Genomic DNA, 144179 nt, shown 5'->3' on the forward strand with positions numbered 1-144179 from the left:
GACTACTACTAATGGGGATCCATCTACTTTTTAGGATGCTATCACGAGTTCTGAAAGGGACAGATGGATGGAAGCCATGGTAGAGGAAATGGAGTCTTTGTATAAGAATAAGACTTGGGAGTTGAAAGAACTGCCCAAGGGAAAGAAGCCAGTGGGTTGTAAGTGGGTATACAAACGGAAAGAGGCAGCAACAGAAAAGGAGAGAGAAAAGTTCAAGGCTTGGTTAGTGGCAAAGGGGTATTCACAGAGGAAGGGGATTGATTTTGATGAGGTCTTTTCTCCTATGGTGAGGCATACGCCAATTAGGGTTATCTTGGCATTGGTGGCTAGCTATGATATGGAGTTAGAGCAGATGGATGTGAAACGGCTGTCCTCCATGGTGATTTGCAGGAAGTCATATACATGGAACAGCCTGAGGGGTTCATGCAACCAGAGACTGAGCATTTTGTTTGTAAGTTGAAGAAGTCACTTTTTGGGCTGAAACAGTCTCCAAGACAATGGTACAAGAGGTTTGACTCTTTCATGATACGGATTGGGTACACACGCTGTGAGTATGATTGTTGTGTTTATGTTAAGAGTTTTGATGATGGTTCCTATATTTTCTTGCTCCTTTATGTGAATGATATGGTGATTGCTGCAAGGAGTATGGTTGAGGTAAATAGGTTGAAATCTTTATTGGGTAAAGAGTTTGACATGATGGATTTGGGAGCCATTAGGAAGATACTTGGGATGGAGATTCGCAGAGATAGGTCAGTTGGTAAGTTGTGGTTATCTCAAAAGAATTGTGGTGAAAGTGTTGGAGAGGTTTAGTATGATTAATGCTAAACCAGTCAACACTCCATTGGCAAGTCATTTCAGATTTTCTTCAGCTCAGTGTCTCATGTCAGATGAAGAAATTGAGGATATGTCGAGGGTTCCTTATACGAGTGCAGTGGGTTGCTTAATGTATGCAATGGTTTGTACGAGACCCAATTTGGCACATACAGTTAGCACAGTCAGCAAGTATGTGGCCATTCTAGGCAGAGATCATTGGAAAGCGGTCAAGTGGATGTTCAGATACTTGAGAGGTACTTTGGCTCGTGGGATTATGTTTGGCAGACAACGGGATTAGATTTCAGTTGTGGGGTATGTGGATGCAGATTATGCTGGGGGTTTGGATGATAAAAGGTCTACAACTGGTTATGTGTTTACACTTGTGGGTGGACCTATTTGTTGGAGATCCATGGTACAACCTTTGGTGGCTCTATCTACTACTAAGTCTGAGTATATGGCGGTGACTGAGGTTGCTAAGGAAGCATTGTGGTTGAAAGGGTTTGTTAAAGAGCTTGGCATAGATCAAGGTGGAGTTCAGTTGCATTGTGACAGTCAGAGTGCCATTTATTGGGCAAAGCATCAGGTGTATCATGCTCGAACCAAGCATATCGACGTGAGGTTTTACAAGGTGAGAGAGTTGATTGATGTAGGTGATTTGATATTGGAAAAGGTGCACACTTCTGAGAATGTAGCTAATATGTTGACAAAAACAGTTACTGTAGACAAGTTCGAGCATTGCTTGGACTTGGTTAATGTCTCTCTGTGCTAGGAAAATGGAGGCATCCCCCCAACTTATTGGATGGTGATGGTTATCTTCTGGATGGGCGAGTAAATTCGCCAAGGTGGAGATTTTTAGAACTGTGGCTCATAGAGTTCTAGAAAGAAGGGTAAATATCGGAGTGTAGTGGAGTGAAATGAGTGGAGCGACGATATCTAGTTCATCGCTGATGATTCAGTGAAAAGTAGATTGGGCTGAAGGCCCAGGTGTTTTGTAATGGGGGGTGCGAGGGGCAACGCCCCCCGTGGTACGGTACGGTTTGTACAGGGGTATTTTTGGAATACAGACCAAATACCAGATTAAGGTTAGAATAGAGTCAGTATAAATACTTTATGTTATATACCCTATTTCATACTGTGATAAGAAAGAACAACAGCTACTCTCGCTCCCGTGGACGTACCCGATTTTTGGGAATCCCGTTTATCTCTGTGATGATTCTTTACTGTTTATAGTCGTAAATCGTGTGCGTGTGTGTGACGATCCTAACAATTTTTTTTCAAAATAAAAATAAAAATAATTTTTGAAATGTTGATTTGAAAAAAATGAAAAGTGGAATCGATATTAAAAAATTAGACACAGTCTACAAAAATATTGCGTAGGAGAAACTCAGATTACACGGACATTGATGCCAGTTGAATAATGAATGTGCATGTGTTATTATTAACTGCTTATCCGGAAGTTGTTGAATATGCATGTGCTATTTTGAAATTGCTGAATTTATATGAGCTAGTATACCACTTTTATACCTTGTTTATAATTATGGGTTAGCGGGTTAGGGATTTTCCAACTGAGCTCCATAGCTCACAGTGTTACCTTTGATGACCCTGACATATTATACTGGAGGCGACGCTGGTATAATATGTTAGACTTTGTAGATATCAGGGTGAGATGTACACCTTGGAGGCTTTCGAAGCTGAGGAGCTGGAGGAGCAGACGGAGCAATAGATAGAACCCTAGTTTCCCTCCCTTTGTCGAATAAACGTACTATTGTGAGAATTATGCTATAGTAATAAGCCAAATTTTATTTAGGTTTTCAATAAATATTTATTTAACGTTCTCAAAATTCGAGACATTACAAGAATAGACTTGGTTTAAGCTCAGGGGATCAAAACCCGTGCAAGAGTAGGTGGAAATGTTACAGCAATAAATTTACACAAAAGTCGCCTGACAATAGTGGAAGTAGCTAGCTAGGATATTAGTACTAAAGAAGATTAGATTGGTCCAAGGTAAAGCAAATGTTATTAGCCACCAGTTTTGTTTGGCCAAAGAAGCTTCCTAGTTACTACTAACGTAACACCGGAAACAAATCTCAAACAACAAATGCTTCCAGGTATGAAATGAGATGGTAGGGTGGAGTTTAAAAAGTGTGTAGAAATTTTAAAGGATAGTCTTGAGGTTTCGATTTTTGGTTCACATTATCGGTTTAGATTTTAGTCATTGGCGTTGAACTTTGACTATGTTAAATTGTAAGTAAGGCCAGTGGTTGCCCCAGTGATTCGGGCGGATACCCAGGTTTTCGGAGTACTCTTTAAAGTTTGGGGTTCGATTCTTCACAAGATGAGTATTCTAAAGTAAGTTGGGGACAGCGACTGGTGTGGCCGCGCTAACTCCTCCGGAGATTTGGGTTATATAGTTGGGTCTATTAAATGACCTGACTGTAGAGGTGTTCCTCCGTTAAAAAAAGAAGAAGAAGATGTAAGGCCACTCGGCAAGATGTGGGGATGCCCGCAATCTTTTCTAGAAGTCGCCTTTGTAATATAGATCATTATGTGGGTAATTTCTATGAGAGATGCAACATACACTACCATCCATCCACTACATTTTTTATACGACTCATCCCGGCTTCCAAAAAAATACAGAAAAATATCCATAAATTTTAGAATAATATTTTATGGGGCCCTGTAAAAAATCAGCTCCAAAGAATATCGGTAAGTATTATTTCTTGATTTGTAGGGACGAAACTGTTTAACTGCACTGTTTCGCCCCTACCAATCAAGAAATAATATTTACCGATATTTGTTGAAGCTTATTTTTTACAAGGCCCCATAATATATTATTTTAAAATTTATGAATATTTTTTTGTATTTTTTTGGGACACGGGATGAGCCCTACAAAACATGTAGTGGATGATGTAGTAGTTAAATGTAGTGTACCTAGACTTATTGAATTTATATGTTGCTTGTTTCTTGAAAAAATAAAAATTAGCACTTTTTTATTGGGTAAAGTCCACTTTGATCCCTTGTAGTTTGGGTCATGTGCGGATACACCTCTTTTAGTTCAAAAGTTTGCAATAACACTTATGTGGTTTGTGAAGTGTACACATAACACCCAATTTCCTCTATTTTAACGGAGGTGTATTTCACACGTCTCTTGAATCTAACGAAAATCGAATCCAAGCCATTCATAATTTATTAATCATATAATAGAGCATCTCTATAAAAAAAAATTAACTCGATCATACATCAATAACTCGGTGATCCAATTCTTGTTAAGATGAATGATAAATATAAATTTGAAAATTTCCTTCATAATAAATTCGATTCGGTCATGAAGTTTTCACTTTCAATCGACTTGAATTTGGTATGGATGTAGTACTCGTCAAACTGAACAATATCAATGGTTCCGATCCAATTTTTAGTATATGTGATAGATTGGTTAGATTCAAGGAAGAAGATGAATTAAGGGAGAAGCTGAGAGCATATCGGGCTTTTGATGCGCGCCTGTCAAACTTGATGTTATTATGGATGAAATTGGGTGTTATGTGCACACTTCACAAACCATTGGGGTGTCATTGTACGCTTTTGAACCATAGAAGGTGTATCCTCACATGATCTAAATCACAAGGAGTCAAAGTGGACTTCTCGTTTTTTTTTCCCCTAGCATTGTTAACATCCAAGTAATGCAGAGACTGTAAATAAAAGTTACTAGTTTCATAACATAACATCCACTATGTTTGGGTTTGGTACTTGGATATGCCAACATGGTCCAGTGGCATAACAAGTCAAACTTTTTTTTTCGAGAAAATAGACACATCAGATTATTCAGTCGAATTGTTATGACGGAGGTTGATGAAGGGCTCTAATTCAATCTTTTTTTACAACTCCAAAGTGTTTAATTGGAATTTTGTTGAGTTTATGTGCTTACGAGACATTTGAATGAGAGTGCGGGGCCGGGTGTTTATTGAAAAATTATTTCCCTAAATTTGACTAGGTAAACCAAACTTGGCAGACATTATTGCAAGTAGTTATCATTCTATTAATCATAGATTTGACTGCTAAAGGTAAAGTGATGCTCAACTATTAGTGAAGATGCTTAATATCCAGGTTGCGACCAATCAAGAGGTAGAAGCATGACATTCAAGTTTTGAGGAGAAATTTTCAGTGTTGCAGCTTTTCTTTTGTTCGTAGGATTAGTAATAATGTTGCTCATGTGTTGACAGACAAGGGTTTGGGTGGTTCAGGGTATAGTCTTTAGACGGAAGCCCCATCGTTGTGTTTATTTCGTCCCTTTTCTAGGGACGGGTCTACCGATTGATGTATCGTTTTGACTTATTAATAACACTTGTTATCATTGTGGTAAAAAATAAAAAAATAAAAGGTAAAGCAAATATGCCAATTAAATCAAAACCGGGGAGAATTTGTCTGAACCATGTCCCCACCAGTTTTCCTAGGTCAAAGAAGCTTCCTAGTCTTCAACCGCCTGGTAGCGCGATTTGGCCCCAGTCAGTAGCTAGCCTCAGCTGCGGTCATGTACCGCTTACCTAGCTGTTAAATTTACAAATCCACATGCCCTTTTGCCCCTCTAATTAGGGCAAGAATTGACAGTGAATGCGGATGTTGGAATGCAAATTTCTTGTGGAATAGGAACTTAGAACAAGTGCCCATGCTAGAGTCTTCCGTAATAAGTTAGTGTTCATTGATTTAGCCTGTTGAGTGCAAGCTACTGATATTGAGCCAAACCGGAATATAAGGTGGGGTTTGGTTGAGTGGTCCAGCAAGAAGTATTCTATTCTACTATATAATGGGGAGCACCATTTGGTATAACCAAAATTTTGAAGCCCAATTACAAAAGTGTTTGACACTCTTACCCCTGCAAAAACATAACTACCAGAGAAAAGTAAGCTTAGAAAACTAAATAGACATTTACTCACTCAACCGTGCGCCACCCACGTTCACTGCCCGTTCTTTCTTCCTCCTGCAACTACACCATTTTCTCCCTTTCACACTTCTCGCACACCATGAATATAGACACCACGAATCTATTCTACTCAACCGCCACCCATGTTCACATCTCGCCCGATCGTTGTTCACTTTCCTTTGCATCACTTGTCAAGCTAGCGTACATGTTTGTAGTACCATTCATTTTCCACCCTTGATTGTACCAAGTCACTCTCATTAATTCCATGCCATATATACCAGTCACACTTGATTTTCTTCCCTTGATTGCATGTACCAGTAACTCTCATTCCAAGTTGGCTTCCAATTTATTACTGTATAAATACGATCGAGTCAAGTGGGATTGCTGACATTGTCACTTAAAATAAATATGAGCAATTTAGTGAACGGGTATTACTATATACCACCATTCTATTGTACTGATGATAAGAACAAAATTTTGGTTGTGAGTAGTTATAAGTCACGTCCACATCTTTGTATATAGAAAGCCTTGCATTCTGCAGTAACACAAGGAAGTTAGGATTTGAACGTGGACTTGACACCTAAAAATAATTACTAGTACTAATATACTGGTTCTTCCATCTCAAAATGAACACCTAATTCACCCAACTGAAGTTGAAAAGACTATATTATTTGAATAAATTGATTCTTTTAAAATTAAAAAGAACTCATTAAGATATAGTATACTGCAAAAAATAATAATAATAATTTTTTGATCTAAAATGCATTTTTTAAGTTCTCATTTTACAGACCGAACAATCTTTTTGGGACGGAATGAGTATTCGTACAAAATATATACGTCTTTTAAAAATAATTAAACATATATAATATCCCCAAAATCCTTGGGTAAGAGGCCAACTCGTTGAAATCCACAACCCCTACACCTGATTCTTGCTACATGTCATTCGATACTTCCTACGCGGTTTGCTACCGTTATGGATACACGATCGATTTGCTACCGCCCAATTAAAACCTTGGGTAAGAGGACAACTGTTGTATCGAAAACATAATGAAGCTAATAACAAATTTTAGAGTTTCGTAGAGAAAAAGTAGAACTACTGAAAAACAATTTATGAAGAAGTTTCTTTACAAGGTTTTAGGACAAAAATCCCATTTATCTAGCATGAAGCACTGATATTGTTACTTCATTTGAAGCGAGAGGATATATACCAGTTGACGAAGAGTCCGTCCTGGGAGAAAACCTTATTGTGTAAAACCCAGGTTAATTGTTTAGGAGGCGGCAGAATTGCGTTTTCACTATCTAACATTAACAAAACACTAACATAGTCAGTCTATCTTCAGGACAGTCTTGAACACACAAGAGGGCAATTTGAATACATCTTACCACTTATGGTGTGGGAATTAGACCCTCCATCATATATAGCATCTGCCAGATTCAAGGGTTTTCCTTCATTCCATAGTTTCCATGCCTAAAGCAAATAACAATTCATGGAATTATTCTCAAACATAATAAAAATGTTTTTTTTTCATTGGAAAGGAAGAATAGCACTCACATGTCCCAAAAGGTTGTGGTCATGGGATGGTAAATCCTCTGTTCTTCTTGCCACTCACGATCTCCAAAACCAAAACACCGAAGCTAAAGACATCAGATTTTACGGAGAAGAGCCCATCTATTGCATACTCCGGAGATATATAGCCACTACATACAACACAATGAAATGGAAATGCATAAGATGAAAATGAACTATCGATAAGAATAATGAAGGGGAGAGATGAACATGATGTACTCACTAAGTTTCAAGAACCCTATTTTTATTTTCTTCAAATTGATCATCTCCAAACTTTCTTGCCAACCCGAAGTCTGAAATTTTAGGATTCATGTCTTTGTCCAGCAAAATGTTGCTAGCTTTCAGATAGAGAAGTCCTCGAGCAATCCCCACTATAATGTCAAATCGCTTTTGCCAATCCAGTGATGTACCTCTTGCTCATGTCTACAACCATGCTGTGCCGTGCCTATCTATAGAACCGTGTCATGTCGTGCCAGGCCCACTTCAGTGTTGTGCTCGTCTAAAACCGTGTCTTGCCATGCCAAGCCCACTTTGTCTAAAACTGTTCCCGTTCTGTGCCACATTTAAAAGTGTTGTGTCCGTGCCAGGCTCGTTTGACACCTCTAGATTCAGTAAACTATGAGAAAAGATTTCAAAAAGGTTTAGGTGCTAACTGAAGATGTGTAACTCGAAACTTATTTTTGGCATGTACTCATATATCAACATCTTTTCTTCTCCATGAATGCAACATCCCAACAGCTTGACCAGATTCCGATGTTGCAGCTTTGAAATGAAGATGACATCATTCTTGAACTCTTTGAGGCCTTGCCCAGAAGTCTTGGCAAGTCTCTTAACTGCCACTTCTTGTCCTGTTGAGAGCAGACCCTATGTTTTATCATGAACCCTTTCCATAGTGCAAGAAGTTATTATTCTCCCAATCATAGCTAGCTAGGTTGGTTGGTTTGAGGCCATCTCCAACTCTCCATCAAATGTTTAATCAAACTCAAATTTGGTGCCAAAATGTGTAAAATGTTGTTGCTCCAACCCTTTCTGCAGATTGATATATCAAAGAAAGGGAGAACCAAATATATCATCAAATCAAGGGAGAATCAGCCAACATCAATTCCTTCACCAAATTTTCAACGTTAAGATTCCATAAAATCTAAATGCCGTTTATGCAGAGACGGAACTAGGAAGGCGCATATGGGGGCCGCGGCCCCCGCGCAGTTTTGGGTTTTTTTTTAAAAAAATTTTGAATATTAATATGAGTTGTTTTTTGTTCATTAAGAGCATCTAAATATTTTGTTTTGTATTGGGTGTTATTTAAATACTTTAAGAATGTATTCGCTTTGGATCCCAAAACTCAACCCCTTTGTGCATGGTTTCCCAAAGGTTTTACCTTCAATTATTAATTTTAATTTTTTCCTATCTCTCTCTACTCATTATCCGAAAAACCTCCTTCAAAATCCAAAGAGAAATGCTACACGTACAACATTTTTTTACAACATGTTTACAACATGGTGACGTGGCCAACATGGTTTTATTTTGTTTTTTTTTTGGCTGGGTAAAGTGAGTGGGTCCCCTGGCCACGTCACCATATTGTAAACATGTGTAGAAAAATGTTGTAAGTGTAACATTTCTCAAATCGAAACCAAACAAACCATAAAGATTCTAGAATCTTGAAATTTCAAAATATTCATAGTTCGGCCCATGCATTTATAAAAATTTGGTTCCGTCTCTGCTTTTGTTCCTCCTTTACTTAAATTCAGTGATAATATTTTAAATGCTTTACCGTATAATCCCTTTCCTAGGAAGATGTCCAGGATAAAAGTGGAAATTTTAGAAATGATTTGATGAAAAATTTGATGATAGTCATTAAAGTCGTCAATATCAAATTTGTTGCGAAAGTGACATGTTATTGGCTGACCACACAAAGGTGGTTGTAATAATAGTCTTCTGGTTGGGAAAATCATCAATGTGGTTTAATGAGAAGGAGAATATTAGTAACAGAAGAAAGAGAAGAGACACTGAAAGAAGTTAATGAGAATATGATTGGTCATGAAGACCGATCTTAATAGTTCTTGAGGAACTAATTTAAACTTTAATTTGGCCAATTTTTTTACTCAAATCTGATGAATAAAAGGGTGAAGAAGGGTTGGAGATGGCCAAGCAAACATATGTGCTGATTAAATCTCAACCTGGGTGAGTTTGTCTAACCCATGTCCCTGCCAGTTTTCATAGGTCAAAGAAGCTTCCTACTAAAACAGCAATATTAATTAGACATTTTCAACCAACAAATGGTCCCAAAAACAAAATGATCAGTTTTGAAAATTGAATTCAAAGCATTGTTAACATCCAAGATCCAACGAATCGAGAATTGGAGATACCGTAAATAAATAATTTATCGGTTTTGACATTTTGATATTGTCTTCAAGCGGAGGCCAAAGGTCTTCCACCACCTGTTAGGGTGCTATTTTGCTGCAGTCAATAGTACAAGCTACGGTCATGTACCGCTACGTACCCTTTTACATATTTCCACATGATATTGTCTTCAAGCAAGAATTGACAGCGAATGTTGATGTGGATGTTAGGAAACAATTTTCTTGTTGAATAGTAGTAACTAGGAACAAGTGCCCGCTCCAAAGTCTTCAATCTTTTGCATTTTTGTTTTTCGAGAAACATATCCTTATTAATGTACACTTCGTAACAAGGATACGTTGAGAAAAAATGCTAAACCAAAATGTATCCTTGTTAGGTTGCACACATTAATCCGAAGCAACATTCGTAAAGAAAAAATACTAAACCAAAACAGGGGTATGACCTGTGTTTCTTGTGCCAAACATGAGTCCTCGTCTTGAATTTGAATAAATTTTGATTTTGCTTTCTTGTTTGGTGTTGTCTGATTTTGGTGCTGCTCATTTTTCGCTTAAAGAAGGGCACCAGCCACTACTTTGTGCAACAGTTAACGGATATTCTGCTTGACGATTTCCTAGTCCTAAATTAATGGGTTGCCCCAAGCGTAGGGTGGAGACCGACGTAGCACAATATCCGGTAAGTCCGGAGTCGAATCCATAGAGATGGTGACGTGTGTTGACTAAAAACACGGATTGTTACTGATTAAAATAGCTCTTAGGTAGCCACCCCTTATCGGTTGTTTGAGATTAACTAAAACCTAGAAATTGATTGGTATTTTTCAAATAATTAAAAGAAAGCTACGGTCGTAGGGTTCATAACACTCGCAATCGGTTTGGACTCATCTACTCCAATCGGTATTCTTTAAAACGTTTGATTTTAGACTGAAAAAGATACCCCGCAACATGCGAACCCTTATGGTCGCAGTTTACCCATGCGCAGCGAAGAATGAGTTTTGGACCCCCATTCACATGGGCTCCGACAATGCTCAGGTTCGTCTACGAGAAGCATTTTACCAATCTAAAATTATTTTTTAAAACATTCTTTATTTCAAAATAGGAGCAGAACGCATCCAATCCGGCCACGATGTGTTAATCACCCCGCGATCCTACCCCGACGACTACTCACTCAACATTAAGCAATAAACAAAAGAAACCCTAGATTGAAACATGCTTTTATAACGCGAGATGAAAAATAAATAAAAGATCTAAGTTAAACAAGAACCAACGAATAACGTTTATAAAGAACAGAAATTAAAATGAGTTATCGATGCAGCGGAGATTGAGTTTTGGAACCCCAATCTCCCTTTCACATGGGCTCCGACAATGCCCGGGTTGGTCTAACGAATGTTCTTTAATAACTTAAAATTGTTTTTTCATTATTATTCCAAAACAGGAGTAGAACGTGTCCGACCTGATCACGGTGCGTTAATCACCCTGCGACCCTACCTTTATGTCTACTCACTCAACATTAAGCAATAAACAAAAGAAACCCTAGATTGAAACATGCTTCTATAACGCGAGATGAAAAATAAATAAAAGATCTACGTTAAACAAGAACCAACGAATAACGTTTATAAAGATCAAAAATTAAAATGAGTTATCGAAATGCAAGTAATTAAATAAGACTTTAAATAACTTGGTGAAAGGAAAAACTCAAAAGAAACTAAACAATATTCAAACCCAAAAAACGGCAACCGCGTCCATCATACGTTAGTACCGAACCAATTTCTGGATCGCCTCCTCAATTCTTTTCCACGGCAGCAGCAGCCTTTTTTAAAAGTGAGTACTTCCCTGAACTTATATAGGAGTAGGGTTTTAATCCCCTAACAACACAAAAGACCCTTGGACTTCACATTATAAGACATTAGTCATTTAACTTCAAAGGACTTTGCATTTTGATCTAGAACTTCTATAAATTCTTCTTTTTACCCAAAGTCTCGGACAACGGACTCGAGCAACCTATAAACATAAAAGCACATAATAAAAATTAGTTAACAAAAATAAAGGACTAATAAATGTAGATTGTAGGGCCAAAATATGTACATTTTGGCACTTATCATATTCAAATCAAGATTTCTTATGGCATGCTTCCTCAGTTCCTCATTTGACACGAAATGGGACTGTTCGCGGGTCTATTTGATAATATGAACAGTTCATTTGTAAGTTTCGGTGCATTTAAGATCGATGTGAAAAAGTAATTTTATTGGACTCTGTATCCGTTGAACGAATCATATTTGTCACAAAGAGAAATAGGACCCAGATTCTTCTTCGTTTATCTCTTTTCAGTCAAATATGATGTGACCGAGCTTTTACCAAACTTTGGTGAACTTGATTTTTTACATATATATTAAACACATTAAAACCTACAAGATGAAGGATTCAAATCGTGAAATAAGACCGTGATGAATCCCGTTTCGTGTCATATGTACGAGGAATTACCACAAGAGGCGAAGTCGTAGTACTACCATATTAAGGCTGTTAGATTTCTTGGAGGGTTCAAACCGACCCCCACCCCCCCCCGCAATCTGGATGCACGTGGAGGTGACAGACCAAGAGCTAAGCGATTAACTCGGACAAGAGAGATGACAGAGACTTTCCCACGGGAGATGAGGCCACCCAAGACCTAGCTCTCATACCATATTAGAATTTCTTGAAGGGTTCCAACCTAAAACCAATTGGCAATAGATGGAAAAGCCTCTATAATATATTAATGAAGTTTGGATGGCTTGAATGAGCGATGTTGGGACAAGTCTAACAAAGGCATAGGAGGTAGCTCGTGCGACTCTATTCAATGCAAGAGTTTAAAAAAAAAAAAAAACCAACTTTGCCTCTTATTTTGTCTATATTCAAATATCCTATTCATTTGCTAGTTTTGCATCTAATTTGTATAGATTATTAGTTCTTCTCGACAAGAGAAATCAAAAAAAATTTAAAAATTATAACTTTTACCTAAATTATTTGGGCAAATATCCAAGAAAAGCCCCAAAATTCCAGCTAGTTGGGCAATTTCTTGGATTTTTACAAAAAATATAGGGTTAAAATTCAAAACCTTTATTTTTGTGATTCTATATTCCTTTGCTCTGACAGGATGCTTCAAGTACTCTAGTGACAAAAATGTTTTCGAAAAATCCACAGCCGCTACACCTAATTCTCACTACATGTCATTCAATACTTCTTATGCGGTTCGGTACCATTATGGTTGTGCGATCAATTCCTTCACCAAATTTTCAACGGTAAGATTTCATAAAATCTAAATGCCTTTTGTTCCTCCTTCACTTAAATTCAGTGATAATATTTTAAATGCTTTACCGTGTATATATCCCTTTCCTAGGAAGATGTCCGGGATAAAAGTGGAAATTTTAGGAATGATTTGATGAAAAATTTGATGATAGTCATTAGAGTCGTCAATATCAAATTTGTTGCAAAAGTGACACGTTATTGGCTGACCACACAAAGGTGGTTGTAATAATAGTCTTCTGGTTGGGAAAATCATCAATGTGGTTTAATGAGAAGGAGAATATTAGTAACAGAAGAAAGAGAAGAGACACTGAAAGAAGTTAATGAGAATATGATTGTGTTCAATTTGTTTTATTTTTATGCAAGTTTCTTTTATATTTGTTTTAAGTTTATAACAAAATCAAACTTTTGGCTAATTTTTTTACTCAAATCTGATGAATAAAAAGGTGAAGGGTTGGAGATGGCCAAGCTGATTAAATCCCAATCTGGGTGAGTTTGTCTAAAGTTTAGACTCTAAAAGATTAAACCCATGTCCCTACTAGTTTTCATAGGTCAAAGAAGCTTCCTACTAACATACAGCTAGCATTAGACATTTTCAACCAACAAATGCTCCCAAAAATTAAATTATCGGTTTTGAAAATTGAATTCAAAGCATTGTTAACATCAAAAGATCCAACGAATCGAGAAGCAATTGGAGATAATGTAAATAAAAAATTTATAGGTTTCGACATTTTGATACTCCCTCCGTCCCTTTTTAAGTGTCCTGCTTCGTAACTCCAACTTATTAAAAAGACATCATTATTATACCTTTCACATCAATTTTTTCCTCTATTTTCCCTACTTACCCATCATCATTATACTTTTACTCACTAACTTTTTAAAATGAAATACACTTTTAGGGACAAAATAAACAATGCACCAACTTTTATCCCCCTAACGTTACAAAATGGACACTTATTTAGGGACAGCCCAAAATAAAATACTGAACTCTAAATAAGGGACGGAGGGAGTATTGTCTTCAAGCAGAGACCAAAGGTCTTCTGCCGCCTGTTAGGGTGCTATTTCACTGCAGTCAATAGTATGTATAAGCTGCGGTCATGTACCGCTACGTACCCTTTTACATTTCCACATGCCCTTTTGCCTTTCTAATTAGGGCAAGAATTGATAGTGAATGTTGACGTGGATGTTAGGAAACAATTTTTTTGTTGAATAGGAACTAGGAACAAGTGCCCGTGCCAGAGTCTTCAATCTTTTACATTTTTCGTTTTCGAGAAACATGTCCTTATTAAGGTACACTCCTTAACAAGGATACGAACAGAAAAAATGCTAAACCAAAACATATCTTTTTAGGTTGCACCCATTCATCTGAAGCAGCATTCGTAAAGAAAAAATGTAAAACCAAATTTTAAGTCCTCATCTTGAATTTGAATAAATTTTGATTTGTTTTCTTGTTTGGTGTTGTCTGATTTTGGTGCTATTCATTTTTCGCTTAAAGAAGGGCACCAGCCACTACTTTGTGCAACTGTTATAACGGATATTCAAATTAAGATTTCTTATGTGATGCTTCCTCGGTTTCTCATTTGACACAAAATGGGAGTACTGATTGCGGGTCTATTTGACGATCTGAACAATTTATTTTGTAAGTATCGGTGCATTTAAGGTCGATGCGAAAAACTGATTTCATTGGGCTTTGTTATCCGTTGAACGAATCATATTTGTCACAAAGAGAAATAGGACTGATCGATCAGATTCTTTAGCTTTTAAATAGAGCATAATTTATTAATCATATAATAGAGCATCTCTATAAAAAAATCAACTCAATCATACATCAATAACTCAGTGATCCAATTCTTGTTAAGATGAATGATAAATTTAAATTTGAAAATTTCCTTCATAATAAATTTGATTCGATCATGTGGTTTTCACTTTCAATCAACTTGAATTTGGTATGGATGTAGTACTTGTCAAACTGAACAATATCAATGGTTCAGATCTAATTTTTAGTACATGGGATAGATTGGTTAGATTCAAGGAAGAAGATGAATCAAGGGAGAAGCTGAGAGCATATCGGGCTTCTGATGCGCGCCTGTCAAACTTGGCGTTATTATGGACGAAATTGGGTCTTATGCACACACTTCACAAACCACTGGGTTGTTATTGCACACTTGTGAACCGTAGAGGGTGTATCCTCACATGACCTAAACCACAAGGGGTCAAAGTGGACTTCGCCCCCTTTTTTTTTTTTTCCCTAGCATTGTTAACATTCAAGTAATGCAGAGACTGTAAATAAGTTACTAGTTTCAAACTTCTGATGTGCTGAGGTAATGTAACATATATAACATCCACTATGTTTGGGTTTGGTACTTGGGTATGCCAACATGGGAGTCCAGTGGCATAACATGTCAAACTGTTTTTTCCGAGAAAATAGGCACATCAGATTATTCAGTCGAATTGTTGACGGAAGTTGATGAAGGGCTCTAATTCAATCTTTTTTTACAACTCCAAAGTGTTTAATTGGAATTTTGGTGAGTTTACGTGCTTACGAGACATTTGAATGAGAGTGCCTAGTCTTCAACAGCCTAGTAGGCTGGTAGCATGATTTGGCCGCAGTCAGTAGTCTCAGCTGCGGTCATGTACCGCTACATAGCTGTTGCATTTGCTACTCCACATGCCCGTTTGGCCCTCTAATTAGGGCAAGAACTGACAGTGAATGTGGATGTCTGAATACAATTTTGTTTTTGAATAGAAACTTAGAATAAGTGGCCATGGCAGAGTCTTCTATCTCTAACTTCTTTAACTTTTTGGTTTTTGAGAAATGTATCCTTGTTAAGGTGCACTCCTTAAGTTAGGTTGCAAACATTAATCTGAAGCAGCATTTTTTAAAGAAATAATGCTAAACCAAAACATGAAGGTTATGACTTTTAATTGTTTCTTTTGCCCGACATGAGTCTTCAATTTAGATACACTTTGATTTTGCTTTCTTATTTGGTGTTGTCCGATCTCGGTGCTGTTCATTTTTCGATTTAAAGAAGAGCACCAGTCACTGCTTTATGCAAAATGAGACCGATCACGTGATGCTTCCTCGTCTGATGCAAAATGAGACCAATCACGTGTTCATTTGACGATCCGAACCGTTTATTTTGTAAGTTCCGGTGTGGTTACTCAATTCAAGAGTAGTAACTGATCCAGAGAGTACAATGAAAGATAATCCCACATAAGATCGGGATAAAGTATCATTCAGATTTAGTTACCCTAGAACACTTATTCGCAACCAAGGCATGGTGATTTTGCTCCGTAATAAGTTAGTGTTCATTGACTTAGCCTGTTGACTGCAAGCTACTGACATTGAGCCAAACCGGAATGTAAGACATAGCTAGATATCAGCCTCTATGTTGCGGTTCTTTAGCCCTTTGATGCCGTTATTCCCTGATATACAAGTGCTAGCAAAGTTCACACCTGTATTGGTCAATTTCCGATACTATGGCTTTGTATTCGGTTTTTTGCCTAGGTCATAGCCGCTATTGTCAGTACTAGACCGCTATGACGCTTCAAGTGCTCTGGCGCCAAAAATATTTCCAAAAAATCCACAGCCGCTACACTTGATTCTCGTTACGTATCATTCGATACATTCTACGTGGTTTGCTACCTTTATGGATACGCGATTTGCTACTGCCATTTAAAACCATGGGTTAGAGGCCAACTGTTGTATCAAAAACATAATGAAACTAACAACAAATTTTGGCAGTTTCGTAGAGAAAAACTACAAGCACTGAAAGTAAACTATCACTTCATGTATTGGCACCATTCATACACAGATTTTTAATGGCTTTCAAGTTTAAAACTCTTGTCCTACGTGTAGACACCCCAACCTGGATTGTCCAAATTAATTTACTTTCGGTTCATAGTTCTCCGATGATGAAACAGATCAAGTACATCACGGGAATGTCGAGTGGTTGAGTTTTGAGTGTTTGACACCGTTTTGAATCTAGCCTAGCCTAAGCCAAGTCAAAAGCCAGAAAACCCACATGCACGCGTTGGTTTGGAACCAACGCTCATGGGTCAAATTGTCAGGTGTTGGTCAACAGTCAAAGTTTGACCGTTGACCCACGTGCGGGTTGGTTTGGCTCGCGTGCGCTAGTCTGAGACCCGCGCATGTCGGTCTAAGCCTGTCCCCATTACCTTTATTTTACCTTTTCCCCTCATCCAATGAGAGGAAAACCTTCGGAGGGAAGCAAGGCCAGCCCCTTTGACTAGCTGAACTCCTCTCTCTCACTACTTCTTCTACTATAAATACACCCCATTGTTTCTCTTTCAAAGGGTTACAAAAATTCACACTCCTAAGGTTACGAAGTTTGAAAGTATAGACACCCCAATCTGAGCTTCCAGATTAGTTTACTTTCGGTTTTTGATTTCCCAATGATGAAACGGATCAAGAACACCCCGGGAATGTCGAGTGTTTGAGCTTTGAGTATTTGCAAAACCCTTGAACCTAATCTAGCCGAAGCCATTTCAAAAGCCAAAAACCCTACAGGCATGCGTTGCTTGAGAGTCTTCGCGCGCAGATCAACTTGACAGGTGTTGGTCAATCAATGGTCAAAGCTTAACTGTTGACCAACGCGTGAGTAGGTGATACAAGTGCTCGCTGCTCCCAAACCCACGCGCGGGGGTCAAACTGCCAGGTGTGGTCAACAGTCAAAGTTTGACCGTAGACCCACGCATGCCAGGGCGCAACCCGCGCGTGCCGGAGCGCAACCAGTGCGCGCTGGAGCGCAATGCCTATCCCCACCAACCTTTCTTAAGGAGGAAACTTGGCCACCAATGCAACCTCAGCCAGTCTCGTGGACTGGCTGAGCTCCTTTCTTTGCAGCTCCAACCTACCACCATCCCTCCCTATAAATACCCCTCTCCTTCTTCCATTGAAAGGGTTAACAATTTCCAAAAGGTTCCAAAAAAAAGAGATTCAAAAGGATTAACAATTTCCAAAGGTTCAAAAAAAAAAAAAGAGATTCAAAAGGGTTAGAAAAATAAAAAACTTCCAAGAACATAGCTTGTTCTTCCTCCTCCATCACACAACCATTCAAACACCTCATTCAAGTCTCAAACCTCAAAGCTCAATCATCCGTTCAAACTCAATCTAGGTATAGCATACCTACTGTTTTCCTGTTCTGATCTTTGAGGGGGGCTGGTAGGGTCAAGGCTGGTAATCAATACTAGTCCTGGCCCTAAAGCTGGCAATGTTTCAAAAACCGTTGTGGTAGGAACCAACGCACGCCGGTCCCATATACGCGCGCGCCACTCCGTGGCTACGAGCACTGGTTCGCGTGGGAATTGGTTTCCTACTGTTTTATGTATTTACTTACATATAGATCACTATAAACATGATAAAAACCAGTTTACTGCTTTCCTTAGTATAAACTGTTAGTCTTAGTTCAATATGCATATTTGCTGCTATGGGTACCCCTGGGATTATTCTGGACCTATCCCAAAATCCAGAAACATGTAAACCAAGCACTAGTGTGGTTCAGACACGCGCGCACCAAGGCTCAACACTCGCGCGCTAGAGCGACATACGTGCGCGCTAGTCTGTCTCTGACCAGTGAGTGGCCTTGCATGGGTAACTTGGCCTTAGGCCGTTGTTTTGTCCCCACACTGTTTTATGGGATGTTTTGTTAAATTGTAGGGCTTTTCAGCCTTTAAACTATATATTATAACTGCTTAGAACTACCTATAACTGCCTGGTTTGTCTTGTGTGTGCACTGGTCCTTCCAGAGCCCAGAGAAGGGTAAAAACAGAATCTGTGAGTGAAGCAAACTCATGCGCACATGTTATGGACTCTCGCGCACTGGAGTGAACTGCGTGCAGTGACTTTGGTCAGTGCATGCAAGTTCTTTCTTATGCGCGTAAAATCCAGATGTGTGTGCTGGGTTTGGTTCTATTCGACAGAAACTGATTTTATCCTATTTACTGCTTTCGCATCCATGCTATCGATCACATCCTGCAAAATGTTACAGCTTTATTCCCCATTAAACTGTTCCCTGCCCCCTAATTGGCTAAAGAATTGATTAAATCAAACAGAATCACAAATATTTTTGCAAATGCCTAAGTAGAGACCGATCTCAGGATTGGGCGAGAGGGGTGCCTTAAAACACTTTTCCTCTCGTAACCTAGCTCCCGAACTCATATATGGTTATGACGGAATAGTGCCTTCACCTTTTTCAAAAATCAAACAACGCAACGAGCGTTTCAAGTTCGATTCCTTGGGCGTCGGACCTTCAAACCAAAGGGGCAACTCTGAATTGAGTGCTCGTCTGCTAAGAGTGCGTTCATCAATCTGCCTTTTTCTGGACACGTTGCCCACAGTGGCGACTCTGCTGGGGATATCGAATCAATATTGGTCTATACTTAGAGTTTAATACGCTTGAGAACAATTCCATAAAAGTCTGTCAAAATTGTGAGCTTCGCGCTGCTAAAGAAAGGATTGGTGATTTAACAGGACCTCGTGTTCGGCCATCCTGACTGGGGCTTTTCCGATTGTTCTCTCGTGTAATTTCTTTTAAGTATTGATTAATAAAGAGAGCCAAATTTGAAAAGGCATTTGCGAATTTGCGATTCTATTCCATTAATCAATTTCTTTTAGTATTCTCATTTGCATCGATGTTGGATAGCCGCGTTGGAGCATTTTGGCAAGTTGGCACGGTTTACCGGAGCCCGGTGACCCTGAACGCCTAACAACCTTCGACGATGATAAGTCATTCTACCGACTGTTGCTCTGTGGTTACGTGGGCAGCAGGAGGTATATTTTCGCTTTAGTCCGAGGAACCCATTACGAACCAAAATCGGCCTTTACATATACAAAGCACTAGAACTCTCCAAACTAAGACAGGTACCTGCAGGGTAAGATTTACTTGCATTTAACCCCCATATACTGTCTATGTGTTACTGCTTTCCTTATCCCATGCATTGTACATACATACCATTTTGCGTAGGAGCATGTTTACGGCGGCTTCTAGGTTGTCTCTCTTTCGAGTCTGTCTTATGCTTATTAGGACGCTACCATGATCCGATGAAGAGTCATGCATCTCGATAGTGCATGTTATCAATTTTCAAAGTCCTTAGATCAACAAGACATTGGGAAATCAAGACTTTCTAAGCCCTTGTCTAAATACCCAATCAAGGTTTCAAACAGAAAACAAGGAACAACGGAGAGAATGCCGTGATGCTTATACCACCTTGGTTATCGTGCGTAGCATGTACACCGTTTAGGCTCTGGCGCTATGTCACATACGTCGCCCCGGTTCCGGTATCACGTCATCTACACTGAGTTGTTCCGACTCCAAAAGTTGAAACTTCGAGAACGGAATAGTCAAAGGCTTAGACTATTTTGACATCTCTTAGTGTTAGTCGATCTATTCAAAGGATACGCTCTTGAAAAGAATTCTGAAGATTTTAGCAGCGTCCGAACATCATGAGACAGACTCGTCTATAGTTATAGAGTCTAGGAGGACACCAACGACGACGTGTACATTGCATTTCTTTTTGCAATTAACTGCTGCTGCAGGAACGTCACTGAGCTTTCGTTTGCTTTACAATCTAGTTTGGAACCATTGCACCGAACAAGAGAGTACCGAAAGGAAGAGCCAAACCTACTTGGGAACATCTTCAGAATCCGGTTCAAAGACTTGTCAGGCTAGATTCCCTGTAAGTCGCAATGGAGGCTTTTCCAGGTTCACTATTGGGTGCCCTACAGTCAGGTTTCGCCATCGATTTTGCAAAAAGCCACACCGCTGGCTTCCCCATCTTCAACATGTTCTTCAAGCTCATCAGAAAAACCTATCATGGCAGATCAGCCGCAACCGCTCACTCTGGAAACCATGCTCATGAACCTCCAAAATAGTATCACTGCTATGCAACAGAGGGCCACTCAGACTAATGCTTCCATCACTTGTCTGAATGATCTCTTCATCAACACTCGTCTTCCACCAGTGCCAGTGCTGGAAGAGGAAGGCGAGGACGATGAGGATGTTCATACAGAACCTGTCTTCGTCGAGGATCCAAATCATGCAGGGCGTCTCATTGTTCAGCCCATCGCTAGATAGGCTTGTGTGCTTGCTCCAAATCTGAGCCTTGCTGTTGTTAGGGCTGTTCAAAACCCTGACGTAGCTGCTCTCATGGCCAAGATGGCTAAGCTGGAAGAAGCTGTCTCAAAATCCGGGAAGATCGGTGCATGAGGAATTGACCTGGATCGTCTCTACCTATACCCTAATGCTAGGCTTCCCGATAAATTCAAGATGCCTGACTTGGTTAAGTTCGACTAGAGCGGTGATCCCAAGATTTATCTCTTTGGCTATCATGCTGCAATGAAGCTGCTGGGTGTGGAAAATGAGGCTAAGTCTCACATGTTCCCACAGACTCTCTTTGGGCCCACCTTTCAATGGTTTCTGCCTCTTGACATCTCCGAAAGAAGACCTTGGGAGGACATAGGGGCTACCTTTGTTGCACAGTACAATTACAACTCTCAACTCAAGATGACTACTCATGAGTTGGAGTCCACCAAAATGGAAGCAAAGGAGTCCTTTGCAAATTTCATTAAGGAGTGGAGAGCCAAAGCCGCTCTAATGACTGAACGCCCAAGAGAAAGGGATCAACTCCGCATCATCTCCCGCAATCTTCAGCCCGACTATGCCAAGAACCTTGTGTTGGTTTAAGCATCTGCAAACTTTGATACTTTTTTTGAGTCTGGTTTGGCCATTGAGGATGCACTACAGAGTGGAATTCTGCCTAAGGGAGAGCCCTCCTCACAAAAAGCTAAGCCGATGGCTTACTCTGGAAATAGTAGCATGCTATTCGGAAATAGTAACTACTCCAATATAGCTACAAGTGGGAGCAATGCTCTGGCTTTTCACTCTAATCGCACTGCCGATGTCAATCAGGTTCAAAATGCCTAAAGCTTTCGGGCCCGAACCCAACCTCGGAATTTCTCTATCTTCGAGTCACCTCTGTCCGCAGTGATGGAGAAACTTGTCAAATCTGAGCATCTCAAACCTTTGATCCTGAAAAATTCTAGCTTGCCTAGGTTTATAGATTTGCTATTTTTAAAACCCAATCAACGATTCACCAATCAATAACTAAACAAATCACACAAACGAAAGCAACCAAACAACGAACGCAACGATATACGTGGAAAACCCTAAACGGGAAAAAACCACGGGAAGAAATCAAACACTATAAATATTGTGTAGTTACAAGTAATCTTACCCTACGATTTGAATCCTCACAATCGAGTCTAAGACCTACTTGCTGAATCCACGTTCACCACACCCAGTGTTTGACCGCCGCTACCTTGAATCCACAAGTCTTCTGTTTGCCTCCTAGAAATCCACCGAAGGACTTTAACTTGCCTAGGAATCCACCTAGAGCTCTGAAATAGGTTATAGATGATATTGAAACCTCTTGGAGATAGATTTTGTGCTCAATGATCCATAGATCAATATGTACTCCAAGATACAAAAGCAAGAGCTCCTCTTGAAAGTTTCTTTGCTCCAAATAAAAAGTGTAGCTTTTATCTTCTTCTTCGTGATCAGCCCTAAGGATGAAAACACCTCCTTATTGATAGCCTTAAATGTCCACATATCCTTACATAGAAAAAGCCTTCTATATAGCCTTGGAGATGCCGAGGCTTAAAAAAATCTTCCAATATATTTACTAATCAATGATAATTCAATCTTACCAAGTGTCGCAAATATTTCCGTGAGCACAAATTCCTTTCCTCCCAAGAATAATTCTTTCCTTCTCTACTCATACGAAACACTCACTCTCAATTACATAAAAAGATTCATTCCACTCTAATCCTATACAGACTCGCTATGCTTAGACAAGATAAAAAAAAATTACAACTCGATAATTAGAAATTAGGAATACAATTAAATGTGTGTTTTTGTCTTGGAATTTGCCAACACAGAGAGATTGTGATCCATGGTCCTAACAGATCCCAACTTTTGCGCCAAAAGTTTTACCTTCTGGTTACAAGCCTCACATCTTTTGTGTCTTCCACCAAATGCCTGGTCATCCCACTGACGCGTGTTTTCGTCTTCGACATGAGATTCAAGATCTCATTGACAATGGCACGGTTCAAGTTCCACCAAAGCCCACGCCATTTCCAACTCTTTGCCTCAACACAACTCTGACCTTCTGGTTGGTCAGATATCTATCACCTCCACTCAAATTAAGCTTAGCTCCACCATGTTCAACCCTAGCCACTATATCATCCTAAAAAGCCAACCCAAACCAATCATATCCATCCATTTCGAACCAGAGATTAACATGATGGATGTAGGTTGGGCAATTGAGGTCTTCACTACCGACACCTAGATTTATAATAATGAGGAGCTTACAAAGGAGCGGACTGACGGGCTAAGGTCCATTGTTCATGGGAGCATCGAGTAGATTTGGTCAAAGAAGCTGAGGAAGCTGAAGTGCTGTTGTTTGGGCCCGACACTTGATGGATTCGACCTCTTTGTGAGGAAACTAAGGGTAGCTTATAAAAGTTGCATTTTCAAATCGCGTCTATTTTGCATTGACACTTTTGAGTCTGAGTCTGACATAGTGTCTGTCAAATTGTCTAAGTCTAGCTCTGAGTCGAAGGTTGTGCCTCTTGGCTCTCCATGTCGTAGCTTCTATTCGAGTCTTTTGCTGTACTTGGCAACTCCAAGGGACTTTCTTATGATATGCATTATCTTGCTTCTATGTACTTCGCTGGCTTTTATATAAACTGTGTCGATCCTGATGACGAAGGGATAGATTTCAATAGGAACATCCCCAAGGAAATGTGTTCCCTCATCGAAAGGGAAGACGAAAGGCATGCTCAGCCTATTAATTGAAATAGTAATTTTCAAATAAACTTGAAAGATGAGGTAGACCCCTCGAATGGTTCAAATTGGTTCAACATTGTCCCCAGAGAAGCATTGCGCCCGGTCAGATAGGCTCGAAGAGTTCACCAACGCCCTGGCATGGTCTCACAAAGACACGCCCGGCGTTAATCCTGAGATAAAAGAACATCAAATCCCCCTGCTACCGGATGCCAAGCCAAAAAGCAGAAGCTTAGAAGACTTCAAGTCTCGTACTATGTTCAAAGCAACAACAACAGCATTTAGCCAAGTACAAATCAGAAGGTATAAGAATGGCCCAAAGCGAGACACTTCCAGCCGAAGTGCTCTGGATCCTGCATTATCAAAGCTATTTTATCTGGGGCTACAGCCAAAGATCATCGACCTTGTCAGCAACAATTCAATACATTGGTCGGCATGGATCAATTCAAAAGCTTTTTCCCTGAGAGAAGCTCGTTCGGCTGAAAACCCTAAGGGTGGGCAATTCCAGTAAAAGTTAGAGCAGCCTGCTAGACCGAGGAACCTATGAAGGAGGTCTAGGCAAAAATAAATAGGCAATATTTAAAAGCTCGCTAGACCGAAAACCCGAATGGGCGGTTCTAGGCAAAAGTTAAAGCGTGAAAGGAGGGGTAAACACACGAGTGAACCTTGGCCTGAACTACGTTTTGACCTGATTCCCAAAATGGGATACGTAGGCGGTCTCTCTTTGAGACTCGGTCACAATCTATCAATTTGATCCAAGGCTTTGGTGCATCACTGTGGTCAAGAAGAAGAAAAGCCTCATCTGTGCAGAAGGGGGAAAACCCTTCATCTTTCAATTTTGTTTCCAACTACTACTTTGATTTCAAAGCTAAGCAAAAGCTTTAAAAGATTTTAAGCATAAAAAACAAAATGAAATGCTAGCAAGGCCTAACGGCTCACAATTTGTTCTAAGTTTAGCGAAGTCTAGTTTGAGCAGTTGCAACAGCTTTGCAGTCACATGCGCTGGTTCAATACTCATGCGCGCTCGTTCAATATGATGCGCATTGGTCTCAAACCTGCGCGTGCTGCTTCAATTCGAGCAACAACCAATAGCACTCAGCTACTACTATGAATGTCATTCAAGGGGCTTTTACCAAAGTTTTGTCATGCCATGCAGGTCATGTGGATCTAACGTGACTGCATGTGGGTATCGGTTTCAGCCCAGGCCTATATGAGTCATCATTTGCGTCTTATGTCCGTTTTGTGACATTTTTCCAATTTTTCAATCCATTGTCGTTTCGGGATGCTTTTTCCAGTTTTGTCAGTTCGTACAGGTCATTATACAGCTATTTGACCTTAAGCAAGTGTCAGTTTCACTTGTCTAAGAGGATATTTGAGTTTTGAATCGTGAATGCCCAAAATTTTATTATTTTCCATTCGTCTAAGGGTCCGCGATGTATCCTGGGGCTCTTTCTCCCTTTTTGTTTGAGCTAGGCGCGTTTGTGCGTGTGCACATATGTGTGTATCGACTCAGTTCACTTGTCAATGCAAATTAGATATTAGCGGATGGTTTACATGTCAGTAACCTGGAAAATGTAATTTTTACATTGCCACCCTAGTATCTGTAACCCACAAGCTATGGAATCTCGTGCACAGCAAATGCACGTTAGCCCAAGGCCAAGCAAAGCATATCTCTGGGGCACGTCTGCCCAAGCATCGAAGAAAGGGCACGCAGGCCCAATGCCGTTACTATATCAATTGGGCACGTTGGCCAACTCAATATCTCTTTGCCTGGGTGCGCATCTCAGAAGCAAAGGCAGTAAAGTACTAGGGCTCAGTGATAGTCCTTAAGCATCATTGTCCTCCTAGGAGCCGCCCTTAGCTAGGGTCTGCATTTTCAGTTTGTGTATTCATATAGCATACATCTTTGCATATTTTTGTATATCAACTGTTGAAAACAAAAAGGTGGCCAGTTTGTGGGAGTTTATGCCCGAATGGTTTCCATCAAGTCTTTGTTACCGAAGGATGCGATGCAATCTCCTGCGGTGTTTTTCTATTTGTTTAGTGGAGGCAATGGAAATCTCCCTAACTCTCGATTTGTTTGCCGAGGGTTGCGATGCAATCTCCTGCAGTTTTGTTATCGTTGGTCAGTGAATACGATGAAGTCTCCTTCATCATGCGATTTGTTTGCCAAAGGATGCGATGCAATCTCCTACGGAACCAATTCAACGACAGCCGGTCTTATCCAATTTTCAATGGCTCGATCACTTTGTATAGTGATTCACCCATCCAAATCAACGACAGCCGGTCCTGTCCAATTTCCAATGGCTCGATCACTTTGTATAGTGATCCGCCTGTTCAAATCAACGACAGCCAGTCCTGTCCAATTTTCAATGGCTCGATCACTTTGTGTAGTGATCCACCCATCCACATCAACAACAGCCGGTTTTGTCCAATTTTCAATGGCTTCACTTTGTATATTGATCCGCCTATTCAAATCAACGACAACCGATCCTGTCCAATTTCTAATGGCTCAATCACTTTGTATAGTGATCCACCCATCCAATTCAATGACAGTTGGTCCTGTCCAATTTCCAATGGCTCGATCACTTTGTATAGTGATCCGCCTATTCAAATGAACAACAACCGGTCCTGTCCAATTTTTAATGGCTTGATCATTTTGTATAGTGATCCATCATATCATCAGCAATGGTCAGCCATATCATCCGTTTCGTCCATTCTGTCCTCAACAACGATCAGATTGTCGTCCGATGGTCCGTTCATCCATAACTAGTTATTCCCAAGTAGAGTGTGCCTCAGCCTGCCCTGAACAACTACCTTTACTTCTGTCTAGCTTTACATGCATCTTCCAGCAGCCTTATTGTTCTGTCTCGGATGGTCTTTGATAAGGAGATTGGCTCTGATTCTCAACAGATGGAATTCAACCTGCTTAACACGGCCTACCCATGTTTGTTGGAATACTTTGTGCCGAGGATAATTTGATCGCCAACAATGACGGCCTGCCCCGTCCAAATCTGCAACGACAGCCTGTCCTGTCCGAATTCGATCAACAAGCGGCAATTCACTCATCCACTTTTACTTTCATCCCCGGCAATGGACCTCACGTCCATTCCACCAATCAGGTTCCTTAAGTTTACAAGTCCATTTTGCTAGTATGCTTTGCTCTGAATTGCCTTGAGGGGTGTCTAGAATTCTTTGACATTACTTGTACCATATCGATGGTGCTTCAAGTGCCGTCAAAGAGGGGCTACTGTAAACACCCCAATCTGGGCTTCCAGATTAGTTTACTTTCGGTTTTTGATTCCCCAATGATAAAATGGATCAAGAACACCCTGGGAATATCGAGTCTTTGAGCTTTGAATGTTTGCAAAACCCTTGAACCTAATCTAGCCGAAGCCACTTCAAAAGCCAAAAACCCTACTGGCACGCGTTGGTTGAGAGCCTGCGCACGCAGATTAACTTGACAGGTGTTGGTCAATCAATGGTCAAAGCTTGACCGTTGACCAATGCGTGAGTAGGTGGTACACACGCGCGCTGGTCCCAAACCCACGCGCGCAGGTCAAGCTGCCACGTGTGGTCAACAGCCAAAGTTTGATCGTTGACCCACGCGCGATAGGGCACAACCTGTACGCGCCAAATTGGCTCCTGCGTGTGCTGGAGCGCAACCAGCGCGAGCCGAAGCGCAACTAGTGCGCGCTGGAGCCCAATGCCTTAAAGAGGAAACTTGGCCACCAATGCAATCTTAGCCAGCGTCGTGGACTGGCTGAGCTCCTCTTTTTGCAGCTCCTGCCTACCACCATCCCTCCCTATAAATACCCTTCTCTTTCTTCCATTGAAGGGTTAACAATTTCTAAAAAGTTTCAAATAAAAGGAGATTCAAAAGGGTTAACAATTTCCAAAAGGTTCCAAAAAAAAAAGAGAGATTCAAAAGGGTTAGAAAAATCAAAAGCTTCTAAGAACATAGCTTGTTCTTCCTCCTCCATCACATAACCATTCAAACACCTTATTCAAGTCTCAAATCTCAAAGCTCAATCATTCGTTCAAACTCAATCTAGGTATAGCATACCTACTGTTTTCCTATTCTGATCCCTGAGGGGGGCTGGCAGGGTCAATGCTGGTAATCAATATCAGTCCTGGCCCTAAAGCTGGCAATGTTTCAAAAACAGTTGTGGTAGGAACCAATGCGCGCCAGTCCCATATACGCGTGCGCCACTCCGTGGCTGCGCGCACTGGTTCGCGTGGGGATTGGTTTCCTACTGTTTTATGTATTTACTTACATATGGATCACTATAAACATGATAAAAACCAGTTTACTGCTTTCCTTAATATAAACTGTTAGTCTTAGTTCAATATGCACATTTGCTGTTAGGGATACCCCTGGGATTATTCTGGACCAATCCCAAAACCCATAAACATGTAAATCAAGCACTGGTGTGGTTCAAACACGCACGCACCAGGGCGCAACAGAAGCGCGCCAGAGCGCCATACGCGCGTGCCAGTCTGTCTCTAACCAGTGAGAGACCTTGCACGGGTAACTTAGCCTTAGGCCGTTGTTTTGTCCCTACACTGTTTGTAGGGTGTTTTGTTAAATTGTAGGGCTTTTCAGCCTTTAAACTGTATATTATAACTACTTAGAACTGCTTATAACGGTCTGGTTTGTCCTGGGTATGCACTGGTCCTTCTAGAGCCCAGTGGAGGGTAAAACAGAATCTGTGAGTGAAGCAAACTCATGCGCGCATGTTATGGACTCGTGCGCGCTGGAGTGAATTGTGTGCAGTGACTTTGATCAGTGCATGCAAGTTCTTTCTCATGCGCGTAAAATCCAGATGTGTGTGATGGGTTTGGTTCTATTCAACAGAAACTGGTTTTATCTTATTTACAACTTTCGCATCCATGCTATCGATCACATCCTACAAAATGTTACAGCTTTAATTCCCATTAAACTGTTCCCCGCCCCCTAATTGGCTAAAGAATTGATTAAATCAAACAGAATCACAAATGTTTTTGCAAATGCCTAAGTAGAGACCGATCTCCAGATTGGGCAAGAGGGGTGCCTTAAAACCCTTTCCCTCTCGTAACCTGGCTCCCGAACCCATATATGGTTATGACGGATTGGTGCCTTCACCTTTTTCAAAAATCAAACAACGCAGCGAGCGTTTCAAATTCGGTTCCTTTGGTATCGGACCTTCAAACCGAAGTGGCAACTTGGAATTGAGCGCTCGTTTGCCAAAAGCGGGCTCATCAATCCGCCTTTTTCCGGGCACGCTACCCATAGAATGCTCTAAGCACAAAGCTCTAGCCCTAGCCTCTTGTTCATCTCTCCCTTAGCAAAGAAAGATATCAGCAAGTTATACACCTGGTTTTCTACACAGCATCCAAACCTCAACTCAAAGCTCAAACATCTTTCAAACCCAAAAACCCAAGATATAACACCTTTGTGTTGCTTTCTGTTTTGATTCTTGAGGGGGGCAGACAGGGTCAATGCAGGTAATTAATACCAAGCCCTAGACCTGAAGCTAGTAAGGTTTCAAAAATCATAATGGCAAGGACCAGCGCGAGCCGGTCATCAGTACGCGTGTGCCACTCTCTGGCTGCGCCCTTAGATCATGTGTGGGGCCTCGGGTCTTGTTGTTTTATGCTCTCCTTTAAATATAGACCACTGCATGTATGCTAAAAATCAGTCTACTTCTTTCATTAGTTAAAACTATTAGCTTTTAGTTCAATATCCATACATGCTGCTATGGAGTACCTCTGGGGTCTTTCTAGACATGTCCCAGAACCCAGAAATATGTAGAACCAAACACTGATTTACATGCTCAAACCCCCGCGCGACTGTGAACTACCCGCTCACGCAGGTTCTCCTCTGACTAGTGAGTGGCCTTTGCATGGGTAACTTGGCCTTAGGTCACTATTTTTGTCCCCACTGTTGATGGGGTATTTTGTTAATTTATAGGGATTTTCTGCCTTTAGACTGTATATTATAACTGCCGATGAACTACGTGGTTTGTTCTGAATGTGCATTGGTCCTTTCCAGAGCCTTGAGGGTTAAAAATAAGAGCTGTGGGTTTGAATCCATTGGCGCGCGCAGGTCTAGTCAGCATGCAGTGACTTGATCAGTGTATGCTGATTTCTTCTTGTGTACACCACTTCAAAATAGTGGTTTTTCAATCTGTTTAAAACTCCATAGAAGTCTATTTCCATCCTATACTAACTATTTCAATAAGCGAGCATGCCAACTATCACATCCTGCAAATATGTTACGTGCAGCTTTAATCCCCATTAAACTGTTCCCCGCTCCTAATTGACTAAAGAATTGATTAATCAAGCAGAATCGTAAATGTTTTTGCAAATACCTAAGTAAAGACCAATCTTCGGATTGGGCAAGAGGGGTGCCCTAAAACTCTTCCCCTCTCTTAACTTGGCTCCCGAACCCAGATGTGATTATGACGGACTGGTACCTTCACATTTTCAATTAAAACAGTATAAAAACGTTTCAAGTTCGGTTCCTTGGGTGTCGGACCTTCAAACCCAAGTGGTTACTCTGAATTGAGTGCTCGTCTGCTTCAGTGCTCCTCAATCTGCCTTACATTTTTAGGGCACGTTGCCCACACTACGAAAATGAGAAATAGATTTTTAATGTTAAGCATTCATACTACACGTTTGCGCGAAGAAAAGGAAGAGAAATATATTCCAATGTAGAGAGATTAAGGTGATTGGTTGGGCCAACCACTGAAACAAATTCTCTCTCGCTAAACCCTTCTCTCTATATGTTGGTGAATGTATTTTTAACAAACCAAATTAATCAATCAAGTCAGTGAAGAAAGCGTGTCGCCAATCACTCTAGGTGGGTATCGTTGGTGTGTGGTTTTCAAAAAATGTGACACAGGCACGACAATAGCATGGAAAAAGCACGGGTACGAAAAAAAACACAGGCAAGGAACGACATGAGTAAATATAGTGGGACAAGTAGTACTAAAGAACAATCTATTAAAAGTTTTTTTTACTAGGTTTAAGGACAACAATCTCATTTATCTAGCATGAAACACTGATAATATTGTGGGCACGCGCCCCAAAAATGCTCGATTGTGTTCTTTTTAAAGATTGGGTGCGGCCCTCTTTGAAAAGCGCGGCGAAACAACTCGATTCAGAGTCGCCACTCGGGTTTTAACGGTGAAATACCCAAGGAACCGAACTCGAAAATGTTTGTCACGTTTGTTTGATTTTGAAAAGGCATGGACCGGTCCGTCGTCACCTTCGATATCTGATGTTCGGGAGCCAGGTTACGAGAGAAAAAGGGTTTTATGGCACCTCTCTCGCCCAATCCGGAGATCGGTCTCTACTCAGGCATTTTGTTTTGTAAAGCATTTGAATTTTTCTCTCATTTGATCATTTTTGGCCAGTTAGGACAGGGGAACAGTTAATGGGGATTAAAACTGTAACAAGTTGGATTTATGTGATAAAATGTTTATGAATGATTTGCTTGCAATGCTAAATATAGATTAAGAACAAGAACTGAGCAACCCGAATAAATTGAAGTACGCTGCCCTGAAGGGACGTGAGCAAGCTCTGCACCAGCATACACTGGATGAACCACTGCATGCTAATACAACCTGTGCACGCCACCATCAAACTGGCGTACTCCACTTGTTTAGTTTCTCAGTCTTTGTTTGCAATCCTCTGGTCTCTGGAAAGGGACCAGCGCACACCCAGGACAAACCACACAGTTAACAGAGTAGAACACATATAGTTACAGATAGATGAAATGGTTTCAAGTCTCGAAGAACGACAAAATACCCCAAAAACAGTGTGGGGATAGGAATGAGGCCAAAACAAAGCTAAGATGCAAGGGCCAGCCACTGGATCCTAGGAGAAACTGCCGTACGCCAGTCAGAGGATGTCGTACGCTAGTTTAACTTTAATCCAGTGCTTGGCTTTGCATCATCTGGGCTCTGGAACATGACCAGAAGGATCCCAGAGGCCTTTTAAAGTAGATAAGAAGTAAATATTAACTACTACAACTAAGCAGCTCTAAACATACAGAAAGCGATAAACCGGTTATTAGCATGCAAGGGTGATTGACAGAAATGTAAATTAAGAGAAAGGATGATCAATGATCCCCACGCCAGTAGTGCACGTACTGCCATGACTGGCGTACGACATGATTTTCCTGGCGTGCGCCATGTCTCATTTCACACGATTGTCGTATTTTACCAGTTTAAGGCCAGGACCAGTATTACTTACTAGCCTGGGCCTTACTGGTTCCCCTCAGAAGTTGAAAACAGAAAGGAATGCAAAGGTGGTATACCTTTTTTGTATTGAGGTTTGAGAGTGGTATTGAGCTTAAAGGTTGAAGATGGAGGTTTAGATGATGTCTGGATATCAGTGGGGTGTACGTATGGAAGTGAGTTGCCCTCCCTTCTCTTTCAATGGAAGAGGAGAGATAGAGAGCAAGAGGAGAGAAGAAGTAAAGGTTGCACTTCTTAATGTGGCTAACCCCTTGCAAATGAATGCAAGGGGGGTATTTATAGAGGAGAGAGGGACTGAGATCAGTTGGATCAAGGCCTTGTTTGGCTAGTTGGAACAAGAGATGGAGCCTCCCATGCATTAAATGCATGGGACTAGTTGATGGGGGGTGTAGGAGAGAGAGGAGAACGTTCTTGCCGAGTGTAATCATCAGGGAGACTATAGCCGACGTCAGGGTGGCACAAAAGTCTCGTCCATGTGGCTGAACAAAGTTGATTTGACTGGGATTGACTGGCGTGTGCCACATATGGACCAGCGTGCGCCACTTATAACTGGGTCAACGGTCGATGACCGACACGTGGCAGTTAACTGGCGTGCGCCAGGGGATCAATGGCGTAAGCCAGTTTGGTTTTGTTGGGGCTGTTTGGCTTTGGTTTGAAGGGTTTGAAGTGGGTTCGAAAGAGGTTCGGGACGCTCAAAGCTCAAACACACCATCGTCCTCAGACTGTTCTGGACCATAATCATCATTGGGGAAATAAAAGATCAAAAAATAGTGTTATCTAGACAGTCCAGAATGGGTGTCTACAAATATTATTACTTCATTTGAAGCGAGAGGATATATACTAAGTGACGAAGAATCTGTCTCCGGAGTAAACCTTAGTGTGTTTAAATCTCAGGACTAAACCTTAGTGTTGCCTAACTTGCATTTTTACTCAATGACAGGAATAAGAGAACAACAAAATTTATTATTTAGTCCCGACAGTACAACATACCTTGAAGCCTCCTCAATGGAAAAACACTTTGATGAGAGTGGCACGGCTTCAGAATTGCCATATTTTGACCTAAGCATCATTGTCTCAGCCACAGGCAATTTTTCGTTGGCCAACAAGCTTGGTGAAGGTGGATTTGGCACCGTGTATAAGGTACCCTCCAAGATCGAAAGTATCATGTATACCTTACTTACAATTATGGGTATTTGAATATGGAAGATGATAAAATAACCCATCAAGCTGTCGATAAGGTAGTAAAAGTGTGATAGTATTTGCAAAACTTGTGCTCGAATATGTAGTGCATTGAAATATTGGAAGTGTGCATCAGAAATCCAGTAAATAAAGAAAAAAATTGACCCATCTCTAATTACCGGTTGCTTCGTTATGTAATGAAGATGTCACGGTTGTTAATGGAGGCCCTACTGGGCGTGTCTTTGTTTAATTCAACAACAATAGCAGCAAGCTCTTATCATTCAGAGAGAGAGAGAGAGAGACAGAGCAGGCTTGGAGTTGGACAGGTCTAGCTAGGAGCAAACCATTAGAGTTGTGAATGAATGAAGTATGTACCAATTAATGAGCTAGAACCTAGGTAATTTGAAAACACACTGTGCTAATATAAAGATTATTCACAAGAAGAAAAATTACATTGGGTGTCGAATGAAAATCGGGACAAATTGCATATTTTTTGTCATAAATAATATAGGTGACGAAAAAAAATTTGTCGACTAAAGGTTGTCGAGGATTCCTACTTGATGACGAAATCTATTTTCCATCACCTATAGTGCCTTTTGGTGACAAAATATTTCGTCACCAAAAAGTGAATAATTGGTGACAAAAATTTTTTCCACGCTTATTGTGCTTTTTGATGATGAAATTTTTTGTCATTAATTATTCCTTTTGGCGATGAAAAAGTTCGTCACAGATGGGTCACATTGGTGACGAAAATTTTTATCACCAATATAAGAAAATCAGTGACGAAATTTTTCATTGCAAAAGACGTTTTCATATGGAAAAAAATTCTTCTTTCTTGCTCCTACTAGGTTTTGAACTCGAGTCCCTTGAGTTTTTCGCACTAGCTCCAACCAATTGCACCACACACTTTTTTCAATAAATATTTGAAATACCTAATCTATAACATATATGTTTAACATGAAAATATATTTCAAATGTAATTTTGAACCTTTAAACATTAAAATTATCAATTTTGATAAGCATGAAAGTTGTAGGCAATTGAGTTATTGTTCAAACCCAATTTGAATTATTTCAATCAAAGTTTTTAGTAAAGAGTTATGTCCGAAATACATTTAGTGACAAAGCTCAATTCATAAATTTCGTCACGAAAGGTACCCATTTGACAATGAAATATATTTTTCGTCACTGAAAACGTTAAAATGATGATGAAATTATTTTTCGTCACCAAAGTTAAGCATTTGGTGACGAAAAAAATATTTCGTTACTAAATTGGTCTCATTTGGCGACAAAATATATTTTTTGTCACCAAATAATTATCTTTGGCGACGAAAAATAATTTCGTCACCTTTTTAAGCTTTCAGCGACGAAAAATGTATTTCGTCGCCAAATGGGTACCTTTGGTGATGAAAATATATTTTTCGTCGCTAAACAGATATAATTGGTTACGAAATTATTTCGTCATGGAAGTTGTCAAAACAGTGACGAATTTATTTTTGGGGAATTTAAATAGCCATCCTTTTTACCCTACTTATTTAGGTGCTCATCCTAATGTGTTTAAATACTCATCTTTCCATCCTCAAATTCAATTAAATCCTAAACTACCCTTTCTTTCTCCTAATTTTTCAAATCTTTCTCTCTTTTTTTTTTTTTTTTATCTTTTCTAATTATCTCAATTTTCTCTCCTCTTTCAAACATTTCTCTCACCTGATCTTTTGAATTTTTTCTCTCTCATATTTTCATTCCCCTAAAATCTAAAAAGAAAACACGACTCTCAAAAAATGAATGTGTAAACCAGAAAATAAGGCAAAATATGGCAAAACCTGATCGAGGTAGATGAACAAAGCAAGATCAATTAAAAAACATGACAAAATCGGAAAACATGGCAAGTTTTGAGAAGTGTAGGTTTCGATCGAAGTAGATGAACAAAACTTGATCAAATAAAAAACACGAAAAAAATAGAAAACATGACAAGTTAGAAGGGTAGGTTTCAATCGAGGTAGATGAACAAAATATCATCAATTCACAAACATGACAAAAATCGAAAAATATAATACCTAAAACTGATTTTCTGGCAACGGAATCCGGTAACGACGACGATTAAAAGGAGGAAAGCGATGTGACTCAACCTTAGAACCTCGACTATTCATGACTGTTTTGATGTCGTCCACTCTCGTTTGCAAATATCAAATAAAATCATCATTAATTCACAAACATGACAAAAATCGAAAAACATAATATCTAAAACTGATATCTCGGTAACGGCTGCGGCGACAATTAAGAGGACGGAAGCGATAGTGACACAACTTTAGAACTTCGACCAGCTCCTCGACCATGCATGACTGTTTTGATGTCGTCCACTCTCATTTCTAAATACTGGTTCAAAACGGGAATTGCCACGTTGACCCCAAAGGAAACAACAATAGTGCCCACGCATGTCGACTCTGTTGGCCACGTCACCAACAGTTGCAGCATCCTTATTCGACGAAGCAGCCGCCACGGCCTTCCCTCGTTATTGCAAAATTTGCAGAAACCTCCATTGGCCTTTGGGTATGGATTTACCTGGACAGAGAGAGTAAAGAGAGTAGGATTTTGGGTGTGGATTTACTTGGACGGAGTAGTTTGTGTGAAGTTTAGCCTTTTTACTTTTCTCGAAAGATGAGAGGCACAAAGGGATGCGCAGAGAGAGAGAGGGGACGAAAAAAAGTGGAAACTAATCCCAAAAATTTGGGGCTAAGAAGTATCCTACTCTTATAATTAAGGATATGTAACATACAATATATAGATATTAACTAATAACCAAGGGCATAATAGGGCAACATGACAATTGAGGATGCGAACATAAGTATTCAAATTCATTAGGATGGACACCTAAATAAGTCTCCTAAATAGGATGCCTATCTAATTTCTTCTTTATTTTTCCATCCCCAAATATACTCATTTAGTGATGAAATTAAATTTCGTCGCCATTTTTCGTCACCAATTTTCATTTTTCTTGTAGTGATTTCAAGGGAGAGCAGGAGATAGATAAGCAACGGTTTCTCGCAATCTTTAAGTGAAAAGGCCAAGATGAGTATGGATTCAGAGCCTCATTTTGCTTTTTTAAAAGGTGACTTTTCTTTTTGTTCTTTCTTTGGAACAACCAAAAATTGTGCTAGTTAAACAGATTGTTTTTGAGCGGATCAAAAAAAAAAACAGATTGTTTTTGCCAAACTATTGTTGGCTATAGTATTGTGTCACGGGCACAACAATAGCACAAAAAATGCACGGGTAAGAAACGACATCAGTAAGTATAGTTAGACAAGTAGTACTGAAGAACAATTTATGTAAAAGTTTCTTTACAAGGTTTAGGGACAACAACCCCATCTACCTAGCATGAAGCAAGATATTGTTACTTCATTTGAAGCAAGAGGATATATACCATTTGACGAGGAATCTGTCTCCAAAGTAAATTTTACTATGTAAAACCCAAGTTGTTTAGGAGGTGGCAAGATTGCATTTTCACTATCTAACATTAACAAAACAGCTAACATGGTCGGTCTATCTTCAAAACGGTCTTGAACACACAAGAGGGCCATTTGGATACATCTTACCACTTCTGGTGTGGGAATCAGAACGGTCTTGTCCTGTTGAGAGCCGACCCTATGTTTTATCATGAACCCTTTCATTAGCCTAAGAAGAATTCATATGAATATAGACACGACCCATGTCCCATTGGAGAAAGAAGAATAACACTCACATGTCCCTAAAGGTTCAGGTCATGATTGGGATGGTAAAATTCTCTGTTCTTCTTGCCACTCATAATCTCCAAAACCAACACGCCGATGCCAAAAAACATTAGATTTCACAGAGAAGAGCCCATCCAGAGACATACAGCCACTACATACAACAAAATGAAATGGAAATGCATCAGATGAAATGAACTATTGATAAGAATAATGAAGGGGAGAGATGAACGGGATGTACTCACTAAGTTCCAAGAACCCTATTTGTATTTTCCTCAAACTAATCATCTCCAAACATTCTTGCCAACCTAAAGTCTGAAATTTTAGGATTCATATCGTTGTCCAGCAAATTGTTGCTAGCTTTTAGATCCTTACTAATTATTCTCAATCTTGAGTCCCGGTGTAGATAGAGAAGTCCTCAATTTCTTAGAATGAGTATTTGCTAGCAAAAACATTTTCCTAGCTTAAAATATTTGATTGCTAAAATAGAAAAATCATAGAATCCTACAATAAAAAAAAAGGTACAAATAGATGAGCAAAAAGATGATCAAAACCCTCCAAAGAGTGACTTTCAAATCAAAGTTCTTCACTCCAATATCCCAAAAACAATGTATACAGAAAGGAAAAAAAACTCCAAAAAGTGTTCAATATTTATCAACACAAAAAGTATAAAATGTTATATTACAGTATAAAAAATAAGAAATTTTTTGGTATTAAAATTAGTATTTTGTGTGCCATGCCTTTTTGTGCACGTGTCGTGCAAATGTTGTGCCTATGATGTGCCATGCCAGGCTAGGCCTAATTGTACCATGCCCGTGCCATGCCATCCCATGCGACATTTAAACGTGCTGTGCCGTGCCAGCCCGGCTCGTTTGACACCTCTACATCTAACAAACTATGAGAAAGGATTTCAAAATGGTTTAGGTGCTAATTGAAGATCTGTAACTCTAAATTAACTTCTTTTTGGCATGTACTCATATATCGACATCCATTCTTATCCATGAATTTGCGAGTGATGAGGCAAAATTAGGTGTCAACAGATAAAATTTTACGAACTTTTTTCAAGTACGTGGCAAAATTACAAAAAAACAAAATTGTATTTCTCTTTTTTCTGCAAGGGAATTTTTTTTTTTCTTACGTGGGGCTGTGGTTCCTTAATACCTCTGCCCTTGCCACCAGGTAAACATTTTTAGGTAATCAGGACCCAAAATTAATTACTCACCACTGTCCCCGGCGACATCAGTCCAATTGGCTGAAGGAGCTTGTACTAGCGAAGGTGGAGGAGGAGAGGCACCAAAGCTGGCATTGTAAAAAAGGTATGTCTCATACCTGGCATAACAGCAATGAAGCATTATATTCGCTCCTTGTTTTGCATTACTGCTGTACAGAAACACCGAGATAGAACTCCACAGGCATGCAATGCATTTAGAATCTAACATGTACGGCATGCATTGCGCTAGTCCGTACACTGATTTAAGGGATGTGTAATTGGCTTCTACTGTCGCAAATTTCCTTCGTGAATGATCACTTGATGCACGATTGGTGACATCGTTCATTACCTTTTTCATGTGTAGTTCATGTTTATGGTTAGTGAAGTTGTTTGCCAAAAGTTAGAACTAGATATCAAAATTAAGACCATATTTATGTATACTGCAAAGAGATACGCAAACTAAACTATATTACTCTGAATTTGAAAGAATAAAAGTGGTGGCAGATGCAGAAAATTGATAAAGAGGGAGTCAACTGTATAATTACTCTGAATTTGAAAGAATTGTGGTAAAAAAAAAAAAGAGGGTCAATTTTGATTTTGAAGAGACTGAAGTAAATTACCAATATTTTGAATGGGATAAGGAATTAAAACATTAAATTACATGATATACGAAATTGGAGTACAATATCTCTCAACCACACCCCGTCCTTTTATGATAGTTACACTCGACACAAATTAAAATTACTCCATACTAATACAAAATTAACGTTATGTTAAGTTATCCAGTGGCGTAGCCAGGATTTGGCTATGGGGTGGCACTTTTCGATAGTACTCAAAAACTAGCTCAACCACCTGAGTTATCAAAAAAACATTTTGATGGAAGTTCACTAATACTTTGCTGCATAATGTTTGTAAAAAAACAAAGGAAATGAAATCGTAAAATCAGACTTCGTCTTGAGTTTTATTTGTTGGTTACAAAGAATAAAGGTTTAGTTCAAATATCTTGTAGTCTTTAATGAAAGTCATTGAGAATTATTCATATGAACCGAACCGTTTATTTTTTCAATAGCAAATTTTTCATTATTTCTATTAAAAAAGCTAAGTTGTTCAAGTACCAATGAGTACCAAATACCAAATCGACCTCTAATATTGTAAAAACCTCTATTTTACCTCCGCCCCTTCTTTTCGTTAGTACTTTAAGGAGAGATTGTAAAAACTAAAATATTTAAGAAACTCTCCCACGCCAACTATATATATTAATTAATTTCCTAGAGACAATAATCATTTAATTGCCTTTTCCATAGCAAACCTAGCAAGATTGAAAAAAAGAGATGCAGAAACAACTTGAGGCATTTGTATTGGATCAAAAGATGTTTGATATTATGTTTTTTGTTCTTAATTTATTCTTTTCGTTTTAACTGCTTATTATGACAACACTCAAGTATGTTGATGCATATATATATGCTGAGCATTTTTTTTGCACATAACTTACTTACTTGAAAATTATTAATTGTCTGTTGGTTTGCTCACAAAATCACAGAAGATGTCTCCAAAGAAATGCGCTAGCTCAGACTAGTGAGTAAGTAACCTGGCCGGTAAAATACTATTTCTCTTTTAACATTGATACTTGTGCATATGTTTTCATTTGTATGTATATTTTATAATCAAATATTACATGATACTAATTGGGTCATATTCAAGCAGAAAGCGCCTGGAGGGGGTCATGTACACAATGAACAGGATTTGTTCAGTTCAATTTAAAGTGTTTGAAGGTAAAACTTGGTCAAATGTTGTTTTGTTACTCCTTCTGCATATTATTTGATATGACTTTCAAGTTAAACAAACGGTCAAAGCATCATAGAAATTCTACAGTTTTTGAGGAAGGAGTTCTTTATATTTTTTGGCCAAATAATTAGTGCAAGCTAGGGTATGGAAAGTCAACCTTAGTAACTTAAGATTCATATATGATCAGTACGTTGCTCCATTCGACCATGATACATCTTTTTCCTTAGGTATCGCATTGTGTGATATTTATCTATAAAATTTAATTTTGTTCTTGATCAGAACAAAATGATTTTTTTTAAATTCCCTAATTTATGGCCACTTCAAATCTATAAGGTCCTGTTTGATAAGAAAGAAAATTGTACTAGAAAGTAAATACATTTTTCCTCCATGTGCATAATTGAAATGAAAAGCTTTGCCAAAATCTTGCAATAAAATACTTATAGTTACTAACCTTACCCTTTACGGGTTATGATAGAAAAGTGGAGGTGACAACTTTCACAAGAAAATAAAGTTTTCTTATTTTTTTGCAATAAAGTGAAAGCTATATATGTAAGAAAATTTACTTTCTAAAACTTTGTACTATTTTCATGCCAATCAAACAACAAAAAATTGTCATGTTTTTTTCCAACTTTCTTGGATTTCTGTGTCTACATTCAGTGGCGGCTCCAGAAATTTAAAGTAGGGTGTTCAGGATTTACCTTAACTCTACTAGTTGATCTATTAACCAATGATACATGTAGAAATAGTGCGGTAAAAAAACATAACCTCCATTCTAAAAAAATTAACTACCAAGCAAAATAAGAACTTAAAAAGATATACTATTTTTTTAACAAATATTTTTTTTCAAAGTAGTTGTATTGCGTAGTAGACAGTGTTTCAAGAATAGAGGGGGTAAAATTTTACAATTGTTCAATATGAGTTTTCATATTTTGTGCCGACATTGAACCATTTTAATCTACTAAAATCCTTTTGTAAGAAATTATAGCGAGTATGTTGGGACTAACCTTCTCGAAATTGTTGTTCCTTATGATGACATGATGAAATTTTCTATTGCAGTCTTAAATTCGAAGAATATTATTCAAGTTAACAGGGTTTGCAATGTAGTTGAGTTTTTTTAAAGCTTTGTTGGTAATTCTATAAGCTAACTAGACAAAAATAAAAAATAATACTTGCACCTATAAATTCTTCATTTTCTCTTTCTTTTTTCAATGTTTTAATTATGATGAGGAGCTTTATTTGAGGTAATGTGTTAGGTGTTCAAATTATCTAGACTAATGAGCTATAATTGGGTTGTGATTGAGTGTTCAACTAGTTTTGGGTTGGGTGTTCAATTTTTTTGAGTTAGATGTTCAAGATTATTAGAATTGGGTGTTCAATGATATTTAAGTTGGGTGTTCAAAAAAAGTTAACACATAATTTTTGCATATATTCTAAGCAAAAAAAAATTGTTTGGGTGTTCAATTGACCATGCAATACCCTACATGGAGCCGCCTCTGTCTACATTGTTTTCTAGCTGTGGATGGCACGTTTTTTCTTTTAGTAGTAAATTAATTCAACATTTACTATTCCAAAGCATCATTAAAGTGCGTTCCAGTAACGTTCAGTGAACCTTCTCTCACACCCCCCCAATATCCGGACTCCCAAGGTCCATCCTTAGTGGAGAAGGTGGACTCATTTGAGTAGCTCAATAAGCACATTTCACGCCAGATCGTGGCCACTTTTGAATCATGGCACAATCTGACTGCGACTTTGCTAGCATTAATGACACATTGTCGACACAGAGTGGCGGAGACGTCACCACGGCATAGGAAAAGGCCGTAGGCAACGTCAGGGTTGCTTCTGCCAACGCTATAGTTGAAAAATCCTAAAGAGACGTTGGAGTTGGATGAGAGAATGGATAGGAGTGTGTTAAGGTTTTTTTTCTAGGTACTATTGGGGGCGTAAGGATAGACAGGCTCCCCAGACGCGTGCATCACGGTTGGGCAGTCTAGGTGTATAATAGGGTCAGCTTTGACCAATATATATATATATATTTGAATTGGATTAATAAAAGGTGCCAAAGCATGTTCGTTTGCCAAAGCTCTAATCCATCGTGTCTTCTCATCTGAAAAAAGAACAAATCTCCTGTTAGACAAAAATTTAATTCAGTTGCATAACACAATCTCACTTATATAAGTTTTAATTAAGTGGTTCAGGTCCATTCAAGACATAACACGTCTTTTAGTTACATTTTTTGTTTGCAAAAGAAAACCTTTTGATTACGAATTCAAAAATGAGTATTTATCCCAAAAGATCAAGTATGGGAAAAGAGTGTGTTTATTTTAGTAGCTGGGCCTAGATTGTTTATCTGGGTTGCCTACATACCCGTAATTTGGGATCAAGCCGAACGTAGTTCATGATAAAATTTTATTTTTAGTTAGCGAATCTTTGTGACTCATTTTGAATGTTTGGTAAACTTTAATGATTCATTACGACTTTCGGCATCACTATAAATGGAGCATATCCCAATTAATTTGGCACCTACTCCTTTACCAATCATATGCCAATCCTAAATCATTTTAACTTTGGAACTGTATTTATTGGAATGGGTTGCCTACATACTTGACTCGTCAAGTTCAACTTGAAATGTGAATAAGTTTGAATCAAAATCAAGTCGTCCGAAGTTTTTATTTATTTATATATGTTGCTCAGAATTCTAATGCGTAGATTCCCAAGCAACTGCATCTTTTCATCATGTCAATTTAAGTTAGCCTAGCCTCTTTAGTCAACTAGTCTGCCACGACATGGACCTTCTGGGCATTTGAATTGCTCAGGCTACGTTCCGGAAATCTTCTTAAAAAATAAGTACTTATTTTGCCACTTCTCATTAAAAATAAGAAGGGTCATTCCACAAAATTCAAATAAAAAGTTTCTTTCACATTTTCAAACTCAAAAATAATGCAAATGAAAAAAAAAAGTTCAATTTTTTTTGCACCGTATTAAAGATCTCAATGAGATCTATCAAACAAGATCCATAGTGGTAGGAAAATTATTTGCGTAAACACATAATTTTTGAGTTTGAAGTTGCCTTATACAAAAAATAAGACTGTTGCTATGATAATAGGTGCCGATGGAGGGAAATCGTACCGGCGGCCACGCCGGGCCGTATCCGGCCACTGGACGGCCGATCCGAGCCGTCCAAAAATTCTAAAAAAAAAAACGAGGGGGCTCACGCGGGAATCAACGGCATCCGAGGTGTGTAGGGTGCTTGATCCGAGCATCCCTTTTCCGTGTGTATATGATCAAGCACCCTATACGGAAAAGGGGTGCTCGGATCAAGCACCCTATACACCTTGGATGCCGTTGATTCTTGCGTCAGCCCCCTCGTTTTTTTTTTTCAGAATTTTTGGACTGCTCGGATTGGCCGTCCGGTGGCCGGAGACGGCCCGGCGCGGCTGCCGGTACGATTTCCCTCCCTTGCCAGTCGGTACCTATATAAATTCTTCCAAAATAAGTAGCAGCATTCTTATTTTCAGGAACAAGCCTTCTCATTACACAAAAAATAAGTTCTTATTTTGTTTCTGGAACGGGCTCTCAATCACAGCTTAAGCTTTCATGTTTTCTGCTCCAAAGTTAAAGTCACAGAAAAAGTTTCCAATTCTGAATGGGGAAAATGATTTCAATTTTGGAATTATAAAAGACATTTTTTTTAAGCCTTGTGCAAACAAAAGAACCAGATTTTTGCAGAGATGAATTTGAATGCTGTGGAGGCCCTCCAAAAACAATGTATACAGAAAGAAAAAAACTCCAAAAAGTGTAAAATATTTATCAACACAAAAAGTATAAAATGTTATATTATAGTATAAAATAAGAAATTAATATTTTTTGGTATTAAAATTAGTATTTGGTGTGCCATGCCTTTTTGTGCATGTGTCATGTTGTGTCGTGCACGTGTTGTGCCTGTTCCGTGCCATGCCAAGCCTACTTCCGTACCATGCCCGTCTAAAATCGTATCCGTGCCATGCCATCCCATGTGACATTTAAACGTGTCGTGCCATGCCAGCCCGACTCGTTTGACACCTCTGCATCTAACAAACTATGAGAAAGGATTTCAAAAAGGTTTAGGTGCTAACTGAAGATCGGTAGTCCTGTTTCTATTTAAATCATGCTTTGTTGGTATGGCAGGTCATAGAATCCTCTTTTCGACTGGACTTTATTTAGAGAAATGCTACACACACATACAATCTGTGCACAGATTGTGCACAGATTTTGTTGTGGGGCCCACTACGGGTCCCACACAAATCATCTGAGCCGTTCATTAAATGTAAAATATTTTTTCAAGGGTCCCCGTAAAAAATAATCTCAATCCGATACTTATAGATGCTCGATCCAATCGTATAACTTTTCATTATCCGAAAATCTGAATGAAAAGTTAGATGGTTGAATGAAGCACCTATAGGTATTGGATTGAGCTTATTTTTTACGGGGACCCTTGAAAAAATGTTTTACATTTAATGAACGGCTTGGATGATTTGTGTGGGACCCGTGGTGGGCCCCACAACGAAATCTGTGCACAATCTGTGCACAAAAATCTGTACCGGTAGCAGGACTTTATTTAATCCAACATCCAAGAATGGGCCCTCATCAGCCCTTTATTTCGATTGCTCAGTGGTCCTGTTTCCATTGTTCCAGTGGCAACGCAATGCAGAAACCCATTAACGGTCATGTTCATTCAATTATTTGGGGGGCCAGTACATAAAGGGCTCAATTGGATACGGAATTAGATTTGGAGGTATTATATAAAAAGGGAGGATTGGATAGTAGGGATATTATGTAAGAAGGGTGGGCCTACATTGATGTGCAGGGAAATTAAATAATACTTGATTTGAATGAGTGATAAAATTGGGGATAATGTTGTTTTGTAATTGAAATGAAAGAGAGAGGAGGTATTAGGAGAGGGGATTCCACAATGCCGGCTCAAACCCTAGCCATATGTAAGCCCCTCTCAGGGGGTATTAGGGGGGATTATGGAGGAGGGGGTATTATAAAATCTCCTAATTTTTGTCTTCTCAAACCACGCCATAAAACCGGCCCCACGGATTAGAAGGGGGATTGGACAATACCCCTTCATAGTGTGGCATTCAAACGAGCCCAAAAGACTTTATTCCAACTGTAGGCAATGGGATAGGTCCTTCAAAAATTATTCGAGATGAGCGTAAAATAACCCTAACATCCTAAATTACCAAAAAAGAAAAGGAAATTGTGGGGTTTGGTTGAGTGGTCCAGCAAGAAGTAATCTATCAATGTAATATGGAAGAGTACCATTGGTATAACCAAAATTTTGAAGCCCCGTTACAAAAGTGTTTGACACTCTTACCCCTGCAAAAACATAACTACCAGAGAAAAGTAAGGTTAGAAAACTAATGGACATTTACTCAACCCACGCCACCCACGTTCACTGCCCGTTCTTTCTTCCTCCTGCAACTATACCATTTTCCCCCTTTCACACTTCTGGCACACCATGAATATAGACACCACGAATCTATTCTGCTCAACCGCCACCTAGGCCTGTTAATAGACCAGATTCGATACGAAAAATCCGATCCGATAATCTAAATATAAATCAGATTCGGATCGGATTAAATCCGTTATCGATCCGATCCGATCTGAACTTTTTTTTAAATTTTTTTTTAATTTTTTTAAAAAAACTGTAAATTTTTTATTTTGAAAAAAAAATGTTTAAGAAGTTGTATTTTTTTAAAAAATAATAATAATAAAAATTTTAAATTATTTTTTGGAAAATATTTTTGTTTTTTTTGCTAAAATTTTTGAAGTTAAAAAGTTTTCAAATCGAATTCGGATTTTCGGATCGGATCCGGATTTTTCAGATTCAGATCTGGATTACCACTATCGGATTCGAGTCTTATCGGATTCGGATCGGATTTTAGTTTTATCGGATTCGGATTTCTTGAATCCGGATCGGATCCGGTCCATTGATAGGCCTACCGCCACCCATGTTCACATCTCGCCCGGTCGTTTTTCACTTTCCTTTGCATCACTTGTCACTTTCACAAAGTCAAGCGCACATGTTTGTAGTACCATTCATTTTCCACCCTTGATTGTACCAAGTCACTCTCATTCCATGCCAAACCAGTCACACTTGATTTTCCACCCTCGATTGCATGTACCAGTAACTCTCATTCCAAGTTGGCTTCCAATTTATTGTAAATACGATCGAGTCAAGTGGGATTGCTGACATTGTCACTTAAAATAAATACGAGCAATTTAGTGAATGGGTATTACTATATACCACCATTATATTGTACTGATGATAAGAACAAAATTTTGGTTGTGAATAGTTATAAGTCACGTCCACATCTTTTTTGTACATAGAAGCCTTGCATTCTGCAGTTAACACAATGCAGCTGGGATTTGAATGTGGACTTGACGCCTAAAAATAATTACTAGTACTAATATACTGGTTCTTCCATCTCAAAATGAAAATCTAATTCGCCCAATTGAAGTTGAAAAGATTCAATAAATTGATTCTTTTAAAATTATATAAAAAGAACTCGTTAATATCTAGTATATTGCAAAAAAATATTTTTTGATCTAAAATGCATTTTTTAAGTTTACAAACCGAACAATCTTTTTGGAACGGAATGAGTATTCGTACAAAAAAATATACGTCTTTTAAAAATAATTAAACATATAAAATATCCTCAAAAACCTTGGGTGAGAGGCTGGCCAACTCGTTGAAATCCACAACCCCTACGCCTAATTCTTGCCATATATCATTCAATACTTCCTATGCGGTTTGAATACGTTATGGATACACGATTTGCTACCACCCAATTAAAACCTTGGGTAGGAGGACAACTGTTGTATCGAAAACATAATGAAGCTAATAACAAATTTGGGAGGGAGTTTCGTAGAGAAAAAGTAGAACTACTGAAAAACAATTTATGAAGAAGTTTCTTTACAAGGTTTTAGGAAAACAATCCCATCTATCTACCATGAACTGCTGACATTGTCACTTCATTTGAAGCGAGAGGATATATACCAGTTGACGAAGAATCCGTCTCTGGAGTAAACCTTTCTGTGTAAAACCCAGGTTGTTTAGGAGGTGGAAGGATTGCATTTTCACTATCTAACATTAACAAAACAACTGACATGGTCGGTCTATCTTCAGGACGGTCTTGCACACACAAGAGGGCCATTTGGATACATCTTAACACTTCTGGAGTGGGAATCGGACCCTCCATCATAGCATCTGCTAGATTCAAGGGTTTTCCTTCGTTCCATAGTTTCCATGCCTAAAGCAAATAACAATTCATGGAATTATTCTCAAACATAATAAAAATGTTTTTTTTTTCATTGGAGAAAGAAGAATAGCACTCACATGTCCCAAAAGGTTGTGGTCATGATCAGGATGGTAAAATCCTCTGTTCTTCTTGCCGCTCACGATCTCCAAAACCAAAACACCGAAGCTAAAGACATCAGATTTCACGGAGAAGAGCCCATCTATTGCATACTCCGGAGACATATAGCCACTACATACAACACATTGAAATGGAAATGCATAAGATGAAAATGAACTATCGATAAGAATAATGAAGGGGAGAGATGAACAGGATGTACTCACTAAGTTCCAAGAACCCTATTTGTATTTTCTTCAGACTGATCATCTCCAAACATTCTTGCCAACCCGAAGTCTGAAATTTTAGGATTCATGTCTTTGTCCAGCAAAATGTTGCTAGCTTTCAGATCCCTATGAATTATTCTTAATCTTGAGTCCCGGTGAAGATAGAGAAGTCCTCGAGCAATCCCCACTATTATGTCAAAGCGCTTTTGCCAATCTAGCGATGTACCTCTTGTTTGATCTGAGATAGTTTATAGTAAGTTACGAACTTCACCATATATCCAGCTAGAGGTGTCAAACGGGCTAGTTCAGTTCCAACCGTGCTTCATGTCGTGCCGGTCCGTTTACTTTATAAGGTCGTGCAATACTGGCCCATTTATTTTATCGTGTTGCGCCGTGCCGTGTCATTTGTAATCGTGTCGTGCCATGCCAGGCAAATCTCCAACCGAGTTTCGTCAGAAAGAAAAAAAATTCAGAAAAGTGTAAAATATTTATCAACACAGAAAGTGTCGTATCGTGTCGTGCCATGCCCATATCGGCAAATCTCCAACCGAGTTTCGTCAGAAAGAAAAAAAAAATCAGAAAAGTGTAAAATATTTATCAACACAGAAAGTGTAAAATGTTATGTTCCAGTATAAAATAAGAAATTAATATTTTTTTTGGTATTAAAATTAGTATTTGGTGTGTCGTGTTCATGCATGTTGTGCATGTCTAGAACCATGCCGTGCCTATCTAGAACCGTGTCATGCCGTGTCAGGCCCACTTCCGTGTCGTGCCGTGCCAGGCCCACTTCGTCTAAAACCGTGTCCGTGCTGCGCCACATTTAAAAGTTGTGTCCATGCCAGACCTGTTTGACACCTCTATATCCAGTAAACTATGAGAAAAGATTTCAAAAAGGTTTAGGTGCTAACTGAAGATGTGTAACTCTAAACTTATTTTTGGCATGTACTCATATATCAACATCCGTTCTTCTCCATGAATGCAACATCCCAACAGCCTGACCAGATTCCGATGTTGCAGCTTTGAAATGAAGATGACCTCATTCTTGAACTCTTTGAGGCCTTGCCCAGAAGTCTTGGCAAGTCTCTTAACTGCCACTTCTTGTCCTGTTGAGAGCTGACCCTATGTTTTGTCATGAGCCCTTTCATTAGCCAGAGAAGAATTCATACGAATATAGACACGATCCAACCCGGATAGGCAAATGCAACCCTTTTTTAAAAGTTAGGAAACAGACACGCTGGGGACATGTATATAATAAACCCATAGAGAAAACAAAAAGAGTGTATACGTACAAATAATAAACATCACACTCGCTCAATAAATGTTCAAAATCTGTGAATGCGTAAAAAATTTGACCCTGTCCGAACTTAATAAGAGCATTTTGATGTCTAATGTCCTTATTGTGTTTCTAGTTTGTCTGACAAGAGAAATCATATACAAATCAGATAAGAGTGTGTGGGGCCGGGTAGACGTTGCCATACTTATTAGCTAAACTGAGTGACAATGAGCATTCCCTTTATAACTTTCTAAACATTGGGAATTACCTTGTAAACAGGACCAAATCCACCTTCTCCAATCTTATTTTCATAGGAGAAATTATTAGTGGCCGTTGAAATGGTGGCCAAATCAAATAAAGGTAGTTCTAGGTCCTCCTCCACTGCACTTTGAATATTTTCTTGGACCCGTTGACTTGCAACCTCCAGTCTCTGACCTGTATAAATTTTCAAGTTGTTCAGATATGAATTATCTCGCATATAAATAAGGGCACTACAATAATCGTAGCATTAGCAATAGAAACAATAAATTTGAAACCCAAAATGGATATCCTCGGATGAAGAACAAGATTGTTATCACACGAGAATAGGAAAAGCTCCATCAGTTAGGTTCCGTTTATTTCATCATACTTTCAAGAAAGTAAAGTTTTTACTTGTGAAATGGATTTTATTTTCCCCCTGTTTGGCTGCACACCATATAGTTAAGTCCGACAGATGATGGGAAAATTCATGGTGCAAGATTGGTGTTATCACTACGGTAGGCCAAAGAAGACATCAATGACATACTGCTGACAAGGGTCTGAGGAAGGTTTTGAGTTGGGATAGCTAATTAAGCTAGTTCATCGTTGAGATCAGACGGAAGTTAACTTATGGGGGTTTGTTCTGTAAGCCATTTTCCTTCGATGGATGCAAATCGTTTTACCTCAAAATATTTTACTCCATTTTAGTGCAACCCAACACCGAAAACTGGTAAAATATTTTTCAAGAAACTACTTTACATTCAAACAAACAAATGAAGTCTTGTATTTCCAGTGCCAGTTATACCAAATAAGCCATGCTTGTCAAGTAGCCTAGGAAGACTCCTGGGGGCGGACAGAGGTATTGGGGTCTCAGGGCACTCTCTGTCTTGCTATGAACACCGGTACTCCCTCTTCAAGGCTGAAAATTAACTTAATATAAATGAATAAATCAAAGCGATTGGTGACTCCGTATCAATCTTTTTTGGTCAACCAAACGAACTCCATTAATTTTCTTACTCAAAAGAAAAATTGCTTGAAAGAACACCGAATTTTAGTTATACAAATTATTGAGCTATATGTACTGAACACAATTAGTTTGTCATTTATGTATATACACGAATTTACATGCATAGTTTGAAGAGAAATTTTTTATACTTTCCTGTGAAACTTTAGTTTTCTACTCCCTCATGCTTAACTTCAAAGATTTGGCACCGGCGAGACAAAATCCTAGCTGTGCCACTGAAATTAGACCCCTTTGAGATTTCTGTTTCATGGTCTAAATCTGACTGTTCCAGTCACAGTCTACAACGAATAGAAAACTTGTTTTCGAGTAGAAATTACAGCTGAAGTCTGGTCAGTGATAACTGGGTTTGGTATTAGCCAACTCTTACCTCTTTCAAATTCTTTTCATTGCTCTGCATCTAGAAAACAAACCAACCAAGAACAGTACTAGACTAGGTTTGTTCATAATTTATGTATCCCATTGCTTCAATGACTAGGAAAACACTTTTGGGAAGGTTCATTTTTTAACAGAAAATAGATAAGAGTCTCAGAAAACAAAGATCAGAGTCTCAGAAAACTAACTACTGACAAATGAAACAATTCTGCCAAAAAGAAAGTCTAAGATGTTATGTATACGGTATACCACCTTTCTTTTGAGCAGTAATCTGCCTCCGCTTCCTAATAACACACCAGCTGATTAAACCCAATGCAAGAACCCCTGAAATGACCGTTACTGATGCAATCAACGCCCTTCGTTTGGCCTTGTTGGAGCCTTTTCAGTAGCCGCCACCACAAAAATGAAAAGCAAAAACATAAATATTAGAATTGACGGAAGTAATGAGGTTACGAAGTTATTAATTAAGCATGATCTAAATTCTAAGTGCAACGGCCGAATTCTTGAACAATTATCAGAAGATGTATCTTCTTTAATATGAAGGCCTGCAAAAAATAATTTTGACACAGATGTTCAAACACAAATCCAGACACATATGTGGGCAACAAAGTGTGGATACCAAGCGCATCATGTGGAATCCACGTGCATCGAACAGATCTGGATGAATCTGTGTGTCGGAAGTCGTGTTCAAACATCTCTGTCCACAGTGCTGCTCATTTTGAAGCGCTTACCGAGTTCAGAAGCAGCCACCCGAACATACAAATCCTGTCCGCCTTCATTATACTCTCTCATATCAAGCAACTCCCCAGACCAAACCACACACCCCCTAATATCAGTTCGAGCAAAACCCATACAAGAACAATCCTTCAAACAAGCCTCTTCGCAATCCACCCGACTTATCTCCGTCCTATTCACCAAAAAGTGGGACGTGTCCGGCAATTTCAGCCTGGAAAACCTCCTAAACCCCGCAGCCACACTGCAATTCAACTCTGTCTTTGCCACACACCCACCTGTCCTATCCAACCTATTCCACTCCACTGGGAATTTGGGTACGAACCCATCCATGCAATGACAAGTGGGTGAATCGTTCGTGTTGCAAATCCCATAAGGCCCACAAGTATCATAGGTATCACACAAATCCGCTCGCAGTGTGATTACAGGAACCCACTCGCCGCTCCCCTGGTTCCATGTGAGGTGCTCAAGTAATCCTGATTGGTTCACCACAAACCTGGAAATGATATTACCATCATTGTTGAGAAACGTGTAGTACACAGACAACGTGTTGTATACGAAAATAGGATTAATGACGGTGGTGTTCTGTTTTAGTGGAGGACCTCCACCGAAACGAACACCGTCCCATGGTCCACTTCGGTAAGAGATCTTTGATCCTTGCCGAAGTACTAGTTGGGGTAGGCCCTGGGGGTCTACCTTGTACGTATAATCGCCCGTGGATGGATCTGGCAAACTATTCCACGACGTTAAGTACCACTCTTGGTTTTTTGAAAGATCCCATCCCAGCTTCATTCCGGGTACTAAAGTATCACACGGGTGATCGAAGCTTTGCCATGAATAATTCCCTGTATTGCTATCGACCACAACGAGGTTGCCGGTGTCTAGGAGTTTCAAAACAGGACTGGCTGACCCAGATAATATTGTTGTATTTGATGACCAAATGGGATTTGTTTGGTCTGAAGTGATGATTACGTTGCCAGTGGGGGTGATTGTGAGGACACCAGATGAATCTGTTATTGGGTCGTCCTTGTTTGCCACCCAAATGGGGGTTTGTAGTGAGACTTGCTTGAACCATATTCCAACGTAACGGTTTTCAGAGTTTAGCGGAGAGAAGAAGCCTAACTCGAAGGATTCACCAGCGGAAACTAGCGTTCCGTTGGTGGCATCTGCGAGTGTTTGGTTCAGGGATAGCGTGTAAAGTGGGGCGGCGAATCTGGTGGGCAGGAAGAGAGAGGTGAAGAGGGAGAGGAGGATGAGGAGAAGGACCATTGTTCAATTCATGGCCTCTTGATTAACAGAAACTGTTTCATGGTTTGCTTTATTTGAGTTGAATTAAACGAGGTTGGACTTTTAGACTTTTGAAGTTTGAAGTTTGACCTGAACATTTAGGTCATGGAATCTCTCTAGAAGAAAAGGACTTTTTTTCTTCGTAGTCAAATCCGGCGGACTCGGATACTGTTTATTTTTCCGGACCAGTTCGGTCGATTTGGGTGCATCCGAGCCGTTCAAAAGTGTTTTGGACGGTTCGGATTTAAAGTGAGTGTTTTTTTTTTTTTTTTTCTAAAACCCTCTTTAAATTTGAGCCGTCCAAAACACTTCTGCACGGCTCGAATGCATCAAATGAACCGAACTGATCCGGGGAAAATAAACAGAATCCAGCCCCAAATAGGGTCTGCTTGTACAGACTCTGGTTTGTCAAAATGTTGGGTAAGTTTTTTTTTTTGAATGTTATGCCCCACCAAGCTAAAAAACTTTCAATGCTGTGGACTATTAAATAAGTATGGTCACGCTATAGACTAAACGGTGTCTTTCAAGTTAACTCATTTCTCTTATTTAAACGGTATTTTTGATATTTTCAGTAGAAAGAAGTGATATTTTGGCATTAGGTGAAAGGCAAAATCTACAACATGAACCCCGCGCAATACTGCAGTTTGACCACTTAATGTATACTTTGTTTTTTTCCGCTCTGCACTTGAAATTAAAACCTTTTCCCTTTGGTCCTGAAGCATACTAGTAAACATTTTCAATATCCCACCACCAGGGAGACTACCGCTGTCAATAATCAATCTCCGCATAATATAGATAATATTCAAAAGAGAGTTCCTAAAAGATCACTTACAAACCAAGTCCCAGAGTTTAGAGATTTTACAACATTGGCACTATGGCTCAAATTCCATAATTAGTCAAAGAAGATAAATTTAAATGTTACATAATATCTAAAGTTAAAAGAGTTCAAATGGATTTACAATTACACCTTTCTAAGAAATCAAACAAAAGATGATAGAACCACTACTTGATAACGGCTTTCAAAAGATGTGCCCAAGCATGCACACCATGCGCTCCGCTTCAAGATCCTTGCTTCTTTTTTTTTTTACCTGAAAATGGTAGGTTGAGCTACACTAGCCCAGTAAAGAATTCTATACGCAAGCTATAAGTAAATGTGATGAAACATGCAACAAGAGTGAATGAATTCCAATGAGACGAACAAGAGGTATAAAGGAGCACCACAATGAACCGACAGACTACGACTACGGGATCCTATACATCTTATAGTTATCCCTAACCATTCATATATCGAGTCGGAAGTAGCATTCAACACACACATCCATCCAAATAACCTACGACAATTTCTCATACCGTTTTAAGATTTCTCAACGAACACCACAACTAGCTTTCTCATTTCTTACCATTCATCATTAAGCCCCTTTTCATAAAAACGTTCCTTTCTTGGTTGCCAAAAATACTTTTAAGAAAACTCTCGACCTTTACGGGTCAAGATCCGTTGATTTGAGTTTGAATAGCCGGAGTCCATTGATTCCGCGCACGAATATCGGAAACCGTTGATTCGCTCAAGAATAGCCGGAGGATTTTCATAAAAATCCTTTTTCCAAAATCGAGTTCCTTCCTTTTTAAAAACTTTGATAAATTCAATTATTTATTCTCTTTTTCAACGGTTACAATCTCCAATAATACACAGCTCAATCAATAACATGAACTTTCATAATCAATCATAACTTCCTTCATCATGTGAGACATTCAACTGTGTTACCACCACTTGCGTCACAGTGAATTCTCTCCACCTGGGTTTCCGCATTACCACACCTTGCGTTGCGGGCCCTTTATTCGAATTCTCAATTCAAGCATACACGCACACAAACCATAGTTCAACGTACAAGCAGACAATATTTCTCAAATCCACCTTGCAATGCAAACTCGTAAACATGTCACATCGTATGTTGATAAATACATTAAGTTCAAATTATTACTCTAAGTCTATCACAATGCTCTACGTCACGTATCGAACCCATAACGACTCCAGGACAAACCACCCTCTAGGTTCTATACGAGAATCTTATAAAACGGGTGCCAAAGGAACCTAGGGAGCTCAACAGGACGAAGCATGAGGATACGAGTCACAATACTACCCATCTAATCACTAGACAAACTCATGTCTACCCACAACGTACTTACCATATTACCTCTTATGGTCCATGATATTCCTATCAACCTCATGGTACGATCCCTAACCAACTTCGTTAATATTTAGCTCTAATGAGTGCCAAGAAACAAGGTTGAACAATGAGTTATTGGGACGTAAGCAATCATACTCAAGAGTGACTTAAACATGTTCTAATCATAAATGGAATCATAACACAGAACGAGAACAACCTTAGGATTAACCACGGACATCGGCAGATTGACACACCTTTACTCAAATGGTCATAACTTTTTGTGTACTACGATTCTTAAAGTGATTCTAATGACAAATGAAAGCTAATTTCAAGACCTTCGAATCGATATAAAGTTTTCATGAATCCGACATCGGACGAGAAAGTTATAGCCGTTTGAAGTTGGGCTGAAACCCAGAAGACGAGCAAAAATCCCAGAGAAGGGAGGGATCGATCCCTCCTCTCTTGGGGATCGATCCCCAAGGGAAAAAGTCAGATGTTTTCCAGATTTGAATGAGGGATCGATCCCTCATGCTTGGGGATCGATCCCTAGGCGATTTTGGGCGATTTTTTGCAGATTTTGACAGCTTTTCGAAGACGCAATGGTTGATGATCTAGACTTAATTAAAGCATGAAATCAACTCATAAACACATAGAATGAGTAAGAAATCCCTACCTCAAGGTTAGAAGCTTCAAACACAAGATCAATGAACGAGCCCTAGCTTCCAAAGCTCCGAAATCTTCCAAGAACGAGTTCTAGCACAAACCCACGCGATTCCAAGGCTCAAATCACGCGTAGGAGACTGATTGAAGGTTAGATTTCATGGGTTTCAAGTGATTGGTGAAGTTTTTGGGTGAGAGGATGAGAGAGAGTGAGAGCCGGAGAGAGAGAGGGAGAGCCGAGAGGGAGACGTGAGGAGAGAGAGAGAGATTTTGGGGTTTTTAATCCCCTACACACCCCCCCCCCCTCTATATATACTCACACACACACCAAATCACACTAACACTCCCTCCAATTACGATTCTATCGATCAAACCCCAAACCAAAATAACTCCACAAATTTGGCATTAACTTATAACATTTCAAAAATTAAAAAATTTTCCGGCTCTCTACAACCGCGGTCAACATGTTGACGGTAATTGCTCAATTCCGTAGTAATTTGATTAAATGTTTCATTTTTGCCCTCTTCTGCTAAAAATTGCACAAACCTAACACTATATGCTATTTTTTCATAAAAAAAAAGTAAAATTTTGTTGGCTTCCAACCATATCTCATTAGTGTTGTCCAGTTACGACGTACAGCCTTCCAATATCAAGGGTACTTGAGCTAATCCTTTGAATGTTCTAGGAGCAGGAGCTCCATATTGACCTGGAACAAGCCCTGGCCACATCCTTTGAATGACGCGCACCCTCTTATTGCAGGTTCTATCAACAGTTTTGAAACTGGGCTTGTGAATGCTGTTAGCTAGCTAGAGTTGTCCCCTTACTTTGGGAATTGTATCTCCTCATCGAAGGATCGATCTTGTCTAATTGTTGACGGATGTTCATGGAGGGCTTTAATTGAATCTTTTTTCACAACTCCAAGTGTTCAATTGAAATTTTGTTAAGTTTAGCTGTTTATGAGACATTTGAATGAGAGTTCAGGGTGTTTTTGAAAATTCACTAAAATTTGACAAGGTAAACAAAACTTGGCTGACAATAGTGCAAGAAGTAATTATTTTCCCAATCATGGGTTGGTTGGTTTAACGGCATCTCCAACTCTTCATCAAATAATTTAATCAAATTCAAATTGGAAAAATATATTGTACACACCACCTTGAACAATCTTTGTAGCTCATTTTTGAGTTTTTTGGCTTAATTTATGAGTTTTTGTGGCTCACTTTATGAAAGTGTGTACGGTACACCCTTACAAATTTTGTGGCTTACTTTTATGGATTTTTGTAGCCCCATATATGGGATTTTGTGGTTATTTATATTTGTATTTTTGTGGTTACAATTATGAATTTTGTGGCTTACTTTTACAAATGTTGTGAGTTTTAAGAAATTTGTGGTAAAAAAGATGGATAAAAGTAAAAAAAGACGGCTCTAGGTTACGAATTTTGTAGTCCTCTTTTATAAAGTTTTGTATGTGGTGTTATTTACGATTTTTTGCGGTTCAAAATACTAATTTTATGACTTATTCTTATGAAATTTTGTGGTTATTTATGAGATTTTGTGACTCAAAATACGAAGGACGGACACACCGTACACCTTTTTTTTTTTTTTGGGGGGGGGGGGGGGGGGGGGGGGGGGGGGGTTTTTGTACCGTAGACAATCTCATTCAAATTTGGTGCGAAAATGGGTAAAATGTGCTCCAATCCTTTCATCAGATTGATATCAAAGAGAGGGAGAATCAGCCAAGAGTAATTCCTTCACACCAAATTTCAAAGGTAAGATTCCATAAAATCTAAATGCCTTTTGTTCCTCCTTTACTTAAATTCATTGATAATATTTTAAATGCTTTACTATATATATCCCTTTCCTAGGAAGATGTCTGGGATAAGAAAATATGTATTTTTTTGAACCTTTTACACCCTTTTAATACACATTCACTCACCTAATATTGTCAGCCCATTGGGCTGATTTTAAAATTTTCCATTTTAGAAATGATTTGATGAAAAATTTGATGATAGTCATTAGGGTCGTCAATATCAAATTTGTTGTGAAAGTGACATGTTTTTGGGTGACCACACAAAGGTGGAGTTAATAATAGTCTTCTGGTTGGGAAAATCATCAATGTGGTTTTAATGAGGAGAGAGGACTTTGAGTGATATATATGATATATATAAACAGGTAGTCCGGTTTCTATCAGGGCGACCTGACCGGAGCTTAGATCCGGACCATTGCTTAGCCGTTGGATCGTATTTTTAATGGTCCAGATTTTAATAAAATTTTTCCGGAGAAAAGTTAATCACGACCGGTCATAAACCTTCCGCAGATCTGGACCATCGAAAATACAATCCAACGGTTAAAATCAAAAATCCGGACCTAAGCTTATATCAGGGAGTTCCGACTTGATCCGGAGTGTAGAAACGGGCTTCGATCCATATGATATATATGGAAAGATACAGAGAAGGAGAATATTAGTAAGAGAAGAACAAAAGAGACAATGAAAGAAGTTAACGAGAATATTATTGGTCAGGAAGACCGATCTTAATAGTTCTTGAGGAATTAATTTAATTATATACATGTTGTGTTCAATATTAATTTGTTTTATTTTTATGCAAGTTTCTTTTATATTTGTCTTAAGTTTATAACAAAATTAAACTTTAATTTGGCCAATTTTTTTACTCAAATCTGATGAATAAAAAGGTGAAGAGGGGTTGGAGATGCCCAAGCAAATATATGTGCTGATTAAATCCCAACCTGGGTGAGTTTGTCTAACCCATGTCCCCGCCAATTTTCATAGGTCAAAGAAGCTTCCTACTAGGGCTTGTTTGATAATCTAAATTCAGCATTTAAAATTGAATCAATTAAGTAATAAGTGATTCAATAGGTTTGATAACCACATTTTACATTGCTTAACAAATTAAGTACCACTTAAAATATAGGCCAAAAAGTTGAAAAAAGTTAAGTAGCTTCGAGCTATTTAATTCTGGCTGAATTTTTATGTACTTACATTCAACCATCACACCACCACCACAATCACTCCCACCAACACCTCTACCACTCCACCACCACCACCACCACCACCTCCACTACCACCACCACATCACCACCACTAGCTCCACTAGCTCCACCACCACCACTTCCTCCAGTCTCACCACCACCAACTCCACCACTTCCTCCATTACTACCACCACCACCAGCTCAACCACTCTACCACCACCATTCCACCAACGCCACCACCATCATTACGCCACCACCACCGCTCCTACCACATCACCACCACCACCACTACACCACCACTTCCACCACCTACACCACTCCACCACTCCACCACCACCACTACCCCATCACCACCACCAACTCCACCACCACCACCATTCCACCACAACCACCACCACCACCACTACCATCACTACACCACCACCACCGCTCCTACCACCACTTCACCACCTCCACCACTCCATGCTTAGCCTTCAAACCTCGCCTTCAAATAAGGTTGAGAAAAACCCCAAGCGTAGGGCTAGGTCGTCGGTAGCATAATAAACCGGTAAGACCGGGATCGTACCCACAGAGAATTCGAATATAGCTTAATCAGATTGTAGGTTTTATATGGTGGTTTGTGGCGTTTAAGACGGCCAACTTGGTGATGCTTTAAAACGATGAAAATTGCCAAGGCAAAAGACTAGGAAAATGCTTAATAAACTAAAAGAGGCAAGTCTAGAGATCGTCTAACCCTTGACTTAAGCCGTTACCGGTTCTCAATTATAACTCAGGCGAGAGTCACGATCGCGTGCTCACGCCCGGAAGACTTAGCTTTAAAAGACTACGTTTATCGAAAGATGTAATTAATCGGAACTAAACAAACCTATTTTTGCTAATGTATCTAACACGTAGGAGGCCACGAGCCCTCAATATGCCTCTTGCCAAGACTGCTTGACTAAACGACATACTAAGGAGTTAACACCCCTCGTTTAGACCAAAATGGCTAGGTTAATGAAATTCCGAAAATCATGATTTTAAGCCCGAAAGTTTGAGAACCAAATAACCACCTACGTACTCGGGAAAGATTACCCCGAGACTTGGCCTATCGACTACTCACACATAGCTAAAGCATAAAAGAAAGTATAAAAACGAGACATGACTTTTAACCGATAAAAACGAAAACAAACTTGATATTATAAAGGATCTAGTCTGTAGGAACAACTTTAATAAACGAGAAATTAACAAACGAGAATTACTTACTTGAGTTCTAAGAGATTACACTATGAAAAAGCTTCAAGAACATTAATGGAGGAAAAATTAAAGCTAATAAAGCCTAGATACAAAAGAGAGAGAAGGGACCCCTATTTATACACATTGGGTTTCTCTCTCCTCAAATATCTAAAAACATACTATTAAAGGCAAGTATTCCATAAATGAAAAGCCCAAAAAGTAGCAAAATATCTGGCTGAGAGCTCCCCGTATCGATACAGATTATGCAAAGTATCGATACTACATCGTTAAGCTGACAAGACCAATTTCCCGTAACAATCCCGTATCGATACAGATTATGGCTGTATCGATACGGGACTCTCTGCTTGGAAAGATAACCAACGCGTATCGATACGGCCATAAATCCGTATCGATACAGGAAGCTTATCTCTGGTTCTTCAAGCCAGCCTCCCAGTCTTGACACCCGACGACCGTTGGCTTGCCCGATGCTTCTCGCCTTCGCTCTTTGGTCACTTTGGCACAAGTTCCACCGGGCAATGATTCTTGAACTAACTTGGGGGTTGACTTTGCACTCAAAATACGCCTTTTAAGGGTGTTTTGCCTGAAACACTTAACAACCTACCTTACGAGCAATACTGACTAAAAACGACAATTAAAAGCTAAAGACACTTCTAACTAACGGGTTTAAGCACCACGATCAAGCAATCTTAGGTGCGTATCACTCCACCACCATCATAACCATCACCACCATCGCCACTCCACCACCACTACCATCACTACACCACCACCACCACCACTCTTCCACCACCATCACCCCACCACCACCACTACCAGCACTACACCACCAATCTACCACCTCCACCTCCACCACTCCACCACCATCACCACCTCCACCTCCACCTCCACCACTCCACCACTACCACCACCACTACTTCACCACCACCACTCCCACCACCACCTCCACCACTCCTCCACCATTACCAGAAGTATATTGTGACTGTTAGTAAATTAAGAGAGAATTTGAACAAAATTAATTCAATAATTCATATATTTTATCAAACAGCTTTTCAGCTTAAAAATTTTAGCATTCAATTTCCAGTACTTAATTTTTCAACTTTCGGTTTCAGTTTTCAGTTTTATCAAACAGCCCCTAACATACAGTAATATTAATTAGACATTTTCAACCAACAAATGCTCCCAAAAACAAAATGATCAGTATTAAAAATTGAATTCAAAGCATTGTTAACATCCAAGATCCAACGAAACGAGAATCGGAGATACTGTAAATAAATAATTTATAGGTTTCAACATTTTGATGTTGTCTTCAAGCAGAGACCGAATGTCTTCCACTGCCTGTTAGGGTGCTATTTCGCTGCAGTCAATAGTATAAGTTGCGGTCATGTACCGCTACGTACCTTTTTACATATTTCCACATGCCCTTTTGCCCTTCTAATTAGGGCAAGAATTGACAGTGAATGTTGATGTGGATCATGTTACGAAACAATTTTCTTGTTGAATAGTAGTAACTAGGAATAAGTGCCAGCGCCAGAGTCTTCAATCGTTTGCATTTTCATTTTCGAGAAACGTATCCTTATTAAGGTACACTTCGTAACAAGGATACGTTGAGAAAAAATGCTAAACCAAAACGTATCCTTGTTAGGTTGCACACATTAATCTGAAGCAGCATTCGTAAAGAAAAAATACTAAACCAAAACCGGGGTATGACCTGTGTTTCTTGTGCTAGACATGAGTACTCGTCTTGAATTTGAATAAATTTTGATTTCGCTTTCTTGTTTGGTGTTCTCCGATTTTGGTGCTATTCATTTTTCGCTTAAAGAAGGGCACCAGCCACTATTGTGCAACTGTTAACGGATATTCATATCAAGATTTTTTATGTGATACTTCCTTGGTTTCTCATTTGACACAAAATGGGAGTACTGATGAAGGGTCTATTTGACGATCCGAACAGTTCATTTCGCAAATTTCGGTGCATTTAAGGTCAATGCGAAAAACTAATTTCATTGGACTTTGGTATCCGTTGAACGAATCATATTTGTCACAAAGAGAAATAGGACTGATCGATCAGATTCTTTAGCGTTTATTTCTCTTCAGAAAAATATGATGTGACTGAGCTTTTACCAAACTTTGGTGAACTTGATTTTTTACATATATGTTAAACACATCAAAACCTACAAGATGAAGGATTCAAATCGTGAAATAAGACCGTGATGAATCTCGCTTCGTGTCATACGTATGAGGAATCACCACATGAGGCAAAGTCGTACGACTCTATTCAATGCAAGAGTTAGAAAAAAAAAACAGCGTTGCCTCTTATTTTGTCCTTATTCAAATATTTTTGTTAGTTTTGCATCAAATTTGTATGGATTATTAGTTCTTCTCGACGAGAGAAATCAAAAAAAATTAAAAAATTACTATAACTTTTACCTTAATTTTTGGCAAATATCCAAGAAAAATACCCAAAATTCCAGCTTGTTGGGCATTTTCTTGGAATTTTAAAAAAAATAAAAGGGGGTAAAATTCAAAACTTTTATTTTTGTGATTCCTCTTTCTTTGCTCGAGAGGAATCAATAATCTACAAAAGTTTGATGTAAAACTAACAAACGTAAACAAATTTTGAAAAAAGACTAAAGAAAACCCCAAAAAAGCCGATTTTTGGGAAACTGGCCCTCAAATTTAGTCTAACTATACTATAACACTTTTTCGCAACCAAGGAAAGGTGATTTTGTCCCGGAATAATTTGTATTCATTGATTTAGCCTATTTCTTGAGTTCAATTTCCGATACGGTCACTTAGTATCTGCCTTTTTGTCATATCCAATTTTTTTCCAGCTTCGTAGCAGCTATGGCCGATGCTAGACCGCTAGGATGCTTCAAGTACTCTGGCAACAAAAATGTTTTCGAAAAATCCACAGCCGCTACACCTAATTCTCACTACATGTCATTCAATACTTCTTATGCGGTCTGGTACCATTATAGTTGTGCGATCTGCCACTGGCATTTGGAACCTTGGGTAAGAAGTCAACTGTTGTGTGGGATCGGGAACATAATGAAACTAATAACAAATTTGGGAGTTTAGAAGAGCAAAACTGACACTACTGAAGAACAATATAATTTCTGCAGAAGTTTCTCTAAGGTTTTAGGACAACAATCCCATCTATCTACCATGAACTGCTGATATTGTTACTTCATTTGAAATGAGAGGATATATACTAGTTGACGAAGAATCCGTCTCGGGAGGAAACCTTTCTGTGTAAAACCCAGGTTGTTTAGGAGGTGGAAGGATTGCGTTTTCACTATCTAACATTAACAAAACAGCTGACATCGGCGGTCTGTCTTCAGGGCGATCTTGCACACACAAAAGGGCCATTTGGATACATTTTACCACTTCTGGTGTGGGAATTGGACTCTCCATCAAAGCATCAACTAGATTCATGGGTTTTCCTTCGTTCCATAGTTTCCATGCCTAACGAAAATAGCAATTCATAAAATTATTCTCAAACATAATGAAAATTGTTCTCTCATAGGAAAAGAAGAATTGTACTCACGTGTCCCAAAAGGTTGAGGTCATGATCGGGATGGTAAAATCCTCTGTTCTTCTTTCCACTCACAATCTCCAAAACCAATACACCGAAGCTAAAAACATCAGATTTCACAGAGAAGAGCCCGTTTATGGCATATTCTGGAGACATATATCCACTTTGTACAACAAAAAAATGGAAATGCATCAAACGAAATGAATTATGGATAAGAATAATGAAGGGGAAAGATGAACGAGATCGATATACTTACTAAGTTCCAAGAACCCTATTTGTATTTTCTTCAGACTGATCATCTCCAAATATTCTTGCCAATCCAAAGTCTGAAATTTTAGGATTCATGTCGTCGTCCAGCAAAATGTTGCTAGCTTTTAGATCCCTATGAATTATTCTCAATCTTGAATCCCGATGAAGATAAAGAAGTCCTCGAGCAATCCCCACTATAATGTCAAAGCGCTTTTGCCAATCCAGTGATGTACCTCTTGTTTGATCTGAGGTAGTTTAGAGAAAGTTAGCAACTTCACCATACAGGGTCGACACTAAGTTTTTAAAGGCCTAAAGCGATAATAAAAACTGAGTCCTTTTATGAATTTCTAAGACAAGTATAAAATAAACAAATCACTTTTCCCAAAACAAAAGATCTACTACTGATCAACATGAAAAAAAAACCCAACCGCATTCGGGACAATGATCTTTCACTAATAATATTGGCACCGTTTATGCACAAATTTTTAATGGCTTCCAACTTGAAAATTCTTGTGCTACGAAAAAGGAGAAATAATTTTTTTATGTTAAGCACTCATACTAAATATGTACGCCCAAAAAAAGAGAAGAGAATTAGATTCCAATGAAGCGAGATTAAGGCATGTGGCTGTGGTAACCACTGAAATAAATCCTCTTTCTCTAAACCCTTTCTCTTTATATGTCAGTGAATGCATTCTTTCTGAACCATATTTATCAATCAAGTAGGTCAATAAAGCGTGTCGCCAATCACTACGTGAGTGTGGTTGGTGTGTTATTTTGAAAAATGTGGCATGGGCAAGGCAAGAGCATGGAAAAAGCACGGGCACAAAAAAAGTACAGGCACAAAACGACATGAGTAAATATAATGGGACAAACTGTTATATTTATTTTCTACTAATATTTTGTGTGAATTTATTTCAACGATTAATAATTTTGTTTTGCCAAGCAAATCAAAAACCTCCTTGTCAATGATCTATACTGTGTAAAACTTGAATTCAATTAGTAAGATGAATTTTCTGATAAAAATGGACCATTTAGTTCTCTAGTTTACAAGTAGGCCTCCGATTATTTTTGGGCCTTGCTTTGATTGGATGCATGTTGGGCCTCAATTTTATCTTTGAACGGGTTTTTTTAAGGTATAAACTACTTAGGACTACTACATATTTTAGGGCCCTAAAAATCTGCCATTTTTTTGGGCCAAAAACCATGGCACCTTAAGGCCAGCCGCATCAGCATACATCAAGCAAACTATGAGAAAAGATTTTAAAGGTTTAGGGGCTAACTGAATATGTGTAAGTCTAAACTTCTTTTTTGCATGTACTCATATATCAACATCCGTTCTTCTTCATGAATGCAACATCCCAATAGCCTAACCAGATTCCGATGTTGTAGCTTCGCAATGAAGATAACCTCATTCTTGAACTCTTTGATGCCTTGCCCAGAAGTCTTGGCAAGTCTTTTCACCGCTACTTCTTGTCCACTTGAGAGTTGACCCTGTGTTTTATCAAGAACCCTTACATTAGCCTGAGAATGATTCATACAAATATAGACACAACACAACCTGGACATGCAAGCAGAACCTTTTCAAAACTAGGAAACAGACACGTTGAGTACACATATTATAAATCCACGGAGAAAACAAAAAGAATGTTTGAACGAATAACATTACATCAACACTCGCTAAATAAATCAACACTCGCTAAATAAATGTTCAAAATGTATGAATGTAATAATTTTGACCCTACCCCAAATTAATAAGAGCATTTTAATATCCTAACATGTCCTTGTGTTCCAAGTTTGTTTGACCAGAGGAAATCATTTACAAATCAGAGAAGATTGTGTGAGGCCAGGCTGGGTTGACATTTTCGCACTTCTTAGCTAAACTGATTGACAACTGAGCATTTCCTATATATGACTTTTGAAACATTTGTAATTACCTTATAAACGGGACCAAATCCACCTTCTCCAATCTTATTTTCATAGGAGAAATTATTAGTGGCTGTTGAAATGGTGGCCAAATCAAATAAAGGTAGTTCTAGGTCCTCCTCTGCAGTACGTCGGTTGTTTTCTTGGACCTGTTGGCTTGCAGTCTCCAGTCGCTGAGCTGAAATATTTCAAGCATATAAATAAGGGCAATAGCGACCCAATCAGGATATCCTCTGGTGAAGAACAAGATTATTAGATATATCAAAAGAGGATCGGAAAAGCTCCGTCATTTAGCCTCTCTGTTTGTTTCAACTTACTTTCAAGGAAGTAAGAGTTTTGCTTGTAAAATTATTTTCAAGATTATTTTTCCATTGTTTGGCTGAACATCATATAGTAAACTCCATTGATTTGTGACACCATATCAACCTTATTTGGTCAACTGAGTAAACTCCATTAATTTTCTCTATAGAAAAGGAAAATTACTTGTAAAAAAACACCGAATTTTACTTGTACAAATTGTTGACTAGGAAAACACTTTTGGGATGGTTCATTTCTGAACAAAAGAAAATAGATTAGAGTCTTAAAGAACACATATGGTGACAGTTCAATGTTTCCAACTAGTCGGTCAAAATGTGGATGGTATAGTACTAGCTTATGAAATTGTTCTGGCAAAAAGTCAAGGATGTTATATATATCACCTCTCCTTTGAGCAGTAATTCGCCTCCGCTTCCTAATAACACACCAGCTGATTAAACCCAGTGCAAGAACCCCTGAAATGACCATTACTGATGCGATCAACGCCCTTCGTTTGGTCTTGTTGGAGCCTTTTAAGTACCCAACACAACAAAAATGAAAAGCAAACAGAAATATCAGCATCTACGGGTCACGAGGTTACAAAGTTATTGATTAAGCAAGATCAGAAGATATGCAGTTGGATGCAGAGTGTTTTCTGTTTGGAATGCCTGTACATTTTCCCTTTGATATGCCAAAGGGTGATCAAATACTTTGAATGCTAAGTTTGCAAATATATTTTGAGATAAAGTTGATTGTAAATCATGTTCCAAGCCTGTTGACTTCAATTCTGAAACAATGGCATTACTAGCTTTATTCAAAGGGATGATCAAATCTTTTGCAATGCTAAATTGTGAAGGAAAAATACTCAAGACACAAATGTTCAAACACAATCCAGATGCACATGAAGCCAAAGTTTGGATACCAAATGCATCGTGTGGGACCCACGTGCATCAAACAGATCTACATAAATCTGTGTGTCGGAATTTGTGTTCAAAACATATGCGTCTGTATCATTGTGAAGAACTTACCGAGTTCAGAAGCAGCCAACCGAACGTACAAATCCTGTCCGCCTTCATAATACTCTCTCATATCAAGCAACTCCCCAGACCAAACCACACACCCACTAATATCAGTTTGAGCAAAACCCATACAAGAACAATTCTTCAAACAAGCCTCTTCACAATCCACCCGACTTATCTCTGTCCTATTCACCAAAAAGTAGGACGTGTCCGGCAATTTCAGCCTAGAAAACCTCCTAAACCCTGCAGCCACACTGCAATTCAACTCTGTCTTTGCCACACACCCACCTGACCAATCCAACCTATTCCACTCCACTGGAACTTTGGGTACAAACCCATCCATGCAATGACAAATTGGTAATTCGTTTATGTTGCAAATCGCATAAGGTCCACAAAGATCATACGTATCACATGAATCACCTTGCAGTGTTACTATATCTACCCACTCGCCACTCCCCTGGTTCCATGTGAGATGCTCAATTAATCCTGTTTGGTTCACCACAAACCTTGAAATGATAGTATCATCAATGTTAACAAACGAGTAGTAGACAAAAGTTGTGTTGTATACGAAATTAGGACTGAAGACGGTGTTCTCTTTCAGTGGAGGGCCTCCACCGAAGCGAACACCGTCCCATGGTCCACTTCGGTAAGAGATCGTTGATCCTCGCCGAAGGACCAGTTGGGGGAGGCCCCGGGGGTCCACCCTGTACGTATAATCGCCTGTGGATGGATCTTGCAAACTATTCCACGACGTTAAGTACCACTCTTGGTTTTTGGAAATATCCCATCCCAGTTTCATCCCGGGTACTATCGTATCGCACGGGTGATCAAAGCTTTGCCATGAATAACTCCCTGTATTGCTATTGACCACAACAAGGTTTCCAGTGTCTAGGAGTTGCAAAACAGGACTGGCTGATAACATTGTTGAGTTTGAGGACCAAATGAGATTTGTTTGGTTGGAAGTGATGATTATGTTGCCAGTGGGGCTTATTGTGAGGACACCAGACGTATCTGTTACTGGGTTGTCTTTGTTTGCTACCCAAATGGGCGTTTGTAGTGAGACTTGCTTGAACCATATTCCGATGTAACGGTTTCCAGAGTTGGGTGGAGAGAAGAAGCCTAACTCGAAGGATTCATCCGCGGAAACCAGCGTTTCACCGGTAGCGTCCGCGAGTGTCTGGTTCAGGGATAGCGCGTCGAGCGCAGTGGTGGATTCGATGGAGAGGGAGAGAGATGTGAAGAGGGAGAGGAGAATGATGGGAAGGACCATGGTTCATGATCTACTGATTAGCAGAAAATGTTTCATGTTTTGCCAAATTTAGTAAGACAAAAACGTGGTTTGGACTTTTAGACTTTGGAAGTTTGACCTGGTCATGATGTAATCTCTCTAGACAAAAACGTGGTTTGGACCATTTTTCTTCATAATTGAAGGCGGCCTGCTTGTACAGACTCTAGTTTGTCAAAATTTTGGACAAGTATTTTGAGTGGTATGCCCACCGAGCTAAAAAACTTTTGGTTGGTTGGGGAAGTTAATGTTTTCAATGCTCTGGTCTATTGAGTCAGACTAATTATTCAGTAGCTCAGGAGCACCTGATGCTCCGGATCACTCCAAAATCAAATATTCGAAAGGAATCCGTGACTAAGTGCATGGATCCCATGTTGCGGAACCCACGGTTAAGCTAAGTGAATGTATCCTACGTAGACATGTGGTTCTGGAATGACATCGAAGCAATACGTGGCAATGCTCCTGAATTATTCAATAATTACTCATAAGCACCGTTTCAAAACACCTTCTTAAAAAATAAGTATTTATTTCACATTTTTAAACTCAAAAATAATATAAATGAAAAATAATTTTTCAATTTTTTTTGCACTGTATTAAAGCTCTCAATGAGATCTATCAAATAAGATCCATATTGATATAAAATTATTTGCGTAAGCACATGATTTTTGAGCTTGAAATTGTCTTTTTTAAAAATTAATACTTATTTCCCTTTCGGGAACGAGGCCTAGTCTAATTACTCTCATTATTCTAACATGGCCTTATCGCTCCATTTAGTAATGAACCCCACGTAATACGCCAGTGAGATAGAATTGACGTATGTCTCCTAGATTTTTATTTTTGAGTAAACTTTAGTCTGTCCACTCAAAATTAAAACCTTTTAACTTTGGTCTTTTGGTTCAAAAAAACAAATAAATAAATTTGGTCCTGGAACAAACATTTTTTAATATCCCGCCACTTTGATCGCAAATGTTTCATTGTGCCCCCTTTTGCTATAATAATATTTATTAAAACTAAATTCGAAAAATTGCACAACCTCGCAATATACTAATTGTTCACAAAAGAAGTATATAATCAAATATTTACGGGTATTTAGAGCTAATCCATTGAATTTTCTAAGAACAAGTCTTGACCACATCATTTGAATGTTGCACGCCCTCTTGTGGCAAGTTCTATCCAGTGGCGGAATCAGAATTTTGACTTGACATGGGCTGGAGTAATAGACATATATTTTTTTTATACTTTCATTATATCATAAAATTCTTAGAGTTGTCCCTCTTACTATTGCAGTGGTGGTGAAGCTCTTGGTGGTAGAGTTGGTTTTCAAAAACCCGAAGCCTAACATATTAAGGGGTCATTCGACCTAATAAGCTAAATGGTTTTCTTTTTTTTTATTCAAATTTTTTTCGCATTTGTTAGTTTTTCGTCAATTTTTTGTAGATTATTGCTTCGTCATGATGAGAGGTATCTTAAAAATACAAAATTATGATTGAAACCTAAATTTTTTGAATAAAGAAAAAAATAAGCTAATGCAACAAAAATTAAATTTAAATAAAAACAAAAAAGTAAGACGTTTGGCTTATTTCGAATGACCCCTAACTGTATTATGGAATCGTACGTCATCATTTGAAGAATCGATTCATTGACGTCTGGTTGGAGGCTTCTTTGTATTTCATCTCGCTCTCGACCTTCGCCCTTTCTCTCCTTTCCCCGCTTCTTATATTTTTCGATTTTTCAAATTTGTCTATTTTCTTAATTTTCCCCTTATTTTTTCATGCGGAAAAGCTATGGACACCGACCAAATTGGGACCGATTGTGCACGTACCAGCACATGGAGTCCACTCCGGGTTTCGCACAGATAATCCAAGTCGTTTAATAATTTTTTTTTAAAAATCCGAGGATCCTGTAAATCTAAATGAAAAATTGGGAGATTGGTCAAGCACCTACACATATCAGATTGAGCGAATTTTTAACGGGCCCACTCGGAGTTTTCTTTAAAAAATTATTGAATGACTCAAATTATACGTGCGAAACCCGGAGCAGGCACCGCGTGACGGTCAATGAACCATCGGTGCACCTTGGTCGGTGTCTATGGCAAGATTGTTTTTCTTGCGAACACAAAAATTAATTTTCTATGTTTTGGAACGAGGGGCTTTTCTACGGCACTGTCAACACATATATATGTATGAACCAAGAAGTCTCACTTATGGGGCAGTTGGATGTGCAAAGTATTTTACCCTAGATTGCTTGGGAAGACTTGCTTTAGGATTTGACTGCCAATATTTAATCACTTATGGGGCAGTTGGATGCGCAAAGTATTTTACCCTAGATTGCTTGGGAAGACTTGCTTTTAGGATTTGACTGCCAATATTTTACTCATAGGAAGAGTCCGTCGGGTCCACCCATTTGGTGTAAAAAAAAATTAAGTTCAGTCGGATATTAATGAAAATTTGATCCCTGTGAATTCAAAGATGAAAAATTCAACGAATTGATGAAACCCTTGACGATCTTCGAATAAGCGAATTTTTATAATAAAAAAAAACCCTTGAAATATTTTGAAAGAAATTTGATGGCTTTGATTGTGGAACCTCCAGGTAGGTCTCACACAACCAAGTGTATATTTAGTATATACTGAATGGTGTACCCATAGGTTTTTTTTTTTAACGAACCAAATTACTGGGATGTCATTGAGAAGATACAAGTTTGATAATTGCAAGGGTTCTATGTAGGCTATCAATAAGCTAAAGAAAATGACAAGAAATCACATATCCTAATAAACATTTTACACTTTCAACATATATTTTTACACACTTCAATACATTGTTCACACATTTCAATACAGTTTTTCAACCTTAACAATGACCCAGAAGATGTTTTTACCATTTTCCTAATTGCAATTGGGGGGAAAAACTAGTAGTAGAGATGAAGTAAACCAAACCAAAGCGAGTCAAATAAAATCACGTCTGAACCAACTACGATTGACTCCTTAATTTGAAATTTATTGTTTTGTGTATCCCTTAATGGCATAAAAGTAGTTGAAAATATTTGCCTCTGATTATGGTAAAAAAAAAATGAAACAAGAAAACAAAAAATTGATACGATATCGTGCAAGTAAAGAGGGCTGATGAATCAGTTTGAGGTCCTCTGGAGATGGGACTCCTCAATTGTCCATCTGATCTTCTGGATGGTTGCAAGCGAGATCGACTACCTGCAAAACAGTCGAAAACTATGGGCACCGGCGTGGCTATCGCCAACACCCCTCCGATGCCTAAGTCAGTCGATTTGTCTTAATTTAGAGAAAGGGATGAAAGGAATTAATTGGGCATAAATTGTGTACCTTTGTGTTGTGTAGTTGGGATCTTTATATAGGCATCTTAAGAGGAGTCCCTTTAGGACTGGGACCCTTGGGTCTAATCCGTTTGTAACGGGTTTGTATAGGTGTTGTTGTTTCCTCCTCATCTTAGGACTTCCTTGACCCTTACCAAGTTTAGGAGTCCTCTTTGTGCATGAGTTTTTCATAGCTATACCTTGAGATCCGCAGCCTCATCCCTTAGGATGAGACAAGGCCTTGGCCATTCTAGAAGTCTCTTAGATTGTATGACTTCTTTTCTTAGTGTATCTCGTAGTGGTTGGTTAATTTATCACTTCATTTGCTTGCCCAGCTCTTTTAGCTGAGCTTGGGTGTCACGTCTATCGAGCTCACCTCATGGGCTGAGCTTGATGTTCTTATGAGCTACGCTCATGAGTTGACCTCTCCCTTGGGCAGGTTAACTGAGGCTAACCCTTATGGGCTAGGTTTAGTTGGGTCTTACCCTTATGTGCTAGATTTCATGTTTATTGGGCCCTCTAACTTAGGCCCTTCGGGCTGTATTAGGCTCCTTATGCTGAGATGACCTTGGAGGTCATTCTATGCCTATCAGCTACTCCCCTATTTCCTGGCCCGTGCCCTTCTTAGCAGGAGAGAGGAAACACTATTTGCTTTTTAAGCAATGACTAAGCCTGCTTATCTAATCATGTTGCAGCATACATAGCCATTATTTGGTCCTATAATTATGTCATCATCTCTAACTTTGTTGAATCAGCTTTGCCGGCTGGCCTTGCTGAATAACAAACCAATGAGAATGTTTAAGGGGCTAAACAGAGCGTGCCCTTTTTTACTTTGATCAAAACCCATTTATGGTAGTTGTTTCAACCCTGGGGTGTCTGGCCTCAGCTTTGCTGAGCAACAATGCTTGTAGCAGAGCGAAGAAAAAATATCTTCGTTACTGACGTTGAGGGAGACAAGCTTTAGTAAAGCCTACTCTTGTTCTAGTACATTACGTTGGCTTTGTCTTTGTCTTTTGTTGGTTCCCTTAGGAATACTTTGGGATAGTTTGGTTGTGGGGGTACTTATTTATTTTAGGTACTCACCCAATCCCTTGAGTGCGGGGTTGTTAAAAAACAACCTGGTACTTGTGAGTTTGTGTCCACTTAGGACTGATCTTGTGTTGATACTTTGCCTTAGCAGTTTGTTTGGCACATCAATAGCTTCTCGTGTGTACTGTTTTTTGGTTACATAGAGCCGTATTGTATTTATGGCCAAGCATGCTTGACGGCTAGGCTAGGGCTTTTAGGTCACTTTAAACTATTTGTAGGCTTTTACAAAGCTTAAAGAGTTCTGACAAAGTAGGCATGAGCATCGTGCTTCAAATTTTTCGTCTTGTATGACTTAGGCCTTCTTGCAAGGCCTTAGCCGAGCAAATGTGTGCATCATGCCCGAACCTTCTGCATCTTGGAGGATATAAACCTTTTGTAAGGCTTTTCCCAAACAGGCGTGAGCAACTTACTCTGACCTTTGTGTCCCATAGGACTTAGGACTTTTGTAATTTTTACAGAGCTTTGAGAGCCTTGGCCGAGCAGACCTAAGAATCGTACTCGAACTTCTTAGGTTCCTTAGGATTTGGCAAAGTTTGTAAGCTTTGGCTGAGCAGGCTTGGAAGCCATGCTCAGCTCTCGGTCTGAAAGACTTAGCTTTTTATTCACGAAGCTTCGAGAGCTTTGGGTCGAGCAGAGCGTAAGCTCTAGCTGAGCACGTCGTTAGAACTATGCTCGGACTTGGCAAAGTTTATAAGCTTTGACCGAGCAGAAGTCGTGCTCAGACTTCTTAGGTTCCTTGGGATTTGGCAAAGCTCGTGAGCTTTATAAAGCTTGTTTTGGCCAATATTGGGCCTTTTTGTTTGCTCAACTTTTATCCCCTTAGAGATTTGTTTTAATTAGGCTAGTATGCTTTGCTTACCTTACATTTGTGCATGTCTTACATGCTGCTATCTTGATTCCTTAGGATTCTTAGGTACTGGTCCCTAGGACCTTTACGTTTCAATTTTATCGAGCTAGGTCTTACGTAGTCTATGCTAATTTTTACCCTTATTGCTATTTTTTAGCTTTTATCCCTTAGGATTTAGTGCTAAAATTGTCGACTTGTCCAAGTTGACTGGTGGCAATCCATACTGAACTCTGGTATTGCTCTCGTCTTAGTTTTTAACCTATAGGATTTAACATTAGAGTTGAAAATTTTCTTCATTCTTTACAGCTAATCTGGATTCTTGTCCATTCCACTCCCTTAAATGTGTAAGTGGTTTGCATCCAAATAACTTTTACACTTACGTTGTTTAGCTCCCTTAGGATACTGATGTCTTAGGTAAGGAATCCTTACTCTGGTCTCGTAGTTCAGAGCTCATTCGGTCCGAGTGGGCTTTTAGGTCACTTTCTCGGACTTATTTCTGTGGTAGTACATACTCTTGGTGTCTTGGCACCGATGGGTCGAGCTATTACTTGAATCTAACATATTTAAATGCTACTCTTACTTGAGTAAGATCCCTTGGCACTCACTCTTTTGTATTAGTTGCCTTAGTAACAATGCTTACTTTAAACAGGTTGAATGGATGACTTTAAATTACTTCCTTAGAAATTTGTTGCTTCCCTGATTTCTGTCATTTCCTTAGAAACACTTATTTATGTTTCTCTTATGACTCCTTAGAGTGACTGAGCTGACATAACTCCTTGGAGTTACTTAGCTAGCATGTTCCCTTAGAAACTGATATCTACTCCCTACTCCCCCAAGTGTAAAGTTATGTTAATAGCTTTGTACTTGTAAGGTGGGTGGTTTATGCCTTGGCATTATATGTCATCTACTCTATTTAAGCTATGGTGGGTTGCAGTTAGGGCAACCTCGTCCCCTATGGTATTGTTAAAATGGCCATGTATGGCCTTGATTATTGATAGCTTTGGACATTTTGGCATAAGTTTCTATTTGTTGGAGGTTTTTGTTTGTTTGTTTGTTTTTTTTTTGATCGGCAAAAGATGAATTTTATTAAAAAAACTGGGAAGAAGGGAGAGGGATCCAACCAAAAGTTGGAAGATACAACACAAGGGCAAAGCCCACCCAAAGGTCTACAAGGGTCACACCCAAATAAAACAATACAACTCAACCCATTACCCAAATAAAGCAATTAAATCCCAAAACACCCTAATCCGGTCCACCCAAGGACCGGCCCACCCAATCCAGCCCTCAAAACCCTAATCCCTTCAATCACCACCGCCGCACAAGTCACTGGAACAACCAGTCTCGCCGTTAAGCAGAGCCAGCCTCTCCCAGATGTAAAGACCGGCGACGGAAACCGGCCTACGGCAATGACAATCAAAGCAACAGGGCTGAGGGTAACAAAACCACCACCAAACCCATCAAAGCCCTAACAACCCCAGCAGCATCTCGATCTCCACCAAAGAAAGTAGCAACCTAGAAACAGTGAGAAGCCAACCCCGCGCCCGAATGAGAACTCGAAATGACCGCCGGCCGGACTTCGGCACACAAAGACGACTTGAGCAACCTATCCATGGGGGCCACATCCAACTCACCACCACCGGACTGAAACCAACTCCGATCTAAACCGCATCTTCACCGATCGTTTTTTAATAGACCTACAAAAGATGTTAGAAAATAAACTACAGTACACCACCCCCTCCACTAACCACCCATCCCACAGCCACACTAACAATCCAGATCACCGCCACCCACCAACACCGGCTCGCAACCACTGAACTGCCCAACACCGTTAGGCTCCCGAAGGAACCAAGGAAACCTCCGACCGAAGGCAGAGAAACGGAGCTCCACCGCCACACCCTCCCCTAAAAGGGGAGGACGGCGATCCGACAGCGAACATAGGAGGGGAGAATATGCGATCAGGATTGCAAGGGAAAGGGAGGGAGAGGGGAGGAGAGGGAGGAAAAGAGGGGCCCGGGGGGAGGAGGGAAGGAGGAAAGCCTCCCCCCCTAGGCGGCGCGGCAGATGAAGAGCCCTAAAAAGAAGATGCCCAAATCGCCGGAGAAGAGCTTTTGGTTTTCCTATCAGTCCCTTAGGAAATACAAATCAATGGCGTGTATTTTAGAGTTTGCTGGTTTTTGTTTGTTGGAGTGCCTCCACATCCTAATTGTCGTATGCTTCATATCTCATGCCTTAGCATGGTTGCCATATGTTTTGTGCCTTAGCACATCACCTCATGCCTTAACATGATTGTCATATGCTTTATACCTTAGCACATCATCTTATGCCTTAGCATGATGTTTATTTGCATTATCTGTCTTGGCTTATTTTGCTTTTGAGTGGCCTATTACTTTGAATGTCTTAGCATTATTTCTAGCCTGATGATTATTGGGGTGTGCTGAAGTGTTCTTCTTGCATATCTATCTACAGTACTTAGCTTATTTGCCTATTCTGCTTTGGTTTTTCTTCTACTCCTACTCCCCCAAGTGTCAAGTTGATTTGTCATCTTGACACTTGTGTTTAGGAGCTTGTCACTCGAGCTTGGTATCCCTTATGACTTAGCGAAGCTTTTTCCAGCTTGTTTATTTCTTAGCTTGTACCCTTTTAGGATTCTCAAATATTGGTCTCTTAGGACCTTTATGTTTTTGGGCCTTGTGCTGAGTTATGACCTCATTTGTTTTTAGCTTTTGTCCCCCAGGATCACTTGATGCTTTAGTATCCGAGCTAACTTGTGGCAGCCAAGGCTGACCTCTGGCCTTAACGCTTTTTCTTAACTTCCATTCCATGGGGTTGGATCACTAATCTTGAGAAATTTCTTCATTCATGTAGAAAAATTTCTTGGACTTACCGAGCTCACAACTAAGCTCCAATTTTTGTGTCGGGCTGCCCTAGCTGACCGATGGTCCTTAGTCTTGCTGAGTCAATAATTGAGCTTGGATTGACGTATTTGTTGCTTGTGTCTTGTGTCTTCTTGTATGTTGGGTTGTCGTATGTTTGGCTTATTGTGCTTAGCTGTCCCAGTGTCCTTTAGAATTACTGAGTCAATAATTGAGCTTGGGTTTTTGCGTGTTGGGCTACCTTAGCTTAGCCTTTGGTCTTTAGACGTACCGAGCCAGCAATTGAACTCGGGTTTGTTAGAGTGCCTTAGTTGGCCTTTGGTCCTTAGACGTACCGAGGTTTCATCTTCACTTGGATTTGTTAATCCAAAGCTCTTTAGACTCCAATCCTTGGACTAGGCCAGGTAGGTATGTAGGCCTCTTTCTTGAGCTTTTAGTCTAGGCTCCTTAAGCTCTGACTCTACAGTGCCCATTTTGGGACTGGACCAAGTAGGCTTGTAGGCCCGTACATGGAATTATATTTCAATCTGAGCTCCTTGAGCTTTGACTCTTTAGTGCTTCTTTCGTTCGTGACTAGTTTGTCTAAGTATGTTGCTTCGTTTAACTGAGCTCAGTTTATTTTTCTAAAGCTCGTATAAAAATAACTCCATGGAAGAATAAAATTGAAGTCAATACCTGTACTTATCATACTTTTTGGGAAGCTCTACACTCCAAGAATTTGACATCTCTTTTCCTCGTAAGGTGGCTAGCATGTAAGCCACATCTTTTGAATGTTGAAGTGCTTGGTCATGCCCGTCTTAGTTTAGTCCAGGTTTTCCTCATTTGTCTCCCTGCAAGGTTAACTAGTCTGAGGAAGGGACCTTCTGTTGAGAAGGTTCATAGTTTGGCCAAGGCATCGTGATGCTTGGCCGATACTTTCCCCATTGGGCTTTAGGACTCTTAATCCTATTAGGAGCATATCCCGAAGGATTTTTCTTGGAAGTCACTAGCTAAGTCCTTAGATACGTATACCAGGTTGGCTCCTTTGGGACCGAGCTGGTTTAATGTGCTGAGCTGCACCTTGGTGCTTGCCTTGCTTATCCCTTGGGATGAGTTGAGGGTTGGTTTAAACTTATCAACTTCCACTATTCCCATGCTTCCTTAGACTTGGTCAGGTCAGGAAAATTGGTACACTTTGAGAAAGCGATTACTTTTCTTGCTTTTATTTGGCGCATCAAATGCAAGTAATAAGGGTCATTTCTTGGGCATGTGACCTCCTTGCAATGTAACCTTGGGCGACCATGTCCCTTAGGACTGTCTTTACTTGAGCTTTTGAACAAAATAGAATTATCTACTTCGCCGAACCAAGCTGTGCTTAGGGCAATCTCGTCCCTTGGGACGTTTAGTTGAACTTTTCCGTCATGCGCTATGTGTTGGTTGAGCTAATCTCCTAAGATGAGTTGGCCTTAACTTTTTATCCATTGGATATTTTTGCCGAGTAGTTGTTTATTGACTGGCAGGGCTCTGATGTTTGATTGGAGTACTTGTCTTCGAGGTACTCCCTTAGGTTATCCCTTAGGATAATCTGTGTTTATCTCATCCTGTAGAAGGTGTTTCAGCCACCATAAACCCCTTAGACACTTAAGGTACTTTTGGAATATCTTGGTTGCCCGTGTAACTGGGCTGATGATAACACCATGTCAATCCTCGATGGGGATGATCAAGTGATGTTGTCTTTCATGCTCAACCTTCTAGATAAGCCTTAGCTCATATCTGTGGGTTTTCCCTTAGAAATTTTCATGTTTTTGTAGAGGAAATCATGTGTCTTAGCAACTATGCTCTTTACTACGTTCTGCTGAGCAGACCTTGGTTGCTCAATCTGTCTTATTTGCTTGAGCTATGATCGAGCAGGCTTGCTAGTCATGGTTAAAATTTGTAACACTTATGTTACATTTGTTTCTAAGACTCAGCTCGGAATTTTAGGTCGATCCCTTGGGACTAAGATCTACCCATTGGTTGTCAAAGCTCTGTAAATTTTTGGCCGGGTAGGCTCAGGCGTATGACCACTTCCAAAGCACTTTCCCTTAGAAATTTTCATGTTCCTGTAGTGGAAATCATGTGCCTTAGCAACTATGTTCTTTACTACGTTCTTCTGAGCAGACCTTGGTTGCTCAATCTGTCTTATCTGCTTGAGCTATGATCGAGCAGGCTTGCTAGTCATGCTTAAAATTCTTAACACTTATGTTACATTTGTTTCTAAGACTCAACTTGGAATTTTAGGTCCCTTGGGACTAAGATCTACCCCATTGGCTGTCAAAGCTCTGTAAATTTTTGGCCGAGTAGGCTGGTCGGTCGAGCTCAGGCAGATGACCACTTCCAAAGCACTTTGAGCTTTGGCCGAGCAGACTTGTATGTTCATACTTCCCTACTTCCCCAAGTGCTAAGGTGTTGAGGAAACATCTTGACACTTATAGATTGTGTAATCGCTTTATGGGGGTCATTGGACCTATGACTCATTGCCTCTTGGGACATGATTGCTTTGCTCACTTGATCAGTCTTGCAATATTTGACTTTGTAAGACTTTTTGTTGGGGAACTGGGCCGGAGCCTTGCTAATAGCGTATTGTCCTATTGGAGACTTTCGTTGGAGGAGCAGAGTCAATAACCCGAGCAGTTTTGCTAGTCGGATTTCATTATTTTCTATAGGAGCTAGCCAATCTCGTTGGCATGTGTAGACGCTTTGAACCGCGAAAGTAGTGTAGGTGGCAATCTCTACTCTTCTTAATTCTTTGTCAAGAAGGATGCCCATTGGGCCCTTGAGTTTTGCAAATTGCAATTTGATCCGTACTCGGGCTAATGTTGATGGAGCATTTTTGCCCTGAAATGCTCATAACCTTGGGTCTCATTTTCATGGATTGGAAAACGTAGTTGCTAGTACTGAGAAATTTTAGTAAGACATTAACATATTAAAGCTTGGAAGTGAGGCATTTTTAATGCATATGGCCTTGCTTACAAGGGCCGAGTAGCCGCACACCTTTTGCTGCATATTTTTATGCTTATAGCTTGTAGTTTAATCTTATAGCTTGTAGTTTAATCGTTAGCATGGAACTCAATAACTTTAGTGTTGCATGATCAAGAAAAGTGCAATGTATAATTCAAAAGTCTAGAAAAAGACTTCCCTGCCACATTGTGGTCTTAACCTTTGGCAAAACTCATAGTTGGAGTATTGTGGAGCAAGTGTGCTTGCGGAGCCGTGGTAATACGTGTACCTAAAATTTAATCTGACCAAGGATGAGTAGTCGTACCCAACTCGTCTTGCGCCCCTTTGGGATTCTATGGCTCTTAGGCTACACGACTTTCATTAGCCGAGGGCGACAAGCCCATGCTTTATCGTTTCACATCCCCTTTAGGATTCTGCCTATCTTGAAGTAAGGAGCGTAATACAAAGGATCTAGAATGAGAAACCTTTGTATAGAATATGAATTTTATGTAATGTCATAGTTGCGTGACTTTGAAATAAAGAGGTGAACTGCAATCTGACTGCTTGTGGCAACATAATTAAATAAAGTGGGAAGACTTATGTTATTGTTGAGTTTGTCATAGTATTTTAGGATTTCGTCTCCATAGTCAGTATCTTCATCCATTATCTTGTTGAAAATCCTTTGCCGCAAATCAGGTTGCAGGTGCGACCTCCAATCTCCATTCGGCTAATCGAACAAAGCAGCATCGGCGACATCCGTTAATCTGATCAATAATTGGAGGCATGCTCCTGGTGCTTTTCTAAACGTTGCTTCACAAAGCTGGAGGTAAAGAGATCAAACAAGAGTCTTTGTGGAGCTTCACCGATTCTTCGAATTATATGATGAAACAGTTCGTCATCTTTCAGTATTGATGTTGATGGGTAAATTTGCCGCGAATGGCCTATATAGAATACGAGCGGGCATAGTCGTTGCTTATTCTCGGATTGAAAAATCACTGCAACTTTATATTTTAGCTCTTTCAAATCTGTATCCAAGGGCTGTGGCGATGGAATAAAATTGTTGTGAGCCGTGGCTCTTTTTTTTTTTTTTTTTGTCGAACAAGTGGAGGGGGGTGAATTTGTCGAGGGTAATGGACGCGTGAAATAGAATCCATATCCCAGGGCAACATATATAGCAGAATTACACAGAGCGATGGCTCGATATTTACTCTTGATCGAAAATGTTGAGAACAAGTCTGACTCCTCTGTGAGCATTGTTATCTGTTTTCCTTCGAAAAAGACAGCCCATGCATATGCAAATGTCCAATACGGGAGTGCAATTAGGATGAACTTTATACCAAGCCTATTTATCAAAGTGAGTACGTGCGAGACTTATCTCATGTATAACTTTAGCGTGATTGAATAAATTACTGGCTTAAGTTGCCGACAAAAACTCGAGTGAGAGTCGGCTCTTGCACTCAAATTTTGGGAGTTGTCCATACGTATAAATTGATACAGCATGGGTGATGCTCACCGGCCACTCGGAACTGAGGGACTCGTTCATTTATTAGCAGTTGCAGCCGGCACCTATATACTTGCAAGAAATAGTAGAATCTGGGCCAAAGATATAAGCATATGCAAAAAGACTTCTTGAAAGAGCTTTACTCTTCAAACAGATTCCTTAAAATATGGCAATTCGATGGAGATAAATAAATAAAGCATGGGAGGACTTGTCTTATGGTTGGTGTAAGGATCAAATTCTGGAGTCTTTGTGTATTGGCAATTCCGTATGACAAAACATATAGGAGTATTTTTTATCGAGTTGTAATTTTATTATTTTTAATAGGCTGGGGAGTCTGTATAGGATTAAAGTGGAAGGAATCTTTATTTGTAATTCCGAGTGAGTGTGTTGGATAAAAAAGGAGGTCGACTACAACAAAACGAATTTTGGCGAAGACGGATCAATCGGATTATCAATCTGCTCCTTCTGTCATTTAAATGAACGTGAAAAAGATAAGGGTTGGACTTGTTATTTTCCTCCTAGGGTTTCACTACAACTATAAAAAGAAAAGGGGCAGTCATTGAAAGTCTATGCAGCCACATACACAAACGTGTATTGAGATTAAACAAAGAAGGCATATAGCTGCAGAAAGAGGAAAAAATAGTGGCGGCTATTTTTCTGAGAGCTATTCGTAAGGGATTTCTGTTAGGTCTATTGGAGGGCTTGTGGACTCAAGGCCGTTGGCGATCAAGATCACTAGGTGCAGTGTACGTGTAACTCGGCACGTAATACTTAGAACGTTGTGAGGATTTACACCGTTTGGATATGTATATCTGTAACTGCAAAATGGTTATAGTGATTTGATTCCTTCCCGTGGTTTTTACCCATTCTGGGGTTTTCCACGTATATCTCTGCGTTGTGCGATCGATTGCTTTGCGTAGTTTTTGCTGATAATTTTACTTAGTGATTCCATTTCATACTGTTAGGATTTTTTACGGATTATTAGGGAACCCTGATTTTTCAGTTGGATTACCAAATCCAACGCGAAAGACGATTTTCAATAAAGGGACGCCCATGTTCGGGCTCTGAATTGCCGTGGCAATATGTGCACCTTATTTGAATCGTTTCTGTATGAGCCCGTGGTGGTTGACGGCCAATGATAGCGCTCGCTAAGGTCCGATTAATTTCCTTTATATGTTGTAGCGGCGTTCTTCATTGATTCGTGGCTCATGAATAATCGTCTTTAATTCCTTTGCTGTTGTACTCACCTGCAGTTGGGGCGTTAATTTTTGCATTGAAACCTTGGTTCGGAAGGGGTCGGGTTCAATTTTTCCCTGCAATAACCATGACCCTTCATGTAGATCTATTTAGGGACAAAATCCAAATCCTTTTTCGGTTTGTATAAAAATATGAGATGCAAATTCATAAGTACTGGAGTAATAGAGGTCACTTATTAGTAATTTTTTGGGAAAGACTATCTGCTGACTTGGGGACTTCCAATAACCAGATTGATGTAGTTGAATTTTATCTAGCAAACTGTATATGAAACTTATCTCATGAGCAAGATTGATGTAGTTGAATTTTCCACGAAGCGAGATCGCCCTCGATTGATGGATTTTCGCTAGAGTGAAGTTACACACGTCTCCCTTTATTACCAAATATGCACTAGAGAGTTCCTTGCAATTGAGGCGCTCGTAGCCATAGCCCCGTGAATCGTCGAGCGTCTTCATCATTCGTGAGATCTGTGTTCATCTCATCTTAAACTCTTGAATATTTTTGGAGAACTTACCGTTTCCATAGACGGTGCCAACTGATGAATCAGTTTGAGGTCCTCCGGAGATGGGGCTCCTCAATCGTCCATCTGATCTTTTGGATGGTTGCAAGCGAGATCGACCACCTGCAAAACAATCGAAAACTATGGGCACCGGGGCGGCTATCGCCAACACCCCTCCGATGCCTAAGTCAGTCGATTTGCCTTAGTTTAGAGAAAGAGATGAATGGAATTAACTGGGCATAAATTGTGTACCTTTGTGTTGTGGAGTTGGGATCTTTATATAGGCATCTCTTAGGAGTCCCTTTAGGGCTGGGACCCTTGGGTCTAATCCATTTGTAACGGGTTTGTATTGGTGTTGTTTCCTCCTCATCTTAGGACTTCCTTGACCCTTATCAAGTTTAGGAGTCCTCTTTGTGCATGAGTCTTTCATAGCTATACCTTGAGATCCGCAGCCTCATCCCTTTGGATGAGATAAGGCCTTGGCCATTCCAGAAGTCTCTTAGATTGTATGAACTCTTTCCGTAGTGTATCTCATAGTGGTTGGTTCATGTCTATTAATTTATCACTTCATTTGCTTGCCCAACTCTTTTAGCTGAGCTGGGTGTCACATCTGCCGAACTCACCTCATGGGCTGAGCTTGATGTTCTTATGAGCTGCGCTCATGAGCTGACCTCTCCCTTGGGCGGGTTAGTCCCTTTAGGTTTAGTTGGGTCTTATCTTTATGGGCTAGATTTCAAGTTTATTGGGCCCTCCAACTTGAGCCCTTCGGGCTATGCCGAGCTCCTTGTGTTGAGCTGACCTTGGGAGGTCATTCTATCCCTATCAAGGACCTCTTGACTTTGAAATTGGGAGGTAGATTCCAGTAATCCAAATTAATCAACCAATAAATGAAGGGACACACTAATTTCCCTATTCAACTTTTAGTTTTGATTGGTTTTGTTATCTTAATCAGAGATTAGATTACAAGAATCAACTACACAATAAAAGAGCCAATTAATCTCATGGTTTTGTTAAGTGGTCCTAACTCCTAAGGTACCATCAGTAAATAGCTTAATAACTTGCCTCATTTTGTCACAATGGGCTACTTTTTTAAAGACGAAACAAATGCTCTGCGACAATGAGTATACGTTTGAAATGAAAAATGTGCTTTGCATTGTCGGTAAAATGTAGAGTTGATAATACACGTACCTTAGCCCCTTGATTGAAATCGTGGAATGTTTAGAGTGCTTTTACAAATCTGCATTTCATTACGTCAATAGTGAAGTGGTTGTAGTAGTGATCCGACCAGCTGAGTTTCAATAACAGAAGAGAAAACATAGGTACGAAAAGCCTAAAATATAACAACACACTTTCATTGTAGCAGATTCTATAGTTGATTGCAGCTGATTTGTTTCCACAAGAGACAACAGGTATTTGGAAACCCTCAAGACCCTAAACCTAACTTCGTGGAGTAGTCGTTACAAGATTAACACAAAAGGTCAACAACATTATTCTCTACGGTCATTTTGTCGACCCCACTAGCGAGGACAATACGCGTAGTCCTTATGCCTACAACAACGTAGCCTACATCGACAACAATGATTACGTGAATCCCAAAATCAATGCCAACTCAAACCCCAATGCAATATGGAGTATCAACTAGGATGTGCAACTCATACGAGCACTTATCGCCACGACAACACCTACACTCCAACCTCAAGTTCCGTACATCCCTCGTCCGTAAAGATGGATAGATCATAGTAGAAGGAGTCTTAGGCCTACATTGGGCTTGTGTTTCTTAGGTCACAAAAACAATTGAAATCGACGTCAAGGGTCGGCTAAAAGCCCATCGCACTATTATTGAAAGTGATAAGAGAAGTGAAGCAAGTGAGGTTTTACTCATTTAAGGGGGGGTAGGCAAGACCCTTCTGCACCTAATGTGCACAAAACGAGGTGGCATAATGAGCTCTTTGGATGGTTAGCGAGCCTCAAGTTAGAAGAAACAGATCGTATGGAGTTGGATCTTCCTCACATTGTGTGTGAGTACGAGGATGTGTTTCCTGAGGAATTGCTAGGATTACCGCCTCCAAGACAAAATCGATTTCACCATCAAGCTCCAGCATTAGACATTTTCAACTAACAAATGCTCCCAAAAACAAAATGATCAGTTTTGAAAATTGAATTCAAAGCATTGTTAATATCCAAGATCCAACGAATCGAGAATTGGAGATACTGAAAATAAATAATTTACAGGTTTCGACATTTTGATATTGTCTTCAAGCAGAGACAAAAGGTCTTCCACAGCCTGTTACGGTGCTATTTCGCTGCAGTCAATAGTATAAGCCGCGGTCATGACCGCTACGTACCCTTTTACATATTTCCCCATGCCCTTTTGCCCTTTTAATTAGGGCAAGAATTGACAGTGAATGTTGATGTGGATGTTAGGAAACAATTTTCTTGTTGAATAGTAGTAACTAGGAAAAAGTGCCCACACCAGAGTCTTCAATCTTTTGCATTTTTGTTTTCGAGAAACGTATCCTTATTAAGGTACACTTTAACAAGGATACGTTGAGAAAAAATGCTAAACCAAAACGTAACCTTGTTAGGTTGCACACATTAATCTGAAGCAGCATTCGTAAAGAAAAAATACTAAACCAAAACAGGGGTATGACCTATGTTTCTTGTGCCAGACATGAATCCTCGTCTTGAATTTGAATAAATTTTGATTTTGCTTTCTTGTTTCGCATTGTCTGATTTTGGTGTTGTTCATTTTTCGCTTAAAGAAGGGCACCAGTCACTACTTTCTGCAACTATTATATGGACATTCAAATCAAGATTTCTTATGTGATGCTTCCTCGGTTCCTCATTGATACAAAATGTGGGACTGATCGCGGGTCTATTTGACGATTCAAACAGTTCATTTTGTAAGTTACGGTGCATTTAAGGTCGATGCGAAAAAGTAATTTCATTGGACTCTGGTATCCGATGAACAAATCATATTTGTCACAAAGACAAATAGGACTAAGATTCTTCAGCATATATTTCTCTTCACACAAATATGATGTGACCAAGCTTTTACCAAACTTTGGTGAACTTGTTTTTTACATAAATGTTACACATCAAAACCTACGAGATGAAGGGTTCAAATCATGAAATAAGACCGTGACTAGAGGTGTCAAACGGGCAGGGTCGGCACAAGCACGACACGAGCACAACAAGTTTGAAGACGGCACGACATGCCACAGGCACGATTTAATCCTGGCACGGCACGGTCTTAGTGGGCACGCAGCACGGCACAGGCACAGAATTGAGCGGGAACGACACAAGCACGACACAGAAGTTGGCCTGGCACGACACGGCACGACACGGTCTTAGATGGGCACATCACAGAAGTGAGATGGGGCACGAGTCATGAAACAGCACGACAGGTTCCAACCAGGCACGGCACAGGCATGGGCACGAGCACGAGCATGGAAGTAGGGCGGGCATGACACGACACAACACGGTTCTAATCGGACACGACATGGCATGGGCACAACACAACACGGTTTTCGTCGGGCACGGCACGGCACAAGGCATGGAAAAACCAAAAAAAAAAATGTTATTAAATAAACAAGGAATTTCATATTATACTTTACTTTATTTCAATGTATTTTTTGATAATTCAATAATTTATTAATCTTTTTCTTTTATTTAACTAAAATAAGCTTTTAAAATATTTTATATGATTAAGAAAATTTGAATCAAAATTCAAACATGATAATATACCAATTACCACACATATACATTGCGTTTTATCTAATAAAGATTTTAAAAAAAATATCCAATTTTTTTTGGTGTAAATGAATTATTTTTTGTTTGTGTTAGTGAATTATATCAAGTTAAAAAAATTATCAAAATAAGGGTAGAAAAAGTTTCAAAATAAAATGATTATAAAAAATATCAATTTTAAAAGATCAATTTAAAAATATATATATAAAGTCATGAACAAAAATAACGTTTGTGTGTGTGTGTGTGAGGGAGCGAAATAAGAAGATTCCTGTAACATGCAAATTTCCTTGTTGGATTGTCAACCTTTGAATGAAAGTAATAGTTATAGATGCCAGTTTAAGGTTTTGGCCGTAATCAGGATGGCCAAAAAAAATTGGGGCAATCATTTACATCGAAAGCTTAGATGATGAGAACCAGCTTAACATTGCCAATGGCCTTCTGTCCTAAAACAATTTCCCTTGGGTGTTGGATTTGAGATTAAAAGCTTACACTTCCTGCAGTTATCTAACAACTAGTGCCAAAGATCATTACATCTCAGCACCTCAATCAAACTTGATCACATCTTGAAAACCTACAATTTTACACTCCTTTAAATGACAGTACAGTAAGGGAACTGAACTATAAATTCGAATAGCCATAAATGTCGTAGTAAAACCACTAGAATCACGCCGATCAAAAAAAAAAAAAAACCCACTAGAATCACAACCTGCCAACATTATAGGGGTGTCAAACGGGCCGGGCCGGCACGGGCATGGCACAACACGCGATTAAGTAAATGAGCCGGTACGGCACAATTCAAAAAAGCACGACATGACATGACACTATAAAAAAGACATGGCACGACACGACACGACAAAAAAGTCACAGGACGACACGTCACGATTAATTAATCGGGCACGGCACTACACGACACGATTTAAAAAAGGCATGTGACATGATACGATAAAGTAAAATGGCCCAGCAAGGCATGCTTAAAGCATGGCACGCCATGGCACGATGAAGTAAACGGGCACGGCACAACACAATACGAAGCATGGTTGGCACGGAAGTTGAATAGCACGATAGGCATGTTTGACACCTCTAACAGTGACGAATCCCATTTCGCGTCATACGAGGAATTACCACATGAGGTGAAGTCGTAGTACTACAATATTAAGACCATAGGAGGCAGCTTGTACGACTCTATTCAATGCAAGAGTTATAAAAAAATGAAAAAAAAAAAAAAAACAACTTTGCCTCTTATTTTGTCCTTATTCAAATATTATGCGCATTTGTTAGTTTTGCATCAAGTTTTTATAGATTATTAGTTCTTCTCGACGAGAGAAATCAAAAAATAAAAAATTATTACTTTTACCTAATTTTTGTTGCAAATATCCAAGAAAAAATATTTTCTTGGATTCTTACAAAAAAAAAAAAAAGTGGTAAAAGTATAACTTGGTGTATTGGCACCGTTCATGCACAAATTTTTAATGGCTTCCAACTTGAAAACTCTTGTGCTACGAATAGGAGAAATAATATTTTTTATGTTGAGCACTCCTACTACACGTGTACGCCTAAAAAAAGAGAAGGGAATTAGATTCCAATGCAGTGAGATTAAGGTATTTGGTTGGGGTAACCACTGAAACAAATCCTCTTTCTTTAAAACCTTTTTCTTTATATGTTAGTGAATGCATTCTTTCTGAACCTTATTAATCAATCAAGTCAGTCAAGAAAGTGTGTCGCCAATCACTACGTGGGTGTAAAACCAACTTGATTCTTTGCAATTAAAGTTGAACAGGTTTCCCTTTGATCCCTTTAGAGAAGGTTGCCCTCGTTGGAAATGTAGCTCCTCTGGCCTCAACTCTGTATGTTCAACTTACTCAACGTGGGAGAAACAAGTTTTCCAAGTTAATGACTGCCTTAATTCTGTTTGGAAAAACCTTGGACCTGCTAGGATTGATGCTTTCGTTTGGCTAGCTATTTAGGAAAGGATTGCTACTAGATCTGTTTTGGTAAGAAGAAACATTATACCTTTGAATGCTGGTTCCTGCCTAATTTGTACTCTATCTCTTGAGACCCCTCTTCACCTCTTTCTCCAGTGTTCATTTGCCTTGCATATTTGGTCTACCATTCTCTTGCGGTGGCAGGTAACTTGGGTTTGCCTTTCTACACTTCCTGGTTTGATTGATTTTTGGTTCTCCAATTCTTTCCATAATCTTGAGAAAATCTGTTGGAACACCACCCTATATGTTGTACTTTGGACAATCTGGAATACTAGAAATGATCTAGTTTTTAAAGACAAACAACCTAATGTCGATGAAGCTGTGGACTTAATCAAGCTCAGGGTGGCTTTTTGGGTTAAAGGAAAATACAACCTGAATTCTTATTCGATTGAAGACTTTAGAAGCCACTTTGATGGAATTAGGTGGCACAATATTTGACAACCTGGATTTATTGGAGTGAATAGTTTTATTTTGGTTCATTTTTCTTTTCTTTTGTACCAACTCTTGGTTGGTCTTCTCTTCTCCCCCCAGGAATGTGGCTTGCACATGATTGTTCTATGATGATGTGATGCAGCGCTTTCTTCAGTTGAATCCTCTTGAATGGTGGCTAGGTTGGTGTATCTTGAGCTTTGTTGAGACCTGCACACTTAGCACCCGCGTTAATGCCAAACCCGAATCATGAGGAGTCCGGGATAGGCACTCCAACGGTCAATTAAGAAAGAGGGAAGAGAAGCTTTTTAGGATGTGTTTAAGGTTTCGGAGAGAGGATCAATTACCTTATTCTAAAGGTGGAATACTCCTTTTATAGGCAACAGTAACTTGGAGCCCAACCCACGCGTATACACCACGCGCTCAGTGATTGGTTCCCATTTGGTTCACTAAATCAGGCCCGCAATCAAAGGACTGTCACAAGCTCCACACTCCGTTTGTTCAATAGGGGAAATGGTGTCACACAACCTGCAACACCTACTCGACTCTACCTTACTTTTTCTCCAAGTCAGGGAGCAGGGATGGCTCGGTGGTTAACGGTTCTGCCAATCGATATAGCCCGGCTGTGTTCGGTGTTCGGGCTTCTGTAGAGTTACCAATTGGTCAGGTGGGACATCACCGAACAGAAAGATATAACCGACTAACCCTTACCCAGGTCCATGGTTCCTCCGCTGGTGAACGAACTTGGCCCGGCGAGACAAGCCTGGCAGAGGCATATTGAATACTATTCACCATCGGTCCATCCAACCTTTAAGTCCACGGGTCTGACTAATCATCAGCGTGACGCGGCCATCGTTCAGGTCGCTTCATCAATCTATGCCCACCACAATAGCCCATCAACTTCTTCCACCCTTCGACAAAGATGGGAGGAGTTGACTAGTGGTCCCTCCAGGCCATCTCGATAATGTCTTAGCCAAACCAATGCTTTCCTAAGGGTACACCCCGCGGTAGGTATGCCGAGCGGTACCCGCCAGGCCTTCATGAGAAATGAATAGGCGTTTTGAATCTGGAGTAATGATGATATTCGCTGCAGAGAGGGCTGATGGGACTGCTTGGCTAAGAGATTGAATGGTTAGGCGTGAATCTGAAGCGGCGTAGAGTGTCACGTGGCAGAAGGGGGGACGCCGTGAGTACAAATCAATACAGGCTTTCCACGTGGCGCTCTGAGAGTGGACGGGGTCTCGTCGTTTCAGTTCTGATGCGCGACCCCTAGGTTTCCCTCCTCTCCCCTTGTCCATTATATAAGGGAAGGGGGCAAGAGAGAAAACACTCTTTTTGCTCTCTCGCTCTCGCGCTCTGGAACTTCTACTCTCGCCTTCATTGTTCTCCAGAGTCCCCCGTCGCACCACCGCTCACCATCGTTCGACTCTAGCACTTTCAGGTAACTTCGATCTCTTTGCTGCTTCATTTTCTGCTTGCCACAAAGCACACCATGCCTTATGGCTCATTTTTTGCACAAGACCCTAAACTTGAACAGTTCCACTTGAGTCCCTACGGTCGCTTTTGGCCTTGGTCCACCACTTGGACCGCCAACAATGGCGGTCCTCCTTCATAGCCCTACAGTGGATCTCACTGGATATCCCCTGGCAGAGTCTAGAGGTTCTCCTCTAGCGGAATCCAGAGGTTCTCCTCTGATGGAACGCGCATAAGAGCGATCGTGCTGAAGTAGAATTTTGACTTTCTTCATTCTTCCCTTTTGTTTAGGTCTTCAGCATAGTGGACTCTCCCAGCTTCGGCTTGTCGAAGGTAAATGCCGACGCATACCCAGACCTCTAGGAAACTATCCGAAACCTCGGCAGGGGTTACCGGATGGGCAACGTGAGCTTTGATGAAAGCTCAAGCAATTTCGCCTAGCAAACAGAGCTGCCTATCATCCCTGGCATCCACATTCCCCTTCAAGTGGGTGACAGGGCTTTCAGGGATATCCTCTACGGCCAGAGCGGTTCTTCAAATGAAGTCGCCAAGTCGAGCCCGCACGGCTTCGAACAAGAAGAGGAGGAACAGACCGAGCGCATGGCAGCCGGAGACCAAGCCAACACATCTACATCGATGGGGCCACCGCCGAATGCGCCCGATGTAGGAGGGGTAGAGGCTCCTCCAAAACCACAAAAGAACATCAACCTCATTCTCCCATTGCCAACTAACCTTGGACCCATGCCGTACAACCACCTCTACGGTGATGGTCCAGGGGGCTTCAAAGACGAATTTTAGGTGAAGTACGAGATCCTGGATGACGTCCTTATGGAGAGGGTGACCAGTAGTAGAATCACCTTCGGAACTGACTTTATCATCCTCCCATTATACACCATTACCGAGAGGGTAAGGTTCCCAATGAGCCCCTTCCTGCGATACTTCCTAGAGTCGTACAACTTCACACCGATCTAGGTCTCGGTGAACACTTGGCACATCCTCTGCTCAGCAATGAGGTTGGCCAAGCTAAACAACCAGCCCTTCACCCTGGGTGACTTGATGCTGGTGTACATGGTATCAAGGAACCCAACGTATGATAAGTACTATTGACAATGCGGTAGTGGTTAGACCATCTCATGGGTCGTCTCTACGACACGGAGAGGTGGGGGAATGTTCTAGTGAGGATGTCCGGCAACTTCGAGTGAGGCCCGATAGACCCTCTATTTGACATTCCCTTTCCCATCAAGACTGGCACGACAGTAGAGTGGCCCTACAACATCCCCCGAAAGTGGGGGTTCCCCGGCCATGAGGAAGCCCCTGGTATTGCTTATTGAGTCTCTGTCTTTTCTTTACATTTGCTTCAATACATACAAATCTTGCATCATATTAACAGTTCTCTACGTGTAGATTGCTCTACGCCGAATAAGGGACTTCTCGTCACCGATAGATGGGCTACCTTGAATGCTCTCCTTCGGTGTGCCAACCGGGATACACCTACCTTGCTCGGCTATGAACCCACCTACCATAGCCTCACTCATCGCAAAAATAAGAGCAAGATGGTAAGGAAGCCAGTGGATCTTGCCAGTGTCGCCGGGGAGGCGCTTCGGGACCAGTTCATAGCCAAAGACCTCTCCACCTCTAATCTGCCCAACACTCAACAGTTGCAACCATCAGAGCAGCATCAGGAGTAGGTGGTTCAGCTCCCTGCCACTGTCACCACCCAGCCACCCCGCTCCAGCCACCGAGACCGAGCAGCACGGCCGGTAAGGGGGCAGATCAAAGGGTTGAGAAGAGGGCCAGGACCGCCGAGGATGACGTGGAGATCATCGGGGCAAGCCATGCCATGACTGATTTCACCAAGCCAGAAGGATCCTCAGCGCTCTTTGAGCTGGCCTTCGTATGCCCAGATGGGCACATGATAACCGTCATCGACAGCCTGACGAAGAATCCTCTTCTGGCCATGACCCTACTCAAGGGGGTAACCCTCCCCAAAGATATGGAAAATCTGCCGAAGGGGAAGGCCCACAGCATGACTAAGCTATGCCTCCTCATAGCAAAGGTACATCTTCATCACTTCGTCACTCTATAATTTCTTTTTTCCAAATGCTGACCATTTCCCCTAATGCAGGCTAGGTAATGCGCCAGCCAGGCCTACAGTGGCATGGACTCCCTCCTCAAGTCAAGGAGATCACTCAGGGGGGAGCTCAAAATCAAGAGGGAAAAGGCGAAGGCGGCTGCTGATGAAGTCATGAAGCTGGAAAGATCTATCGCCGAAGCTGCGAAAGGGTTGGCGGAGAGGGATCAGCTGCTAACTAAGGTCCAGAACCTTAAGGAAAAGCGGGATCGGTTGCTGGAGGAGAAGAAATGCTCGGAGGAGGATCTACCAAAGATGTTTGAAGAGGCCGGTGACACTGGATACAACGAGGCCAGGGAACATTACAAGAAGCAAGTGGAAGGCATGGTCAAAAAGCCCTTTAAGGAGGGGGAGATAAAAAGGGTTGAGGAGACTCACAATAACTCCTTCCTCCTTGGGTACCATGTTGGCCTCAATTACGCCGAGGTCCCCAAGGTCGATCACCAAAGGGAACATCCGGTGGTGCCCGTCGTGTAGCTGTCAAGCCACTTGCTTCACTCCGAGCAGCCGGATCCCAGTGCCAGCAAAGACGGCACTACTAAAGCTTAGACCTTCTTCCATCTTTGTATTTTTTTCTTTGTTTCCTGTTTTTTGTACTTAGGGCCGGCATAGAACAGTTTCCCATTGCCGAGCCCCAGTGATTGTAAGTTTGTTTTGGATGGGGTGCTTTTAAAGGCCCCTTGGATGAAAAAAAGAAGTTTACTTTCATTTCACTTGTTATATGTTTCTGCACTTTATGCACATGTTAGCCCATGTATTGCACTTCATGCACATGGTTGGTTCAATATTGTAATATCCCCAGCTTTTGCCATACGCAGCCCCTGCATCAGCAGATACCTACCAAAGCAGCGTACAATTCTGCCAAAGCAAAAGAATAAGCAAAAGTCAAGCATGCCCCCTTCAGGATATGGCATGACCCATTCCGCTGAACAGACACTAAAAGAGCGTGCCCCGGTGCCCTTTAGGTCTTAACACGAGGACTTAAGTGAATGAGCACAAGAATCCCACCGACAGTAACAAACCAAAAATAGAAAATAAAAAATAGAAAATAGCCAAACAAGTAGAGAACTATATTGAAACGGAAGAGCGGCACAAGGCTTTACACAAGCAACCGAGAGCAGAAAAGAAAAAGTTCAAAAATGTTAAGCATAAAACTTCCTAAGCCACTGCGCATTCTAGTGGTTAGGAGTAGCTATGTCGTCCATCTCATAGAGTTCATAAGAACCATAGCCCATCTTCTTTACAACTTGAAATGAACTCTCCCACTTGGGCATAAATTTCTTCAAGTCTTTCTTCTGAACCACTTGCCAAAGGACAAGATCGTCCACGTTGAAAGGTTGGGTCCACACAGTCTTGTTATAGCCCCGGGTAAACTGTTGCTGATAGGCAGCGTACTTAACGTGGGCATCATCTCGGAGGTCATCAATGTGATTTGCCTCGGCAGCCAACATGGCATCATTCGCCGGGACATCAAAAGTAGCGGTTTGAGCTATAGGGCGAGTAACCGCCACCGGGAGCATGGCCTCAACGTCGAACGCCATAGAATAAAGGATCCAGCCGGTGACATGCCATGGCGTGGTGTGATAGCCCGTAGCACATCGGGTAACTCAACCGCCCACTTGCCGTGTTTATTGGTAAGTTGGCTCTTCAGACTAGCAAAAATGGCCTCGTTGGCAGCTTCAGCATGCCCATTCCCCTGAGGATAAGAAACGAAGGCCGTCTTCATCTGAATATTGTGTTTCTTATAAAGGGCTTTGATGGCATCGGCCACAAATTGGGTGCCGTTGTCAGACACGATGGCATACGGCACGCCGAACCGAGTGAAGATTTGATTCCAAAGAAAGTTCTCCACATCGATAGTCGTGATCGTAATCAGCGCCTTGGCCTTCACCCACTTGGTATAGTAATCAATGGCGGTAATGAGGTGTGTGAAACCACCGAAGGCTTTAGGTAACTTTCCAATGATATCAACACCCCATTGGACGAAGGGCCAAGGACTGAAGATTGGCTGCAGGGGCAAGGTCAGCTAGTGGAGAAGCGGAGAGTGTTTTTGGCACGACTCGCACCACTTAGCAAACTTGGTAGCAGAGTGCCCCATCTTCTTACACCAGTAACCATGAGAAAGGGCACGGTCAGCCAAGGATCGGTCGCCGGTATGGCAGCCAGCACTCCCACCATGGAGTTCTTTAAGGATGTCTGGTACCTCCTACTCATGAACCACATGAAGGTCAGGACTCATGTAAGACCGACGGTATAAGACGCCGGAAGGATTGAGGAAGAAGGAGACAGGTTGGCAGCGAATCTTGTGAGCTTCCTTGCGATCAGTAGGAAGGGTGGCATGCTTCAAGTAGGAAATAAGAGGATCCATCTAGCTCGGTGACAAATGAATATCCATGACCTCCTGTAGGCCTGGCTCAAAGCTCGGTGAAGGAACCTCGCCAAGGACAATCGTTCAACTGCCATCATGCATAGCATAGACGGCTCCAAGGCCAGCCAGAGCGTCAGCGTGCGAGTTAAGATCTCTGCAAATATGATTGAAAACCATGTTCTTAAAAGAACCGGTCAGAGCAATGACGTTGCTCATGTACTTGTTCTCGCATCCTTGGCTTCATAATCGTCATTGAGTTGGTTCACTATAAGCTGAGAGTCGCTGTAAACTTGGACCTCATCGGCACCCATATGTTGGATGAGGCGAAGCCCGGCAATTAGGGCCTCGTACTTGGAAGCAAGAAAACCAATGCTAAGAGCATGTTCATACAAGGTCCCACTCGGTGAAACCAACACTATCCCAGCACCAGCCCCACGGATATTGGATGCACCGTCGACATGAACCCGCCAAGCATGCCTAGTAAAAAGCTTCGCTCGGTGAGCGGGGATGGGACGCTTGGTAATAAACTCACCATGCACTGAATGGCTCAACCGGGGTCCAGGAGCTAGCACGGCTGGTTCACTATGTGACGAGGGGTCACTGGAGTTCGTGCCCTCCACCTGGCTTAGTGTTAGCTCGAGGACGAAGTCAACCAGAACCTGTCCCTTGATGACCGTTCAAGGCTGGTATCGAATGTCAAAGTTAGCCAACTCTAAGGACCATTTGCATATTCGATTCGACAAATCTGCCTTGCGAAGGACGGCTTCCAATAGGTACTCGGTGATGACGATAATGGTATGGCTTTAAAAGTACGGTAAGAGCTTCCTCTTAGCCGTAACTAAAGCCAAGGCCAACTTCTCAATAGGCAAGTAACGCGTCTCAACAGAGACCAGCATCTTGCTTATGTAGTAGATTGGCTGCTGCTCTGAGCCTTCCTACTGTACCAACACCAAACTCGTAGCATGCTCGGACATGGCTAGGTAGAGAAAGAGGTCATCCCCGTCTTTTGGAACTACAAGTAGAGGGGCCTAAGATAGATAGACTTTTAGCTTGGTGAGAGAGCGATCACAGTCCGCCGTCCATTGAAAACTCCTCCGACTACCCTAAATTGATTGGAAAAATGGTCGGCAAACATTCGAGGATTTGCTGATGAATCGATTAAGAGCTGCAGCAATGCCAGTGAGCCGTTGAACTTCTTTCACCATGGACGGAGCACGGAGGTCTTGAATGGCCCTGATCTAGTTCGGATCAGCTTTGATCCCTTGGCGAGTGACAAGATGGCCGAGGAACTTGCCGGACTCGACACCAAAGGCGCACTTCTCTGCATTGAGCTTGAGGCTAAACTTCTTCAAGATCTTGAATATCTCACCGAGATGAAGTAGATCATATGCCGCATCTTTACTCTTAGTGACCATATCATCTATGTAAGCCTCCATGATCCGAGCGATCTACCTCTTGAACAATATGGCCACCATATGCTGAAAAGTGGCCCCGACGTTCTTCAACCCAAATGGCATTACTTGATAACAGTAAGTCCCCTGGAGGTGATGAAGGCCATCTTCTCCTGGTCCTTCTCATCCATGGCTATCTGGTGGTAGCCCCGGTAAGTGTTCGTGAAATTGAGCCGTGTATGCCTGGCTGTGGCGTCAACCAGCTGGTTGATCCAAGGACAGGGAAAGCAATCCTTGCCCATGCATCGTTCAAATCGGTGAAATCTATGCAAACCCACCACTTGCCATTCTTCTTCTTTACCATAACCAGATTGGCCAGCCTGGTCGGGTATTGAACTTCACATATTGCGCCGACCTCGATAAAGCACTCCACTTCATCATTCACGGCCTCGGCGTGGGTCGCTGAGGCGCGGCGAGGCTTCTGCACTACGGGTCGTCTTACCGGGTCCACGTGTAATGAATGCTTGATCACATCAGGGCTAACGCCCGGCATTTGGTATGGGGTCTAAGTAAACACCTCAATGTTGTCCTTGAGGAATTGGACCAACTGGTCATGCTCGGTGTCGCCAAGCTTTAAGCCGACTTGGAAGAACCAAGAACCGTCTTCGTTGGCCAGGACCTAGACTAAATCCTCGATAGATTTGTCAGTGGCGGGAATGCCAACCTCATTCAGTCCCTGTATTGCTTCCTTCATGGCTTCACCGGGTACGCTATCGTTCGGTAATTCAGGGACATCAATCCATTGAACTTCTTTTGCCTTGCATTTTCCGTAGACGGAATTAACAAAGCACTCTTTGGAAGCCATTTGATCTCCCTTAATGGTTTCTACCTACCAGACTCGTCGATGAATTGAACACATTGGTGGAGTGTGGATGCGACAGCCTTCATGCCGTGCAACCAGTTACTGCCCAGGATGGCATTGTCGGGGCTTAGCGAATTTACCACAATAAACTCTACATCCAGCTGTACCAAACTGGAAAAAATCGGGAGTACTATCTTGCCGACTAGGTAGACCAGAATCCCAGTAAAGCCAATTAGAGGGGCATCCACCGAAGAGAATTGATCCTTGGAAAAGCCAAAGGCCTTGAATGCTGAGTAGTACAGAATCTCCGCCGAGCTGCCTTGATCGACCAACACTCGCCAAATCACCTTCCACTGGATGGGTATTGAAAAAGCGTCGTTGTGGGGAAAAAACACCCCCTCCATGTCCTTCTTGGTGAACGTGACCTCCCACGTGTGACGAGCATCCATCTTGCGTTTCAGAGACAGATGTGTCACCATCACCTCGGAAGGAGAAGGCCGATATAGTTCACTATGGAGCTTATTGGTCTGGTTTTGACCCATTGGACCATGTATACATTGTACAACGTCATCTAGGACCCAGGCCCACGCCTAGACCTCTGCGTCCGATGACTTGGTCCTATCGATCCAACGGTTCATCCTCCTTTGTTGGACAAGCTCTTCGAGATAGAGTTTGTACAGCTAACATGTCATCGTATAATGGCCATGTTCATTATGGAATGAGCAGAACACTCACTGGTTCGGCTCACACCCATCTACGGTCCCTAATTTTTCCACTACTCTTGTTGGCCACTAGAATCCAGGCAGCCGTCTACACTCATGGAGCATACGAAAAATGGGCACTTTGAAATAGGTGGTAAAGGCAAGATGGTCCCGTCCATTGCTTGGTGGTCGGTCCCACGTCTTGTCGCCTCCTCTATTGTCGCCACCGCCGATGCCTTCCTTTTTGGCAACGGTATTGACTTGCTTTTTTACTTCCTTCGCCACCAATTTGGTCAAGTCGGCAACCTCTGCAACACCGAAACCCCCAATATATTCCTCGAGCTTGATATAATGGGCAACGGTGTGCATTACGTCCGACATGTCACTCGGCGGCTGGAGCATCAACTCCTTGAAGAGATCAAAAATTCGATCAAGACCGCACTTAAAAGATGTGGCGGCTGTCTTCTGGTCACAGCTTTCAACCAAGTTATAGACATTGTAGAAGCAATTTAAGTAGTCCTTCAATGACTCGTCGACCTTCCACCTTAAGTCTGTCAAAACTTCAATAGTCTTCGGCCACTGATTGCTCCCGACAAACAAAGATGTGAACGAACGCTCCAACTCACCGAAGCTATTGATCGACCCGGATTTGAGCTGGGTGTACCACAGCATGCTGGCGTCCGACAAGCTTAAGGAGAATGTTAGGCACATCATGGCCTCGCTAAGTCCACAGAGTGCAGACATCGACCTGTACAAGGGTCGAAGCATCTGACCTTGGATAGAAGGTATTGAACTTCAGGACCTTGAAGTTGGAAGGGGGGACCTCTTCCTTTATGGCTCTGGAGAAAGGTGACCCCGTCTTCTCGACTGTGGTTACAACCATGACCCGAGGGTTCGGCGCAATGATTGCCGAAGGTGCGACGTACATCTCGAGAATAGCATCCCTTGAACGCTTATCAGAGAGCGACATTCGGGGTCCTCGACCACCGACACTCTGCTCAGGTGAGTGTTGTTTCTTGAACCCTGACTTTGCCTTTATATCTTCCTTCCTTGGTGGGGAGACCATGTGCTATTGTGCCACCCAGTAGGTGGTTCTCTCACTAGTCCGCGTGTTCACCACAGTTAAGGCTCCACCGCCGCTACTGACTTCGCACCTTTCCTCAGGGAGCAGCCCTTGGCTATCTTCCTTGTGCGCCTGGGACAGTGCCGCAAAGTTCCTCGGCAAGTGTTGTCGGGAATGACGTGCGAAGTGCCCCAGTGAACGCTGTTGGGTATGAGTTCCCACTTCTTTCCTACGGTCTTCATTCTGTCGGTCCCCAGACCTGGCTGCGTAACGATCATCCCGGCGGTCATGAGACCTAGTGAGATGGTTGTCATGGGAATTTTCTACAACATTCCTCCTATCGCCGATCCAACAAGCCACCTCGGTCGGTGTTCGCCCATCCTCAGATCCCCTCGTCCAAGCGCTCAAGACCATGGTGCTTGTCTCAGGTAGTAGTGTTCGACAAGTGCAGCCATCGCTGGATGGTTTGTTGCGAGAAGCTGTTTAGTGTCTAGACTCCAGATGAATGCGTCCATTGGCGTCTAGGCGACAGTGGGCCGAGCCTTGTAAAGGCGGAGGCATTAGCAGTGTCAACCGTTTGGGACTGGTGGACCGCATTCCTCCTTCAGCGCCGCTCCCTAGACCTAGAGACGGGAGGGACCCCCGAGTGCACTCGGAGCTCTTGTACTTGCGTCCTTAATCGCAGTAACTCCTCTGCCATACTCATCGGGAGCTCTAGCGGAGGAGGTGGAATAAGGTTAAGGCTGCCCACCATGCGGTTGATCCCATTAATGTGAAACAAAGACGCACCTGCAATAAGGTTACTCGTCCCAGTGACAGTTGACCCTACCATAACCGAGCCATTGAGTCCCCCGGTAGGGGCGCCCATAAGCCTTAAATCCGCCCGTACTTGCTTGGTTGTTGGGGAGGCTTAGAGAGCTTGGGGGTTTAGAACGAAGTGCGCGAGATCGAAAAGTCGTCCATCCGCGCCAGTCATCTTTGAACGAGGAGAAAAGGAGAAAGGGAGAAAGGGTGCGAGGAGAAAGGGTTCACCACAAGATCTAAGTTAGAAGTTTGTTCCCTAGCAGAGTCGCCAATTGTGGCCCAGCGCTTTCTCCAGTTCAACCCTCTTGAATGATAGCTAGGTTGGTGTATCTTGAGCATGGTTGAGACCTGCACACTTAGCACTCGCGTTAGTGCAAAACTCGGATCGTGGGGAGTTCGGGAAAGGCACTCCGACGGTCAAGTAAGAAAGAGGGAAGAGAAGCTTTTTAGGATGTGTTTAGGGTTTCGGAGAGAGGATCAATTACCTTATTCTGAAGGTGGAATACTTCTTTTATAGGCAAAGGTAACTTGGAGCCCAACCCACGCGTATACACCTTGAGCTCGGTGATTGGTTCCCACTTGTTTCACTAAATCAGACCCGCAATCAAAGGTTTGTCACGAGCTTCAAACTTCGTTCATTCAATAGGGGAAATGGTGTCACGCCACCTGCCACACCTACCCGACTCTACCTGACTTCCTCTCCAAGTCAGGGAGTAGGGGTGGCTCGATGGTTAACGGTTCTGCCGATTGATATAGCCTGGTTGTAATCAACGTTCGAGCTTCTGTAGAGTTACCAATTGGTCTTGCAGGCAGAAAGATATAAGCAACGAACCCGTACCCAGGTCCATGGTTCTTTCCTTGGAAAATGAATTGGCCTGACAAGACAGGTCCGGCAAATATATATTGAACACTGTGCACCGCCGGTCCATCCAACCCTTAAGTCCACAGGTCTAACTAGTCATCAACGTGACGCGACCATCGCTTGGGTCACTTCGCTGAGCCATGCCCACCACAGATGCTCTCCCTCTCCTTCTCGATGTACCCTTTATCGAGTTTCTAATAAAATTTTATATTGCCATTCAAAAAAAACGATTAATAATTTCGTTTTGCTGAGAAAAACCAAAAACCTCCTTGTCAATGAACTATACTATGGAAAACTTGATTCCAATTAGTAAGATGAATTTTTCTGATAAAAATGGACCCTTTAGTAGTTCCCTAGTTTACAAGTATGCCTCCAACTGTTTTTGGGCCTTGCTTTGATTGGTTGCATGTTGGGCCATTATTTTATCTTTGGACGGGTTTTTTTTTAAGGTATATACTACTTAGAACTACTACATATTTTAGGGCCCTAAAAATCTGCCATTTTTGGGGGCCTAAAACCATGGCATCTTGATTGGGCTTTAGCCAAAGGCCGACCACAATAGCATAAATCAAGCAAACTATGAGAAAAGATTTCAAAGGATGAGGGGCTAACTGAATATGTGTAACTCTAAACTTCTTTTTTGCATGTACTCATATATCAACATCCGTTCTTCTTCATGAATGCAACATCCCAACAGCCTGACCAGATTCCGATGTTGTAGCTTCGCAATGAAGATAAACTCATTCTTGAACTCTTTGACGCCTTGCCTTGAAGTCTTGGCTAGTCTCTTCACCGCTACTTCTTGTCCACTTAAGAGTTGACCCTGTGTTTTATCATGAACCCTTACATTAGCCACAAAAGGATTCATACGAATATAGACACGACACGACACAACCTGGACATGCAAGAAGAACCTTTTTAAAACTAGGAAACAAACACGTTGCATACACGTGTTATAAATCCACGGAGAAAACAAAAAGTTTGGATACCAAGTGCATCGTGTGGGACCCACGTGCGTCAAACAGATCTGGATAAATCTGTGTGTCGGAATTTGCGTTCAAACATCTATGTCTGTAACACTGCTCATTGTGAAGAACTTACCGAGCTCAAAAGCAGCCAGCCGAACGTACAAATCCTGTCCGCCTTCATGATATTGTCTCATATCAAGCAACTCCCCAGACCAAACCACACACCCACTAATATCAGTTTGAGCAAAACCCAAACAAGAACAATTCTTCAAACAAGCCTCTTCGCAATCCACCCGACTTATCTCTGTCCTATTCCCCAAAAAGTAGGACGTGTCCGGCAATTTCAGCCTGGAAAACCTCCTAAACCCCGTGGCCACCGTACAATTCAACTCTGTCTTTGCCACACACCCACCTGACCAATCCAACCTATTCCACTCCACTGGAACTTTTGGTACAAACCCATCCATGCAATGACAAATTGGTATTTCGTTTATGTTGCAAATCGCATGAATCCGCTTGCAGGGTTGCTATATCTACCCACTCGCCGCTTCCCTGGTTCCATGTGAGGTGCTCAATTAATCCTGTTTGGTTCACCACAAACCTTGAAATGATAGTATCATCAATGTTAACAAACGAGTAGTAGACAAAAGTTGTGTTGTATACGAAATTAGGACTGAAGACAGTGTTCTCTTTCATTGGAGTTAGTGGAAGACCTCCACCGAAGCGAACCCCATCCCATGGTCCACTTCGGTAAGAGATCGTTGATCCTCGGCGAAGTACTAATTGGGGGAGACCCCGGGGGTCAACCCTGTACGTATAATCGCCCGTGGATGGATCTTGCAAACTATTCCACGACGTTAAGTACCACTCTTGGTTTTTGGAAATATCCCATCCCAGTTTCATCCCGGGTACTAACGTATCGCGCGGGTGATCGAAGCTTTGCCATAAATAACTCCCTGTATTGCTATTGACCACAACAAGGTTTCCAATGTCTAGGAGTTGCAAAACAGGACTGGCTGATAACATTGTTGAGTTTGAGGACCAAATGAGATTTGTTTGGTTGGAAGTGATGATTATGTTGCCAGGGGGGCTTATTGTGAGGACACCAGACGTATCTGTTACTGGGTTGTCTTTGTTTGCTACCCAAATGGGCGTTTGTAGTGAGACTTGCTTGAACCATATTCCGACGTAACGGTTTCCAGAGTTGGGTGGAGGGAAGAAGCCTAACTCGAAGGATTCATCCGCGGAAACCAGCGTTCCGCCGGCAGCGTCCGCGAGTGTCTGGTTCGGAGATAGCACGTCGAGCGCGGCGGTGAATTCGGTGAAGAGGGAGAGAGAGGTGAAGAGGGAGAGGAGAATGAGGGGAAGGACCATGGTTCATATGATCTACTGATTAGCAGAAAATGTTTCATGTTTTTGCTTGTTTAAATTAGTAAGACAAAAACGTGGTTTGGACTTTTAGACTTTGTACAGGCTCTGGTTTGCCAAAATTTTGGACAAGTATTTTGAGTGCTATATATATGCCCCACCTCGCTTAAAAAAAAACTTGTGGTTGGTAGAGGAAGTTAATGTTTTCAATGCTCTGGTCTATTAAGTCAGACTAATTATTCAGTAGCTCGGGAGCACTTGATGCTCCGGATCACAACAGAATCAAACATTCGAAAGGAACTCGCATCTAAGTGTATGTATCCCATGTAGACATGTGTTTCTGGAGTGATCTCGAAGCAATACGTGGTTACTCAGTAAGTCTAATTACTTTCGTTATTCTAACATGGCCGTATCGCTCCATTTAGTAATGAACCCCACGTAATACGCCAGTGAGATAGAATTGACGTATGTCTCCTAGATTTTTATTTTTGAGTAAACTTTAGTCTGTCCACTCAAAATTAAAACCTTTTCACTTTGGTCCTTTGGTTCAAAAAAACAAATAAATAAATTTGGTCCTGAAACATAGTAAACATTTTTTAATATCCCGCCACCTGAAAGACTGCTGTCAGTAAGTTGACGGTAATTGCCTAGTTAGAGCCACTTTGATCGCAAATTTTCTCATTGTGCCCCCTTTTGCTATAATAATATTTATTAAAACTAAATTCTAAAAATTGCACAACCTCGCAATATCCAAATTGGTATTTAGAGCTAATCCATTGAATTTTCTAAGAACAAGTCTTGACCACATCATTTGAATGGTGCACGCCTTCTTGTGGCAAGTTCTATCCAGTGACGGAACCAGGATTTTGATTCGATGGGGGCCGGATCAATAGACATTTTTTTTTATACTTATTATATCATAAAATTTTGAAATTGGGTGACTAGTCTTAGAGTTGTCCCTCTTACTATTGCAGTGGTGGTGAAGCTCTTGGTGGTAGAGTCGGTTTTCAAATACCCGAAGCTTAACATATTAAGGGGTCATTCGACCTAATAACTCAAATGGTTTTCTTTTTTCTTATTCAAATTTTTTTCACATTTGTTAATTTTTCGTCAATTTTTTTTGTGGATTATTACTTCATCATGACGAGAGGTATCTAAAACATACAAAATTATGATTGAAACCTAAATTTTTTGAATAAAGACAAAAATAAGCCAACGCGGAAAAAAATTAAATTTTAATAAAAACAAAAAAATAAGACGTCTGGTTATTCCGAATGACTCCTAATTGTATTAGGGAATCGTATGTCATCATTTGAAGAATCGATGCATTGACGTCTGGTTGGAGGCTTCTTTGTTGCTTGATATATTCCTTCTCACTCTCCACCTTCGCCCTTTCTCTCCTTTCCCCTCTTATCTCTTATATTTTTCAAAATTTTCTATTTTCTTAATTTCCCCCCCAAAAAAAAAGTATTGACAGTATACTTTTGGGTATCTGATGAGGTTCCTATGAAATATCGGTCGGGATTCAAGCGCGTCAACACATGACGCCGACAATTGTCTTCAAATTAATGGCGGCCGTTGCCTGATGGTGGGGTATTGAAAACATTTACTAAGCTTTAGGGTCCAAGTGAAAATATTGTTAGTCCATGCATGGTGCAAAGTGGGAAAAAGAGCATACACCAAGGAGAAAAATGAAATCTCCCCTTATTTTTTCATGCGGAAAAGCTATGGACACCGACCAAAGTGGGACCGATTGTGCACGTACCGGCACATGGGGTCCATTGTGAGTTTCGCACGGATAATCCAAGTCGTTTAATAGTTTTCTAAAAAAAATCCAAGGATCCTGTAAATCTAAATGAAAAATTGGAAGATTGGTCAAGCACTTACACATATCAGATTGAGCTGATTTTTAACGGGCTCACTAAGATTTTCTTTACAAAATTATTGAACGAGTCAAATTATCCGTGCGAAACCCGGAACATGCCCTACGTGACAGTCAATGCACCATCAGTGCACCTTGGTCAGTGTCTGTGGCAAGATTGTTTTTCATGCGAACACAAAAATTAATTTTCTATGTTTTGGAACGAAGGCGACCCGGGCTTTTCTACAACACATATATGTATGAACCAAGAAGTCTCACTTATGGGGCAATTGGATGTGCAAAGTTTTTTACCCTAGATTGCTTGGGAAGACTTGCTTTTAGGATTTGGTGTACCCAATTGGTGTAAAAAAAATTAGTTCAGTCGGATATATTAATGAAAATCTGACCCCGCGATTTCAAAGATGAAAAATTCAACGAATTGATGAAACCCTTTACGATCTTCGAATAAGCTAATTTTTTTATAAAAAAAAAACCTTCAAAAAATATTTTGAAAGATATTTGATTGTGGAACCTCAAGGTAGGTCTCACACAACCAAGTGTATAATTAGTATACACCGAATGATGTACCCATAGTTTTTTTTTTTAACAAACCAAATTACTGGGATGACATTGAGAAGATACAAGTTTGATCATTGCAAGGGTTCTATGTAGGCTGTCAATAAGCTAAAGAAAATGACAAGAAAACACATATCCTAATAAATTTTTTCACTTTCAACATATATTTTTACACACTTCTATGCATTGTTCACACATTTCAATACAATTTCTCAACCTGAATAATAACCCAGTAGATGTTTTTACCATTTTCCTAATTGCAAATGGGGGAAAAAAATTAGTAGTATAGATGAAGTAAACCAAATTAATCAACCAATAAATGAAGGGACACACTAATATCCCGATTCAACTTTTGGTTTTGACTGGTTTTGTTATCTTAATCAGAGATTAGATTACAAGAATCAACTACACAATAAATGAGCCAATTAATCTCATGGTTTTGTTAAGTGGTCCTAATGTACCATCAGTAAATAGGTTAATAACTTGCCTCATTTTGTCACAACGGGCTACTTCTTTAAAGACGAAACAAATGCTCTGCGACAATGAGTATACCTTTGAAATGAAAAATGCGATTTGCATTATCGGTAAAATGTAGAGTTGATAATACACGTACCTTAGCCCCTTGATTGAAATCATGGAATGTTTAGAGTGCTTTTACGGATCTGAATCTTTATATGTCAATGGTGAAGTGGTTGTAGTAGTGATCCGACCAGCAGAGTTTCAATAACAAAAGAGAAACCATATGTACAACAAAAAGATAGAAATATAACAACACACTTTCATTGTAGCAAATTCTATAGTTGATTTTTTTTTTGATCCGCAAATTCTATAGTTGATTGAAACTGATTTGTTTCCACAAGAGACAACAGGTATTTAGAAATCTTCAAGACCCTAAACCTAACTTCGTAGAGCAGTTGTTACAAAATTGGCTCAAAAGGTCAACGATGTGACTCTCTACGATCATTTTATTGACCCCACCAGCAAGGACAATACGCGTAGTCCTGATGCCAACGACAACACAGCCTACGTCGACAACAATGATTATGTGAATCCCAAAATCAATGCCAACTCAAACCCTAACGCAATACGGAGTATCAACTAAGATGTGCAACTCATACGAGCAATTACCGCCACGACAACACCTACACTCCAACCTCAAGTTCCGTACACCCCTCGTCCCTAAAGATGGATAGATCATAGTAGAAGGAGTCTTAGGCCTACGTTTGGCTTGTGATTCTTAGGTCTCAAAAACAATTGACCTTGACGTCAAGGGTCTGCTATTAGCCCATCGCACTATTATCAAAAGTGATCATTTTCCGCAAGTGAGATCTTACTCAATTAAGGGGGTAGGCAAGACCCTTCTACACCTAATGCGCTCAAAACGAGATGGCATAATGAGCTTTTTGGATGGTTAGCGAGCCTCAAGTTGGAAGAAACAGATCGTATGGAGTTGGATCTTCCTCATATTGTCTACGAGTACGAGGACGTATTTCCTGAGGAATTGTTAGGATTACCGCCACCAAGAGAAATTGATTTCACCATCGAGCTACAGCATTAGACATTTTCAACTAACAAATGCTCCCAAAAACAAAATGATCAGTTTTGAAAATTGAATTCAAAGCATAATTAACATCCAAGATCCAACGAATAGAGAATTGGAGATATCATAAATAAATAATTTACAAGTTTCGACATTTTGATATTGTCTTCAAGCAGAGACAAAAGGTCTTCCACCGCCTGTTAGGGTTCTATTTCGTAGTCAATAGTATAAGCTGCAGTCATGACTACTACGTACCCTTTTACATATTTCCCCATACCCTTTTGCCCTTCTAATTAGGGCAAGAATTGACAGTGAATGTTGATGTGGATGTTAGGAAACAATTTTCTTCTTGAATAGTAGTAACTAGGAACAAGTGCCCGAGCCAAAGTCTTCGATCTTTTGCATTTTCTGTTTTCGAGAAACGTATTCTTATTAAGGTACACTTCTTAACAAGGATACGCTGAGAAAAAATGCTAAACCAAAACGTATCCTTGTTAGGTTGCACATATTAATCCGGAGCAGCATTCGTAAAGAAAAAATACTAAACCAAAACAGGGGTATGACCTGTGTTTCTTGTGCCAGACATGAGTCCTCGTCTTGAATTTGAATAAATTTTGATTTTGCTTTCTTGTTTGGCATTGTCCGATTTTGGTGATGTTCATTTTTCGCATAAAGAAGGGCACCAGCCACTACTTTCTGCAACTGTTACAACGGACATTCAAATCAAGATTTCTTATGTGATGCTTCCTCGGTTCCTAATTTGATACAAAATGTGGGACTGATCGCGGGTCTATTTGATGATTCAAACGGTTCATTTTGTAACTTTTGGTGCATTTAAGGTCGATGTGAAAAAATAATTTCATTGGACTCTGGTATTCGATGAACAAATTATATTTGTCACAAAGACAAATAGGACTAAGATTCTTCGGCGTTTATTTCTCTTCACACAAATATGATGTGACCGAGCTTTTACCAAACTTTGGTGAACTTGGTTTTTTACATAAATGTTAAACACATCAAAACCTACGAGATGAATGGTTCAAATCGTGAAATAAGACCGCGACGAATTCCATTTTGTGTCATACGAGGAATCACCACATGAGGTGAAGTTGTAGTACTACAATATTAAGACCATAGGAGGCAGCTTGTACGACTCTATTCAATGTAAGAGTTATATAAAAATAAATATATATAAATAAATAAAAAACAACTTTGCCTCTTATTTTGTCCTTATTCAAGTATTCTGCACATTTGTTAGTTTTTTATCAAGTTTTTATGAATTATTAGTTCTTCTCAACGAGAGAAATCAAAAAATAAAAAATTATTACTTTTACCTAATTTTTTTTTGCAAATATCCAAGAAAAAACATTTTCTTGGATTTTTACAAAAAAAAAAAAAGTGGTAAGAGTCATAACTTTTATTTGTCTAATTCGAATCACTAATTCACAAAAAAAAATTTACGTAAAACTAACAAAAAAAAACAAATTTTGGAAAAAGACAACAAAAAGAGCCCAAAAAGCCGAGTGGCTTTTTTTGGAAACTCGCCCTCAAATTTTAGTAACTATAGAACACTTTTTCGCCCTCAAATAAATTTGTGTTCATTGATTTAGCATATTGTTGAGTTTAAGCTGCTGACTTAGAGCCAAACCGGAAGGTAAGACATAGATTTCAACACCAGCTGCTATGTAACGTATCGATAGTGGTTCTTCGGCTTTTCGATACCATTACACATTCGCTTAGTATCCACCTTTTTGTCATATAAAATTTCTTCCAGAATCGTAGCAGCTATGGCCAATGCGAGCCGCTAGGATGCTTCAAGTACTCTAGCAAGTGGCAACAAAAATGTTTCCGAAAAATCCACAATCACTACACCTAATTCTCGCTACAAGTCATTCAATACTTCTTATGCGGTCTGGTACCGTTATGGTTGTGTGATCTGCTACTGACATTTAGAACCTTGGGTAAGTGGCCAACTGTTGTGTGGGATGAGAACATAATGAAAATAATAACAAATTTGGGAGTTTGGTAGAGCAAAACTGACCCTACAGAAGAACAATATAATTTTTGTAAAAGTTTCTTTACAGGGTTTTAGGACAACAATCCCATCTATCTACCATGAAGTACTGACATTGTTACTTCATTTGAAGCGAGAGGATATATACCAGTTGTCAAAAAATCCATCTCGAGAGTAAACCTTTCTGTGTAAAACCCAGGTTGTTTAGGAGGTGGAAGGATTGCATTTTCACTATCTAAGATTAGCAAAACAACTGACATTGGCGGTCTGTCTTCAGGACGATCTTGCACACACAAAAGGGCCATTTGGATACATTTTACAACTTCTGGTGTGGGAATCAGACTCTCCATCAAAGCATCTACTAGATTCATGGGTTTTCCTTCGTTCCATAGTTTCCATGCCTAACGAAAATAGCAATTCATAAAATTATTCTCAAACATAATGAAAATTGTTCTCTCATAGGAAAAGAAGAATTGTACTCACGTGTCCCAAAAGGTTGAGGTCATGATCGGGATGGTAAAATCCTCTGTTCTTCTTTCCACTCACAATCTCCAAAACCAATACACCGAAGCTAAAAACATCAGATTTGACAGAGAAGAGCCCGTTTATGGCATATTCTGGAGACATATATCCACTTCATACAACAAAATAAAAGCGATATCAAACGAAATGAACTATGGATAAGAATAATGAAGGGGAGAGATGAGTGAGATATACTTACTAAGTTCCAAGAACCCTATTTGTATTTTCTTCAGACTGATCATCTCCAAACATTCTCGCCAATCCAAAGTCTGAAATTTTAGGATTCATGTCGTCGTCCAACAAAATGTTGCTAGCTTTCAGATCCCTATGAATTATTCTCAATCTTGAATCACGATGGAGATAGAGAAGTCCTCGAGCAATCCCCACTATAATGTCAAAGCGTTTTTGCCAATCCAGTGATCTACCTCTTGTTTGATCTGAGGTAGTTTAGAGTAAGTTAGCGACTTCACCATACAGGTCAACCCTGAGTTTTTGAAGGCCTAAAGCAATAATAAAAAATGATCGAGACCTTTTACGAATTTCTAAGACAAGTATTAAATAAACTAATCACTTTTCCCAAAACAAAAGATCTAGTACTGATCAATATGAAAAAACCCCAACCGGCAACCGCATTCGGGACAAATATTGATTATCACTTGATGTATTGGCACCGTTCATGCACAAATTCTTAATGGCTTCCAACTTGAAAACTCTTGTGCTACGAAAAGGATAAATTATATTTTTTATGTTGAGCACTCCTACTACACGTGTACGCCTAAAAAAGAGAGAAGGAAATTAGATTCCAATGAAGCGAGATTAAGGCATTTGGTTGGGGTAACTACTGAAACAAATCCTCTTTCTCTAAACCCTTTCTCTCTATATGTTGGTGAATGCATTCTTTCCGAACCATGTTAATCAATCAAGTCAGTCAAGAAAGTGTGTCGCCAATCAGTACGTGGGTGTGGGTTGTGTGTTGTTTTTAAAAACGTGGCACAAGCACAACAAGAGCACGGAAAAAGCACAGTCACAAAAAAAGTACAGGCACAAAACGACATGAGTAAATATAATGGGACAAGCTGTTATATTTATTTTCTACTAATATTTTGTGTAAATTACTTTCAACGATTAATAATTTCGTTTTGCCGAGCAAACCAAAAACCTCCTTGTCAATGATCTATACTGTGGAAAACTTGATTCCAATTAGTAAGATGAATTCTTCTGATAAAAGTGGACCCTTTAGTTCTCTAGTTTGCAAGTATGCCTTTGATTATTTTTGGGCCTTGCTTTGATTGGATGCATGTTGGACCTTTATTTTATCTTTGGAGGAGTTTTTTTTTTTTTAAGGTATATACTACTTAGAACTACTACATCCCAGACTTTACCTCATCTCTATCCAAAAGGAAGCTCTGGTCTTAGAATGCTCCCCATCTTCTACCTCTGATAAGTGGCCTCTTACATTTACAAGAAGGCTCCGTCCTTGGGAGGAAAACCAGCTTGATTCTTTGCAATTAAAGTTGAATAGGTTTCCCATTGATCCCTCTAGAGAAGATTGCCCTCGCTGGAAATGGAGCTCCTCTGGCCTCTACTCTGTATGTTCAGCTTACTCAACTTGGGAGAAACAAGTTTTCCAAGTTAATGACTGCCTCAATTCTGTTTGGAAAAACCTTGGACCTGCCAAGATTGATGCTTTTGTTTGGCTAGCTATTGAGGAAAGGATTGCTACTAGATCTGTTTTGGTAAGAAGAAACATTATACCTTTGAATGCTGGTTCCTACTCAATTCGTACTCTATCTCTTGAGACCCCTCTTCACCTCTTTCTCCAGTGTTCACTTGCCTTGTATATTTGGCCTGCCATTCTTTCTTGGTGGCAGGTAACTTGGGTTTGCCCTTCTACGCTTCCTCATTTGATTAATTTTGGTTCTCCAATTCTTTCCAAAATATTGAGGAAATCTATTGGAACACCACCCTATATGTTGTACTTTGGACAATCTAGAATACTAGAAATGATCTAGTTTTCAAAGACAAACAACCTAATGTCAATGAAGTTGTGGAATTAATCAAGCTCAAGGTGGCTTTGTGGGTTAAAGGAAAATACAACCTGAATTCCTATTCAATTGAAGACTTTAGGAGCCACTTGGATGGAATTAGACGGCACAAGATTTGACAGCCTGGATTTATTGGAGTGAATAGTTTTATTTTGGTTCATTTTTCTTTTGTTTTGTACCAACTCTTGGTTGGTCTTCTCTTCTCCCCCCAGGATTGTGGCTTGCACATGATTGTTCTATGATGCTCTCTCTCTCCTTCTCGATGTACCATTTATCGAGTCTCTAATAAAATTTTATTTGGCCGATCAAAAAAATAATAATTAATAATTTTGTTTTTTCGAGCAAACCAAAAACCTCCTTGTCAATGATCTATACTATGGAAAACTTGATTCCAATTAGTAAGATGAATTTTTCTAATAAAAATGGACCCTTTAGTTCTCTAGTTTACAAGTATGCCTCCTATTATTTTGGGTCTTTCTCTGATTGGATGCATGTTGGGCCTTTATTTTATCTTTGGACGGGTTTTTTTTTTAGGTATATACTACTTAGGACTACTACATATTTAGGGCCCTAAAAATCTACCATTTTTTGGGGCCTTAAACCATCACACCTTGGGCGGGCGGCCCCATCAGCATACATCAAGCAAACTATGAGAAAAGATTTCAAAGGTTGAGGGGCTAACTGAATATGTGTAACTCTAAACTTCTTTTTTGCATGTTCTCATATATCAACATCCGTTCTTCTTCATGAATGCAACATCCCAATAGCCTGACCAGATTCCGATGTTGTAGCTTCGCAATGAAGATAACCTCATTCTTGAACTCTTTGACGCCTTGCCCCGAAGTCTTGGCGAGTCTCTTCACCGCTACTTGTTGTCCACTTGAGAGTTGACCCTGTGTTTTATCATGAACCCTTACATTAGCCTTAGAAGGATTCATACGAATATAGACACGACATGACCTCGACATGCAAGCAGAACCTTCTCAAAACTAGGAAACAGACACGTTGTGTACACGTGTTATAAATCCATGGAGAAAACAAAAAGAATGTTTGAACGAATAACATTACATCAACACTCAATAAATAAATGTTCAAAATGTACGTATGTAATAATTTTGACCCTTCCCCAAATTAATAAGAGCATTTTTAATGTCCTAACATGTCCTTATTTTTAATTTTGACCAGAGGAAATCATTTACAAATCAGATAAGATTGTGTGAGGCCTGGCCGGGTAGACATTTTCGTACTTCTTAGCTAAACTGAATGACAACTGAACATTCCCTTTATATGACTTTTAAAACATTTGCAATTACCTTATAAACGGGACCAAATCCACCTTCTCCAATCTTATTTTCATAGGAGAAATTATCAGTGGCTCTTGAAATGGTGGCCAAATCAAATAAAGGTAGTTCTAGGTCCTCCTCTGCGGTACTTCGGTTGTTTTCTTGGACCTGTTGGCTTCCAGTCTCCAGTCTCTGAGCTAAAATATTTCAAGGATATAAATAAGGGCAATAGCAACCCAAACAGGATATCCTCTGGTGAAGAACAAGATAAATAGATATATCAGAAGAGAATAAGAAAAGATCCATCATTTAGGCTCTCTGTTTGTTTCAACTTACTTTCAAGGAAGCAAGAGTTTTACTTGTAAAATTACTTCATGAATATTAGTTTTACTTGTAAAGTCCGACAGATATTCAGAGAATTTATGGTGCAAAGATTGGTGTTATCACTATGGTAGGCCAAAGACATCAATGACATACTACTTTCAAGGGCCTGAAAATCAATTTAACATAACTGAAAATCAATTTAACATACTATTTGGTCAATTGAGTAAACTCCATTAATTTTCTCTATTGAAAAGGAAAATTACTTGAAAAAAAAACACCGAATTTTACTTATACAACTTGTTGAGCTATATGGTGTGCATCCCACTACTTTAGTGACTAGGAAGATTAGAGTCTTAGAGAACACATAATATATCACCTCTCCTTTGAGCAGTAATTCGCCTCCGCTTCTTAATAATTACACACCAGCTGATTAAACCCAGTGCAAGAACCACTGAAATGACCGTTACTGATGGGATCAACGCCCTTGGTGTGGTCTTATTGGAGCCTTTTAAGTACCCAACACAACAAAAATGAAAAGCAAAGAGAAATATCAGCATCTACGGAAGTCACGTGGTTACAAAGTTATTGATTAAGCAAGATCAGAAGATATGCAGTTGGATGCAGAGTGTTTTCTGTTTGGAATGCCTATACATTTTCCCTTTGCTGATTTAGGCCCTTCCATCGAAGGACAACTGATATGCCGAAGGGTGATCAAATACTTTGATTGCTAACTTAGCAAATATATTCTGAGATAAAGTTGATTGTTAAATCATGTTCCATGCCTGTGGACTTCAATTCTGAAACAATGGCATTACTAGCTTTATTCAAAGGGATGATCAAATCTTTTGCAATGCTAAATTGTGAAGGAAAAATACTCAAGACACATATGTATGTTCAAACACAATCAAGATGCATATGTGGCCTAAGTTTGGATACCAAGTGCATCGTGTGGGACCCACGTGCATCAAACAGATCTGGATAAATCTGTGTGTCGCACTACAAGAAAAATTCAATTGGGTGACAAATGAAAATCGTCACAAATTGCATGTTTTTCGTCACAAATAATATAGGTGACGAAAAAAAATTTGTCGACTAAAGGTTGTCGAGGATTCCTACCTAGTTACGAAATCTATTTTTCGTCACCTATAGTGCCTTTTGATGACGAAATATTTTGTCACCAAAAAGTGAATAGTTGGTGACGAAATTTTTTTCCTCGCTTATTGTGCTTTTTGATGACGAATTTTTTTTGTCATCAATTATTCGTTTTAGCGACGAAAAAATTCGTCACCAATGTGACACATCGGTGACGAAATTTTTCGGTGCAAAAAATGTTTTCATATGGGAAAAAAAATCATTCTTTCTTGCTCCTGCTGGGTTTCAAACCCAAGTCCATTGAGTTTTTCGCGCAAGTTCCAACCAACTGCACCACACACACTTTTCAATAAACATTTGAAATATCTAATATATAACACATATGTTTAACATGAAAATATATTTCGAATGTAATTTTGAACCTTTAAACATTAAAATTAGCAAATTTGATAAACATGAAAGTTGTAGGCAATTGAGTTATTGTTCAAACCCAATTTGAATTATCTCAATCGGAGTTTTTAGTAAAGAGTTACGTCCGAAATACATTTAGTGACAAAGCGCAATTCATAAATTTTGTCACGAAAGGTGCCCATTTGACGACGAAATATATTTTTCGTCGCTGAAAGCGTTAAAATGGTGACGAAAAATAATTTCGTCACCAAAGTTAAGCATTTGGTGACGAAATAAATATTTCGTTACTAAATTGCTCTCATTTGGCGACGAAATATATTTTTTGTCACCAAATGATTATCTTTGGCGACGAAAAATAATTTCGTCATCTTTTCTAAGCTTTCGGCAACAAAAAATGTATTTCGTCACCAAATGGGTACCTTTGGTGACGAAAATATTTTTTCCGTCGCTAAACAAGTATAATTGGTGACGAAATGATTTCGTCACGGAAGTTATCAAAGTAGTGACGAATTTATTTTTTCGTCGCCAAATATACTCATTTAGTGACGAAATTAAATTCCGTCGCCACTTTTTCGTCACAAATTTTAATTTTTCTTGTAGTGTCGGAATTTGCGTTCAAACATCTATGTCCGTAATACTGCTCATTGTGAAGAACTTACCGAGCTCAGAAGCAGCCAGCCGAACGTACAAATCCTTTCCGCCTTCATGATACTCTCTCATATCAAGCAACTCCCCAGACCAAACCACACACCCACTAATATCAGTTTGAGCAAAACCCAAACAAGAACAATTCTTCAAACAAGCCTCTTCGCAATCCACCCGACTTATCTCTGTCCTATTCACCAAAAAGTAGGACGTGTCCGGCAATTTCAGCCTGGAAAACCTCCTAAACCCCGCGGCCACCGTACAATTCAACTCTGTCTTTGCCACACACCCACCTGACCAATCCAACTTATTCCACTCCACTGGAACTTTGGGCACAAACCCATCCATGCAATGACAAATTGCAATTGGTATTTCGTTTATGTTGCAAATCGCATAAGGTCCACAAAGATCATACGTATCACATGAATCCGCTGGTAGTGTTACTATATCTACCCACCCGCCGCTCCCCTGGTTCCATGTGAGGTGCTCAAGTAATCCTGTTTGGTTCACCACAAACCTTGAAATGATAGTATCATCAATGTTAACAAACGAGTAGTAGACAAAAGTTGTGTTGTATACGAAAGTAGGACGAAAGATGGTATTCTCTTTTAGTGGAGTTAGTGGAGGACCTCCACCGAAGCGAACACCATCCCATGGTCCACTTCGGTAAGAGATCGTTGATCCTCGGCGAAGTACTAGTTGGGGGAGGCCCCAGGGGTCCACCCTGTACGTATAATCGCCTGTGGATGGTTCTTGCAAACTATTCCACGACGTTATGTACCACTCTTGGTTTTTGGAAATATCCCATCCCAGTTTCATACCGGGTACTAACGTATCGCACGGGTGATCGAAGCTTTGCCATAAATAACTCCCTGTATTGCTATTGACCACAACAAGGTTTCCAATGTCTAGTAGTTGCAAAACAGGACTGGCTGATAACATTGTTGAGTTTGAGGACCAAATGAGATTTGTTTGGTTGGAAGTGATGATTATGTTGCCAGTGGGGCTTATTGTGAGGACACCAGACGTATCTGTTACTGGGTTGTCTTTGTTTGCTACCCAAATGGGCGTTTGTAGTGAGACCTGCTTGAACCAAATTCCGATGTAACGGTTTCCAGAGTTGGGTGGAGAGAAGAAGCCTAACTCGAAGGATTCATCCGCGGAAACCAGCATTTCACCGGTAGCGTCTGAGAGTGTCTGGTTCAGGGATAGCGTGTCAAGCGCAGCGGTGAATTCGTTGGAGAGGGAGAGAGATGTGAAGAGGGAGAGGAGAATGATGGGAAGGACCATGGTTCATGATCTACTGATTAGCAGAAAATGTTTCATGTTTTGCCTATTTTAGTAAGACAAAAACGTGGTTTGGACTTTTAGACTTTGGAAGTTTGACCTGGTCATGATGTAATCTCTCTAGACAAAAACGTGGTTTGGACCATTTTTCTTCATAATTGAAGGCGGCCTGCTTTTACAGACTCTAGTTTGTCTAAATTTTGGACAAGTATTTTGAGTGGTATGCCCGCCGAGCTAAAAAACTTTTGGTTGGTAGAGGAAGTTAATGTTTTCAATGCTCTGGTCTATTGCGTCAGACTAATTATTCAGTAGCTCGAGTAGAGACCCGCAATTTCATTTAATAAGTTTAAAATGTGTTATGTGGAATAAAATGAAGGAATTGGTGGAGGATATTGGTTTTGGGGCTAATGTAGGAAGATTGTTAGTAGAGGGGTGTAAGTGTAATTTACGTGTGTGCTAGCATATATAGGTGTGTGAGTGTAGGGGATTAAAAATCCCAAGTCTCACTCTCTCTCATCTCTCCCGACCTCTCATCTCCCTCTCGGCTCTTTCTCTATATTCCTCACTCTCACTCAAACTCCTCCAAACCAACACAAAACCCATACAATACACCTTTCAATATTCCATCCTTCCGCGTATTGGAGCTCGAATCGCGTTCGTAGGAGCTCGGTGGTTCGTATTCGGCTTGGTTAAGGAGTTTGAAGTTCTAGGGCTTGGGGAATCCTTGGGCTTCGACTTTAACACTCGAGGTAAGGATTTCTCTCACTCTTTATATGTTCTTGAGTTGGTTTTGTGCATGAAATCGTGCTTTTGACCGTTGTTGTGGTTGTTGATGTGTTGGTTGTTGAAAATCCCATGAAAATCTGCTGAGAATTTGCTCGAACAACAATGTTATCGATACCTTTTGTAATTGTCATCGATACCTTCGTGTTCCAAAGCCCAGAAAAGCATTGTTATCGATACCCATAGCATTGTTATCGATACCTCTGTGTTCCAAAAGCCAGAAAAAAACCATTTGTTATCGATACCTTCAGCCTTTGTTATCGATACCCTTGCGTCTGGAAGATTTTTAGTCCAAAGGTATCGATACCTTGTCCCTTGGTATCGATACCTGTTGCTTATCTCCAGCTTTCCCTATTTTGCTATATTTTTCACCGTTTTGGTTTTCGATCACTTCTAGCCATTCTAAATGACTTCTAAACATAGTTATTCGCACTCCAATTATTCCTTGGTCATCCTCGTTCGTAGGCTCTCGTTGCGTTGAACACAAGTGTCATATGGAGTGAGTTACCGTCCTAATGCGTTATTGGTGTGCCCGTTTAACTACTAGTGGTAATGTGAGATGCTAAGATAGACGGAGTGATCATGCTTGAGCTAAATGTGGGTGTTGATAAGATTGAATGTTAGATAGGAGGATGGATAAATCATGAGACGCAATGCGAGAATTTGACACTTGATGCCATATCGTACGAAGATAACAAGTTTGGAAATAAAATGGAAATATGAATTGGTATGTGGACCATTGACTCGATATCAATCTCTCTATTTATTTATAATCGTACAATCAGAGCCTTAGAACTACATATGTCGAAAAACAATGAAATGAGTTGTGGTCAGATGTACGGGGTCATGAGTACCCGGAACTTGAATCGGATGTACGAGGTCATGAGCACCCGGAATGTAAATCGGATGTACGGTTACGGGGTCATGAGCACCCGGAATGTAAATTGGATGTACGGGGTCATGAGCACCCGGAAATGTATTGTGGGTATATGGGGCCCTAAGACCCGAAAAATCTCTTAAGTTCATTATTCGGTACGTTAATGGAGGAAGAGCTATCTGAGCTCATATTGGAAGTAATGAGAGATGTACGGGGTCCTTAAGACCCGGAATGTAAGCTAATAACCGCAGAAGTGTACAAAATGAAATTGGTCAATAAGAACGCGAAAAAGATGGCTAATAGATCGATGAATGACCAGTCAAGTGTCCCTTGAATCCTAAATTCCCTTCATGAAGTTACGTTGGTTGCATTCTCTATCATAGTCTCCGACTCCATCCTTTTATGTTCAAATCTTCACATTTGCCTATAAAGTTTGTAGAAATTTTCCTACTAGGCATGTGTTTTGCTCAAACCTATCATTTTTCAGGTACAATCAGAGGCTGTGACATGGGATGCTATACTTGCATGTGATCCTACATTTTAAAAGCGACTTCGGAGAGTTAATTTTGTATCTTTTATAAACTTTATCTCCGGATGAAGAAGTTGTAATCCGATTATTTTTATTATTATTTCTTTTTATTAAATGAAGGATTCTTGTAAACTCTTAACTTTCTTTTAACCTGATCTAGTGGTTTTAGGTTGTTGGGCCAATGATGTAAATTTGGAAATGCTTTGGACTTTGGAAATGATTTGGGAACAAGGGGAAATAGAAATGGCTTTTGGGTAATACTTGTATTATCGTGAGGATTTTTATTTATGGAAAACCTTTAATATTTATGTTGAAAATCGAGGGCGTGACAACTTGGTATCAAAGCGTCTAGGTTTGAATACTTTAAGACCGTGGGAAGACTTTTGTCTCATGGGTTCAAAATCATACCAAAATTTTTACATGACTTGTGTGCTTGCATTAAGGAGTTAATACATCGGCATGACATTGCATTTACGATTATGTAGATTGTCAAAGTATGGTTGGCTTATGTTGGGAAAGTTGGCCGTTTGGCCTCACGATGGAGTCATGGTTGTTATTGTTGATAGTTGTTGTCGTTGATTGTGTTATGTTTTCAATTCTTGTACCAAGATGCCCCCGAGACGTGAGAATAATCTTGCTAGGGAAATTGTAGCGGCACTTGCAGAGTCGAGTCTTTTGAATTCAGCACTTAGGGCTAACGCGAATGATCGTGCCATGGAAGCAATGACGGCGTTCCGCCGTATGAAACCACCAGAGTTCGATGGGGAAAGTAGTGATCCTCTTGTGGCCGACCATTGGCTTGCACAAGTTCGTAAAATCTTTAACGCTCTTAGGATTACTGAAGATGACCTACGAGTGAGTATTGTGGCCATTCAACTTACCGGCGAGGCGAATGAGTGGTGGGAATCAGTTTTAGGGGCAAGAAGAGATGTTAGGAGAGTGGCAAGGGTGGTTAATAGAACAAATGAACCAGATGTAGAGAACCTGACTTGGGCTGAGTTTGAAGAACTCTTCGAGAATCAATATTTTCCAGAAACGTATCGTGAGCAACTGAGAGAACAATTCGAGAAGCTAGAACAAGGTACTATGGTTGTCTCCGAATATGCTACGAAATTTCAATCTTTGTCCCGTTTTGCACCGGAATTAGTGGCGTCAGAGGAAAGGAAGTGTAGGCATTTCGAGAGAGGATTACACCCATCCATTAAGTTATTAGTGGTGAGCCAGCGCATTGGAAGGTTTTCTGAGATTGTCGAGTGTGCAAGGAGTGTTGAGAATTCAGCGGATAAGCTGAGAGATGTGGAAGTGTGGGAACCTAAGCAACCAACCGATAGTGCGAGTTTGCCTTCGGGGAGTTTTGGGAGCCAAGGGCAGAAGAGACAATGGGAACCACCTCAATCATTGCAAGTTCAATAGAGTTTTGGGCCACCTACTTCATCGGGAAGTCATAAAGTTTCTGTCAAACCACAAATTATGTGTCATCGGTGTGGTCAACCGGGTCATTTTCGTGCTAGGTGTACACAACAACATAAGGCATGTTTTATTTGCGGTGCACCTAACCATCTTGCAAGAAGATGTCCTCAGAAAGTAGGAGAGCATAGTGGGCCTAGTTCAGTGAGATCGGGGCAGAGTTTTGTTCGGCATCATTCCCAGTTCCAATCTGCTTCGGGTCAGGGGTCATACATTGAGCTAGGAGCGGGTCCTACCATTTCTCAAGCTCCAGAGACACCAGATGTGTAGGGTAATTTCTTCTCTCTCATTTAATCCTTTGCTAGGATTCTTCCAATTTGGGAACATATCATCTTTCTATGGTTTGCATATTTTATTTGACTTGAATTTGAACTCCGAGGATTCCAAAACCATTCTTGTTTGTTAAGTAACACCTCCGGACAATATTAGCCAAGACTATGAGTTGGTTGTTTCAGGTTGTCGTTTTGTTTTTGACCTCAGTGTTTCACGTGAGGCAAGGTTTGGTCTTGTCTTGAGAAAGGATTGGTTGGACCAGTGATTATTTGCTATAAGTCGAGCATGTCTCCACCCGAGTTTTTCTTTTACAGCTCCTTTCTCTATGGTCTAGTGAAACCTTGATTGAAATTTGTATCCAAGCAAGTTATTTATAAGGTCGTTTGTTCATTGGCTTAAATAGATTTTGACATTTGCATCAATTACCATACGATCCATTCTAGTGCTACTCTGTGATATATGAATCCTTGTCAGGAGATACCATGTGGTGTACCTGTTATTGATTTTGAAGTAACTCCTACTGAAATCTATGAGTACTTCTCGTCTCTTATTCTCGTTCAACTCCTGATGCTATGGCTCATGGTATAAGATCTTGCTAGTCAACTTGGAATTTCGACGTTATGGTTACAGATTTTCTTAGTTCGTTGTTGCTATTCACTTGATCTCTGCAGTAGCGACCTTCATCTATTAGAGCTAAGTTAATAGTGATATCTTCAATGACATTGGATCCTTTGTGTTATCAAGATCAAATCTTGTTGCGATTGTGGCCTCTTTCGGGAGTTTTAAAAATATATATATAGTCCTCAGCCTTGGAGGTACATAGTTTGTTCTATACTATTTCGTTCCGGTTTATCAAGACCCATGCACCTTCTGGTATTGGTTTAAGTTTGGTTGTGCGTCTTTTGTCAGTTTCGGCCCTATCTTTGCATTGTGCTCATCATTTGTATCGGGGTACTCTTTTACTAAGGCGTATGTACACACTTTCTAGACTTGTATATTAATTGGAAATTGCTACTCTATTCAAGTTCTTATGTCGTAACACTCGCTTATTGGAGCCAAAATTCATGGTGACCTAAGTTGTTATTCGATTCAAATTCACTTGTTGTAGTTGGTCTCTGCGATGGTCATATTTGTAGCCTTTGTGGCAGTCCCTCAACTCTAAAAGCACAAAACTCACTCTATGTTGTTCGGTTCCAATATGTTAGAAGCTTTGCTTATCCTTGATACTGGACAAATTTTCGATTCTTACATTAGCTCGTTTAGGTAGTGGCTTATCTTGTTACTATGTGTTTGACCTCAATATTGAAATCTGTCATTTGTTAGAAGTCATTCACAGACTCGTTTGGCTTGCAGAGCAATAGGAAGGTTATGATCGGTTATTTCTAAGTTCCTCATATTATCCTGGAATTGGTATGTTGAGTTTGTTGCTGAGAGATTTTAAAGATTTCATGTATTCTTGAAATTCCGGAGGCCTCGTCCCCATTCTTTGAGTATTTGATTGGTGTTGTTTGAACCTTGGAGCTCACTTGTTTCGTTTGAGGTAAGCAAAGGATTGTGTTGAATGTTGTCATCATCCATTGTCATTCGGAGCGGGAGAGCTCGCGTATTTCATAAAGTATCGTAGCACTGAGGTTAGTTTTGTTTGAGGGAAAAAAAAAAAAGGGAGCTTTAATCGTTAGAGGGATATGTTATGTATCGAATACAGTGCGTGTCGTTCAGATAACCAGGCGACGACCGATGAAATCCAGTTGGAAGAGGCGATTGATCACCGCACCTTCTAGATGGAAGTTTCGGGAAGTCAATTGGACTATCAGGTTACAGTTGATGGCTAGATTTCTACGCTGAAATAGATAACCGTATGCAAGGATTTCGCAAATAGAAGCAAGCTTATAAATTGCTTTTGGCTGGGTATTACCATCGTAAAATTTTGTATGTTTGTGATGCGCTTCATCCATAGGTATTGAGAAAGTACGAGACAAATCTATTACATGTGTTAGAAAGGTCCGAACTTGAGTTATAAGCCGATGTGTCCTATGGTGAGAATCCAATATGTATCCTAGACTTGCGTGGTCAAATGTCGAGAAGTTAGTCGATGTCGTTAGTGGGAGGTTACGTGGAAAGGGGAGAACGAAATTAGAAAGATATACGTGCATTCGTTGCGATTTGGTTGACATAAATCTTTGACATAAATTTTGATGATTTTAAAATTGTTATATGATGGATAGTAGTACGGTTATGATATTTGCATATGGTGCATGGCGTGATCGGACTTGGCCTGACAAATTTCGAGGACGAAATTTCTTTAAGGAGGGTAGGATGTAGAGACCCGCAATTTCGTTTAATAAGTTTAAAATGTGTTATGTGGAATAAAATGAAGGAATTGGTGGAGGATATTGGTTTTGGGGCTAATGTAGGAAGATTGTTAGTAGAGGGGTGTAAGTGTAATTTATGTGTGTGCTAGCATATATAGGTGTGTGTGAGTGTAGGGGATTAAAAATCCCAAGTCTCACTCTCTCTCATCTCTCCCGACCTCTCATCTCCCTCTCGGCTCTTTCTCTATATTCCTCACTCTCACTCAAACTCCTCCAAACCAACACAAAACCCATACAATACAACTTCCAATCTTCCATCCTTCCGCGTATTGGAGCTCGAATCGCGTTCGTAAGAGCTCGGTGGTTCGTATTCGGCTTGGTTAAGGAGTTTGAAGTTCTAGGGCTTGGGGAATCCTTGGGTTTCGGCTTTAACACTCGAGGTAGGGATTTCTCTCACTCTTTATATGTTCTTGAGTTGGTTTTGTGCATGAAATCGTGCTTTTGACCGTTGTTGTGGTTGTTGATGTGTTGGTTGTTGAAAATCCCATGAAAATCTGCTGAGAATTTGCTCGAACAACAATGTTATCGATACCTTTTGTAATTGTCATCGATACCTTCTTGTTCCAAAGCCCAGAAAACCCATTGTTATCGATACCCATAGCATTGTTATCGATACCTCTGTGTTCCAAAAGCCAAAAAAAAAACCATTTATTATCGATACCTTCAGCCTTTTTTATCGATACCCTTGCGTCTGGAAGATTTTTAGTCCAAAGGTATCGATACATTGTCCCTTGGTATCGATACTTGTTGCTTATCTCCAGCTTTCCCTGTTTTGCTATATTTTTCACCGTTATGGTTTTCGATCACTTCTAGTCATTCTAAATGACTTCTAAACATAGTTATTCGCACTCCAATTATTCCTTGGTCATCCTCCTTCGTAGGCTCTCGTTGCGTTGAACACAAGTGTCATATGGAGTGAGTTACCGTCCTAATGCGTTATTGGTGTGCCCGTTTAACTACTAGTGGTAATGTGAGATGCTAAGATAGATAGAGTGATCATGCTTGAGCTAAATGTGGGTGTTGATAAGATTGAATGTTAGATAGGAGGATGGATAGATCATGAGACGCAATGCGAGAATTTGACACTTGATGCCATATCGTACGAAGATAACAAGTTTGGAAATAAAATGGAATATGAATTGGTATGTGGACCGTTGACTCGATATCAATCTCTCTATTTATTTATAATCGTACAATCAGAGCCTTAGAACTACATATGTCGAAAAACAATGAAATGAGTTGTGGTCGGATGTATGGGGTCATGAGTACCTGGAACTCGAATCGGATGTATGGGGTCATGAGCACCCGGAATGTAAATCGGATGTACGGTTACGGGGTCATGAGCACCCGGAATGTAAATTGGATGTACGGGGTCATGAGCACCCAAAAATGTATTGTGGGTATATGGGGCCCTAAGACCCGGAAAATCTCTTAAGTTCATTATTCGGTGCGTTAATGGAGGAAGAGCTATCTGAGCTCATATTGGAAGTAAATGAGAGATGTACGGGGTCCTTAAGACCCGGAATGTAAGCTAATAACCGCAGAAGTTTACAAAATGAAATTGGTCAATAAGAACACGAAAAAGATGGCTAATAGATCGATGAATGACCAGTCAAGTGTCCCTTGAATCCTAAAATCCCTTCATGAAGTTACGTTGGTTGCATTCTCTATCATAGTCTCCGACTCCATCCTTTTATGTTCAAATCTTCACATTTGCATATAAAGTTTGTAGAGATTTTCCTATTGGGCATGTGTTTTGCTCAAACCTATCATTTTTCAGGTCCTTTCAGAGGCTGTGACATGGGATGCTGTACTTGCATGTGATCCTACATTTTGAAAGCGACTTCAGAGAGTTAATTTTGCATCTTTTATAAACTTTATCTCCGGATGAAGAAGTTGTAATCTGATTATTTTTATTATTATTTCTTTTTATTAAATGAAGGATTCTTGTAAACTCTTAACTTTCTTTTAACCTGATCTAGTGGTTTTAGGCTGTTGGGCCAATGATGTAAATTTGGAAATGCTTTGGACTTTGGAAATGATTTGCGAACATGGGGAAATAGAAATGGCTTTTGGGTAATATTTGTATTATCGTGAGAATTTTTATTTATGGAAAACCTTTAATATTTATGTTGAAAATCGAGGGCGTGACAGCTCGGGAGCACCTGATGCTCCGGATCACTCCAGAATCAAATATTTGAAAGGAATCCGTGACTAAGTGCATGGATCCCATGTTGCGGAACCCACAGCTAAGCTAAGTGTATGTATCCTATTTAGACATGTGGTTCTGGAATGATATCGAAGCAATACGTGGCAATGCTCCTGAATTATTCAATAATTTCTCATAAGCACCGTTTCAGAACACCTTCTTAAAAAATAAGTATTTATTTCACATTTTTAAGCTCAAAAATAATGTAAATGAAAATTAATTTTTCAATTTTTTTTGCACTGTATTAAAGCTCTCAATGAGATCTATCAAATAATATCCATATTGATATAAAATTATTTGCGTAATCACATGATTTTTGAGTTTGAAATTGCCTTTTTAAAAAATTAATACTTATTTCCCTTTCGAGAACGGGGCCTAGTCTAATTACTCTCATTATTCTAACATGGCCTTATCGCTCCATTTAGTAATGAACCCCACGTAATACGCCAGTGAGATAGAATTGAAGTATGTCTCCTAGATTTTTATTTTTGAGTAAACTTTAGTCAGTCCACTCAAAATTAAAACCTTTTAACTTTGGTCTTTTGATTCAAAAAAACAAATAATATTTCATTGTGCCCCCTTTTGCTATAATAATATTTATTAAAACTAAATTCTAAAAATTGCACAACCTAGCAATATCCTAATTGCTCACAAAAGAAGAATATAATCAAATATTTACGGGTATTTAGAGCTAATCCATTGAATTTTCTAAGAACAAGTCTTGACCACATCATTTGAATGCTGCACGCCCTCTTGTGACAAGTTCTATCCAGTTGCGGAATCAGAATTTTGACTCGATATGGGCCGGAGTAATACACATATATATATTTTTTATACTTATATATCATAAAATTCTTAGAGTTGTCCCTCTCACTATTGGAGTGGTGGTGAAGCTCTTGGTGGTAGAGTTGGTTTTCAAAAACCCGAAGCCTAACATATTAAGGGGTCATTCGACCTAATAAGCTAAATGGTTTCCTTTTTTCTCTTATTCAAATTTATTTCGCATTTGTTAGCTTTTTGTCAATTTTTTGTGGATTATTGCTTCGTCATGACGAGAGGTATCTTAAAAATACAAAATTATGATCAAAACCTAAATTTTTTGAATAAAAAAAAAAATAAGCTAATGCAAAAAAAATTAAATTTAAATAAAAACAAAAAAATAAGACATTTGGCTTATTTCGAATGACCCCTAACTGTATTATGGAATCGTACGTCATCATTTGAAGAATCGATTCATTGACGTCTGGTTGGAGGCTTCTTTGTTGCTTGATATATTCCTTCTCGCTCTCGACCCTTTCTCTTGTAGACACCCCGATCTGACTTCCCGATCGTTTTACTTTGTTCTTCGGTTTCTTGATTCCCCGATGATGAATCAGGTCGAAAACAGTCTCGAGAACTTGGAATGGCTTGAGTTTGGCATGTGAGGAACCCATTCTTAGCCCTTAAACCCTTGAATCAGAACCTGGACCTTGGGTTTGAATGTCGCGCGACACACTGGGATCCTCGCGCGATGGTCCATTTGCCAGGTGGTGGTCAAAGTCAAAGCTTTGACCATTGACCCTCGCGGGGTTGGCTGGACCCTCGCGCGATGCTCTCACTTCGTCGCGCGATGGTCAACACCTGTCATTTTCACCCAGATTGCGTGGTGGTCAGGGGGCTACAGGCCTATGTGACCCCGTTTTTCTCGGCTGAACAGCGTTCTGGGGGGGCTCCCCTTGCACCACCTCACCCCCATTCTCCCATCACCTTTGCCACCCCACTCTTCCACCAAGCAATTGTAACCAGCATTGTTGGCTGGTTACAAGGCCTTGGCTAGCCACCAACTAACCCCTTTTTCTATGAATACCCCCCCCCCCCCCCATGCTTCCTTGCAAAGGGTTACCAATCTCTCTCCAAGAAAGAAGAAGGCAAACTCAAGCACAAACATCTCACACCCCACTCACTCCCACATAATCACCCTCCAAATCTCACCATCTCATCATTCAAGCCATCTCCAAGACACTCAAGCAAAGGTATAATATCTTTCTGCTCACTGTTCGAACCCCTGAGGGGGGCTGGCAGGGTCAAGGCTGGTAATCGACACCAGTTCTGGCCCTAAAGCTAGCAGGGTTTCAAGAGCTGTTACCTGGGAAACCCTTGCGCGATGGTCCCATATGCTCGCGCAACACTTCTGTCTGCGTGAGATTGGACCACGTGGGGAAGGGACCCTGGTTTTTAAGTTTATTATTGTGTTCATAGTCTTTTTAAAGTCTTTTAAGGAGCTTTAGCTCACTGCTTTGCTGTTTTGCATGTTGAAAATCATTGTTTAGCTTAGTTTATAACACCTCTTGGTTTGGAATGCTCTTGGGATGCTCCTGAACATGTCTCAGAGCCCTAAGTATGCAAAGCAATTCCTGGAAGGCCAGTCTGAACAATCGCGCGCCTGTATCACTCTGTCGCGCGATGGTTCTCTGTCTTCCAGGGACTGCCCTTGCATGAGCAGCTTGGCCTTGGCCTCTGTTTAGACACCCCCACTGTTTAGGGGTTGTGTTTTCATAATATTTCCATCTGTTTGCTGTAATATTGTTTACTTTCAAGTATTTATAAACTGCTTGGTTTGCACCTGAGTGAGCACTGGTCCTTCCAGAGCCCAGAAGGGGGTGAAATTCAAACCATTGGTGAAGCGTCAATACTCGCGCGAGTATATGGTTGTGTCGCGCGATGGTTTGCTTGCATGCAGATGAACTCACGCATGCAAGCTGGCTGTTTGTTCGTGCCAAAATCATACACAGCGCTGCCTTGATGTATGATCGACGTTTTGAACTTCATTCCATTTATTACTTGTCATCTCACTAATCCATGCCATATCTTATCACATCCTGCAAACATGTTACAGTATTAATCCCCGATTAACTGTTCCCCCGCCCTAATTGGCTAAAAATTGATTAATCAAAATAGAATCGCAAATAAACATTTTCGCAAATGCCTAAGTAGAGACCGATCTCCGGATTGGGCGAGAGGGGTGCCATAAAACCCTTCCCCTCTCGTAACCTGGCTCCCGAACCCAGTTATGGTTATGACGGACTGGTTCCTTAACTTTTTCAAATCAAACAGCGCGACAAGTGCTTCGAAATACGGTTCCTTGGGTGTCGGACCTTCAAACCCGAGTGGCGACTCTGTATTTTTGCGAGCGCTTGTCGTCCAGCTGAAAGCGCTCCCGCAAACCGGCACTTTTCTCTTTTAGGAGGGGAACGGAATCTCCTCCTAGGAAAGAAAAAGGGGCAGGCATGCCCACAGTGGCGACTCTGCTGGGGAAACAACCAATATTGGTCTATGCTTAGATTTTAATACACTTGAGAACAGTCCCACAAAAGTTTGTCAAAACGGTGAGCTTCGCGCTGCCGAAGGTTGGAGTGGTGATTTAACGGGACCTCGTGTCCGGCCAAATCAATCTGGGACTCTTCCGATTGTTCTCTTGTGTAGTTTCTTCTAAAGCATTGACTAAATAAAGTGAGCCGAATTTGAAAAAGGGCATTTGCGAATTTGAGATTCTATTTCATTAAATCAATCTCTAGCATTCTCATTTGCATCGATGTGGGATAAGCCTCGTTGGATCGTTTTGGCAATCCGGCACGGTTTACCGGAGCTCGGGGACCCCGAATGACCAACAACCTCCGACGATGATAGGTCGTTCTACCGTTCGACTGTTGCTCAGCGATTACGCGGGCAGCGGGAGGTATATCTTGGCTTTAGTCCGAGGAACCCGTTACGAGCCAAAACCAGCCTTTTTGCATGTACAAAGCACTAGAACTCTCCAAAATAGGACAGGTACCTGCAGGGTAAGATTTACTTGCATCTAACCCCCATATACTGTCTATGTGTTACTGCTTTCCCTATCGCATGCACTGTACATACATACCGTTTTGCGTAGGGGCATGTTTAGGGCGGCTTCTAGGATGTCTCTCTTTCAAGTCTGTCTTAGGTTTATTAGGACGCTGCTAGGTCCGATGAAGAGTCATGCATCTTTGCGGTACGTGTTATTAGATTTTCAAAAGTCCTAGGATCAACGAGACTTTGGGAAATCAAAACTTTCTAAGTCCTTGTCTATATCCCAATTGAAGTTTCAAACAGAAAACGAGGAATGACGGAGAAAATGCCGTGATGCTCACGCCACTCTGGTTATCGTGCGCAGCACGTACACCGCTCAGGCTATGGCACTGTGTTGCCTACGCCGCCCCGGTTAAGGTATCACGTCATCCACCCCGAGTTATTCCAAGTTCAAGGTTGAAACTTCAAGAACGGAAAAGTCAAAGGCTTAGACTATTTTCGACATCTCTTAGTATTATTCGATTCGAACGAGGATACACTCTCGAAAAGAAATCCGAGGATTTTGGCAGCGTCCGAACATCATGAGACAGACTCGTCTGTAGTCTTAGAGTCTAAGGGCGACACTGATGACGATGGCTGCATTATCGCTTTAAAGTCTTTTGTTTAGAGTAAGGTTGCTGCAGGGCCCTTATCGAACCTTTTCTTACAGCAAAGCAAAGCAAAGCAGGATTCTGAACCATTGCGCCACCAAGGAAAGTATCGAGGCAGAAAGCCAAACCCACTTGGGAACGTCTGCATCAGAATTCCGTTCAAAGGCTAGTCAGGTTGCAAGCTCAGTCAGTCACAACGGAAGACTCTCCGCGCTCCCTTTTGGCCGCTTTACGATCAGGATCACCGTCAGTCATCCAGGAAATTGAGTCTCCGGCATCGCCAACCTCCCCGTCCTCGTCAAGTTCATCCAGAACCTCCATTATGGCAGATCATCCGCAACCACTGAGTCTCGAAACCATACTCATGAACATCCAGAACAGCATCGCCACCATGCAGCAAAGGGGTGCTCAGACTGATGCGAATCTCACTAGGCTCAATGACCTTATCAACACTCGTCTTCCGCCAGCTGCAGAAGTGGGAGGCGGGTCGATGAGGACGACCATGCAGAACCAATCTTTGTTGAAGACCCTAACCATGCAGGGCGGATCATAATTCAGCCCAACCCGAGAGAGGCTCACCCGGAGGCTGCGAATCTGAATCTCGCTGTGGCAAGACCCGTTCTGGATCCTAACATGACTGCTCTCATGGCAAAGATCGTCAAGCTGGAGGAATCTGTGTCCAAATCCGAGAAGATCAGCGCTGGGGGAATTGACCTAGATCGCCTCTGCTTGTATCCTAATGCTAAGCTCCCCGACAAGTTCAAGATGCCTGACCTCGCCAAGTTTGATGGGAGTGGTGACCCGAAGACTCATATTTATGGCTATCATGCCGCCATGAAACTCTTGGCTGTTGAACCCGAGGCTATGTCCCAGCTGTTCCCTCAGACTCTCTCAGGACCCGCTTTTCACTGGTTTTTGTCGCTCGATATCGCTAAAAGGAGGACGTGGGAGGATATCGGTGCTGCGTTTATTTCGCAGTATAGTTACAACTCCCAGCTCAAGATGACAACCCGAGAGCTTGAGTCCACGAAAATGGAAGCTAAGGAATCCTTCGCGGATTTTGTCAAAAGATGGAGAACGAAGGCTGCTCAGATGACCGATCGCCCGAGTGAGAGAGATCAGCTCCGAATCATCTCTCGCAATCTTCAGCCTGATTACGCTAGGCATTTGGTTCTTGTCCAAGCTTCCTCCAACTTTGATACTTTCTTCGAATCTGGTATGGCCATCGAAGATGCGCTGCAAAGTGGGATTCTGTCGAGAGGGGAGCCCTCTAACCCTTCGAAACCAAAGCCTCGCGTCTACTCAGGGAACACCAATGCGTTGTTTGGTAGTGGGGGATCTTCCAACACAGCAACTAGCGGCACTAATGCCTCCTCTTCCAATACAACCAATCGCGTCGCTGAGATTAACCAGGTGCAAACCCCTCAAAATAACCGGCCCCGCAGTCAGCCCCGCAGTTTCTCCGCGTTTGAAGCTCCACTGTCATCTGTTATGGAAAAGTTGATCCAGTCAGGGCATCTGAAACCCCTTGACCCAGCTCCTTTGTCTAAGAACCCTTCACCTAACTTCAAAGCCAATCTTTATTGTGCCTACCACCAAGGGGCTGGACATCTTACGGACTCCTGTTTCCGTCTCCGACATGCGATCCAGGATCTCATAGATGAAGGGACTCTCCACGCTCCACCCCCACCAACCCAAAAACCAAACATCATTTCCAATTCCCTACCAAAGCACAATGCTGCTCCCCGTATCAACCAAATAACCATCAGCTCCACTTATATCAACCCTAGCTCCACTATATTCAACCCCACCAACCATATAACCTCAACAGACCAACCCAAGCCAGTTGTGCCCATGCCTTCTCAGCCCGAAGCCGAGATCTTCTACATCCATTTTGAAGAAGGACAATCGTCCAATCCCAATATGCCTCTCGCACGCCTGCAAAATGGAGCGTTTGTGTTCAACGCCTCCATCAGCGAACTGTTTCACCAGTCTATCCCTTCCGTGCAGCTCAACTCTGCTTCTTCCTTGGACAGCCCGTATTTTGATGTGACGGATCCAAACTCCTCTCCGAATTTGATAAGCCGCTTTAGGTCTGCTGCCCCTTTTCTACCGGAACGGCAGGTTGATATGCAAGCGGTGGGGTGGGCTATTGCCGATAATGATGACTATGCAACCCCCATAATCAATGAATGGACGGAGCTAGAGTTAGACAGTTTCCCCCAGAACCCCGAATATGTCCCATTTAACCATGCTTGGTATGACGCCTGGATGGCTAATTATGAGGCAGACATGCCTGACCCCTTGGATGGATTCTCTTTGAACATGCTTTTTCAACAACCTGAACCTGTTCTGCCTGAGGAGGAGTACTATTGGGATCCCGAGCCCGCGTGGCAGTTTCCATTGGAGTTTGACCTCAATCCTCTCCAAGGATACGCTCTGCCCGGTCATGAGATTCAATTCCTGGAAGAGAGTCTCGTTCAGGAGGAAACTCGCGTCTTGGGGGAATGCTTTCTCCCTTCTACTCTTGACAGGCTGGTTGACTCTGTAACTAACACTGAGTACGACCCTACATTCTATATCATTAGCGAGGAACTCTCGCGCCCCGCACCACCTTATCCGACCGAGGAAGATCGCAGCATTATGGTTACAGACCTTGTTCCGCCGGCTGACCTCTGGGACGTTGATGATGTGGTTAACATCCAAGTTGGGTCCGAGGTTTGGACTGTCAACCGCTCTCTTGCCGATGGGGGACTCTGGGACATCCCGTTTATTGCTAACACGGAGCCTCTTGAGGAGGCTGTGGCTGTTGAGGATCCAGATTTCTGGGAGTCGCTGCTGTGGAACGATTTAGCTGAAGACCTCGATCTAGGCATGGAAGCACCTATAGCCCCACCGCCATCTGACAAAGGAAAACGCAAATTGGGGGAAGTCCCTGCTGATCTTTGGGATGACCGTCAAGACCTTCAAGCGGTACCCTCTTTAGAGAACGTTCTCAACGTTACGAGGAGTGGACGAATTTTTCAGCCTTCCAATCTTCAGGCTGGGAGCTCGTCCAACTGTTCTAACAAAAGGAACGAACCTTCTGCATTCTCAAGGTCTCCGCTGTTTGAGGTACCTCCTAGCCCCCCGAATGAGGACATGATTCAGAGGCAACTGGAGCGGATTCCTGCTGCTATATCACTCTGGGGACTAATTTGTTCCTCCCGCGAACATCGTCAGAAGTTCTGCCATACTCTCTCTCGCCTTGAGATCCAACCGGATGTCACACCTGAAGCAATGATATCTATAATTCTCCCGCCTACTTCGAGGCACACCATGGTCTTCACCGACAAGGATCTACCGATCGAAGGGGTTGATCACAATCGCCCCTTACACATCACTGTTAAGTGTAAAGGACTCTGGATTCCCACTGTTCTGATCGACAATGGATCGGCAATCAATGTTTGCCCGTTGAGAGTGGCTTACCGTTTGGGACTGGCCAAGAAAGACTTTGCACCTTCCAATCTGGCTGTTAAGGCATACTACAGCACTCGTCGCGTGGTCGAGGGCATGCTCGTGCTCAAACTTGACGCTGAGGGATTTGAGATGGATGTTGAGTTCCATGTGGTCGACATCCCCGCCACCTTTAATCTTCTGCTGGGAAGGCCGTGGCTTCACAGATCTGACATCAGGGCTGTACCGTCTACTCTTCATCAGAAAGTTATGTTGGGACTCCCTACCGGTACTTTGACTATCTGCGGGGACTCGGGCATTCGCCCGCTTAAGGAAGATGGCACACCTGTTTTGGGGATTGCACACGGCGAGGAAGACGTTGATCTCGGGGGTTTCTCTTTCGACACTTCTGGTTCGGTTTTGGCTATCAACGTGGATGGGGACTTCATCATAAGCTCTGTTGCCTTAGACATCATGAGGAGGATGTCCTATTTACCTGGTCTTGGTCTTGGGATTCACCAACAAGGGATCCCGGAGTTCCCTGCCTTTCCTTCCTGCGAGGGCCGCTTTGGTTTGGGGTACTCTTCCTCTACCAAGGATGCCAAAAGAAGGAAATGCACGGGAAAACCTCGATCTCTCTACGGTGAACCCGACAGCTACTTTGTGCGCGAAGTGGGGAATGACGTCTACATCGGACAGCCTGAGCCTTTTATCGATTCAGTCACCGGGGAGTTGCTGCCTGGGTTTGAGATTTTCGCTGATGACACTTGGTCCTCCAGTGATGAAGAACCAGCAAGGGCGGAATTCAAAAGGAAGCTTAGTCAGCCCAAGCTAAAGACTGATTGGCTGGTGTCTTTTGATCAAGGGAGCTTGGAGCAGCTGTTTTATGAGTTCTCCCAGGTGGGTTTGGCCAAGGAAGCTGAAGAGGCCGAGGTGTTCATGCTCGATTCCGACGACCTCAAGGATCCCCTCTCCCTCATCACAGAAGCAAAGGGTAGCCTTAAAAATTGCATTTTCAAACCACGCCTTACTTGCATTGATGATGTATCGGAGTCTGACACTGAGTCTGTTGGGTCGTCTGAGTCTAAGTCTAGCTCTGAGTCGGAGTTTGTGCCTCTTGGCCCTCCACGTCATGGCTTTTACTTCGAGTTTGATTCCCTTGTACTTGGCGACCCTGCAGGGTCTTATGAAATGAAGGAATCCTCTTCTGACTACTTGAATGATCTTTATATAAACTGTGTCGACCCCGACGATGAAGGGATAGATTTCGATGGGGACATTCCCAAGGAAATCCGTGCCCTCATCGAAAGGGAAGATGAAAGGCATGCTCAGCCGTTAAAAGAAGAAATAGTCTTAATAAACTTGAAAGATGAGAATGATCCCCGAATGGTTCAGGTGGGCTCCACTTTATCTCCAGAGGAACATCACGATTTCAAAGAGCTGCTCTCAGAATTCAGTGACATCTTCGCGTGGTCCCATCAAGACATGCCCGGCATCGATCCAGAAATAGTGGAGCATCGAATCCCCTTACTACCAAATGCCAAACCTGTGAAGCAGAAGTTGAGGCGAATGAGGCCGGATTGGGTGCACAGGATCAAGGAAGAGGTCACTAAGCAGATCGACGCCGATTTTCTTATGGTTTCTCAATACCCCACATGGGTTGCCAACATTGTTCCAGTTCCTAAAAAGAATGGACAAATTCGAGTGTGCGTGGACTTTAGGGATTTGAACGAGGCAAGCCCCAAGGACGATTTTCCCCTGCCACATATCGATGTACTGGTGGACAATACGGCGGGCCATGCCCTGCTTTCATTCATGGATGGTTTCTCCGGATATAACCAGATTCTTATGGCGCCGGAAGACCGTGAGAAAACGACTTTCATCACCGAATAGGGGACTTATTGTTACTTGGTCATGCCGTTTGGTTTGAAAAATGCTGGTCCCACCTACCAGAGAGCCGCTACGACCATTCTGCACGACATGATGCACAAAGAGGTTGAGGTCTACGTAGACGACATGATTGCTAAGTCAAAAACTCGGGAAGGGCATGTTCCTGTACTGAGGAAGTTTTTTGAGAGGCTCCGAAAGTTCCGCATGCGTCTCAATCCACAGAAATGCACCTTTGGGGTCACAGCGGGTAAGATGCTCGGTTTCATGATCACTTCGCGTGGGATTGAGGTCGATCCGTCCAAGATCAAAGCGGTGCTTGAAATGAAGCCACCAGAGACTGAAAAGGGAGTGCGAAGCTTTTTGGGGAAGGTTCAGTTCATCAGCAGATTCATCGCCAAGTTAACCTTAACTTGCGAGCCGATTTTTCGTCTACTCAAGAAGGACACCCCGTTCGAATGGTCGGACAGATGTCAGGCGGCCTTCATGTCCATTCAGAGCTATCTGCAAAACCCGCCTGTCTTGATGCCACCGGTGCCTGGAAAGCCCTTGATTCTATACTTATCTGTGAGTTCTACATCCATGGGATGCTTGCTAGCTCAAGAGGGTGACCAGGGAGTTGAGAAGGCCGTTTATTACTTAAGTAAAAAAATGGTTGGGTCTGAAGAGCGCTACACCGCCTTGGAAAAAACGTGCTGGGCTTTGGTTTGGGCTTCCAAGAAGTTGAGGCACTACATGCTGGCTTACCCAGTAAAGTTGATTTCTCGAATGGATCCACTCAAGTATCTGTTTGAGAAACCGGCTCTCACTGGTAAGTTAGCACGCTGGTTGCTCCTTCTGGCAGAATTCGATCTCGAATACGTCATGAGGAAGTCGGTAAAGGGGCGAGCCATTGCTGAGTTTTTGGCTGATCACCCTGTGGATGGACCGGAAGATGCAGATTTTGTGTTCCCAGATGAGGAAGTGCTAACAGTTGTCGAAGACATTTGGACTCTTTACTTCGATGGGGCGGCCAATCAGAAAGGATTTGGGATCGGGGTTTTGCTAGTCGCCCCCGATGGTTCTCATATTCCGTTTGCATTCAAGCTTAACTTCGATGTTACAAACAACCAAGCTGAATATGAGGCCTGTATTGTGGGTATGGAGGCTGCACTCACGCTCGGCGTAGAAAGACTCGAAGTCATCGGGGACTCTAATCTTGTTGTATCTCAAGCCAATGGGGACTGGAAAGTACGTGAGGAGGGGTTGAAACCTTATCATCAGGATTTGGAGGGGTTAATTCCTCGCTTTAACAAAGTAACTTTCACCCACATCACTCGTTTGAAGAACCGATTTGCCGATGCACTCGCAACTTTGGCTTCCATGGTCGAATTACCTTTGGGAGTCAAACTCCGCCCAGTCTTAATTGAACAACGGGACCGCCCCGCTTATCAATACGTCAACGCCATCGATGATGTCGATGATGGCCTACCCTGGTACCATGACATATGGAACTTCGTCGAGAGTGGTTCGTATCCGGCCGAGGCCTCCAAAAAGGATCAGACTGCATTGCGGAGAATAGCTGCCCAGTACATCATTTATGGGGGAAAGTTATACAGGAGATCTCATTGTGGGATGCACAAGCTATGTGTCAACGGGACCGAGGCCGTCAGAATCATGGAAGAGATCCACGAGGGGGTCTATGGTCCCCATATGAGTGGCGTCATGCTGGCCAGGAAAATCTTGCGTCAAGGTTATTTCTGGTCTACTATGGAATCTCAGTGCGTGGATTATGTGCGGCGATGTCACAAATGCCAAATTCATGCTAATCTAATGCATGTTCCACCCTCTAACCTGTTTGGCATGGCTTCACCTTGGCCTTTCTCTGTATGGGGCATCGATGTCATCGGCATGGTCAGACCATCCGCATCAAATGGTCATAGGTTCATCCTCGTGGCCATAGATTATTTTACCAAATGGGTGGAGGCCGAATCTTATAAAACCCTAATGGCGGTTCAAGTCGCTCACTTCATCAGGAAAAACATCATCTACCGATATGGGGTTCCGCAAGCGTTCGTATCAGACAATGGGAGTCATTTCAAAGGCAGGGTCCTGGAGCTCTTCGAAGAATTCAAGATCTAAGTCCATCACTCAACGGTCTATCGTCCCCTAACAAATGGTGCGGTTGAAGCGGCCAACAAGAATGTCGAGACAATCATCAAAAAGTCCGCAGAGTCCGCCAGGGACTGGCACGAGCAACTGCCATTAGCTCTTTGGGGTTATCGAACGTCGATTCGAACATCAACGGGGGCAACCCCCTATTCCTTGGTCTACGGGATGGAAGCAGTTCTCCCTATAGAGCTTGAGGTGCCATCTTTGTGGATCATGGTAGAATCGGAACTCTCGGAATCTGAATGGCTCAGTGGGAGATTTGTTGAACTCATGCTTTTCGATGAAAGGAGGCTTCGGGCCCTGTATCATGTTCAGGGGTATTAGCGGAGAATTGCCCGGGCGTTCAACAAAAAAGTGAAGTCTAGAGACTTGGTCGAAGGAGACATGGTTACAAAAGAGATTCGGGCACCAGTTTTTGACCCCCATGGCAACTTTCGACCCAAGCGTTCTGGACCTTACGTCATCAAGACCATTCTTTCTGGGGGAGCGGCTCAGCTCATCGATCTCGACGGCAACGAATTCAGCTCTCTGGTTAACCTGGATCAACTCAAACGATACTATCCCTGAGAGAAGCTCGTTGGGCCGAAAACCACAAGGGTGGGCGGTTCTAAGCAAAAATTAGAGCAAGCCTGCTAGACCGAAAACCTGAGAAGGCAGTTTAGGCAAAAATATATAGGCATCAATCAAAGCTCGCTAGGCTGAAAACCCGAAGTGGCAGCACTAGGCAAAATTTAGAGCGTAAAAGGAGAGCTAAAATACTCGAGTGAACCCTAGCCTGAACTACGTGCTGACCTGATTCTCTGAAAAGGGATACGTAGGCAATCTCTCTGTGAGATTCGGTCACAATCCATCAACTTGATCCACGGTTTCCCGTTACCAGAAGTTGACTCGATACTTGGGTGACACGGCGGTTCCACACTTGGATCAAAAGGGGAAAATTCTCGAACTTTCATCTTTCTTCAAATTATAGCTTCTATTACACAGGCTGAGCAGTCTTAAAAAGAGTAAGCATAAAAACAGAATAAAGCGCTCGAGGCCTTAACAGGCTCACGGTTTATTCTAGATCATCAGGGTTCATCAGAAGTCAATTGTTGTTTTGCCTGCTTGTGATTTCCCTTCTTAGCCATGTTTGATATCGGTGCGTAAGTTCCATACTAAAGTCTGGGTCAGCTCCTCCGAGTTGCCGCAGGCCCCAGTCGTGCTCATACCCCCTCAGATTCTGGGCAGTGAAAGCAGGGACTTGGAATTCTTCGATCCCAACTCGGTGGAGTCCTTGGTTCATCCCTAGTTGACGAAGGATACGTCCAGGGATGTAGAACGTGAAGGCGGTCAGCCCAGCTATCACTACTCTCTCGAAACCTGCAGAACTCAAAGTCATGTCTGGAATGTTTAAAGCTTCATGCCGCCATGTGATCTCGTTCGGTAGCATTTCTCTCATAAATGCGCACCATTGATGCACAGTCATTTCCGGATAGATCATACCCCGCTGATGCATTCGACCGGGCAGATGACGCCAATTTGCTTCCGGTGCTGTGAGCAATCCCAATTTGTCGGATAGCCAGAGCTGCAAGAGTGGAAAAACAAGTGAGAAGTTACATAAAGCTTGAGAGAAAAGACAAGTAAGGAGCTTCGATATAGCCTTAGCCGAGAGATGAGGTAAAAACAGAACGTGCGAAAGCCGTAAAAAGGTGAGCTGAGTGAGAACTAAGCTAACCTGCAGTAGTAGTGGACTACCGCCGAACACGTCTGTTTGGCCGGAAGAAACCAAATCCAAACCTATGAGTGTCTCTGCCAGAACCAGTGGTACCACATTTCTCCGGGCGCCCATTTGAGCGGCGACGCTCACCTGCATGGGGTTGACTTGCCCATTTGGAGATACCAGTAAATAAGCAGCCAGCACGCCGATCGCCAGGGCAAATCGACGTCGAGCCTGCATGGCTATATTCTCTACGTCCCCTTCTGGCCCATACCACTCCATTAGGCGCATGATGTTGATTTGCCCTCCAGTTAGCAAACTTTCGACCGCTCCTCTAGTAATATCAAGACTTGACTGTAAGAGCTTTGGCATGCTCTTCCTATAAGCCGGCACGACAATCACGCTCGAGGCAACTCCTTGGAGGTATGCTTGGAATTCCTCCACGGTTGGGCACAGCTCGTTAATCCCAAACCTGAATACGTGAACCTCTGGATCCCAGAATTGTAGGGCTGCCCTCAGAAACTCGGGACGGACCCTCACATTGCGAAGGAAACGGAATGCGGCCAGCCCATGAAACCGGAATGACAGCCAATCTCCAGCAACAAAGGCCGTGAGCCATGGGCTAATCAAGGCCGGAAGATTATTTGCCATTCTACTTCTCGTGGGAGTCTCAAACTGTGGGAGAAATGCCTTTCATTTGCAGAATATTGGCCTCTTTATAGGCAGAATGCATAGAGTGTCGTCCCTTTCCAGTGCAAGCATCCATGCCATGTGGCGTTTTCTTCTTCAAAGTGAGGGCATCTCTGCACTGCCCCCCCCCTCTGAAGTACTCTGAGCAGTTAAAGGTTGATGACGAGGCTTGGATGTCCAAAAATCTGAGATGGTCAAATAAAGGTGGCCTGGCATGGCCCAACCATCGCGCGATGGTCTCATTACATCGCGCGAGTGAGAAATATCCACTCCATCGCGCGACATACTCACTCCCTCGTGCGATGGTTCATCCTGCATTTTGACAGATTGCACCAGCTACTGTCCAATTTTGGTCGTTTCCTATTCCAAGGGTACTTTTGCAACTTTTATGGATCCAGCAAGTCACTATGAGCATATGCAACCATATCCAAGCATCGGATTCGAGATATCGCGTTTAACGAGATTTTTGAATCCTCGGTGGCTCGTTTCAAGGCCAAATGTGCGTTTCGGGAGGTCGAAACTCGATCCGGAGGGTCGTGTCCTTTTCTCTCAGGCCGTACAGGTCATGATGACCTAATATGACTGTACGGAGGTGTCGGCTTCAGTTCCGGACATAATAGAGTCATGTTTTTCAATCTCGTGTCCCTTTTGTGTCCTTCGTAAGGTTTTTGGGCAATTTTGCGTTTCGGGAGGTGTTTCTCGAATCTGTCGGCTATCGTAGGCCATTTTGTATATACATGACCTCACGAAAGTGTTCTTTTTATCCAAGTTAGAATATTCTGGATTTTGGCTTTTAAATGTCCGATATTTCGTATCCTGACCGTATCCTGGAGTACTTTCTCGTTTTTCCACCAAGTCAATTATGTCTGTGCGTATATGTGCATTTGTGAGCGGTCCCGGTACGTTATCAATGCAAGCATGGTATTAGTGGCAAGCGTTTATTTATTCTAGGTTCATTGCAAGAATAAAATGAACTGAAAATGCAAATTTTATAACTACTCCATATTCTATCCATGCCAAAACAAGGAATACTACTGTGCATGCGGCACTTCGGCTGGTCAAAAGTCATCATGTCAGCTCGGGCACGCTCACCCATCAAATCAAAAAGGGCACACAGGCCCCGAAAACAACTATCAAGTATCGACTAAGGCGCTCCGGCCTTCCATCTATCTACGCGGGCGCGCAAGCCCAAAAGCAAAAATCAAAGATGTGGAAAGACAAATGAGGCTTCTTAGTAGCCCTCACTCCTCTCCGAACCAATCACCATCTCCGTCGTCGTCGTCGTCGTCGTCTCTCTCTCTAGGATCCTGTCTAAAACCAGGATCATCGGCTGAGTCGTCCGAGCCGCTGCTGTCAGGCGCCTCCTCGTCCTCCTCTTCTTCTTCTCCCTCCTCTTCCTCTTCTTCCTCAGAATCCTCGGGCAGGATCAGCCGCTTCTTGCGGACCGGCTAGTCTTGCGAGGGCCTTTGGCGCATCTTCAGTTGATACCTCTCCTCTGCGCGCGCCACGGCCTCTCGGGCCGCCTCCTCACTCGCAGCGGGCGGCTGTATGCCCCGTGTCTGTGGTCTAGTAGTAGGTGGAGGAGCAGGAGTCCTGCTTGCTAGCTTCTTCTGTGGAGGCTCTCTCGCGCTCTTCCTCCTAGGAGCCGCCCGTCCCTGAGTCTGCATTGTAAAATTTTGCACATTTAGTATATGTTCTATGTATTGTATGTTTGCAGGCAGGTACAATCAATTTCAAAGTTGACGGCAATTAAAGTATACTATGTATCGAGCAAAGCATGCATATGTCAAGTATCGAATGCGGGAATGTATCGTTTCTCTAAAGGATATACCTGAGATCTCTGAGCTGCCGGTGATGGGTATCGCAAGTCCAAAGGCAGGCCACTTGCCGCCCGCCTTATCACGTTCTCCAATGCGAGCATACGCCGAACGGCTTCGTTCGCCCACTCATTGGGCACCTGCAAGGATAACTTGAACATAAGTAATGGAGCAATATTTCAAGACTTCATGGAAGTACAATAATAAAGGGTACAATGTCTTACCGGCACGGTGACGGGCGCTGGCTCGACTCTCGCAGGAACAAGGTGTAGCTCGGCCGGATTGCCCTGAGAATCCACCACAGCTATATGCCATGTCAACTCTGGCGGCCCACCTCTCACAGGTCCACTCGGACCCCGCCTCGCGCGACTTTCACCACTGCTCTGCCTCGCAGTGACGGCTCTCCTCTCCTCAGCAGCTCCGCGGGCCTGACTCCGGACCTCCCTGAACTCTCGTACTCTCAATGGCCCCGCCAAATGCTCCCTCTGGTAGACTGCATAGTCCATGCCGGGACGCAGATAGCGTGTCAAGTCGGTGTCAGGCCGCGTGAAGACCTCTAGTTCGGCCAACGTGTACTCCCTTATGTGTGAGGCCCGTGGTGGAAGCGGTCCGGGCACCTGGAACCCTGCATGGCCAAGTGATTGGCATGTCACTCGGTCACCCAAGTACCACTGCCAACCAAAAGCCGACTCCAGCAGCACTCTGCTCGCCGTCACGGCCCTGCTCAGGCTCTGACTCTGCCACTTTCCAAGGATCCCACTCTACCTGCACAAGCAAGCAATGCAAGTGTCGGTCAACGACAGCATTAAAGCAATAAAAAGGGATGCATATTTCTATTTGATAAAGTCACGTCATACCTGTGAGGGACGGAGCTCGTCTAAGTATATCCTGAAACCGTTCAGGTCACCTCTCCCTCTTTTCTCTCCCATATTCTTCTTGCTCCATATATGAGCACGTGGGAGGATCCCCAAGTCCAGGCTCTTCGTCATTGGGCGGCACATGTTCAAAACCTCGTAAGCCCAGAGCTGCACAGTCATCAAAAGTTCAAATCATTAGTACAATGCAGGAATGTTTTTGAGCAGTTTACGTATTCAAACAGATAAGTATATAATGGAAATGTACTTTACTCTATTGTGATCACCCATATCCGCCAGTAGCCAGCAGTGCTCATCTCAGTCCTTGATGAGTCCCCCATGAAGCCATTGGCGCAGCTCCTCCCTAGTCAAAGCGCGAGGCCGTCCTCAGATCCCTCAGTGCGGGTAAGTACAATAGATGGACCTTGCTGCGCCTGTTCGGATACAGGGTAGCACCAAAAAGATACAGCAAGTACGCCTGGGCCATCTGCTCCGCCTCTTGCTCCGTCGCCACCTCCTTTGCAAGGTATCTCGTGAATTGGCCATACCTCGCCATCCCCTCCTCAACCTTGGGCACCTCTCCCAAGAACCACTCCAGGGCCGCCTCGTCCTCCTGAATGCCCGAGTCAAACGGGATGGGGTCGCCTCCAACCCTCAAACCAGTAATCGCCGCAAAGTCAGTAGGCGTCACTGTCATCTCCTCGAGCGGTAGGTGGAAGGTGTTGGTGGTATCCCTCCACCTCTCTGCGAGTGCAACCAAGACCGCGTGGTCATTCCTGGCCTGAGTCAGGGTCTGTATGAACTCCCCAAAACCTGCCATGTCCACCAACTGCCTCACCCCCTCCGGCAAACCCTGGTACAAGGCCAAAGAGCTACAGGCGCCCCCGAAACCCCGGATGTCCCTCTGTCTCGCTCTCTCCTGCGTTAGACACGGAAACAAGCAACAGGAGATATATCAGCATGTGAGGCTTTCATTCTCAAGTTCTAGGTAATCAATACAACTTGGCAGTAGATGGTTGGTTCAAGTTATTATGTCTCATGCATGGCATTCAACGTGAACTATAGTGTCACTATTTGGATCTACTTTAAAGGATTACACTACGTTCCTCGGTATTTAAGCACATGCATTGTATTGAAATGGCAATCACAAAAGTAAATGAAGGACTTTCAAAAATTTACCTCAGCCCAGCTACTCGAAATATGGGCATCAGGGTCTCTCAGAACAAGCTCGGGGTCATACTCCGCTTGCCATGGCCGGTATGCCGCAAGACCCGATGGTACGAACAAATGTGGAACTGGTGGCCTGTACCCCTCTGCTGAATATGGGACACGAGTCAAACCCTCTGCCTCTGACACTGCTGTCACTCTGGGCCCCTGTCCCCTCGCTCCAGCCCGCTCCTCGGCCTCTGCGTCCCTCAAAACCTCCTCCTCAGCGGCCCTCGCCCTCTCGGCCCTCGCCGTAGCCTCTGAAGCGGCTATCTCCCGCTCTCGCTCCTCTCGAGCCTCCAACACGGCAGCCCCAATCATGGGATCCTCTTCCAGAAGCCGGGCTAATCTCTCGTCACTCAGGAACTCCGCAAGATCCTGTCTCGTGATCGGCCTGTGGCCCGATGACGTGGCCCCCGGCCGAAACATCACCTCCTCCTCAGAAACCCCCGTGGTCCCCTCTTCCTCGGCCGCCACACCCTTGCCCTTCGCCGGATCCCTCGGCGGGGTCTCGCCCGGCCCAATGCCATCACCACCAACGCCATCACCACCGGCGCCACTGCTGCCGGTATCTCTGCCAAGACCACGACCAACCACCACTGAACCACTCACGGCCACGCTCGGGTCTAGTTGTGCGATTTCAGTACTCGCGGCCTCGACTCCCTCTGTCGCGCGACCCTCTGACACCGTCGCGCGACGATCTCCATCGTCACCAGTGTCCTGCATGTGGCCCTGAACGCCATTGCCGCCGCTCGTGGACGTTGCACCAGTATCCGAGGCCTCTTCTAACTGCTGTCGGTCTCCTGTACCGACCTCCATAGGTTCGTCCTCTCGACGATCAACTGCCTCTCCTCCACCACCACCATTGCCGTGTTCCGCCATGGGTGGGTGCTTGTACGTGGATCCCTTTCGATTTTCGCGAAGAAATCAAAGGGTTTGAGTTGGGGTTTCGAGAGTTTGAGAAGAGTTTGAGAATTTTGAAGTTCGGAAACCGCTGAGCATCGGTTTCTGTAACGTCCCCGGGAAGAAAAGAGAAGAAAATGGGTTCGGGCCGGACCTGGACTGGTTTCAGACCCAGGCCCTGACGAAGAACCATCGCGCGACGGTGTGAGTTAATCGTGCGATTGTACTACTAGGCCGATCGCCAGGTTTGGCCCAGGGTTTAGGCCATTCGTGTGTATTGCTTCAATGAAGTCCAAGAGTCTTACTCAGGCTTTGCGATTGCATCAATCAGCGACGATCCATCCGTCCAATTTCGAACAGCGACGATCCATCCGTCCGAAGCATCAATCAGCGACGATCCATCCGTCCAATTTCAATCAGCGACGATCCATCCGTTCGATTATCGATCAGCGACGATCCATCCGTCCAATTTCGATCAGCGACGATCCATCCGTCCCGTTATCAATCAGCGACGATCCATCCGTCCAATTTCGATCAGCGACGATCCATCCGTCCGAAGCATCAATCAGCGACGATCCATCCGTCCAATTTCAATCAGCGACGATCCATCCGTCCGATTATCGATCAGCGACGATCCATCCGTCCAATTT

General features: G+C 41.5%; 3 protein-coding genes and 1 long non-coding RNA gene across 7 annotated transcripts; all 4 read right to left on the reverse strand.

Moving 5' to 3' along the window:
• Positions 1-5597: 5597 nt before the first annotated feature.
• LOC131313117 (uncharacterized) lies at positions 5598-7448 on the reverse strand. Its single transcript, XR_009196072.1, has 2 exons — positions 7281-7448; positions 5598-7196 (listed from the first exon to the last, which is right to left on the reverse strand). It is a non-coding gene; the product is annotated as an uncharacterized LOC131313117 (long non-coding RNA).
• Positions 7449-46847: 39399 nt separating this feature from the next.
• Positions 46848-100806, reverse strand: LOC131313105 (receptor-like serine/threonine-protein kinase SD1-7). Of its 4 annotated transcripts, none has more exons than XM_058341224.1 (7): positions 66551-67852; positions 65927-66052; positions 65240-65406; positions 48465-48675; positions 47557-47794; positions 47314-47464; positions 46848-47227 (listed from the first exon to the last, which is right to left on the reverse strand). In XM_058341224.1, exons 1-7 carry the CDS (start codon positions 67809-67811, stop codon positions 46919-46921), a joined length of 2463 nt encoding a protein of 820 aa, XP_058197207.1. In that variant the 5' UTR covers positions 67812-67852; the 3' UTR covers positions 46848-46918. The 4 variants fall into 4 exon arrangements, with proteins under 4 accessions (XP_058197207.1, XP_058197205.1, XP_058197206.1 ...); XM_058341222.1 differs by lacking the exons at positions 65240-65406; positions 65927-66052; positions 66551-67852 and adding exons at positions 49098-49264; positions 50715-50840; positions 51194-52523; XM_058341223.1 differs by lacking the exons at positions 46848-47227; positions 47314-47464; positions 47557-47794; positions 48465-48675 and adding exons at positions 62587-62986; positions 63069-63219; positions 63313-63550; positions 64586-64796 and having other exon boundaries at positions 66551-67860.
• A 238-nt stretch (positions 100807-101044) lies between these two features.
• LOC131314032 (G-type lectin S-receptor-like serine/threonine-protein kinase At4g27290) lies at positions 101045-102329 on the reverse strand. The gene is made up of 2 exons (XM_058342528.1): positions 101415-102329; positions 101045-101350 (listed from the first exon to the last, which is right to left on the reverse strand). The coding sequence occupies exons 1-2, from the start codon at positions 102327-102329 to the stop codon at positions 101045-101047; spliced, it is 1221 nt and encodes a 406-aa protein (XP_058198511.1).
• Positions 102330-108406: 6077 nt separating this feature from the next.
• LOC131314034 (G-type lectin S-receptor-like serine/threonine-protein kinase At4g27290) lies at positions 108407-116037 on the reverse strand. The gene is made up of 8 exons (XM_058342529.1): positions 114613-116037; positions 113425-113484; positions 112556-112654; positions 112195-112356; positions 111564-111774; positions 109036-109273; positions 108798-108948; positions 108407-108715 (listed from the first exon to the last, which is right to left on the reverse strand). Exons 1-8 carry the CDS (start codon positions 115924-115926, stop codon positions 108407-108409), a joined length of 2544 nt encoding a protein of 847 aa, XP_058198512.1. The 5' UTR covers positions 115927-116037.
• Positions 116038-144179: the final 28142 nt, after the last annotated feature.

The sequence above is a fragment of the Rhododendron vialii genome, chromosome 13a, assembly GCF_030253575.1.
Source record: "Rhododendron vialii isolate Sample 1 chromosome 13a, ASM3025357v1".
In the NCBI taxonomy this organism is placed as follows: Eukaryota; Viridiplantae; Streptophyta; class Magnoliopsida; order Ericales; family Ericaceae; genus Rhododendron; species Rhododendron vialii.

Bases quoted from the DNA above. Each gene is read 5' to 3' on its own strand.
- LOC131314032 (XM_058342528.1), bottom strand. From the start codon at position 102,329: ATGGTCCTTCCCCTCATTCTCCTCTCCCTCTTCACCTCTCTCTCCCTC. The intron at 101,351-101,414 runs GTTTGTACCAAA...TGTGTGGCAAAG, and splicing joins ATTTGTCATTGCATGGATGG to ACAGAGTTGAATTGTACGGT.
- LOC131313105 (XM_058341222.1), bottom strand. From the start codon at position 52,463: ATGGTCCTTCTCCTCATCCTCCTCTCCCTCTTCACCTCTCTCTTCCTG. The intron at 48,676-49,097 runs GTAATTCCCAAT...GACAAAACATAG, and splicing joins GATTTGGTCCTGTTTACAAG to GGTCAGCTCTCAACAGGACA. The intron at 47,465-47,556 runs GTGAGTACATCC...TGTTGTATGTAG, and splicing joins AATAGGGTTCTTGGAACTTA to TGGCTATATGTCTCCGGAGT.
- LOC131314034 (XM_058342529.1), bottom strand. From the start codon at position 115,926: ATGGTCCTTCCCATCATTCTCCTCTCCCTCTTCACATCTCTCTCCCTC. The intron at 113,485-114,612 runs GTTTGAACGCAA...TTTTTCTTGTAG, and splicing joins GCAGTATTACGGACATAGAT to TGCGACACACAGATTTATCC. The intron at 108,949-109,035 runs GTAAGTATATCT...TGTTGTATGAAG, and splicing joins AATAGGGTTCTTGGAACTTA to TGGATATATGTCTCCAGAAT.